The following is a 144179-nucleotide window of genomic DNA, read 5'->3' as shown; positions in this document are numbered from 1 at the left end:
TTTAACATCAGTCAGCATTAGGTAGGGTATCAGATCCCATAAAGATTTGTCTATAGAAGTGTCAATTGTCTGTTTATGTCCTTCCTCAGCGAAATCTCAGCGTGTGCCTCACGGCAGCTGTGCAAGAGAGACATCAGATGCATTGCAGAGTCCTTTTTTTTTAGGTCACACTGCTTAGTAATTCACCATGTAGCAGCTACACAACCAACCTCACCACATCTCGCTGGGTTTCATTAGTTACTGTGACCTTAGAAATCACAAACTGTCATCAGAGCACAAGTAGTCTATGAAAAGCTGGTTCAGATGATAGCAGAAAGCATGTCCTGTCCCACATAGTTTTGAAACTTCCCTGATGAGATAATCTGAGGATTTCTCATAGCAGCTGAGTCTCTGTTTCACTGCACACCATCTCTAGTGTCTCACTTTTACAATCAGTGGAAGGCAAGAGGATCCAATACTGCTGAAAGGAAGAGGCCTTCCCATTCACTGACCTGTGTATTGGTGCTGTGGTGGAACAGAGAGGATAGGGGAACTGCTCCAGCTTCAGCTAAGTTCACCTTATTTCCTGGGAGGAGAGTATGGGACCACATTTTTCAAGCCACGTATTACAGGAGCCACACAACCACCCTCCTGTACCAGTGAGCTGATCAAGATTAGTGAAACCCAGTAGTTTTTTTAGCCCTAAGAACTCCAAATTCAGGGACTTGGGGCTCAAAAAAGCACCTTAAACTGGAACACATGGGTCTGAGAACCCAAGTTTTCCTCTTGCCTTGAGGTATACCCCATGGAGGTTAAGGGTTGAATGGAAAGGCAACTTGTGGTATCTCTGACTGTCCTTTGGCACTTAGAGGTGATTCTCCTTTGGGAATTTACATTTTAAAAAGGAGCCAGTGGGTGTAGACTGTACAGATACCACTGGTATTTGCCTTTGAGCGGGGCATTTTGACCTGACATCTAAACTGAACTCCCTTATCAAATGACCCCTCATCTCACTGCTCCTCACTGGCCCAGAGTTCATCCCTTTGACCAGTGTCAAGGACCAAAGTCTGCAGAACAACCTCCAAAAAATGTCTCCAGCGAGATGGGCACACATCTCACTTTCTACTGGCTTCATTATTTGTACGGCATTGCATTTCTACCTTTAATACTTACATAATGCTACATATCTATTATTTCTTGTACCACTTATCACCACAGTGGATACATCACTACATCGATTCATGTCCTTGCAACATCAGTCTTCAGGATCTTTCAATTCATCTTCTTCAAGCTACTGCTCCAGCTATATTTTTGCACGTTACACTGATTTGAGGAAACTGACTGGTAAGAGGAGTCCAAAACCACACAAAAGAGTATTATTTCTCTCTCTTCAGTTTAATCAGAGCAGGCACAGGTCCAACACAAATCCTCAGCTGAATTTTCTACAAGTGAAACACTGGGACAGGGGACAGGGAAGGCAAAAAAAAAAGCAGGCATTTATGACATCAAGCTCATCAGTGGCCAATATTTTGCATTTGCATCATTATTAACCTGACCTGCCAAATCTGATTCTTGTAAGTGAGTCCTCCTGATATACCATATAAAGAGCACAAATTGTAAATCACAGAGACTAAGTTTCCATCCCTCACCACTGATGGAAAAGGCAGATTCTGCAATGTGCTGCTCTTGTAGGAATATTATGCACAAGACAGGAATTTTGTTTTGACCTGTACCACAGAAGAAGAAAGAATTTCATTCCTTTCAAACACAGTGGGCCAAATTCCCAACCAGCATGAAATACTGCACATCCACTGAAATCAATGGAGCTGTGCCAGTTCAGCTGAGAACTTGGCTTTGCATGTCAGTTCATTCAGCAGTGATTGCACTTGACATGCTGCACAGAACAAGCATTTGTTTTTATAAAGAAAACAGTGTGGTCTTTCAGTGCTAACCCAGCCTATACATAGTCCTGGTTCCAAGAATGGGTTTAGCTGTCCTTAGCCCAGGGTCTTATGTATTTGTGTCAAGGAAGAGTAAGGAGGGAAGAAAAAGCATATTCTTCCCTCTGGCAGACTGAAGGCAGGTCTCATCACTGGAGAGAAGAAATGATGGTCTGTAGAGCAGGGCAACTTTGCTTTTTGTTAGAACCTGTAATTGCCATATGTACATAATGTCCTTACAGACACTGAAGATAACCAAACCAAGCACAATGTAGTCACGTCACATTTACCAATTGCAGTGCCCAGGGCCAGATCACCAATTTCTCACTAAGTTCAAAAGAACTGTGTCAATCTCAGCAAGCAGTTACTATGTCCACTTTCTTACGATTTCTCTGGTGGCATGGCCACCTTGGGCAACCCCAGTCACTGAGGGAACAACTGGCACAGATGGGTTAGAGGAAAACAGACGAGTCAAAACACACTCTGATGATCATGGCCAACAAAGTGATGGCTCTGGAGAACAGCTAAAGATCAGAACAAGTCAACATCATCTGTAAGGCACCCCTTCCCCTTTTGTTTTGAATCATAGAATCAACCAGGTTGGAAGAGAACTCCAAGATCATCCAGTACAACCTAGCACCTAGCCCTGTTCAGTCAATTAGACCATAGCACTGACTTATCCAGTCTTGTCTTGAACACCTGCAGGGATGACAACTCCACCACCTCCCTGGGTAGCCCATTCCAATGGCAAATCACTAAGAACTTCCTCCTGACATCCAGCCTATACCTCCCTCAGCACAACTTGAGACTGTGTCCCTTTTTTCCGTTGCTGGTTGCCTGGGAGACCAACCCCCACCTGGCTACAGCCTCCCTTCAAGTTAGCTGTAGACAGCAATGAGGTCACCCCTGAGCCTCCTCTTCTCCAGGCTGCACACCCCCAGCTCCCTCAGCCTCTCCTCATAGGGTTTATGTTCCAGGCCTCTCACCAGCCTTGTCACCCTTCTCTGGACACATTCCAGTATCTAAACATCTCTCTTGAATTGAGGAGCCCAGAACTGGACACAGTACTCAAGGTGTGGCCTGAGCAGTGTTGAGTACAAGGGAAGAATAACCTCCCAAGGTGAAACCCAGGATGAAACAAGATCACTTAATGTCCTTTTCTGTCTTGCAACACTGTGCAAAATGTTGGAGCTTTATTTTGCATAATTTCTATCTGGTAAATTCAGCTGCCAGCCTATTCCTCCTCCCAGCTTTCTTTCTGGTTCACACCTTTCCCCTGTATAACTTCATGAAACTGATCTCGCTTTGAGGCTCCATTACCAGCAAATGTTCTAAGTACCTGAAATGTAGATTTATCTCACGTAACACAAAGCAGAGACACTAACCAGGGAACAGAAAAAGCAGAATTATATTGTGAATTCCAACAGAAAAATATTTAGAAATACAGATTCCCTTTCAACAAATACATTGCTTAAAAGCAACATACTCATAAAAAGACCTTCTAATTATACCTGTGGACTTGCAATGTATGCATGTACCTCTGTGTAACTACAGTACAACAGGTCACTCCCTGAACAGAGCTTCTGAAGTGCAGAAGTCCAGGCAGGACTTGCTGGAACTTTGATCTAGGGACGCTCCAGGTTGTGCATCTGACACTGGTGTGTGTGGCACACTGGACACCACTGAGCTCTCAACTGGCCTGGCCTGGGAACACTTAGTACAAGCCCTTCCGCTTTACACTCCTTGATATTTGTGTATGTTGTTTCCTATCCATTACAGCAGTAGGCAAGCTACAAGCCAGATTAAGTGTGGAAACATAAAAGGAGCTTATAAAGTTCTGCACTAAAGGAAACACAAACCTAGGTTTCAATCTGGATTTTAGGTCCTGACAGATGGAGGAATGAACTCTTTCTCTTCTCCAACATGGCTTTCAAGCATTCAAAGCACAAACTCCTAATATGCTGCCTGAAAAGCCCAGGCATAAAGTTTACTCTTTAATTTGATGCTTTGTCACTTGACCAGAGGAAGTAATCAGGACAAGTCTCTGGACCGTGCTGCTCAAAACATGACAGACACACCAAAAATCCAAGCTGGCTGCATGAAGCAATTAAAATAGTGTTTACTATTCCATGACAGTTAACATGTTGGACTGACCTTTCATTTACTGTTTAGTACTGAACATTAAGCTGCAAAATTACTCATGCTTTGCATTTAGTGCTGGCATCAAAACTAACAGCATCAGATAGCTATTCCCACAGCAAGCCACATGCTCCCTCCGCCCAGCTGTGCATGTACTTCTATAAGCATTGTACTCGATATTTCACATCACTTCCATGGGTTATATTCATTCATTACCATCAGGAATTATTGGTAACACTGCTCCAATATGTAAAAAGCATATGCAAAATGTCAGGGGTGACGCAGCTGGCAAAATTATGTCCCTTCCTTACATGCTGGGAGACATAAAAATGGAAGGCTGGTGTGTGCCCACAGGTCCCCATGGCAGCTCCCAGCCAGATGGCAGAAGGGAAGTACAGAAGCTATGGAGGAAAAGTTTCTTTGTTTTCTCTCCTAGCTCCTTACAGCAGCCACCTTACAAAGGGTGGCAGAAAATGCTTTTTGAGAACGTGGCAGTTGGAATATTCTGTCATAAATGGGCTGCTTCCCATAAATGGGCTGAGCTTGGACAGGAAGGGCTCAGTGTCCACTCCACAGGGCGACGCTCTCATGCAGAGGCTACAGATGAAAGGGAGAGGTTAAGTTTCCTTTGCCAATGTGCTTCTGACTGATCTTAGTGTTATGACTAGGTAAAATCATGGTTATTTCTATTCTTGGTTGTAACATGCCTGGTCAGACATTGTGGCATGCCCAACAGTCTGCATCTGACAGCAGAATGAGGATTTTTGGGTCACAGGTTGCCAATACAAATACCGGTATTTTCCATTCATCCCCTGTGCTCTTTCCAACATGCTGTCTTTCCCATGGTGCTGTCCTGCTGCGGACACTGCATCTCAAATATTGACAGACCTCTCTGCCTGGAGGCATAGTAATTGCACATTTCTGAATCTCCTATTTGTTATAGCTTTTTTTTTGAGACCAAGTGATGGGCACTAAGAACATCGAGCCTGTGAATACCAGAGTAATATTCAGTTCATATCCTGACCGGAACAGTAATAAATACAAATATATTACAGAATTCCCTGCCATATGTGGTGGGTTTTTTCATATTCATTGTGGCTATTTAAAGCTAAATCTTTATTTTCTGCATTGTGACTGAAGTTATCTGGCTTATTTTCCCCCAGTTTAAATATTCCCATTGCAGATTCAAAAGGGTAAATTTTCCAAGGCTGCTCAGCTTGCTAATTACAATAGAATCACTGTTAATTCGATCTTGCCTGCCTTCTTAGTATTTCTAGACAGGTGTTTTGTGCTACCAATATACCAGTAAAACAGTCAAAATTAGTATAAAATTGCTGATAGAAGGTAATGAAGCCTATTTTAAAAATCAGTATAGTTTCCTAAAGAAAGAAGGAACTTATCAAACAAGGTTGCAAATGTATTTAATGCACATTTTGCTTTTAACAGCAATTTGCCAATTTAAAAAGCAGAGACTTTATAATGCTTAATTAGTGAAGAGGTTATCATGCTTATCAAGTTGTATCTCAAATATACCTTATTCTCTGTGGAACAACATTTTAAAGGCAGTCTAACGTTATAGCTAGACACTACACAGTAGCAGCATGTTCACACTACTACAGTTAAGGCCGTGTCAGCATTCTCATCATGAACCTTTTTCAGGGTTTGAACACCATCAGCCATAAAACTAAAATGCAGCTTGAAAAAAATGCAACATCCAAGATGCAATTCCTGTAGCAACTTTAGTAAAATTAGAATTAAAATGGTAAACCACATAAAGGACTCCATCCAAATTTATTTTGGGCAATTACTGCCATTGCACAACGTGCTCAAAATTTCCAAAAGGAAATTTAAAAGAATTGGTGGACAGCACAGGCTGATGAACCCAAGTGTGAAGTGTCATAAAGTGGGTGCTGGAGATGCACAATAACCACTTCTCACATACTGCACACTGTAACATACACAAGGCTCCTCCTGTGTACGTATTTAAACTAGCAGGTAAAAGCAGTTCTACTGCCAAGCTAATAACAATTACTCATCTCCAGTTGTACACACTTATTGGTCATGATGAAACTAAGTGGTTTGCCAAGTCAGCACACTGGCTACTGAGGTACCATGTTATTCCGTACAATCAGGATAAGAAACATTGGATTTTTTGTGCCATTCATGCCCTGTTAATTCAAGAGGGACTTAATGCACTGCCCACCAAGCTGAAGCCATTTGTTTAAGTAACAGAGGTAGATGAGGCAAAATAGTGTAAGGAAAGGGACTCAAAAGTTTTCAGTGAAATGCCAGTGCCTGCATAAAGAAACTCATCCTTAGTCCATGCCCTAACAGTTTCTTGAGCTAATTAATAAAATGCTTCTTAATGCTGTATGGTTTGATTAAAAGAAAATCTCTAGTCAGTAACCTTCTATAAAACATTAATCTCTGCCTAAAGCAAAGTGCATCTCTAAGTGTTTTCCTGAAACATTAACTAACAAAAATGTGCTTCAGATGTTGAATTATCATGGAACCATGATAAGCTGATGAAACTTTGTAGAGCTACAGAACCAAACTTTATATATCATTCACTTATTTTCTGTTGTTACATTTCCCCATTCAGGAAATTTGGCTTTTGTGACCAGCTCTTTCATTGCAACACATTCAGAAGAGCTCCACTGCATACTTTTCAGACTTAAAAGATAAACATGTAAGACTGAAAAACAGTTGCCCATTTCAAGCTTTGTGTACAATGCATACACACATTTATTAATAAAAATTGGTCTAAACATCTATTTGTTCTTTGGACCAACTCCAGCCTCCCTTGGTGACTGTAACATGTCTTATAAACCTTTCATAGAAGATTTGAAAAGTAGTACTTCAAGACAAAAAAAAGGAAAACAAATACATTAAAACATCAGCAGCACAGAGACAGAAAGGGAACACAAAGCAGAGACATCCCATTCCAAATTCACCACTATCACAGGTTAGCAGTGTCTTCCTGAAGTCTGCTTTCTGCCTTCTTGCACAAATTCTTTCATCTCATCATCTTACAAGGCAGCTACAAAGTCAGTAGGAAATTTCATGTATGCCCCCAAATACAGGCTGCACATTAAAATCCCTCTTAAGAAGGCAATCAATTAGCACACAGCCTCTATGAGCTTTTCATCCTATCAGACTTTCTGTGCACAGGCACCTCTAAATTATGGGTATTTCTCCACCTCAGAAAACTGTTATAAGAACAAACACATTTATGGTTGCCTGGACCACAGTCAGAGCAGTAAGAGCTACATCAGTACCTAAGATACGGCCTTGCCCCCCTCTGCTGATCCCTGCAAACAGAGCAGGCAGTAGACAAGAACTACCAAGAGTAATGTCGGTAATGGAGGATTTTATGACACTATATGGTACTGGCTGATTTACTTCAGTAGAATTAAGTTCTGCAATAAACACTCCCTATTTTTTATTAAGGGATCAGCAGAAGTCAGCTTAAGGGATTGTACAAGAATGACCCAAATTGCATTGTGTTACTCAACACAACAAATAGATTCCAGAATCTGTCCACATAAACTCATACATAAACATATATACTCATTATAGTAGGGGAAAATATAGTAAATTTCCAGCCTTAGTTTCCATTTCTGTATTCTGTGATACTGGGCACATACCACAAACAAATGAAATGGTATGGCAATAACCCAAACAGTTTAACTGAAGTTGCTTCACCTGTGATGCAAGAAGAGTCATACAGGGTGTTAACAGGCAGAAACAGTTACTTATTGCAAAGCTCACCTGCAATACATGACTTTCATAAAGATACTATAGGTTATCATCGTGGAAACCTAAATCTGAATCCTTCTTTCACTGAGCCATTAAGAACAAATTCCTCAAAACTTTCAAGATAAAGTGAAGCAGGAATTTCAGCTACAGAAACATAGTGCAAAGGTTCAGTTTGGCACTGCAACATTATGGACAGCCAAGAATTTATGGTAAAATCACTTTAGATTCAGAAAAAAAAGAATCCTATAATTGAACCTATATTGTCAAATTTATTGCATACTATTGTACCTTCACAGTAATCAAAATCAGACATGAAAGTTTCTAAAGAAGCAGCAATCACAGATTGCAGTAAAGTACACCACTCAAGGGGAAAAAAAATTGCATTTTGGCAATTTTATAGTCAAGTGTTCTTTATGCTCTTCCAACAGTCATCTGTCAGATATTTTCCACTTAAAAGGTGTGTATTGTTTCTCCTCAGTCCTCGTGAGACTTCTCTGCAATGACTTTGCATTCATACTGAAAAACAGAAGTTGACAAAATTAGTAAAATTAATTTATGTAACTAATTAAAAAGACTGCTATTTCCATAAAGTGGGTGATAAAATATTGTATGTCTTAGCTTACACTACATTCAGCTAAGTTTGGTCCCCCTCAGTTCTGTGCACACACTTGGCTTCAACTGCCATCTCCTTGAGCAGCAGAAAGGGCAGGTCAGACTTAGGGGATGGCCTGACTTCTCCCCAGAGTGCTCATGTAGCTCCCCATCTTTAGAGGACTAGAAGGATGCAACTGAGCACACAGAACAGCCATGGGCTGTGCTCTGAATGACAGTATTAATGGCTCACTACCCAGATCAAAGACGCAACAATTACCAATTTCTACCTTAATCCACACTCACAAGCCAAGCAGCTGCCTGCTACAAATGAAGGAAGGAATGACATGTGGATTAAAACTTTTAATAGAAGGTGATCAACCAATCCCATCCAAACTTACCATTGCTAGCTGCCTGCCAATATTGCCCATAGTTATTCCACCAGCAAAAAATATACATGGCAACCAGGAACGAACATAAAGGAAATCTGGAGATGTGTATCTGGAGAAGAGCACACATTTTTGAGCTCAGTGTTGAGTCCTCCAATTACATGAGACAAATGCACAAAATTAAATAATAGAAGATTTCAACTCAAAAACATATGTGTATTATAGAATCTAATTGCTTGCAACAAATTACAAAGGAGGCTTCTTACTGATTATAATCCCATTTGTTCAACTAAAAAAAGCATATTATGCTGTTGATAAGGCTGCAATTTCATTAGGATACACAACTTCAACTAAAAGTTCCACAAATATGTAAAAGTTTTCATGTCCAATTTACATTATATTCAAGTTTGAGGGCTGGCAGCTTTGGAAACCATCTCAAATTACCCTTTCAGTTATTCTCATTTTGTAATATCTTCAGGGGCCACCATTTAACCTTAATGGAGTAAATACTTACTGATACACTCCATTGTAGACCAGAAGCTGTGACACCAATGTAGCGAGGAAAGCAATTCCTACTCCAAGACCAAAGCCACTTCGTGATCTATCAAACGTCCACCACAGCCCAATCGACAGGGCTGCTAATGTGAGAGATAACTGGAAGTTGTTGGCAAAATCCACTTTCTGTGATAATTGTTAAGGATAAGGAATTATCACATACAAATGTAAAGCAGCTTTCTTTGTTCCGTTTAATGCATTTTGGTACAACAGGGAAAAATAACCCACAACATAAAAAACCCAGCAGTAGCTGTTATCAGCTATCACACACATCAGATATGTGTAAGTAAGCCTTCTAAGTGTTGCAAATATATCATGAAACTAAAAATGTATGATTCTTCTTTACATTTTTAGGGTCTCAGCACTGTAATAGCGCAATGAGACTATATGCTTAACAGACAAGAGTTTTATACTGACTTACAATGCACATTACTGTTCAGAGTAAGGACATCTCACATTTATGTGGTCCTTTACCACATTAACCATGGAATCTTCAATCCAGCATTAGATTCCTCCAAATGGCAGAGATTTACTGCAAAAAAGCATTTATCACTTTTGCAGTTTTGTTTCATTTACACACTAGATAACATTAGGCCAAACAACAAAAATGTTTTTCCACAAAATGTAAATATTATTACTGCAAAAGTTATTTGTGTAAATCAACACTGAAAATTGGTTTTGTCAACTCTGTGATTAAAGTGTGAAGTCACTCCAAATATTTTTGTAGTGTTTCACATTCACAATGTTTTGGCAATGCCAACTCATCCTCACCACTCCTATCCAAAAGAGATTACGGAAAAGGAGGCTGCCAAGTTTCATAAGCCTGGATGAAAATTCATGGAGTGACAACATATGCCCTATTTTCTCAAACAGACATAGAGAAGGATCTAGAGGAAATGAGAAAGGAATTCAACTAACTGAAATAAATAATTACAAGATGAGAAAAAAAGGCCGAACAAGACCAAAAGCCACTCCAAATACAGCTACATGCAGAGCTGGAATAAGCTGAACAGATAGGCTGGAGAGCTGCCAAGGAGGAAACATAAACAGTGCACTAATCTGGTTGATTCTATGATTCTAATGATGTCCTGGAATATGTGTTACAACTGTTATAAAACTGCAAGAAAGTTTGGTGTAAATAACGTGAGCCATGCAAAGAGAAGCCCTCCATTCTCCTGTATTTCTTACAAGTGCCGAAGTTTCACGTGCTTACGCAACAGGTATGGTCCAGGGAACCACATGATGAGATTAAGGTATCATTGGCAAGGAGAGCAAGGTTCGCAAGGGACAGTGGGAATGACTCTGAACCTTAGCACCTCCAGCTCAACTGGCTATACCGGATAAGACAGCTGGTGGGAACAAACTCATGTGAGGTTTCAAATCTCTTCAGTGAGCTCCCAGATCCTTCATCTAACTTGCTCTCTTTTGCTGGAAATGAGGAGAGTCAGCAACATGCAATCACAACTTCTTAGCGTGGTTTTCACAAACTGTTGGGAGTTGATGCTGAAGGGGATGAGAATTCCACAGACACCAACTTTCTTCCAATTAGTTTACAGGAATCTAATTTTCACAGACAGATCCTTGTTTTATCTGACAAAGGCAGCACTAGGCACAAGTACAGAAAACCACTAAGACTCACTGCACTGCCAGTAAGGTGTGTCAGTCCACATAAAAAGCAACCTGCCTGTTCCCAGCTGATTCAGAGGGAAGAAGGGCAGTCTGGAGCACACTTGTGCAAGAATGTATCTGAACAGATAAACAATTGGGAGTAAAACCTACTCAAACAAGATGAATTGTAATTGCTGATAGAGAATGAGGGGAGGAATGGTTATTCTCTCTGAATCAAGGCATCGTTTTCAGAACGGGCCAATATTTACTTGTTTTGTGTAGTTCTGAGTATTACCTGCTTCTGATTTTTATGTGTTTCACTGGTAACCTAAAGACTGGGCTTCGACCTCTTGCAACTGTTACATCAAACCTTACTTTTCTGTAATAAATACCACAGAAGGGTTTCTCCTTCAATTATTCAAAGTAAATAAAGAGTCTAAGTACAATAAAACACAATATTGAGGCATTTCTAATGAAAACATTTCTGTGAACAAAAAGACAGAGGAGGGCTGCAAGGACAATGTAAGGGTTGGAGCACCTCTGCTGTAAGAATAGTCTGAGGGAGCTGAGGTTGTTCAGCCTGGAGAAGACTCAATGGGGACCTTATAGCTGCCTTCCAGTACCTGAAGAGAACCTGCAGAAGGCTGGGAAGGCCTTTTCATAAGGGTGTGGGTGTCAAGCAATAGGACAAGAGGGAATGGTTTTAAGTTGAGTAAATTTAGACTAGATCTTAGGAAAAAGTACGAGGGTGGTGAAACTTTGGAGTGGGTTGCCCAGGGAGACTGTGGATGCTCCCTGCCCAGAGGTGTTCAAGGACAGGTTTGGATGCAGCCTTGAGCAATCAACTCAGCTCAGAGGCATCCCTGCCCATGGCAGGGAGGTTGGGGTAGATGATCTTTAAGGTCCCTTCCAACAATTCCATGATTATCACCTCCAATACTGTTAAGACAGTTTGACTCAAAGAGATGATCTTCACCTCCCTTGCAAAAATGCTGTGAACAGTATCTTTAACAACAATTCACCATGACTATGTGAGCTTTTGTCTTAGGGTAAACCCATTTGTTATCACCAATTTCATGAGAACAGAGGATACAGCACTGGCATGATTTATTCCAACAAAGACTGCTACACATCGCATTACACTGGACCATTCTCTCTTGAATTTATGTGGCTCTCCCAGATGTCTGTCCATGCATGGGTACAACAACCCAATCGCAGCTGTGAAGACGGGAAAGAGAAAAGGCCCAGAAGTTAAAGCACTGGCAGTATTAAAGACTACCTAGACTTTGTCAACTACTGTCACTAGTAAACCTCTTAAGGATAAATAATACAAAACATGCAATGTAAAAGAAGAGATATTTCAAACTATTACATTACTTAAGCCCCACAAAACTTTAGCAGCATCTTCAACTACTGCAGCAGCGACCCAGAAGAAGTAGCAAAACAGAGACAATTTGAACTAGGAGTGGAGAACAAAACAGCTCTGCATTCTACCAAAATGTGCAGTCTTATGCTTCAGTTCAAAAAGAGTAATAACAGTTTGGAGGCTAATGCTTTTGAAAATCCACATATCAAACATACATGCTTAAATAACTGCAAACCAAACCAACTACAATAAGGACAGTGTGGGGCTTATAACAACAATATTTTGTGTTTTCTTTTGTTGTTTTTACAAGCAGGTTTTGTTTGGATAATGTTTTCTTCACTGTCACTATAAAGACTCACACAAAGGAGAGAAAGGCAAGAGCCCAGGGTAGCTGCTAAATACAGCAAGCAATAGGACTTTCAGCCTCAGGGAACTGTAATGTTCTTTGAACATTTCTGCATAAACGTGTTGTCTACTACAACTGCAGCTAAAAAGATTGTTACCCACACTGCCGAGGAATTACACTGGCATTTAATGTTAAACTGGAGCTGCAAGAGTGGGACAGAGGCTGAGTCATTGGTATAGACTTCAATGCCCTCATCCCAGCACACTGTTGGAGGTTATGTTATAGCAAATGCTTCTTATTATGCCAGAAATTGGTCTCCAAGATTCAGGAAAATAAATGACCAGTACAACTGGAAAGCTAAAAAAGCTCTCTGAGCCATTTATTTTGCCAAAGGCATTGGGTAAGACTGATGACTAACAATAGTGATGGATGAAATGACTGCTCTGAAAACAGCCTTGATCATCATTGATTATAAATATGCAAAATTATTCTTTTCATAATAGTAAACCATACTGCAGAGAAATGTTCATGTCAGTTCCAGGAAGGCTGTGCACATACAAATGGTGAGAAAAATTGGTATATTATCAGCATTTATGACAGAAGGTGCCTCTACATACATTAGCAGAGAAGGAAAGAAAATGGAGAAGAAAAGCTGATAATGAAGAAGAAAGAACTCCAAACAACTCATCGTGGGTAAATCCTGCTAAGAAAAGCCAATTAAGGTAGCAACATTTTCAAATTATGCAGCTTAAAATCAAGTGGTGCAAATGTCTAGCAGGTGACCGACTACATTTTACAGTCCATATCCAGTCTTTCCATCAAATCCATCAACCTATCAGAAACAGAAAAGTTCTTCTGACACTGGCAAGATCTAGACTTCACAACTTCCCCATACACAGCTGCAGACAGTGCTCTTGGACTGCCCAAGAGCATAAGATACAGCCTGATGTGAACTGTTGGCAGTGCAAACATTATGGTGAACACTTGTAAACTTCATGCATTTGGATTCCGCAGGTTACCAAACCTTCAGCAGACATGACTGTCAAGGCAATCAGTTTAAAGGACAGAAACCAAAAACTAATCAATAATCTTAAGAACACAACAGAAAGACTAAGACTACTAGCAGATAAAGCATGTACGTAACTGCTGCCACAGCATGTCAAATGTGTTTGGCACAGTAACAAAACAGACATATTCAGAGAGGTATCTGCAGGGTCTCCTTTCAAGTTAAGCTCTTGTATGACATCTGGGTTGCACCATTTTAAGGAGTTATCAAAATCAAAGCAATTAGACAATTGGGGGGGAAAAATTAAATATCATTAGCAAAACAGTGATGCCAAATCAAAAGCTACTTTACCGATTTCTGTTAGTGCCCAGAAATATGAGCTTCCTAATGTTATTATAACTGACTTCTAAGAAGATACCACCTTTAAAGGTCTGCTAAAGCAGAAACTTCCAGTACTGACTGCTAAGAATGTTACCTCAGTTAAGCATAAAACTGGTCCACAGGATCACTGACTTTCAGAGACTAGCAGAAAACCAAAGACAAAAGAAGAGGAAAAAGGGCTGTTTCTTGCTGCTTACAGTAGACATCTCACTCAAACTAGCTAAACACACAAAAACCTCAACTACCTTTGTGATCATGGGAAAAATGGCACATGTTCACATCATCCAACTTGCTACACCAACCTGACCAAGGTCCTCTGTTCAGGAACATACCTCTACAACCACAAACTGCATGCCTGACCCCACCTCCCTCAGACACAGTCTTCCAGCTTCACAGAACTAAAGCATTACTCCGTGTGGCTGGCTGTGCTCAACACAAGGTACTGTGTACTGAGCAATCTGACACTTTCAAGGTATTTTTAAGGGTTGCCAGTAGAGAGTGTTTCTGTAGTCCAGCCCCAAGGTTTCAAGTGGCCTTACCATCTAAAGACTATTAAACTTGTACTCTGACCAGGAAAAAAAAAACAGGCAGCTAGGGTTATTTCTGTCAACACTACTACAGTAAAACAAGTTAGCAGAACAAAAACTTCTGAGCATATTTGTGTGCAGACAGGGAGATCAGAAGAACAGCAATAGCTCAATGAGGACAGTGACTCTGAAAGAGAATTTTTTATCATCCAGATCTGTCAAATCTTCATTTGCAACTAAACAATTACTTATTCAACATTCGATCTCCATGCCAGGCATACATACATGACTTGACTTACCTGACGCTGTGCCACAGCAAGGTGGCACCCACCAAGCTGAGGAGAAGATGCTTGTGATGACATCAGGCGGGAAGAGAGTAACATTTCTCTGGATTTGAAGCAAGTTTAACACCAATGCAAGGAACACACCAATAAAAAACAGCACTATGCCACGAATTACCAAATTCATGCCACGACTGGTGACAGATGAAATATATGGGCCACACTTTTTTGGTAAGGTTGGCATTGCATCATTTTCTGCCATGACTTCTTATGTTCCCAGAGACATCCAACAGGCTGACCAAGGAGCATTCACCTGCAATTAGTATTTTGACTGTCTTCAGTTCGGAGATATCAAAATCCTGAAAAATAATAAAAGAAGTGTGAAAAATGCAGATATAAAAACCATTAAATATATTTCTCTTAACTAAATTGAGATTGGGATAGTAAATATGGCTGCTATATTTTTTGTGCATTTTCCAAGAAGGCAATTAGTCATCTGAGAGCAGAACCAACCACAGCTGCAAAAATGCCTTATAAAGAAACCAGGTTTCACAAATAGCTTTGTTTACTAGGAGACAGAGAGGTGGAAACATGGGATGAGACAACTAGCAATGTGAAACCACAGACAAGAGGTTAAGAAACTAAACCAATATCAGATGGAAGACAGGCTGGCTTTGCAGTAACAATAAATTGTTTCTCTAACCTCCTTTAAACAACAACTGGCGATTATGTAATTCAGAAGCAAACAAATACAGCCCTCAGTTGCAAGTCAGCCACGGAGGTTCACAGATCTCTCTTCTTGAAGAGATGCCAGAAAACATTTCTCAATTGGAAAGTGAATTATTCCACATAGAATCCACATAGAATCAACCAGGTTGGAAGAGACCTCCAAGGTCATCTAGTCCAACCTATCAATTCTGAAAACATTTTTCAGAATGGAGTCAGAATTCCAGCAATCCCACAGTACATTAATTTTCCTGACTGCAGATAAGAGTAAACAGCTCAGCAACCCAGAGAAGTAAGCCCATCGCAAAGAAATACGTGTCCAAGTAATGCACTTTTGGTGAAAACTGCCATACATACTAGGCACAGAAGAATTCCAAGTCCAGAGGGAAAAGGAGTTCCCCTTACCTGTACAGTAGGTAGGGTCCTACACGAGTAACTCAGCCAGCACTACAGGAATGGCAGCATTCCCATCCCAATCCCTCTTTTTTAAAACAACACCACAAACTGTCCATCAAGAGTCTTGTTAAACATGGATTCAATGCCACATTCATGTACAACAACAACTCTGATGGACAGCTTAGCCACCTGGAACTTGAGGGGAAAAAGCAGCTCTGATGTTGTTTTTCAATCTGAAACTGCCAACTAGTGTTGGCTTTTGTTAACTCTTTCTTACAGCCACACAGGCACCAGGGGAGCCAAACCACTGTATCCATCCCCTTTCCTCCTTGGCATTAGCATATCCCCAAGAAGTTCTCTGGACATGCAACAGCAGCGCAGATGACACAGAACTCACTTTTTCTAATGTAAAGCCAAAAAGGGAAGTTAAATGCACCTGGGCTAGTTAAGATACTACAGGTAAGTGCACAGAAGATGCAATGTCATGCCACGGCGCACTCCATCACTCAGAAGTTTCAAGAAGCAAAACAAAACAAAACAAAAAGTGATGATCACATATAATTTCCCACTGGCAGTTGAAGGAAGCAGCAGAGTCCTCCTACGAATACAAGATCTCTTCTACATAGCCAATTCCCTGCATTATTTGTAATTGTGAACACATCTTGGGGAGAAAGAGGGCAACCGTGGCATCTGACTTCATTTCCTGACTCACACTGAACAGATGTCTCCATCAAGGCTGGGAATGGCACTGCAACATACTTCCCTCAAGCAAAAGGGAGGTGCTCCAGATTTTTTTTTCCTCCCTCCTCCGGATGTCATAGCAGCAGAGCTTGGATAATACATTTAGCCTCCAGTAAAAAAATCACAGATACATCATTACCTCAGCTGAGAACCTCCCCTGTCCCTACACCCTTTGTCCATCAGATGATGGCAAGAAATTTCCAGAACTACAGCAGTCTTTTCAATGATATCACTGGATAATGTAGGTCCCATATACAAACCATACCTTATAGGGGCTTTTAAACCACTACATCCTTCCTTAGCTTTAGTTTGACTAAGAAAATAAGCTAAACTCTTGATTCTCCACTTAACATCATTCCAACAGCTCTTGGCACTTTCTGAAGTCTGAATACTTATTTCTTTAACACATGACCAGAGCTGATGCATACAATCTTAGGTTCAACTTTCAAAGCCTTGCACAAGAAAATCCACATCTGCATTTTTCTCTTTAAATGAGCTTTTCTGCTACACACTAAGGAGTACGATTTCTCTTTTTTTTTCGCTGTCATAAAGCAGATGCTCACATCCTGTGTTCTGTTACTCTTCTTTCCTGTCACTGAACCCTTCATTCTTTGGTACAATCCCCAAATCTTGCATGCTGAATTTCAACCTACAGCTATTACTTACTTTAAAACTCAGTATCTCTCCTTTTCTTCCTGTAGGATATTTCAGACATCTTCAGCCCAGAAATTTCCCAGCTTTGAGTCTCAGCAATCATTATTAGTAATGCATCCTATTTTGTGCACAAAGATCATCAACTAAAATAGTGAGCTCAAGTTACTCTCTTCGATTAAATCTATTAATAATTTCCCCACAGACATTATTTCCCCACTCTATACTATCTCCCAGTATCTCCTTTTAACCAGACTGCTTCTTGTAATTCTTCAGATACAATAATCTCCAACTTAATTAAGAATCATCAGCTGTCCCACACAGCAATACTGATGTAAACACTGATCAGAACTTAAACATTTTTTTCATCTAGAAATGTTGATGATCAAATGAAAACCCAATTTTATTATGGCTTAAACCAGTTTGAATATACAAACCTGTATTTACTCTATTTCCATTCATTTAATACATCATTTGGCAAATGTATGATATTTAATTATGAAGACTTATCAAAATGTAACAAGACTTTGCTATGCATGGAAATCACTGCTTTTATACAACCACTGCAGCTGCAACTCATTCAAAGCATTCAGCAACAGACTGTAACTAGGAGGTAAACAGCCTGATCACATCTGGGTAGGTACATGCCAGGGAATGTTTGTAATGCAAGGTCTGGATTTAACATGATGCAGGAGTTTCCCTTCTGGTTTCTCACCCTACACATATTGCTCCTATTTGTTTCAATCCCAGTTTCTACACTTCACTCACTGGCTCCAAGACCTTCTGGTATGTTACAAACAGAGCAATGGGGAGATGAAGCAAAGCAACCAATGCCCAAAGACTCTTCAGTGCCCTGGGCAACCTAGGTTCACAATGAGCAAGCACACAAAAAGTATTTACTACTGTCACCTTACATGAAAATGGAAATCCAGTTCCTAAAGAAATCACCTCCTTCTTCTGGATTGGAGGTTAGCATGCCTGCAGACAGAGGATAGAGAATGCCTCTCTTAAGCCTCGTATTTTACCAAGGGTTTCCACTCAGATGGGAATATACTTCACATATTGAACCAACAGCACTTCTCAAGCTTCAACTCCTGTAAACGCACACTCAAAACTGTAACACCGCACTGAAAGCTACAGGCTTGGCCCTGCCATGAAGTCTGAGCTGCACTTCCCCTTCTTGGTGGCATATGGCTTCAACCCAAGTTTTTTTTAACACACCATGCAAGAACATTACACAGGATTCGCAAGGCAGGCGCACAATGTCTGGCGCTGCGCAAAAAAAGCTAACAACTAAATTATCACCCCAGACACTTTCAAGACACTTAGTCAACTTGACTGTCTTCTAATTAGAAGATCCATTCTGCCAGTGCTCTCCGGTTCTCTTTGTGCTCATGAAGAGCCTTCTGCTCTGTGCGTGCGTCACAACTTCTGACACATATAAACGCAGTAGACAGAGAGTAGTGTAGTGGGGGCCAAGAGATTTATTTAATGCAACACAAGAGATGGCAGAAACGGTCAAGTGATAAGAAACCACCTGCCTTCTGAGGGGCAACACCGAGAGCAAACCAGCACCGCCAGTTGACGTGGCAGGCTGCCAGTCATCTCCAGACCCCCAGCTCTCAGGATCCCTATCCACCCGGGAGCATTCAAGTCAGCATTAGCACCTCCAGCCCAGGCTGGGCCCACTAAGCAAGGCCAGCGGAGGGGCTGCAGCCCAGGCCGCACACGGCCCGGCCCCGCCTGGCCGAAGAAGCCTCGCCCGGCGGAAGATGTAACCACTGTCTGTGGGACTCTCACCCTCCTCTCCGTCGGCCTTGGTACAGCGGACACCTGTCTCATAGCCCCAGGCACAGCCCTAGGAACAGCAGCAACGAGTCGCCCGTCGTTTGCGCTGTGCCCCTGGCAGCCCGGCTTGTGCCGGGGCCCCGAGCCACCCCGCCCCGAGGCAGAGCTCCGGCAGTGACAGTTGCCAGGGGCTCGCCCACCCGGGGGGAGGACGGGGACGATCGCTGCCCGCCCGGCCCAGCTCATACACCGCACCTCGCACAACCGCAGCCTGTCCCGCGCCCCACTGCACCGACCCACCCGTTCCCTCCGCACGGCAACTGCTATCGAAGACCCGGCACTCACTCGGCCTCCGCCATCTTCTCCCTCCCCGCGCCAGTCCCCGCCCCGCGCAGGCTCCGCAGCGCCCCGCCGGGCCCCGCCGAACAGCTGACGGCGGCGGGCGGCGACAGGGGCCTGGCTGGGGCCCGTGGTCTGACGTGGGGCGCCGGATAAGGCTGCCGCACCGCCCGTGCGGGATGCATGGAGTACCTCAGAGTAACTTGCGCAGGAGCCTGTTTAATTAGCGTAACTGTTGGTCCTTTGGAAAGGGGTTCAATACTTACAAAGAAAAAAAGGAAAAAGAAAAAAGGAAGCCTGCAGTTAGGCTTTTTGTAGCATGCTTCTGGTTCCAGCTGAGTTGGGTTTAGCCAGGTACGGTTGTGTAATGTTACACGGTTCAGTCACAGAGAAGAGAAAGCTGTTTCCAAAGTCGGTCTGCAAGCCTGGCTCTGACTCTGGCTGTGCACGGTGCCTGCGTCTGCAAGGACTTTCACATGTGCTTACCTTAGTGATCACGACAAAAACGGCACAGCTCCTTGCTCCAGAAATCACGTTTTCGCCCCCAGTCTAGAGCCTGTCCGGGACAATATACAGTGAGGAGCAGAAAAAAATCTGCTTTGACCCGTAGTAGAGAGTAGCAAAAACCCTGCATATGTGGGGAGAGATACAGGAGATTAATCCTGTTATATTCATTTATATATAGCACATATTAATTATTCATTATTATTCTCTTAACCTTTTCTAATTGCACTGATAATGTATACAAATTAAGTATTTACACATTGCATTCCCTCATGTTTAGTATTTGTGGAAAAGACGTTGGTAGAGCTTTCCAGAGCTTTTTGCAGTGGTTCAGTGCAGATCTTATTACAGTTCCCTGGTTAATATTTGGAGAGGGTGGGACTTTTAACTGTATTTACTTCAGTGGTTATCACTGAAGACACCACTCTTTTCATAGAATCAACAGGTTGGAAGAGAACTCCAAGATCATCCAGTCCAACCTATCACCCAGCCCTAGCCAGTCAACTAGACCATGGCACTAAGTGCCTCAGCCAGGCTTGTATTGAACACCTCCAGGGATGGTGACTCCACCACCTCCCTGGGCAGCCCATTCCAATGCCAATCACTCTCTCTATGAAGAACTTCCTTCTAACACCCAGCCTATACTTTCCCCAGCACAACTTGAGACTGTGTCCCCTTGTTCTGTTGCTGGTTGCCTGGGAGAAGAGACCAATCCCCACCTGTCTACAGCCTCCCTTCAGGTAGTTGTAGACAGCAATGAGGTCACCCCTGAGCCTCCTCTTCTCTAGGCTAAACACCCCCAGCTCCCTCAGCCTCTCCTCACAGCGCTGTGCTCCAGGCCCCTCACCAGCTTTGTTGCCCTTCTCTGGACACATTCCAGCACCTCGACATCTCTCTTGAACTGAGGAGCCCAGAACTGGACACAGACCTCAAGGTGTGGCCTGACCAGTGCTGAGTACAGGGGAAGAATAACCTCCCTTGTCCTGCTGGCCACACTGTTCCTGATGTAGTCCAGGAAGCCATTGGCTCTCCTGGCCACCTGGGCACACTGCTGGCTCATATTCAGCTACTATCTACCAGTACCCCCAGGTCCCTTTCTTCCTGGCTGCTCTCCAGCCACTCTGTGCCCATCCTGAAGCACTGCTTGGGGTTGTTGTGGCCAAAGTGTAGAACCCTGCACTTGGCCTTGTTAAATGTCATCCCATTGGCCTCTGCCCACCCATCCAGCCGGTCAAAGTTCACCCAAAAGAAAAAGAGGAGGGCAGTTGTTACTGGTGAAAGGAACAGAGGGCTTCATATGCCAGCCAGACCCCTCCCACAGGGAAGTCTGCTGCCTCCCTGGGGCCCAGGTCAGGGACTTTACCAGAAGGCTGCCTACTGTGGTGCAGCCCTCTGATTACAATCCCCTGTTGGTTATACAGGTGGGGAAATGATGAGGTCGATACCAGAGGTCTAAAGGCAATCAAAAGGGACTTCAAGGCACTGGGAAAAGTAGTTAAGGGATCGGGGGAACAGGTAAACTTTTCATCAATACCGTTAGTTGCAGGTTGGAATGCTGAGAGGAACAGGAAATCATGCCTGATTAAAAAGTGGCTCAGAGGCTGGTGCCACCAACAAATGGTTGGGGCTGAGGGAGCTGGGATTGGTTAGCCTGGAGAAGACGAGGCTCAGGGGTGACCTTATTGCTGTCTACAACTACCTGAGGGGTGGTTGTGGCCAGGAGGAGGTTGCTCTCTTCTCTCAGGTGGCCAGCGCCAGAACAAGAGGACACAGCCTCAGGCTGCGCCAGGGGAAATTTAGGCTTGAGGTGAGGAGAAAGTTCTTCACTGAGAGGGTCATTGGACACTGGAATAGGCTGCCCGGGGAGGTGGTGGAGTCGCCGTCCCTGGAGCTGTTCAAGGCAGGACTGGACGTGGCACTTGGTGCCATGGTCTAGCCTTGAGCTCTGTGGTAAAGGGTTGGACTTGATGATCTGTGAGGTCTCTTCCAACCTTGATGATACTGTGATACTGTGATACTGTGATCTTGAGGAACTATATATGGCCTTGAGTCTGCTAGCAACAGATGGGGTACAACTGTCACAAAGGGGGAGAAAGATCCTGGAACATGAGCTGTTGGGGCCTGTTGAAAGGGCTTTAAACTAGGCTGGAAGGAGGAGGGGGTTAAACACAGCAGCACTAGAGACACACCGAAGGAGGCTCAGGATGGTAGGCCAGAGACAGAGGTAAAACCAGCAGCCCAGGTGAAGTGTATGTACACTAATGCCCCCAGTATGCGTAATAAACAAGAGGAGCTGGAAGCCTTGGTACAAAAGGAAAACTGCAATGTTGTCTCCATCACAGAAACATGGTGGGATGACTCACACAGTTGGAGCGCTGTAATCAGTGGCTACAGACTCTTCAGGAGAGACAGGTGAGGGAGAAGGCGTGGAGGAGTGGCCCTATATATTAGGGATGCTCTGGATGTTATGGAAGTAGAGATTAAGGATGATCAGGTTGAGTCTCCATGGGTAAGAATTAGGGAGAAGGCCAGCAAGGCTGGTGAGAGGCCTGGAACACAGCCCTGTGAGGAGAGGCTGAGGGAGCTGGGGGTGTTTAGCCTGGAGAAGAGGAGGCTCAGAGGTGACCTCAACTACCTGAAGGGAGGCTGTAGCCAGGTGGGGGGTTGGTCTGTCCTCCCAGACAACCAGCAATAGAACAAGGGGACAGAGTCTCAAGTTGTGCCAGGGGAGGTCTAGGCTGGATGTTAGGAGAGAGTTCTTTCCAGAGAGAGTGATTTGCCATTGGAATGGGCTGCCCAGGGAGGTGGTGGAGTTGCCATCCCTGGAGGTGTTCAAGACAGGACTGGATGAGGCACTTAGTGCCATGGTCTAGTTGACTGGACAGGGCTGGGTGCTAGGTTGGACTGGACGATCTTGGAGGTCTCTTCCAACCTGGCTGATTCTATGAACTGTGGGTTCTTTGTGCTGCTCAGTTGTGAACAACAGTGTTGCCAAACATGTATAAACTCAGTATAAGGGTCTGTAACAGGCACATTAAGAATGGAAAAGGGAGAGATTTACAGCAGCTGAAACCCATTGTGGCTTAGATGAGTAATACATGGATTTTCAAATCATTCAACTTTGGTTTTCATACCACAGACACAAAGTTGTTTTTTTCTCTCTACTAAGCTGTTTGCCTCATCTATGTGTTAGTTACTTTGCTGTACCTGAATTTTTGATTGAGAAAGACAAAAGTTTTTTTGTTGTTGGTTTTGGTTATTTTTAATCCAATAAAGCAGCAGATAAACACCTTTGGCCAGCCACATGCTTTAGACAGTGGAAAATACTCTATTGCTTTGTGCCTTTAGGACTAGGACTGTCAGAAAGCCTGAAAGCAGAAACTGTGACTGTGAAGTGTGTGCATTAGAGAGAAGAGTGTGGCATAAGTAGGTGGAGACTGGAGATTATTGCTGGATCTTTCCTCCTCTGGACACATTTATCAGGTAATGTTTTGTCTATAAAGGCATTTGAGTTAGTTATAGCCAACTCTGCTGCTGTATTTGGCACTATACAACTACAAGATCTTAATTTCTACAAAATAAACCCTGATTGTGAGAAATATTAGCTATATTATTAGAGAAGTATTAAGGCTAATATGTGAGAAATTATGTGAGCATTGGTGTAGATCACTTCAACTGCAAGAACTTTATTGGCATTGCTGGTTTACGTCACTTGAAGATCTGTTATCCTGGAGGGTACAATGACCTGTGGCACAAAAATGAGAGGAGCATGAGGGAAAAGTGTGTGAAAAAGTACCTGAAATGGAAGTTGCCAAAATAAATATGACAGCAAATAGTATTGCAGACAAAGGAGACAGAAATACGACCTGCAGAGAAATGTCACTTTGACTAAAACCACTGTGAGACATTGTGGTAGAAACATCATTTTTGGAAGGCAATGCATAGCTGTTTCATTGCACTGGCTGCAGCACAGGGCAATACGGAATAGTTTGGAACTATCTTTGGGACATAAACATTACTCTGGATACAGTAAATTAGCAATGTAAAAGTCAGCAAAGTTGATACAAACCAGAGGAGCCAAGAGCAGCCATATACTTACAGAAAAAGTGGAATTGCTGTCATGTCCGTAACAGTGGCATTTTAAAAGCTGTATTTTGTAAAGGCCTTCCTAGCTGCCTGGTACTAGGCTCACTGGTTGAGTGAGCCAAGTCCTGGCAGCTTAGCTGAAGATGTGTCCATAGCAATACAATAAAGGAAGGGCGAGAAGGCAATGGTGGATGGATGGATGGATGAATGGATGGATGAGAGAGAGACAGACAGCAAAAGATTAGGTGGAAAAAAAAACTTATCTGAGTCTTTTTGTGGTGATCTGTGATAAAATGACCAGGTGTTTCTGGAACTGTATGCATGTGTAACTTGGGAAAAGCCTATACATATGACAAGATAAAAGCCACCTGTAGAAGTCTGCAGCTGATTTGTGGTAGGGCTTCTGTATGAATAATGTAAGTAGAACTCTTCAGGCACAGTGTGCAGCTTCTGAATATCTATGATATCCCTGTAGCAAGAGTTTGGAAGAAGCCTGTTTGTGCACTGTGCTGAGAGAGATAGCTGACCAACAGCACTTTCACAACAAGGAATGCCTATCCCTTCCTTATTTCACATTCCAGACAACTACATCAAATACTGCAGTTATTTTACACCTTTAGCTAGTATTGGGAAAAAATATTGTAAATTATATAATTTTCTTTATAAAAATATTTTTCAGATATGTAAATCTGCTTCAAAGGCTTCTTGGAAGTTTTCTATGCATACAGAAGGCTTCTGAAAGCTAAGAATTATACAGCTGGGCATATTTTCTGCAAGTGCTTTTCATTTCACCATCTGAGGCTGCTGTCTTGTCTCTATTACCTGCAAAAAACCCAGGTGTAGCAGCCATCCTAATTAAGACACCTAGGTCACAGGTAAAGACCAGGGTGGCTGACAAGTTCTGCCACATATGTGGAACTTGTTAGGCACAAAGAGGCAGTGTGCTGTGTGAATGAGTCTGGAGTCTTAGCAAAAGCATAGTGTGCAGTGGGTAAGTTCTATGTCACCGATTTTCCAATAGGGTTGGCATTTTAGAGAGGAAAGGAAAGAGAGGCACTAGCAATGTGGAACCATCAGATGTTGTACATTCTTACATATGAACACATGCTTATCTCAGATTAAGAACTGGATAGATAATGCTAGAGCTGATATGAAAAGCATTTTTGTTTAGTCACTTGCAAAAGATGTTGGGTTGTCAACTCCAGAGGCTAAAGTCCTGTGTTTATTTACTGAAAGGTGCTGCATGGACAAATGCAGCATGAGCTTCATGATATCTTTCTGCCAGCCTAGCTCAGCCCTCATCTAGTTTCCATAATCATTCAGTATTTTCTAAAATAGTTACCCAGGGAGTAAACACTGCCAACTGTGGCCATGGTTTCTGAGATATGGAGCCCAGCCCAGTCAGACGTTTACTGAGATAACCTCATTGCATCACATGCCAAAAAGCCACAAACAGTTGTAGTACTGAAGGACTGTGACATTTAAAGAAGATATTGAAAATGCAAATTAATCATCTTCATGTTAGAATACGTCCAGATACAGGATTTAGAAATTAAAAACGTCATACTGTATTTTTATAGTGCCATACAGCATCTAGATTCAATGGACAGACTAAATAGCTGGGACACTGACCTTCACTGGGACTTACATTTCCAGAGGTAAATTCTGGTAGGTGTTGTGGTAGGCCTGAATAGGCCAAAATAGGCTCATACATGTCCTGGCTTGCTCAGACATGTTTTTCTGCTCTCCCTCCTTTTCTTGTGGGGAGAAGCAACTGCAGGAAAGAGGGCAAAGAACCAGGAGCTACTGAGTCTAAGGACTGTGGCCTGCCCAGACTTGTTTTGCTCCTATTTACATCCTGTGGTAAACAAGGTACATGCACTTGTCTTGTGCCTGCCTCATGCAAGGCCTGTGTTTTTCCCAAATTTGGGTAAAGTAAGTCTATGGCTTCACCTAATACAGTTAGGCTTTGCTAACTGCCATTCTGATTGGCTATTCTGTGTCCAAAGGCCCATTAGTCTCAGGTTTTATTGATAAAAAGAGATGAGCAGGTAACACAACGTGCTCTGCTGTTGTATTCATGCCTGCTGCTGCCTGTTGCTATTACTCTCTGCTTCTGGCAGTGTTCTGCCTTATTGCATCCCAAACTGCCTGGAAGCTGCCTGCCTTGAGCTTACCAGGAACAAGCTCTAAATACCTCCACACAATAGGCCTGCGTAGCCAGCGTGACGTTGTGCTGAGACTGTACATAGCAGGACATCCTACCTACATATGAGAGTCTCCTGCCAAGATGGGGAGTCCTGGAGGTACAGATCATCCAGAGAAACCAAGACCAAGTCAGATAGCCTGCATCCTTTCCCCAGCAGTCTGTGAAGCCTGGGAAGAATCAGAAGCCTCAGCAGCTGGCAAGACACTGACAGAATTCACTGAAAGCATTTGGGATACTGTCTGAAGCTGTAGGTAGCCCTGTGGGTTGGGAGATAACTTTTTTAAGTACTTAAAGCCTTTTGTAATTCATCGGTGCCTTCTGCTATAAGCAGAAAAGAGCTCCTTGAGTCCATGTAGTGTAGAAGCAGTATAAGTAATTGCAAAAGGTGTGTTGAGCACAGCAACCTTCGCTTCCAGTTCAATTAATGTTTATATTTTTGCTAGTTATTTCTAGATCTAGTTATTATTTTGTATAATGTTTTTGTGACTGTTGCAAGAGAACGTAACTATTATTAAAATTAGTGGTTGGGGGTGGTGAGAGTTTTGAATACTAAAATTAATAAATATTAATTTTGCAAAAATACCATCTCACAATCAATTCTCCCTCCATTACAGTAGGACAGTATGGAGCCTGAAGATAGAAGGAGGATGTATATGAATGCATTCCAGTCATAGGTGTGTGCATGTCTCAGAAGTTTGTCACTTGCTAAGAGTCAAAATAAGGTCACTGCAGATTAATAAATATATGCAAAAAGGGCAGGAATGAAATTCATGTCAAACCAGGCTAAAAACAGATGGCTGAAAAGAATGGCATAAGAAAGGAAAACAGAAAAATGGCAGTGTCTGAGAAGGAAAGCAGCCTTGCTCAAGAAGTTGACTGAAAATATTTTCTTGACTGAAAATATTTTAACTATGTGTCGTTGAAGATAGAAGGAAGTGGTTCTTCTATTAATTAATATACTTGAAGTCTGGAGGTTCACCATTATTCTGCAGTCATGAAGTTCAGATTCTCCCCTCTCCCTTCCCCTCTCCCTTCCCCTCTCCCTTCCCCTCTCCCTTCCCCTCTCCCTTCCCCTTCCTCCCTTCCCTTCCCCTTTCCCCTCTCCCTTCCCCCTCCTCCTCCTCCCTTCCCTTCTCCCTTCCCCCTCCTCCTCCTCCCTTTCCCTTCTCCCTTCCCCCTCCTCCTCCCTTCCCTTCTCCCTTCCCCTCTCCCTTCCCCTCTCCCTTCCCCTCTCCCTTCCCCTCTCCCTTCCCCTCTCCCTTCCCCTCTCCCTGCCTTTTATTCCATTTGTGGTATCTCAGTTCCACAGGGAAAGGAAAGATTCTAGCCACTGCATTAGAAAAGCTCCTGCCCAGTATCACAAGACTTGCCATGTAGTCATTAGCAAGCAGTTGCAATGCCACTTGCATTTGGCAATACTCTTGACTGAACTTATTTCAATTTGCATTACATTTGCAGAGATACAGACCTTATATTTATACCTACTGAAAATGTCAACAGCTCATTCTAACTCATCTTGAGACAGGGCAACAGTCCATCCTTACTTTGCTATTCACAATACAGACTGGGAACCAGTTTACTCCCAGAGTTCATAGTTTAGAAAGAGCAGCAGATTCCTCTGCAGGTAACAGAGAGAGATAGTACATCCTTCTGCTCATTTGATGTATCTATTTTAAGTTTAAACAATTGTCTTCTGGAGAGGGCTGTTTCTTTCCTTCACCTGTTGCAGATGGGAAAGCTGCCAAATTTCATAGATGTCAAACTTTTAGGCCTTAGAATAAGGAGATAATGATGTTACTCTGTGTCATTTGTTCAACAGCACAGGTTATCTGGGTCAGCGTTGAGGAGTGTTTGTGTTGCTACGAGTCTCAGGCGCGGCTGTGTTGGACAGCAATCACTGCTGGCGTTGACATTGCTGGGAAGGACATGTTACAGAGCAGTTTGAAAAATGTCTATTTCTCTTAACCAGTGTAAATCTGGAAATTTACACTGACAATTCAAATACCAGAAGTTCTTGTTTCCAACAAATGTTTCCATTTTGCAGTATTCTGCTTCCTCTTAAATTTGACCTTTCCCTGATAAGCACATGGTACAGAAATGCAAAAATAAAGGAGTCAAGAGCTCACTTAGAAACACAATTTTCCATTAAAAGCAGTTTAAACTAAATATATTCCATCAGCCTTAGTTGCTTTTGGCAGTCAGTATGTGATTCAGGTGCCTAAACATAGTTTTTGGGGTCAATCTTGGAAGCACTTTAAGGCATCTAGGACATCTGTGTGGAGCTGGGGATATGACAGCCATGTACAGGACTTTACCTTCCTGAGGCTGCAGCTGGGGAGGAGCACTCTAGGGCATCTAGAATAGCATTACCACTCCTGGTTAGGCAATTAGTTTCCAAAACTCTCCAATTTCAAAAAATAAAATATCCTATCTGATAGTGTTATTAAAGGGCTGTCAGAGCCTGATGGAGGAGGCAGGTCAGTGGCATAGTGCTCTTGAATCTCACTCTGTATTCATAGAACCATAGAATTGTTTAAGTTGGATAAGAACTTTAAGATCATTGGGTCCAATCAATGACCAAACAATATCAAGTCCACCACTAAACCATGTCCCTAAGTACCACATCTACAAATCTTTTAAGTACCTCCAGAGGCAGTGACTCCACTACTTTCCTGAGCTGCCTCTACAGTGCTGGACAACTTTTTTGGTGAAAAAGTTCTCACTAATGTCTAATCTAAACCTCTCTTGAAGCAACTTGAGGCCATTTCCTCTTGTCCTGTTACTTGGGAAAAGAGATCAACACACCCACCTCACTACAACTTCCTTTCAAGTAGTTGTAGAGAGCAATAAGATCTCCCTTCAGACTGCTTTTCTCCAGGCAAAACAATCCTGGTGCCCTCAGATGCTCCTCATAAGACCTGGACTCTGAACTCTACCAGTTTCATTGCCCTTCTCTGGATATGTTCCAGCAACTCAGTCTCCTTGTAGTGAGGGTCCCCAAAATGAACACAGTATTTGAGGTGTGGCCTCGCCAGTGCCAAGGACAGGGGAAAGAACCACTTCTCTGGTCCTGCTGGCCTATGCTAGTTTGAAGCTAGCTGGAATATTTTGGTGAGAAGAATTAGATTATAAGCTGTGAAAAGGAAACAATGCTGATGTCTACTTCACTCATAGGCTTGCTGAGATGCATAAAAACAAGAACATAAATATAGATAACACACTTGTTCTCTGGCTGCCTCCCTTCTCTCCCTAACTTGCTGCCAGTGTAACTAATCCTTCTGCTTTCTAACCCCCCTGGCCAATCTTCTAAGCTTACCTTGCACGTAAGGCAGTCTGGGGATAAGGTAGAGGGGTGGAAAGGAGGTGGAAGGATGGTTGTGAGCCCCTCCTGGGGACTCTGGTTTCTGGGAGGACTATTGTGGTCCTGTATTATCTTTTTAACTTGTATATTTCTGTCTATAGCTGCATATATTGTAAATATATGCTTGTATATTGTGCTAAGCTATAAATATAAAGCTTCATTCTTTAATTTCCAGCTCAGCTGAGTCTAGTCTGGGTGATTTCGTTAGAGTGGGCAGGTAACACCCAAACCATCACATGGCCATACTGTCACTGATACAGGCCAGGATGATGTTGGCCTTCTTGGCCACCTGGCCACACTTCTAGCTCACAGAAGACCAACACCCCCAGGTCTTTTTCCACCCAGCATAACAATACAATAGCCAAGGGCTATTGTGACCAATGTGCCCACCAAACCCTATAGGCTGGCCAGTGCCCAACTCAAGCCAAATTTGGAAGAAACTAACTTCTGTAGTTGGTATGTAAATATGACCATGTCAGTTCTCTTGCTCCATAAATAGTGGACAGCCCCAGGGCTTACTGAGCTCTCCTGTGCAGCAGTGACCTGCATGGCAGGCTCTCCTGAGAAGAGACATCTCTCAAGGTTACTCCACCAGACTGAGAGTTTCCTTGTTGCAACAGATTTTCAGTAAGTTATAACATGCTATTCTTATAAATCTAGGATTGGATCTAGTCACCACACCTAGATTCATGAGAAGGGGGATTAGAAATCAAGGAGATCAACCTTTTGGCATAAACAGGGGAGTCTCTCTGACAGTCTTGTCTATCTCAGTCCTCCATAAAATAATCAAGTGCAGCTTTTGCCATCAAATCTTGTTAAACCACTGTCAGGTTTATTGCAAACTCCGATAAATCACTGGCTTATATCAATAAACATATTGCTACTTCTCCTTTACAAGTGAAGTGTGGCACTCCACTCATGGCACACCCTTTTGGCCTCTCCTGGTTATTTACACTAGAGCAGCCAGAAATTCCTGCACTGGCAGCTCCATGCCATAACCTCCATCAAGTGCTGAGCACCAGGTTAAGTGGCTCACCCACTACCTGGAGTGAGGCACGTTGCAATCCAGGAACCTGCATCAAGAACCTGTCGTCTCCCGGGAACCCTCCTAGCACATGACATGGGGCCTCAGCAAGCTTGGCAAGAGAGAAGTCTAGTGTTGGGCAACCTGGTTGTGCAAGGAATTCAGGGATAAACAGGGTAATAGCTAGCAACCAGCTTCATGTAACACTCCCTGAAGCTATAAAAAGATGAGAAGGATTCATAAGTGTTTCAGTTACCATTAACACATTTTTTGAGTTGCAGAATCACAGAGGCAACACTGGAGAAACAGATGCTGGAGAAGGACAGAAGGCAGAAGAACATAACATGAAGTAATATAAATACAATTTGTAGAGTTTTCAGGCCTAAAATATTGAAATACTTTTCCTTCTTCTTTAATATTTTACTGCTTTGGCTATAATTCTTTCTTCACTGAGAGAGTCATTGGACACTGGAATGGGCTGCCCAGGGAGGTGGTGGAGTCGCCGTCCCTGGGGCACTTCAAGGCAAGGTTGGACGTGGCACTTGGTGCCATGGTCTAGCCTTGAGCTGTGTGGTAAAGGGTTGGACTTGATGATCTGTGAGGTCTCTTCCAACCCTGATGATACTATGATACTATACTATGATAATCTACATAAAAATATGAAGAATTGCCTGTTTTTTTTCAATAGTGACCCACCAGTTAGTGTCAGAAAAGAGTTCTTTAGGGTGCTTCAGATTTCTGGGTTACTGCTTCAACTTGTGCTTTTCTGATAAAATGCAGGAGTTCAGATGTGTTGTGTAACATTTGATGTCACAACCTGGACACAGGGCATGGACCATCTAAGCTTAAGTTTTAATGTGACAGCAAATGGATCTCTGAATTTGTGGTCTTCTCTTCTGCGTATTTTTTTTAAGGTTTAAAGAGGAGAGGGAGGTTTGAGAAGGTTTAATGATGAAATTCTTAGTGGAATTATTGCAAACAGGTTGAACTGAAGTACGTTCAGACTAAACCAGATCCTGGATTTTGTCTTACAGCTTTGCTCCTAGGCTACACATATTGGACCCAAATTTCTGCTGGCACTGGAAATTTATCCCAGTGAAGAATTTAGCTTTCACATTGCAGAGAGACAAAATTTCAGTATTGTGTTTAAATTGTTCCTAGTGTGTTTTTGTAGTTTTTTGTGGCTTCTTTTTTCATCTTTTTGCTTCAGTGATTCATTTATGAAAAAGGATGATAAGATTCAGGCTTCTGATGGTATTTCCATTACCCAGAAGCTGAAGTACTCTGAGCAGGCCAGGACTTGCATAAAGATAAGCACATGTAGCCTAAGTGAACAAAAATACTTTAAGCACAGAAAAATATTGCAACTTGTGCCCTGTGCTACTTACCCAGCAGACCTTCTGCTGTGGATTTATGGCTCTTGTCACAACACTTTCTTCTCTAGCTTTTCTCAGAAGAAAGGTTTTTCAAGAACTAAATTAATTTAATTCATAGAGAGTGTAAAAGTAAAACCATTGTCTGTACAGATATGCACATATATACATGCATATGCAATCAGCTTTTATAGAGATTTGACCTACTGCAGCAGATTAGATTATGTGATAATTAGTTTATTCTGAGTTTAGATCTCCAGGGTAGATGCTGGACTCCAAATAGTATAATTGGCTTGCAAAAGGGCACCAACTTCTCAGCAGTTCACTGGCATTTTCTCAAATGTGCTTCCTGAGAGTCACAAGAAAATCTTCCCTTCTGAAGGAATTCAAAGACCTGTGCCAGTTGCCAAATATATGATTAAAAAATATGGGAATTTCATGCACCAGTCTTTTTGAGAGAAATCTGCTTATACAGATTCCTGACTCTGAGCTCAATATTTTCCATCATTTGTGGTGCAGTAGAATAAAGTTCATATTTTATTCTAGTTGTGAAATTTTAGCTATGTATTATTAGGGATTTTAAAGGTAGTTTGATGTGCTTGTAACCAGAACATAGGCCAAAATGAGTAATGTTTTGTCATTGGTGAATTTCTGCTGCTTCAGAAACAGTGATCTTACCTTCATAACCAGCAATGATCTAACATCTTATATCTTCAGATGAAACTTAGTCTTTTGTGGCCATGCTAGGAAAGGGATACATTTTCTATTTGCTCTGTAAGTAGAATTTTAGTTTCCCTGGCTTTCTCTTTTGCTGCATAATAAATAAGGGCTGTCATTCAAGTTTCATTTTTCCTATTCATAAATAAGGAATCTTATTTTCATTTGGAGCAGAGACGCTTCAGAAGTTTTAGTAACATTTTGTTGTCTGCCTCAGTAACAAATGCACTGTCTCTCCAGAAACACTGTGGCTTCCATTAGACCATTCTATTCATTTGATTCAAGTGGACAATAAAACATGCTGAATGACAGGATGTCACAGATGACTATATGTGATGGTTTGGGTGTTCCCTGCCCCCCCACACTTTAGAAATACCCAGACTAGGCTCAGCCAGCTCTGGGAATATAAATGAAGCTATTTATTTACAGCTAGCACAATATACAAGCAGATATTTACAGTATATACAGTTAAAGACAGAAATATGCAAGGTAAAAGGTAATACAGAAACACAACAGCCCTCCCAGAAACCTGAGTCCCCAGGAGGGGCTCTCAACCACCCCTGCACCTTCCCCCTGCCCCTCTCTACCTTACCCCAGTCCCAAGGAAGAATAGAGGTTCAGCCAAGAGGTTAAGAAGCAAAGGTGAGTGGAGGGTGTGTTAGAGAGATGTAGCTCAGTCAGAAGCCCAAGGCAGAGTGTGAGTGAAAATGGTGAGAGTGTTATCTAATGTTTTCATTTCTTCTTCCCAGACTCCTCATCGAGACTTCTGAGGGAAGCAGACATCACCGTTGTTTTCCTTTCATAGCCTGTAATCTAGTTCTCACCAAAACATTCTACTCTGCTTCCAACTAGCACACTATGGAGCTTTAAAGAAGAAACATTCTTCCACCTGCCTTGTCAGTTTTCCTAGATCTGAGCATGCCTTTTTAATTTGGAGGCCAATGAAGGCATTGCCTCACTGATATATTTCTACTAATTTTAAGTGATTAGTCCAATGTAAAGCCTTCTCAGATAAACCTAACTATTTTTTTTCCAAAGAGGAAAAGTGGGTACCAAGACATCAAAGATCCTTTAGTACCCTGCTACTGAGAAATGTTGGTAAAATGCATTTTTTCTCAATTATTCTTCAGTACTTAAAAAACATTGGAAACTCAATCGAGATACTTTAAACAGAAGAGTGTACATATATATATATATATATAAACCAGAAATATATATATGAAATATATATATATGTGTCCATCTGCTCTGGGCATAGATGGAAGAGATGACTAAGAATCAGTGCTAAAAAGGGCTAACCTGTGACTCCCATTAAGGGTGTAAGTTGGTGGGATATCTGGTATGGTACCAAAAGATATTCCTTCCACTCAGATTGGAGTTTAGCATGTTGCAGAAGCCTGGTACAAAGCCAGCACCACTTAGGTTCTGATTTGGCTAGCACAGTGCCTAGGTGTCATGTGCTGCACAGGGATGAGGTGCCATTTACATTCACTTAATTTTTTCAGTTCACCTTGTAAAGCAGAGGTGTGAGTGACCACAATTCTCTCTATTACCTAGATACAGCACTTCAGCAACTTGTGCTTGACACAACATCTGGGTTTCTGGAGTTCCTTGTTCTGAGGGATCAACTGGACCTTTGGATGCCCTTCAGATATTAGATATCAAAATATAGTTTTCAAGGAAACCCAGGAAATATTTCCTTCTGAAATGCAGGTAGGATTGGTTTTTTTCCCCTTGCTTATTACATACTTCTTTTATGGGGAAAGATTATTCCAAAATGTGTTGGAGATACCTCCTCTTTTCTGAATGCTTGTTTTGTTGCTTAGAGAGTGGCTAGAGGCTGAAGCTTGGAGGCATTTACCTTTCAAGAAAGTGATTTTTAAAAAGCTGATCAGAAGCAGTTGGATAGGAGGGTTTTCATGTGTGCATTTTTTAAGATGGAAGACCTAACACAACATTATTACAGGAATACACAGCGCTGTAGTGAACACATCCCTCACACTCTTAAGTGATGGCCTACCTTGCATGCAGACCCAGGCTTTACCTCGTGGAGATAAGATCCATGAGACAGCAATCTCCCTGGGAGAAGCACTGTCTTTTCATTACCTGTGAGCATGAGACATAGCATAATTGTGACATCTAGAAGCCGCTGCACCATTTCTAGGATCAGCTTATGAATATCTGCTGTAATAAGCCTTTGCTCACCCAAAAGACCTCTGTGAAACAGATGCCTGCAGTATAGACCATAATAAGCAATAATGACAAAAATAATATTTACATTGCGTTTCTGTGGCTATGTCTCAGTTCTAGTTTAAATTTCCCAGAGACTCAAATATAGTTAATAGAAACAGTAACAATTTATAGGATGCTTTTCCCTCTTCCCCCTTCTTTACCAAAGAAAAGGAATTAGATGTAGAGAGAGAAAAGGTAAAGCTCACCCAAATAATATCACTTCGACTTGGAAGTTAAAAGAAGAAAGTATTAACAATAAATAAAAGGTATTTGAGGTAGGGGAGTTACAAAAGGTATAGGGAAGGGAAAACAAGATACAAAAATATATAAATACAACCAGATTTGATGGCAATGGCTTTGTCTGCCTCATGGGTTATGGCCACATGGTAAAACAAAGAGTACCAGGAACCAGGATGGTGATGATGACAAGCAGGCAGGGAGAAAGAAAAGAGGCACTTCCTCTGTTTTTTATAGGGATCTTAGAAAGGAAGTGGGAGTGGGCTAACCATCACACTTGATAGTATTCAGACCCACCCCCCAGGGAGGAGTCAGGAGGACCTGGGGTCAGGGTCAAGACCACCCCCCAGGAGGGTTAACCCTTTACAGGCTACCTCCCCTTTCTAGAACACGAGAGACATTCAAGGCTCCATCCCTGGAGATATTCAAAGCGAGGCTTGACAGGGTCTGGCTGATGATGCCTCTCCTTGCTGCAGAGGGGGTTGCTCAGAATGTTCCATGATTTAGTTGATTGGATAATGTTGGGTGATATGTTGGACTTGACGATCTCAAAAGTCTTTTTCCAAGCTGATTGATTCTGTGATCCTGTGATCTTTCCACCTCTTAAAATTCCTTGTGCTATTTACAACAGCTCTTGGTTGAGTAGGGATTTATTTATGTTGCTCCATGCCCAACTAAATGGTAAATACAATGTCATGCAGTACTGCTCCATTTCTGGGTAAAGGTACAAGTGGAAAGACATACAGAACTTTTCTTACGACACTCTCATCTACAGATAGGTATGAATTGATAGGAATAACCTTTTGTAATACCCACAATTTTCTATAGTTCTAATTTTTATTGTGTTGGCTGCCTGAAAGAGGGTAAGACTTATTCATAAATTCACACTCCAGTGGTTTGATAAATATATACCAGTCTGAAAAGGAGTGTCTTGGTGCGGTGCATGTTATTCATCAGGTCTCAGTTTTCCTTGGTTTTGGTCCTAAGGTTTCCTCTTTTTTTATTTTTATTATTTTTATTGTTATTATTTGACATTTTTGGCTGACTTCACTGATCCTCTTCCTAGCAATAGCCACAAGAAAAAATAGCACTTGGGATAACTAAAACTAAGTGTGGTGTAATGAAAAATCTGTTTATATACCTTTATTATAGTATCTCTTATTCTCTCTCTGACAAATGTGGAGGCAAGAATATTGTAAAGTGATATTCTATAGCAGGCACAACGCTTATCAGTTATTTTCCGTTGACCTTCTGCCTTAGAAAATTAATTCACTTGAGCTGTTCACACACTAGAACATTAGGGAAAAAAATAATGTTAGCACTAGTGAACATAATCTCTGCAGGAAAGCTGGGCAATTATTCAATGGTCTAATCTTATCTCTTGTTTCATTTTTATATGGCAAGTCTACATTTAAAGTATTAGATATACTGTGCTTCTGCTCAGTACCATCAAACCACAGTAAATAAACGCCACTAAGTGCCACCATGAGTGAAGGAGCTTATAATGAGAAGTGTGAGTAGACATGTGCACCATTCATCATTCTGCTCAGTCCGATATTGGGGCTCTTTTTATCAGCAGTATTCGTAGCAGTGTCATCACCTCTGGTATAAATCTTCTGTCAGTGTCTGTCGTCCCCGTGCCCTATTAAACTCATGCTCTCACATAATCACTGAGTGACCTTTGGATGTCTTTCATTAACCTGTGACCTGAACCCTGCTAGCTTCTTGTTGGTAGGTAAATCTATAACATGACATTTGCTTATGACTCAACCTTTATCCTTGGTTAATAGTCATGCCTTCCAATTTTGTTTTATTTTTTATCTGGAACAAAAAGATAGTTACAATCTTAAAGCACGGCTGGGATTTCAAAGGTTGGAACTTAATATTCACCTAAATGTCTCCTAATAGATTTTCTCATATTTTTCTGCTGCTGCTTAATCTTATCAGCTGTAAATTGATGCAGGGTGTTTGCCTCACAAATTGTATTTTTATTTCTAACTTAAGTTTCTTTTCTCTCAGATATGTTCTTCTTGCTGTGTTTCCTTAATCAGGGATTAAGGGTTGATTAATACAAGTTTAGTTGTAAAGCTGTGCCACAGCTTAGCTTAAAATTTCAGGTGCTGGATATGAGCCTAGCTATTACACAGCAATAATAATAATAAAAATAATTCCAAATTGTGTTCTCATGAGGATCAACTGGGTTGGAAATTAGTTACTCTAGTGCTCTACGTTGCCAATGTCTTACTGCAAAGCCTTGGTCAAGCTACTTGCTTTTTCTATGACTCATTTACCTCACTTGTAAAATGGGCCATGGTAAAACTGTACTCTGCGGAATAAAACATGAAAAATGGCTTCTATTTACCTCTTGTGTGCTTGGGAACCAGACTGATGCTCTTATTAACTCTGCTCAGCTAAGTGTGTGTACAGAGTTGAGAGCATGTTGAATTAGATTTCTCTTCTTTCAGCCCTGCCTCCCCCCTTGTGAATGTGTCCCCAATTACTGTTAACTGTAATTAGTACCAATTAACTAAAATTCTTAGCGGTTGTGTTCCTGCAAAACCTTTGATGAAAGAGGCTCTCAGCAGCAAACAGCAAAGTAAGTGGTTAGGATTTAGGGGGGCATTGGAAGTGGAGGGAGTGTGGAAAATTGCAGGCTGGTACTCCCTTGGCTAGGTGTTGTGGGAATGGTCTCAGTCTCTGCAAGGAAATGGGAGAGGGCATGGGTATGGCACCAGAGGAGACCAAGGAATAGAAATGCAGACATTAACTGCAGGGGAGGTTGTGGGGAAAGAGTGGGGCAGACAGGTTAGAGGGGGGGCTGTCTGCAAGATGCTGTGGTCCTCATTCAGTCTGTTGAGTGAGCACAGAGAAGAGCAGGGCAGTTCCTGGGGGGAAAGTAAGGTAAAGATCTGAATGGATGTTTGTGGAGTGAGTTTTGCCTTTTCTGCTAAAGTGCTGTAAATCATCCTGAAGGAATGATAAAATAAGAAACGACTGAATGACAGTATCTTCTCCTCAACTTTATGTATGACTTCAGTAAGTGTATTTTAGTCGACTTGGGTACTTACAGACATTGCAACTGACTTGGCTAATGTTTTCTGAGCCATATAATGCACACACAATCATTAAATCCACATCTTGACGATCTTGCTATACAGAAAGATAAAACAAAGCACCAGCAGTTCATTCCTGAGTTTTTTCTTTCTCCATTTCTTTTCACTGTGTTCAGGGATGGCGAGTAAGTTACACTTCTCTTTCCCATTTCAGTATGAGGCTGTCTACTCACAGCTGGAGGGCCCATCTCTTCTCAGCTTGTGATCAAACACCATCAAAAGGGGGAAAATTTCAGGGAATTGGAAATGGACAGATAAGTGGTTAGTCTCTTTAGCTTACTGTGTTTTGATATAACACTCCTCTCTGCTTTTGTCACTGTTGTCCTTATCTCTCCTCTTTCTCAATTTTCGTCTGTGCTTGGGTATGTCTCTTTTGATACCAGGTGCAAAAGGACCTAGCATTGTTATTTTGCACAAGTTACATGAGAAAACATTGAGCAGTGTGATGGGATTGGTAGGAAGTTAAAGAGAGAGCTGGTTAGATGCCAATTCCAAGAAAAGAGTGTACACAAATGTCCTGCTAAAAGACTGTTGCCAGGGCAGTCTCCTTTCATTGACAAAAGGGAAAATAACAGGCTGAGTACTGTGATAGACTAATGCCTCAACCATTAAGGCCTATTAATGCCCTCAGGGTGATGACACCAAGTCTTGCAGTGGCAAGGAGGGCAGACAGCAGGGAACGCTGGAGAATGTGATGGAAATGTCATTTTCCCTGAATGTCCCTAGTGCCAGTCTTTGCTCGTGCCTCAGCATCCCTGATGGCACCATCAGGGATGTGACTTGGTACATGGATGCATGTTTGTCACGTTGCTGGACAGAGATCCAGTGTCAGGTTCCACTGGAAACAAATCTTACAATAATGGATTGTGATAACAAGGATAGGAGCAGCAACAGTAGAGTACTCTGGAGCTCCATCTATGGATCAAAACAATATTGTGCTCTTTGCAATCATAGTGGGAGAGTGAGACAGTCACAAAAGCCACAAAAGCATGGGGATAGGATGAGAAAGTAAAGGTTTGTCACTATAGTTTTTGTTTGGATTTACAAATACGTTTGGAAAAGGTTGTCAAGGTAGAATTTGGCACAGTGCAGTTGAAAACCTCTAGAAAAAAAAAAGATAATTTTGAGAAGAAATATATAGGACAAGGAGCCTGTGCCTTAGACATCTCAGTACCACAGACCTGAGCAGGATTTTGATCTGGCCACGATGAAACAGAAGATTTTCAACTGATGATGACAGTTGAGAGGACTTGAGATGACAGCTTCAAAGAAACACAAATGAGTGGTTAATTGTGTGACCCATGGAGAGCACTGGAAGGCATTAATGGGTATTAAGAGGCCATATTTCCATAAATGACCATTAGTCTTCTGCAAATGTTCCTTGAAATGTAAAGGAATGGTTTTCTCTCTCCAATTCATCATCCTAGAAATCCTCCTCCGTGTAATCTTGAAAACACAGGAGAAGACTTCCTATCAGCAAATGTTGCCAGATGTACAAAACCACAGAGTAATGTGTTGTATAAAATGATTTTGGGTGGCAGAAACCTGGATAGGAAGCCCAAGAATATCGCACCAACATTTGAGCTTTTCTGTGAGGCGTTGCTGGCCCCAGGAGGGAGCACTGGATAATTTATAGGTTAACATTTTCTTTTTATGTGAATAGCATTTTTTCTCATTTATAGTTAATTAGGTTAAGCATGCATGGGGAGCGAGGGAGGAAATACTTTCAGAGAGAATCTAAACGATTAGTAATTTGAATGAAGTAAAAGAATAAAAGAATCTGCTAAAAGAAGTAGCCCTGGAATTAAATATGTTGCTATAACAAGTGTAAGTATCAGATAGGAACTTTAAAGGTTCTTGGATTAATTATAGCAGTGGCACAAAAAGAGGTAGAGTGCATTTATAGATTTGGCATATGAATTCTTTTCATGAGTAGCTGCTGTTTCAGTCTGCTAGAGGAGGGGAAACTGTCCCACCATTTCACAGGTTTATATCTTCTGCACACATTTCTTGTCTTGGGGGCGGGGGTTGTCTCGCATACAAAACCAGTTAAGATGAATTATAGAGTAAAATGAACATTGACTTAACCACTGAGTTTCTTCAAATCTTTTTCCTTGTGTAAAATCCTCTTGACACTTCCTGGCTGGCTGAACACTTTTTTGGCAGGTTCTGTGTGTCCATCTATATGCAGGAAGCAGAACAGTTTCATTAGGGCCCGTCTAAAAATGCTGCACCGCATCTAAACAAGGACAAACTTCTGTGTAGACACTCAGAATAATTCAGGGTGCTAAAATCACCTGGGCTGCAGTTAGCTTACTGGTATAGAGACCTACAAAATTCAGTAAGTTCATGGTGAGAATCACACAGTGTACTATCACCTCCTACCGACCATGAGGACGGTACATCTGTCCTCTGCAGCACTGTGCCATGGGCTCTCTCCAGTCTTGATGCCCCATATGCTTGACACCATTTGCTGGTTTCCCCCACAGAACAAGTTCTTGGCTTCCTGCCTCCATTGCGTGATCCCGTGCATGGCTATCATGTTCCAGGATGTCTCTGATGAGCAACACAGCATTTTACAAGGAAGGCATATATTAAATAAGTAGTTTAAATGAATTTCCTGCTGGAATGTCTTCCACTGTGTCATTTTTTTAAATGCTTAGAGCAATTTAAAAATCATTTCCAGTTTCTCTTGCAGATTACACTTAAGTGGATGGACTTTTTATATACAAGAATGTAGATCCAAATTTAAGGACTTTTAGCCAAGAGAGATGCTGTTCAAAATCTCCCAGTGGAAGAGCATGCCATACTTCTGAAAATCAGGCAAGACTTTGACTTAGGTACTAAATATAGATTTAACAGTTTATCCAAACATCCAAATAATTCAAGAAGTTAATGATTTATGTTTTCAATAAATGGTTATTTATACTGGAAAACATTGCTGGTTTTATTGCACATGAGCAGTTCCACATGGAGAGTTATTCAAAGTAGTTTAGTATTTGTGCTGCACCCATAAAAGCCAGTTTCTTTTCCTAGACAGGGAGCTTTAAAATAGCCTAAAGGAATTGAATGCTGAGTCCCAATGACACTCAGGGAAAGATAAGGCCCTAATAGAAAATCCCAGCTGGAAAACAGAGGCACCTTGGAGCCCAGCCACTTTCTGAACTCAGCTCTTTTGTCAGCAGCAAAGGGAATGCTCTCACATATGCAAGAAGAAATGTCAGACAAAACCCAATAGTTCATCCTAGGGAGCTTGGATAAGTAAGTTTTGGTCAAGCAACAAGAACTGAGGATCAGAGCACAGAAGTTTGAATTCAGTTTCTGGCTAACTGCATTTGTGCCTCTGGAGACTCTTGAAAGTCCTTCACTTCCCCACCAGCCTGCAAAGCCACAGAAGAAATCACTTACAGAGTGATAGTGAGGATTAACTAATTAACACTAAACCAAAGCTCTGCCAGAGAGCTGCTCTGCCCTCAGTGGAAGATAGATGATAGATGCTCTGTCTGGGGGTTATGGACTTCTTTTGCAGGATTTGAATTAGTTTCATAAGGGATTATCTGTTGCTGTGGTGATCACTGGGAGGTATTTTGACCTACCCTCTAGCCCATGTACTTGTCCCAGCAACTCCATTGAACACAGATATACTGAAGCTGTGACTGGTGCAGGAGGAGGCAAGTTTAGGCATTTGGGGCATCCAGCTCCTACAGAGATGCTCAAAGAAGGAGCTATGTAAAGCTGTGCTAAAACAGCAAAGGACCATACCTGCCTGCAGATCAACACCAGATCTGAAAGAGCAGCATGAGCTCTGCCATACCTGATTGCTACATCTCTAAAGCATCTCTATAGCTCTTCATGAAGCAATTCCAGCATAGCTAGTAAACTAGCAGGATTTGTCCCTCTGACCACATTGGTTCTCACACATGACAGGAAGAGCTGCAGCAGAAAGATCAAACTGAGGAGCCACAAGACTACTCATTTCCTAACATCCCTTCTGTTTAGAGAGCCAGACCAGTTCACAGTGGGACAGCTGTTAGGTTAGGTAGGTGGATGGTGTGCAGATGCTGCTTTGTTTGACCTAGCAACATCAAATGTCTTTTGACTTGGTCTGAGAGAGGAGGAAAGGCAGGCACAGTATTTTGTCACTCATAAAACATCCAATACTCAAGATGAGGGATCAAGAAGGGATAACCATATGCTGTGGCATATCTTCCATTCAAGAGTTGGTCCTCACCATTGTCAGGTGAAACACTTTTCCTTGGACCATCTGGGAAGATCTCCTTGCCCTGCACCTAGGCTGTATCGCTTCTCCACTTTTACACTTGACCTGACAGGCCTTCTGCTGGGGTGCAGTAACATAGTGCCTGGAGAACTGCATAGCTCTGCACAGCTTCTGCTGTTTCCTGGTGGTATTAATCCTGGGGATGTACCAAGCCTTGGCTCATAATAATGTTCCCTTGAGAAATAATGATTTCACTAGAAAAAAAATTGCCAGTAAGTTAAAAATGTAGGAAGGACAATATTTTTCATGCAAACACTTGCTGTCTGTAAAGATAATGAGCTATCTGCTGCTGGCTTCCTTCTTTTTAGGGTGGGAGGCAAAGATGGGAAACTGGACTTCATGCTGGACAGTCTGATTCAGTCATTTGAAAGCAGCTTGCAGACACTGGGAGTAAAGGTTCGTTACATGGCTAATTTTTTCCCCGTGCTCTGGGCAGGTGGCCTAACAGCCCAACAGCTGATCCTACTTTTTAAATTTAATTTTAATTGATGCACTGCTAGGGATGCCTTAAATTGACTCTTTTTTTTTTTGAATTTCCTAAGGGAGTTTGTCCCAAGACCTCCATTCTAGTGATAACTTACTCTGGCCAATGGAGCCAGTGTGTATTTATTTGTATATTTCTCTGTCCCTTCTCTGGCTTCTGCTACCATGAACACTGCAATTGCTGATGACTAGAAAATTACTCAAGTGTGAACTGTTTCACTGTCTGTCACTTTCCTCATTAGGCTAGTGAGGAAATGTATCTACGACTCTGTCACACACAGCCCTCATTAGGTGAGCAGCACATGGAGATTATTGCCTTTTTTAAAGATGGCTGCAGGAAAATGGCTGGGTACTTTGATGCTCCTCAGTAATAAGTGGAAGTAGCAAAACTAGAGCTCACTGCACTCTCCTCTGAATAATTGCATTGTTTGCAGAGCCTGATCAATGGAATGAAGTCCTACTGCTGGGGAAGTCAGATGGCAGCACATATTCCCACTTACTCTGAGTGGAAAGGGCAGAAGATGCTCAAGGAAAGATTAATTTATTGTGCAAGAACAAAAGCACTACCCATTTTTGGCATTTGCATCTCCTTGTGCCTGTTAAACTGGAGAAACTCTATTATAAAGTTGGTGTATTTTCTCTTGTGTGTCAGTATGAGCAAATTTAGAGCTGCAGCTCAAACTGGTAGCAATAAATGCTGCCAGTGTGTTCACAGTTGCTACCTCGAGCAGTTAGCCAAAGTAGCACTAATCAATATAGCCATTCCCAGAAGTCTGGTTTTGGTCTCTGCCAAATGTCCATGCAGAGTTTCTGCTAGAAGAGATGTTCTGAATGACTACATGCTTTCTCTCTAATACTACTTTCTTTTTAGTTCACTTTTCCTAAGCAATGAGTGCCTTCCATGTTGGCATTTCTCGTCAAAACAGTCCATTAACTCCTGTATGCTCAAGAGAGACAGGAAGCTACTTTCTTGCCTGCATTTTGTTCAATTTGAAGAATTTCTGGAGAAGAGGAGGCTCAGGAGTGACCTCATTGCTATCTACATCTACCTGAAGCGAGGCTTTTTTTTTTTTAAGGACCAATATTAGCTCCTGTTGTGATGCAACATACTTCAACCATCAGAGCAGCTATGTACTCCTACCTGTAGTAGGACTACAGTGTTGAATGGGACCGTTGTACTGGCAGGAACTGCTACTTCCTTTGCCAGAAAGAGTGCTTATAAAATCTGAAGTATAGCCTACTCTGCTGTAGCTATTAGGTCCCTGCTTTGGTGCAGTCCTCCAGTGCACCAGTTTGGTGCAGACATAGCCTAGCTCCTGGAGGTATTCAAGAAAAGCCTGGATGAGGCATTTAGTGCCATGGTCTAGTTGACTGGATAGGGCTGGGTGCTAGGTTGGCCTGGATGATCTTGGAGGTCTCTTCCAACCTGGTTGACTCTATGATTCTATGTTGTTAGCTTTGGTAGCTAAAGCTTTGCATGTCACACTACACGTAAAATTGCTCAGAAAAGTCATATGACACTGGGAGCTTCTTTTATGCTTTCATTATAATGTATTTCTATAGATGCTTGCTTTTGTATCATGATCCCAAAGTCCCGAAAGACAGTTATACATAAAATTTTGCACCCACCAAGTCTTGATAGAAATATACAGGTCCAATCACCACATCAGACCATCTCTGTTCTGCCACATAAATGTTCATTCATTAGCACTAACATAGAGGATCAGTGCTGTACTGTAGTTGATTAGGTTATAGCAGATATGTACCCCCTAAGGATAAGACGATGAAAATGCTCATGGCTTCTTTGCTTATTTAAAGTTGATACCCAACTCCAAGTTAAATTGGATATCAAGTAATTGACTTCCTGTGCATATATTTTCTTCAATTCCATATACATAGGTTTCTTCTCATTATCTGCATTTACAAATTCAAAGGCAATTAGCCCTGAAATAGCAAGAAGTGTAGAGAAAGAAATGTTTGAATTTTTATTTCTCATAAAGTTCATCCTTTCTCTTTCATGTAAGTGGGACTCTAATTTCTTTTGAAGAACAGAAGACAAATGTTAAAAACAATAAAAAAGAAGGAAGTCCCTTATGGGACTGGAAGCAGAAAAAGGATATTATCATGAAATAGAATATTTACTTCCTAAGCTGGTGATTAAAATACTTTTTTTTTTGGGTGAGGCTGAGTCCATACTGGCAAGTAGAAGGCAGTCCCTAATCTGTTGTTCGTGTGTTGAGACTGCCAGCACTGGGGTGGCTGGGCTCTGGTATTCTGTTTCTTCTTTTTTCTTGGCAGCTGAAACTAGGCTGTGTGTGCAGTGCTGAGTATTTCTAGAGGGTAGTCTGGTTTGTCTGCTCAGTACCAGCTTGCAATGGTATTCAGGTTTGTCACAAGACAATGACAAACCTGCAGTACGCCATCTGTTTTGTCCAGCTTGTCTCTGTGGTGGGCTGGCATTCAAATCATTCCATAGTTAGGAGCTCAAATTTTCACCTGAGCCACGCTCTGGAGCTACCTATACAGGAATCAGGTGCTGAGTGGATGTTAAAGAACACCTGAGCTCAAGAAAGAGCTCAAATTCACCTGTAAAATATAATTCTGGTGTCGTTTGTGTGAACAAGCTGTTCCAGTTTCAGAGGAATAGATGTTCTCATGCAAAGAATCAGCAGGCTGAGAAGGGTTGGCTCTTTAAAAATCCAGCCACTTAGCAGCCATAGGATAGGAGGCAATTTCTTGGATTTTGTTCCTTTACATCAGAATCACACCTCTTTGGTCAACAGGAAAGCTGGAGATGTGGCTGCAGTGCCTGGTTAGGCAGGTAGCTCTGGGAATCTTTCTCCAGCCCTCTTTGCCAGTACTGTGTTCCCTGAAGATCAGGCTGTACACCCTGTGCCCATCACCGAGCAGTATTCCACGTGGTTTGTTCCAGCTTACCAGTGTGAGTAACAGGTTCACGCTCTACGTTAACTTCCTAATTGCCTTCACTTTTATGTTGGCAATTAGATTTCCTTTCCACACATAACTTGCCTTCAGACACACCAACTTTTCAGGAAAATAATTCATTTACAGCAATATTACTTGCTTCATCCAGTTTGTTGCTAGTACCTTATTAATGCCTAGGTACAAGACTGGGGTTTTATTCCATTCTGACAGGGATTCTTGGAGGCTCGCTGAGCAATTAGTTTAAAAAAGCTGTCCCAGGGAGACAGAATGAATACTTGAAAAAAAAAACCCCAAGCCCAAATCTGTAAATCTTCAACATGTCTGGAATTTTGCATGGTTTTTTTTATTCATTAAGGGATATATTACTAACTAACAATCTCCTCCAAAGTTAAAAAAAAACCCAAAAGACCAATAGCTTTTTTGGTGAATGTATTACAAGTTCATTCCAGTAATTTTCATATAAAGTAAAAACATAACATCATATTCCAAGAGATCAAAGAGCATCCTGTTAAGCATATGATGCTTCAAGAGTTGTTGGGTTTTCTTTGTGTTGTTTGAGGTTTCTTTGGGTTTTTGTTGTTTGGGGTTTTATTTATTATGACATTTTCATAATGACATTTCTAAAAGCATAATTACCATCAGAGATTCCATTTGGACTTTCAAAGAACTGTTGGTGGCATCAGTTTCTTCTTCTTTTGTTAGGGCTGGGGGAAGTCAAGACTAGATTATTGGGTTTTTTTTAAACATCTGTAAACACAATATCACAGTATCACAGTATCCCCAAGGTTGGAAGAGACCTCGTAGATCACCAAGTCCAACCCTTTACCACAGAGCTCAAGGCTAGACCATGGCAACTTCCTCTATCAGTTAGGCGAAGTTAAGAAAAATATCACTACAGAATTCTAATAACCTTTTCATACTTATGCATCTTTAATCTTCAGTTGATTTTATCTTGAATTGTGGCCTAAATAATTAAAAAATACATAGATGCAGGTAATAAAATTAGCAAACACTCATTGAGTTAATTCCTTCTGCAGCAGGAAAAATAAAGTAACAGCAATACATGAAGACATTCTATGTAACGAGGCCCAAACTAGTATCTTACTCATGTGTGCCTAACCTGCTTTGCAGAACCAAATCTTAGCCAGGCTAAGGGCTTAATTATTATTTATTAGTTCTGCCCACTGTGCCAATATCAGTCGTTATAGAAATAATCTCCATATCCCTCATTAAACAATGCACCTGTTTCCATGGGAATGCATTTCAAAATAAGAAGTGCTATTTGAATATTATTAGTTTCACTGGTTGTACTGGCACTTGGTGCTGTGGTTGCCCAATCTGTCATAGTTAATCAACTCTCATCTCTTAACACTGGCTGCAGTTATCAATGAGTTGAGGATTAATATTCTGGGCGAAGCAGATGATAAATCATTTGTATATAATTAGTGTACAGCAAGGTTACAGCTGACATGAATTTTTATCTTAATTATGGGAGAAATTTGTTCCATTAATTTAATTTAGATTGCATGAGTGGCTAGACACCTAACAAAGTTAATCTTACACCTGTCATTACAACATTAAGGAGAGGCTCATTTTCAAGCTGTAGACACAGATACTCCAGCATATAAGGATAATGTTGCTCATTCTGATGTGAAAATAGATGATCGTAGACAGAAGATGTAGAGCCTACTCTTTTTAAAGTCTTCCCAAAGGATTTATGTGGGAACATTACAGAGATTCAAATCCAGTTGCCACTGTACTGAATAGACTAATTTTCCTTCAGTCTTTCTTCTGTATTTCCTCACGAAAGAAGCATGCAGCACTTACAAAGTCTTTTCCCTTCCAACCTAAATCATTCTATGATTCTATGATTTCTACAGATATGTGTTTTAATTACTCTAATGATATACAGAGAGCTAGCATGTGACAGTGCCATAGTACTTGTATGACATGATATCTGCATTAATGGCGATGGGTGAGGAAGAATGTGCTGCCTACAACCCAGCCTTCATGCTCATGTGAAAAGGAATTATTCATAACTTCATCTACTACACAAATGGCAATTATGCAGGCATTTCTGAGGTTTCAGCACACTGAGTAAACCTAAATTCTGTGTTAATTATCCAAGCAATTATCAAGTCTGATAAATCATACATGATTGATAGATAAGGTGGGGCTGTTTGGGTAACAGGATATGGTGTTAGTTATTTTGCTGATAATTAACCAAGTGCCTAAATGAAAGAAGACTATTTGTGGCATCCCTTATAAAAATGTTTATCTTTATAGATTTGTTGATTATAGTTATTTTATTCTGGTAGGATGACTTCGGGGGGAAAAAAAAGCCAATACCTGAGTCTTTTTACAGCTAATGAGATGAGACTGAATACAGTGGAGATAGAAATACAACTGAAAATTACATTCTGCACTAGCTCAAGTCCAAATACATATTTGTAATACAAGACACAATCTCCTTCACATATGCAGCACAAAAACAACCCTTGAACAGAAACATTAATTGAACAGTAACTCAGATTAATGTTTTGTAATATTAGTTCACAATTATTACTCTCAGCTAGGGTCAAGAAGTATAAAGTTGGATATTCACAAAGAAATGACTGATTTAAAAACAAAGAGCTCTAATGGAATTCAATAGTGCTTTTCAGTCATTCCAGTTGGCATCTCTATTACCTGAAATGATTCACAGTCCATTATGGGAGCTTCCATGCTAATAGAATGTCTATCTTCTGTAATACAGACACATCAGGGCACTAACTGAGAATCTGTCACAATGAATTTCATCTAGATTTCACTTCATCTCTTCATGGACTGTAAAATTTGCTCTCGTACAATGCCTAAATTTACTGTGGGTAATTGAGAGAGATCTATAGATGCAGCACATGGTTAAAAAATGGTTTTCCAAAGATCTATTGTAAATTGTGCAGATTTGGCTCAGTTGGGAAAATATTATGAAGTGCTGGACACCAGTTTCTGCTAATTAAATGGTTTTGGTGAGCTCTGAAAATATTATGAATGGATCACAGTGAATAGAAAAGTAAAAACACCGGCCTGGTTGAAACGTCCCTCTTGCAGCTAGGAAGGCAATAAAATAAGCTTTTGAAATTTAGGAAACCTCAAAAAGAAGCAGGAAAGACTTAGGGATCATATCAAGTAGACCTCTGATATTTTTTATCGGCCTTGTGTTTACATAAGGCAAAGTGGAATATTACCCATTTAATCTGACTTCCTCCAGTTCTTTAGAAAAACCTCCTTAAACAGAGCAGACAACTCCAGTTTGGTTTTGCTGTTGAGATTATTCATTCTAACTGAAAATGTTGCTGTGAAATTCTATGCATGGACTGTTGATAAAAAATTAAAAGAACGTTTAATGTGTAGCTCATTTTTCCCCCAGCTGAATACTTCCTGTTCTGTTCGTGAAATAGATATGCTGAGCATTTTCAGCCTTTTCTGTCTTTTTAATGATTTTTAGATGTATTTTATTTTACTTGTTTCCATTTAAAGCCAAATTAAATTATTGGTATCCTCACTGATCACACACTTTAATATTTGTTAGCCAATTATGATGATTGTGTTATATTCTATAGCTTTTTTTTTCCTAAGCAACAAACAGAATAATAGCATCACGCTCCACTGCAAGTGAAGTGATCTCAGCCTTTACATTAGGAGGAAATCAGAATGGTATGACTGCAGTTCATTACTGAAATAGGTAACTGATGAACTGAAAAGACAAAGGGCATTGTTAAATGAAATGTCATTATTAGAGCTGCTCATGTTTAACAAATGTACTGTAAGTTAATTCAGTGGTGTTTTCTCCAAAGTTCTCTGTAGAACGTTCACCATTCGTGCTTATGTTCTTTACATGGTCAAGGTATTTTTATCTTCTTTGTGGAAATGATGATGCTCACTCCAGCTTAAATTAGCACCAGCTAAACTGCTGCAAAACATCAGCTTTAATCCAAGGTTTACCTCCAGGACTATTGCTCACCTATTGATCTCTAAGCCTTTTTGAATCTTTTGAAATGATTGTTTGTATTGTTTGAAAAAAATTCCTTGTTTTCTCTGAAGGAAAATGAAAGGTAAATTCTGAGTTTCATGGGGATGAAATTTAGGCTCCAATTCAGCATCCTGTGACTATGCAACAAAGCACTTTGGCACGTGTTTAATGTCAGGACCCGAAGCATCTGTTTTAATCTGTTGCTGAATTGGGGCCTTAAAAGCACAAGCTGAATCTGGGACCTCATATTTTAAGAGCTGTGTAAAAGTGGTGTTCTGATATTAAATAAAAAACATATCATGCTTTCAGCATCTGTGGGAAACTGTTTGCATTGCCCCCAAGGTGATAAAAATAATTTATGGACTTGAGTATTTTTCACAACAAGGAAATGACCTCAGCTTTGGCAATCTGAGGTAGTTAGTGAAGCTTTTCTGCTACATTTATGGAGTTACTTGAGCTACATATTCTTTGACCTGTATTTTAGATTTATTGGCAGATATATAAGTCATAGTAAATAGTCTAAAAAGCAATTGATGCTTTGTGCATTTTGTGCATGGACTGATTGACAGATTAAGAAGGGCTCCTTCTTCACAAGTGACTGAGGCTTATGTCCTTGCTGGTTATAAATATACCTGCTGGGATGTCCTGCACATTTTTTTAACCAACAATTCTAATATAATGGGAATATTAAGAACATATTCAGACTATAATACCTGTACATATGAGCTTGAAAAGAAAATAAGAAGTTGTGCATGCTATGATAAGGGCAGTCAGACTCCTGAGAATAGCCCTGAAGTCCTCACTTCTCTCACTGGCTTGCTACCTGTCTTAGGAACAGAACTACAGATTCCAAGTCCATCTTGCAGAGCATTAATGGTCCAAAAGAGGGAGACAAGAAAGGTTTATTTCCTTCTGCTATCACAGTATTGACATTAAACTAACAGTATTAATAGAACAGTATTAATAGCTGATTACTTCAGACAGAGCTTGTTAGTGTCTTGAATGGGTCTTGAAATGAAGATCTGGGCCTTGAGTGCCGCTTGCAAGGCACTCTTTGAATGCTTTGCATAATCATACAGGATTGAGTAATTATCTTGGTATATGTTGGAGAGAGTCATGCTGGGTTTCCTCAGGTGGATCAAGCACTGAGCAGTAAATAAAGGGAAACAGATACTCTGATGGTCTAATGTGATTAGCAATGGCAAACCCTGCAAGCATGTTGTTTGCATGACACTACTATGGATATAATGACATTAAGTAGATATTCCTAATATCTTTTTTATCTCTTTTTTACTTCAGGCAAGGAAATCCAAAGTTGCAATTAAATACCTGTACTGACATCTCCATCATTTGCCTTCTGGAAATTGGAAAACAAATATCTCCCTCTCCTACCCATTCTACTAGAAGTGAGATTAGAGTGTAAATCAGACTGAAAAAGTTTATGCTCAATTTCTTTGTTTTTGTGGCTTCAAACTGATCTTGTTAACCCTTACACACATTTTTTTTCAGTAAAAAAAAATCAGCATTATAAAAGTTTCAATCACAGTATCACAGTATCAACAAGGTTGGAAGAGACCTCACAGATCATCAAGTCCAACCCTTTACCACAATTCTCAAGGCTAGAGCATGGCACCAAGTGCCATGTCCAATCCTGCCTTGAACAGCCCCAGGGACAGCAACTCCACCACCTCCCTAGGCAGCCCATTCAAGTGTCCAATGACTCTCTCAGTGAAGAACTTTCTCCTCACCTCGAACCTAAACTTCCCCTGACGTAGCCTGAGGCTGTGTCCTCTAGATCTGGTGCTGGCCACCTGAGAGAAGAGAGCAACCTCCTCCTGGCCACAACCACCCCTCAGGTAGTTGTAGACAGCAATAAGGTCACTCCTGAGCCTCCTCCTCTCCAGGCTAACCAATCCCAGCTCCTTCAGCCTCTCCTCGTAGGGCTTCTGCTCAAGGCCTCTCACCAGCCTCGTCGCCCTTCTCTGGACACGCTCAAGCATCTCAATGTCCCTCCTAAACTGGGGGTCCCAGAACTGAACACAGTACTCAAGGTGTGGTCTAACCAGTGCAGAGTACAGGGGCAGAATGACCTCCCTGCTCCTGCTGACCACACCATTCCTGATGCAGGCCAGGATGCCATTGGCTCTCTTGGCCACCTGGGCACACTGCTGGCTCATGTTCAGGTGGGTATCAATCAGCACCCCCAGATCCCTCTCTGTCTGGCTGCTCTCCAGCCACTCCGACCCCAGCCTGCATCCCCCATGGTGATATAATCTTAATTCTCTCAGAGGTAGCACAAGATATGTAATAAAGAATAAATGTTTACTCACTTGAAGCTGAGCTTCATCCTCATCTGTTCAGCTATGCATAGGTTTCAAGTATGGATGTAAGAAAGAAATTATAACAGATTCTATCTGTTCTACTGTTTTTATGACCAAAACAAAACATGACTTGGACTACAAACAGCTATGGCCGAATTAATGTTTCCTGCTACCTGAATGTGCCACGGATGGTCTGTGCACTGGAAATGAACCGTGTACTCTCTGAATATGCACGGAGCTCTATGAGCTCTCTGCAGCAACACCGTCCAGCAGGCAAAACACGTTTTCACGGGTTTATTTCCACTTATTTGTTTAACTTCACTGCCATCTGCTGTTAACGAGGGGAACCTGTGCCCCGGGCCCGGAAAATGCCTGTGATGTGCCTCGGTATTAATTGCCAATAGAAAAGACAGAAAGGAACTATTTACCGATACGGCTTGTGTCCCACAGGACACCAAGCTACCGCTCCCACTGCCAGGAATTCTTCCAATAGACTGGAAGATGATGTGTTTCCTACTAAATTAAGTGTTAAAATGGCCACGGACTAATTCTGAAGCAAGCCTGGATGCTAGGACAGATTGCTCCTTGATGCTATCATGTATTCTTACACACCCACACCCCCCACCCCCAGTAAATGTTTCATCACTGTCACATCTTGTGAAGACTTCAAAAACACCAGCCCAAGTAATGCCATCATTCTTTGTGTATGTTTCCCGTTCTTCATCTTCCTTCTTGCTTTGCTCCAGAGAGAAAACCTTCCTCACATTCCTTTTCACAGCACTATTGCCCTATGTTCCTTTAAACAAATTCTGGAAAATCCCATCTTTTCCACCTATCTTAAAGGATCTAAGAAGAACAACCTGAAAAGTAATCAGGAATTATTACATCTTTCATTGTGTGCAAGGCAAGCACCAGCAGTTTATTAGGCAGAGAGGAAGGAACCAGATGGATCAGCAGCTCTTGCCATTCACTACATCAGGTTGTTCCTTCCTGCCTAATTACTTGATGCTGGCATTTTCACTGCATCTAACAAACAGAAGTACAAAGAGTATGGGTAATGGGTTGCACCCAGCACAAAATCAAACAAAAAAAACTCCATGCACAGGCCAATATATAAAGACTGAATTTCAAAACCAGAGTTTGCTTATGGGAAAGATGTAAAGGGTGGAAAACATTCTACCACTGTTGGGCACAATAAGAGACAGAAAGGCTGTAAAAGCATGACATTTTCTGTTTCTTTCTATGTAATCTTAATCCAGCTGACTCAGTGAATTACTTCTTAGGTCTGATTTGATATAACACAACAGAAACTCTACTTTGACCTCAGCAGGCTTTGGCTGAGGCTGTCAATAAAATTTTGTTTTGAACTAAGTGATATTTGATGATCAACCTAAATAGTGTGTTTACATAGTTAATGTGATGGCTCTGATAGGTCAATGATTGCATTACAGGGTTATATACATTTATTACATAGAGTTAGTTTTCCTCTGCAGTGTCAGGGATAGCTTCTTGTCAGAAGCAGGTTGATACTTTACTATTAACTCTTTCTCCATGGCAACACCTACTGCTTTTCTGATTTTTTAAATTATTAAAAGACTTGGTAATCAATAGAGCTGTAGAAAAAGCAAGATACAGTCTATATTTCCTTATGCTTGGCAATAAAATTATAGTTCAGACCTCATCTCAGAATATCTGTTGCTATCAAAGTTAAGAACTGTGTGGCAGGAAAATACAGCTCAGTTTCTAGATACTCTAAGTGCAGACCTGACAGTTACAAAAAATCTTATTTTGCCTTATGAATTAAGTGATTTTGATAGTCAGTGAAAAAGCAGCATAGTGGACACCAGTGTGCCAGTTCCCAAGTAGAACAATATCCCTTAGAGCAAGCAGAATTGTATTTAAAAAAGTATTGTCCAGCATTGGGTTTCCTGTTGGCACCAGAGTGTGTTCTGGGGGATACAATATACTAACAGTCATGCTCATGTCCAGATTGCCTGAAGAAAACCACTGTATGAGGCATAGAACAAGATACTCTTGAAAGAATTAACTAAAACATTTTGGAAAGATGCTGGTCTAGAGCTGAACAAGATCAAAGGACAGAGATTTGGGGGTTTTCCCTTATGTTTTATTTCTCCATAAAGTGTTCAAAATAATCGTGCTGATTCTAACTCTTTCACCATGCATTTCTTCTTTTCTCTCCCATGAAACAAGTGGATGTTCTCCTACAAACATCTGCTCTTTTGTATAACCACCTAGCATATTTACAGATGGATTTTCATAAACTAGAATCTCTTCAGAGCTGGCTCAATATTTGGAATTCTGCCTCTTCTGGCAAGTTCATGGGAATTCACGTGTCCAGAGAAGGGCGACAAGGCTGGTGAGAGGCCTTGAGCAGAAGCCCTACGAGGAGAGGCTGAGGGAGCTGGGATTGTTTAACCTGGAGAAGAGGAGGCTCAGGGGAGAACTTATTGCTGTCTACAACTACCTGAGGGGTGGTTGTGGCCAGGAGGAGATTGCTCTCTTCTCTCAGGTGGCCAGCACCAGAACGAGAGGACACAGCCTCAAGCTACGCCAGGGGAAGTTTAGGCTTGAGGTGAGGAGAAAGTTCTTCCCTGAGAGAGTCATTGGACACTGGAATGGGCTGCCCGGGGAGGTGGTGGAGTCGCCGTCCCTGGGGCTGTTCAAGGCAGGATTGGACGTGGCACTTGGTGCCATGCTCTAGCCTTGAGAATTGTGGTAAAGGGTTGGACTTGATGATCTGTGAGGTCTCTTCCAACCCTGATGATACTGTGATACTGTGACTTCTGACCTACAGCACGGTTTGAGCCCCCAGTTCACTTTGCAGGCTTGTTTTTTTCCTCTTACACAGAACAGCACAGACCTGTTGTCTCTGAGTGCCTGTGAAACACGCTTCTTTACTTCATATACACTTTCAGAAATAAAGGCAAGCAAATCCTGATGTGATGTTCTGGTACAGCGTATGCAGCTCATGTAATCCTACTTCTGAAACAAAAAAATTGCAATGTATTCTTTTGCTATATAGAGGGACAGGCATGGTGGAAGGACTGACTATAAGACAGTCAGCTAGGTGAAGAGAGACTGACAAAAAAAGAAAATGCATTGCCAGGTTTTTCTTTCACTCTGAAGTAGAAAGAGAGTTGGGAGTGAGGCTAGCCAAAAGAGATGAAGGTATTGAGTTGGCTTTAAGCTCAGTAGAATAGTCAAAGCAAAAAATTAATTATTTTATCTGTGGAAGTTCTAGTCTTTGAGTTAAAGGCAGCAACTGCATCTTCCCTCCAGAAGCAGTTACTGGGTTTGGTAATTTCTGCTCCACACAGTATGTGCAGAAACTGCTCAGTGATAGCATTGCTCAGTGCAGTCACAGATGTCACGGCCAAGGGTATGGCTCTAGAGGAGTACCAATAAGTTCTAAGGGCAGGGTCTAAGAGCAGAACCAGGAGACAGGAAGCTGAAAGAGATTATATTCTGTACACAAAGGCTGATTTAAGAAAGATGCTAAGCAAAAGTATCATGGATCCCAAGAAAGAGGGTAGCAGCAGCAATGGGAATCAGAGCTTGCTGGAGCTTTTAGTGATTCCTTTGTGAATGAGATGCCATTTGAACAGCCATTCCAAATGAACTCAACTGGACAGCATACAGCATAGCCCAGATGTTTCTGTACCTGTAGGAACTCTGTTCCTAATTTCAAAAGTCATGGAAGTTACAAGGCATCCTTTTCCATCTTCAGTTTCTAGAATGCATAATCACTGATAAGTGGGCATACTTTGGGGATATGCAGCGTAACTCCAAACAAATTATTTCCATCCTTTCAAACTCACAAGAATATGAACTGCTGGAGACAGTGGAGATATTGCTAGGAGAATTCTACAACAAAAAGACCTCATTAGCCTTGAACTATAAAAAATTCCAACATGGTCACTGGAGTCACACAAACTGCTCCTTTTGAGTTGATTGATAAGAAAAATGCTAACAATCTTAGAGGTAAATCTTTGTCCTAAGTGGCCCTGCACAAAGGATGCAAAGCAGTGTAATAAGGCAGTGCCAGTTCTCCCTATTTTATTATGAGCCTCACAATAGTCTATGTTTGTTTAAAACCCAGCTCCCAGAATCTAGAGATTAGGGGAGGAATCTGTTTTAATTAAGGAACAAACAAGAAAGGTTTTCTGCATTTTGTGCTTGCTGTTAAAAAAAAACAGCTCCAAAGGTGCAAAAGCCAAAACAAACAAACAAACAAAGGACAGATAGAGAACCCTTCATATCAATATATGATTTAGATATATGAAATGAGATATATTAAATTACCAGATTTAAGATGATTCCAGTATTTACAGAGACTGAATTTTTATTGTTCATTGTTCAGCAACACTGATGTTGTTAAACCCCAGAGGAGGTTTCTTTTCTAAACGACCTATCCTTTAATTAGTAACAAAACAGCTTCAAAAAGATCCAAGTTCAAGTCACAGATTAATAGAATCATAGAATTTTAGGGGTTGGAGGGGATTCTCCTGCCAAAGCAGGATAACCTAGGGCAGGCTGCACAAGAACACATACAGGTGGGTTTGAAAGTCTCCAGAGGAGAAGACTCCACAACATCTCTGGGCAGCCTATTTCCAGTGCTCTATCACCCTCACCATAAAGTGTCTCCTTGTGTTGAAGTGGAACTTCCTGTGTTCTACCTTGTACCCATTTTTCCTAGTAGGTAGCTTTTTAACAACTGAATTAGAACCTGAGTCTTCTGGACTTGGTGTCTCTTGCCTGCTGTTTTTGACTTGTTGCTCTCTAAGAAGGCTTAGAAGTCTTGTACAAATTGGAAACTGAAGCTTTGGGAGATATATCTTTTGACTTCCTCATTCTTTTGAGTAATAATTGACTTTGTAAGTTATTGTTTAATATAAGTCATTCTTTGACTCAACAACTACTGCAACCTTTCTCTATGTTCCTCACTGCACAAAACAGTAGACACTGGCTGGATGTTTCCGCTGCAGTCTGTTCACCATTGAAATGAACTTAACAATTTTAGATGGCATCGCAGGCTGAAGATTTATCATTCCACTGCTGTGAGATGGTGTGAGGAAGCAGGGCAGATCACTTCTCTTAAGGATCACCACCATACACTATCAGCAGACTTAATCAGACATGCTGTGCAGTTTTATGCCACAGGTGACATTCTGGTGATTGTCTTTACACTTTGGAGAGGTGATGCTTTATTATCTTATTCTATACAAGATCCAATCAAAATTATGTGGACCAGAATCATACAAGGAAATGAAAAATAACTTGGTGACATGTTTTTGATTAATTATATACTTGAGTTCCATGTAACAGTTAGGAACTTCCATGGCTCTTAACCTTGTTGTAATTATGGGCAAGGTTCCCTGACATCTAGGGGTTTTGCACAGCTTTTGAACCATGACAGAGTTAGTCTGCACAAACCACAGCCTTAAAAAACTACTTCTTTGGAGACTAAAAATCCAGAAAGTGTTTTCTAAGCCTATTATAATAACTAACTGCTTTTATTAATTCCCAACTAGGCTCACATTAACTTTAATGAAATGGTTGCCATCAGCACTGTGAATAAAAAGAACCTAGAGAGAAAACCCATGTATTTTATTTGTTAGCATATTCAGGTTCTATTTGTGCTGAAATTAGCTATGACTTGCAAATAATAGTCAGGTTAAGATCTATTCTTTTCCTTACCTCTGAACATCTAGAATGGTAAAAGCTAATTCATTTTTCTTAGCAATTGCTTCTGTGGAAAAATCTTTGAAAAGACAGCTAAGCCAATACTGTTAAGAAAATACTTGGATCACACACAGGAAAACCTTGAAATGTCCAGTGCAGTAAAACTTGGGACTACATTTCATGGTCCCCATAAAATCTACTCTAGAGCCTTCTAAAACATTGGCTCAGAACAATTCAGAAAATACTTGATTCAAACCATAAGAACTTCCTGGTGATTTAAAGGGCAATAGAGAACAGTCAGCTCAGATTGTTTTTTTTTTCTAGAAGTTCACTCCTGTACTCCTTATGCATAATTGAATAATGAATTAAAACATGTTAAAACACGTGGAGACAGGCTTTCAAAATACAAGCTGAACACCATAAACGTATTTTGCAATGGTAGCAGAATATAGTGATGTGCCTGGTGTCACCAGATGGTGCTCTTCCACCATCTGTCAAAGTGTTTGCTGCAGTATAAGCAAGATTTGATTCTTTAAAAAGGACGCATTGTTCTAATGGCAGGTTTGGATTATACCAGAATCCGCTGTGAGCAGCAGTCTGAAGATGGAGGAAGCAAAGTGCCTGGTAGCAAACTTTGCTTTTTATTTAATCATAGAATCATAGTATTTGCAGGGATGGGAGGGATTCCAAAGATCATCTAGCTCCAGCCCCCTGCCACAGGCAGGGGCACCTCACACTGGATCAAGTTGCTCAGAGCCCCATCCAGCCTAGCCTTAAAAACTTCCAGGGATGGTGCTTCTAACACTGCCCTGGGTAACCTGTTCCAGTGTCTCACCATTCTTATGGTGAATAACTTCTTCCTAACATCCAATCTGAATCTACCCACTTCTTGTTTTGCTCTATTTCCCCTAACCCTATCAATACGCAACATCCTAAAAAGTCCCTCACCAGCTTTCCTGTGGGCCTCCTTCAGATACTCAAAGGCCACAGTAAAGTCTCCTTGGAACTTCCAGACTAAACAGCCCCAACTCTTTCAGTCTGTCTCCATAGGAGAGGTGCTCCAGCCCGCTGATCATTCTTGCGGTCCTTCTCTGGACACACTTCAGCACATCCATATCCTTCTTGTAATGGGAACTCTAGAAGTGGACACAGTACTCAAGGTGGGTTCTCACCAGAGTGGAGTAGAGCTGCAGTTAGGACAAAATTCCTAAAAAGCAATGCTGTATGGGGCTGTTTCATTTCTGAACATGTACATCTATAAATTATTTAAATTAAACTTGATGTCTACCAAGAGAGTTGTGATGGTTTGGGTATTCCCTGCCCCCCCCCCACACTTTAGAAATCACCCAGACTAGACTCAGTTGGCTCTGGAAATATGAATGAAGCTTTTATATTTACAGCTGGCACAATATACAAGCAGATATTTACAGTATATACAGTTATGTACAGAAATATACAAGGTAAAAGGTAATACACAAACACAACTCCCCTCCCAGAGACCTGAGTCCCCAGGAGGGGCTCTCAACCACCCCTGCACCTTCCCCCTGCCCCTCTCAACCTTACCCCAGTCCCAAGGAAGAGTAGAGGTTTGGCCAAGAGGTTAAGAAGCAAAGGTGGGTTAGCCCAAATGGAAGGTGAGGTTAGAGAGTAAGATGTTGCTCAGCCAGCAGTCTAAGCAAGAGTGAGAGAAAAATGGAGAGTGTTATCTAATGTTTTCATTTCTCCTTCCCATACTCCTCAGTGAGACTCTGAGTGAAGTAGACATCAGCCTTGTTTTCCTTTCACAGCCTGTAATCTAGTTCTTCTCACCAAAACATCCTAGCTAGCTTCAAACTAGCACAAGAGTATGCAGCTATTTTTTTTTTCTGCAGGCAAGCTGCATTGTAAAGCTACTTGTAAGTGATCCTGGATATGTTGAAGGTCTGTTATTAGTGTCATAATGAGTCATTAGTACAAGGAGATGGAGGATTCATTAAAGTTAACATTTTTTCACACAAAAGTTTTCATTATAAAAAAAACCCACTCTAGATTATTTGAAAGTTAATGAAGTAAAATATTTGTTGACATGGTGCTTGTAATTCACAGAAAAGGTAAAGTCCTATTTACCTGAATAAAACTGGAGTCAGATGAGTGGGAATGTGTTTGTTCAGTACTTCAGATTTCTTTTCACTCAGTCTCCAGCAAATTTTCCATTTGGTTCAAGCCTTAAGGTTTTGGTTTCCTTTTGGTTTAAGGTTACTCTGCAAGTGCTTGCCTTGTTATCTCTGCTTTCTGCCTCTACATCACTGATATTTTCTCTTGCTCCTCTTATTAATTCTCTGTCTTGTCAATTCTCTTTCACAAAAATTGAGATGGAAGAAGAAAAGCCAAAGAAGCTCCTCCACCTTAGCTCATCTTTCTATTGTAAGCAAGGTGTATCTGTGAGAATTCTGCTACAGTTTCAGATTATTTGGCTCTGCTGAAGAAATTAACTGTTCATTCTTACATCTGTTTTAACTGAATCACAAAATATATATCTGGTTGGAAGAGACCTCTAAGTCCAACCTTTGGCCCAGCAAGAGTCATCCTTGTCAGCATAATAGTAGGACACACAGAAAGTAAAGTCTAAACCCATATATTTGTCAAAAACAGCTCATGGTGAAAATATACAATTCTCTGCCTCTTTATAAGGTTTTGTTCCAGTAATCCAACATCCTATATAATATTGTTTTTTGAACATCAAATAAATCTTTCTGTTCAGAAAAAAAAAATTACTTTTTAAAAGTATATTATATGCTCCTGGGCTTTTTCTTTTCCATCATTTCCAAATCAGATTTGTTCAGTTTAAATATAAAACTTAAACAGAACACTTCTTCCTGGTGCTAGCATCACAGACGCAGCTGCATTCTGAAATTTAATATCCTGGGCCAAATTGAGGACTGTGTAATGCATTTACAAGGCAATTGTTCTCATTTTCTTTGTGCCTTCTCAGGTAAAGGCTTAATGACTCAGATTTAATTAGTCTTTTCATGGTGCATGAGTCAGAAAAACCCACTTCATTCTTCATAGATTAATTTCTCTTGACTGCAACAAGTACAGATGCCCTGAGACTTTCAGAAGAGGAGGTATGTAATGCCACTGTCCCAGACAAACTCCACTACAGGTAATTAATTTGTGTCAGGGTGTTTGTACCGTGCCTGTCCTTGCCTGGACTTTACAGCAAGTATTTAAATAGAGACCAAGAAACTACTCAGTAGTCTAATTTTCAAAGAGGGCACAGTAGGCGCTCTCTAAAAATCAAGCCTCTCATAAAGTTTCTCAAAAATCCAAGTACACAAAATAAGTAGTTACTTGAATATTCTGATCATGATCTTCAAATTATGTGACCAAAATCATGATGCCACAAAAAAAAAAGAAGTCTAGGAAAACATTCAGTATTAGTCAGAAACTTAGTTATAATATTATCTTATTCTCCAGACAGACTCCTATGAGAGAGCTTGCACAAATTCAATCATAGAGAGCACCAGCTGCCAATTTTCTTGACTTCTGTCATGTAGATCATGAGAGAGCTGTGTTTTTTTTTCTTACCACAATATCAGCATTTTCAATATTGCACTGTCTTGTCCTCTACAAATTTCACAAGCTATGAAGTCTTTCCTCTTCCTCCTGTTTGAAAAATGAACTATTGTGTGGCCTTTTGCTAACTACATCACCAAAAAGGTGACTGTGACCATGTTTTCTCATCCATTACTTGCACTTGTTTTACTTGTGTTTATTCTTGGGTTTGGTTGGGAAGAACTAAGAGCTTGGCAAATGAGCTAAAAATGTTCATGTCAATAATGCCAGTCTTAATAAAACAGTATTTAAAATGATACAAACATAATTGCATAAAAAATATATATACTTTTTTAAAAGTCTTCCTCCTCTCTGTATGTTTTCAGCTATTAAATGCTGAGAATAGGAACTGTTCAGAGGAGAGACTGAACAGGATTTTAGCTAGACTCTACCTTCTACATGTCAGAAATGGATGTGATAGTGGGAATGTCTAAAATGTCTAAAACATTATTAGGCTTGAGGTGAGGAGAAAATTCTTCACTGAGAGAGTCACTGGCTACTGGAACGGGCTGCCCGGGGAGGTGGTGGAGTCGCTGTCCCTGGAGCTGTTCAAGGCAAGACTGGACGTGGCACTTGGTGCCATGGTCTAGCTTTGAGCTCTGTGGTAACAGGTTGGACTTGATGATCTATGAGGTCTCTTCCAACCTTGGTGATACTGTGATACTGTGATTTAGTGTTACACGTGACTGCTGAAAGAGCACTATAACTTGCAAAACACATCACCCTGTTTGATGGGATGCAATGCTCTGCTGCAGCCTCTAACACAATGGCTACTGGAACAGGTCTGTGACTTTTTTCATTTCACAGTGTGCAGAGTCTCACTTCCACTGATGATAATTGGGAATTTTCAATTGCATACTGAAGGCAATAGATGAAGGGGAGCTGAATAACTGCAAGGAGGTGGGATACTTCCAAGACAACAAATAAAAAGGAAGAGTAAATGTGTACAGAGGAAGATACTGCTGCTCACCTGGCAGTATTGCTAATTCCAGAAATCTGTATGAAAACCTTCATGACAGGAATAATTTCAGTAGGGACCAGGACTGAAATTATATCTGTGCTGGAGCTGCCAGGCAGCAAAAATGGGTTGAAAACAGAGCTCATCCAAGATACAGACTAAAGAAAACAGTGCAAGAATTGATACGGACTTTGAAAGGCTTGGGTTTAGTCCCCTAGATACAGCTTCAGAAGAACAGGCATGGAGGTCCATAGTTCAATTAAATCCCCAGGATCCTCTCCATTTAGTCTGAAATCTGTCCATTACACTTAGTTTTATGGTAGACATAAAAGAACTTTGCACTCTAAAAACCAGACAGAACACTGTGCAGAGAGTTATACCTAATCTTCATATTTATGTAATTTATGGAAATAAATCTGTTTTTTTAGGCTTTATCAGCACAGAGAACATTGGAAAATTACTTAGGTCTATCTATTTATGTAACTCTGCCTGTGCAACAAAGAGTAAAGCTCCTCACTGTTGCTGTTACAATCCCATCTCATATGTTAATTCTTGTTACAAGAAAAAGCAAATATGTGCTAAAAGATAAAGTGAAACTTACTGCCATATTTTCAATGGTAACCAAGTCTGATGTTGTCTGAAGTCCAGGCTGAACAGCAAAATAAATAGGAAAGAATCTCTTTATCTCTTCATGGATGGGATCAAGAGTAATGAAATTGAAAATTCAGGATAAGATTGTTCAAAGCAGCTGCACCAAGAGCCAAACCTTCCTTACCTTCACAGATCAAAATAGAGCAGGGGTAACAAAGACTAAAGCTAAACCTGCAGAAAATTTACAAGCAGAAAACCTAAAGATCTCAAGGAAGGGATTTTTTTCTTTTTTAGACGGTACCCCTCTTGGGACTTCTTAAAAATCTAACTGTTATTTAGAAGATTGATTATCCAAATGTCATAGGGGACAACGGCTCTGTCTGGATAACTGGGTGAATTTGCATCACAATTAGCCATTGCGAAGCAATGCCTTTGCAGAGCACTTTACTGAGGTTCAAGTCATCATAGATGAGTTGTAATTGCAACAGGGATACATTTTTTTTCTCCATGCATTTAATTTTCATTTTATTACCATATACATGGGGAAATTCCAGCATTTACTGTAAAGGAGAGAAATGTTTCCAATCCTTGTGGTCACACTGACATAAAGCAAATTAAAGGAACTTACTGTATTCCTGTAAGTGTATCATTTCAAGCCAGCTTTGCGATTTTGGGTGTCAGTTGCATGTCAGTTTTCAAGTCCTTAGAAGTCCTTAGCCCTGTTCCACTCCTTTCCTTTACCATGCCTCTGAAAGCCAGAGAAATGGTAAAATTTTCCAGGCTAGGTTTGATCCTTCCCTGGTCTGATACTCAGTTACTGTTTAAGACCCTAGTTTATGCTACCCTTGCCTTTTCATTTCTCCTTTAACATGTTTCTTACAAAGTTCCATGACCATATCATGGCTCAGGAAGCCTTTCTCCAAGATGGCATTTCTTCTCAGTAATCTTACAACCTCAGCTGGTGGCTGCATCTGAAGGTCACTACCTCTCTTCCTAACGCTCTTCTGTTTCAACCCTTCTTCTTGTCTCTGGGGTTTGTTTGAGTTTTCCTCTCCATGACAATCAAAACCAGAGCCGTAAAGCCCTCAGTGAGAAGGCAGACAAAAAAAGTAGAAAGCCTGTATTGCTCTAGTGAGCATTTTAGCCTCTGGGGCTACATAACAGTTTCCTGCAACTCTAATTAAGACATGGCCTGTGGTTACACCAGTACGTGGCCTGAGCCAGCCTGGCACACTTTTTGCTGTGTTATTACTGTTTTGATCAGTCCGTAAGGACAGCAGTGGGAATGGACTGGCACGCCTGTCGTCTGCTGCCCTCCGATGGATGGAAACAGTGCTCCAGCATGGCTTTTCGTGTTCCTTCACCTTCGGACACAACCTCTGGTCTCAGCCTAACACACAGATTATTTATCATGCTCTGTGCATGGTGGAGAGCCTAGAAATTGAACACCTGTGGCAGACTTGAAGAGACTGCTCAAGTATTTCCCAAGCCATCATCAATAGGAAAGGCTACCCCACTTCCAAACTGTGGATTATTACCAAGTTGTTATTGTGAGAAATATATAGAATCATATGTTTGATCTGATCAATTCGTGGGAAGAGGTCACAGACAAGGAGGAAGGGGGGGGGGGGTTTGAATGTAACTGCATTCCTGCTTGCACCACCATCTCAATAAGCTTAAAGATAAGAGTAATTAGATTGGCGAAGGAGGGAGGCACGTGGAAGAGATAGTCTTTTATATATTTAAATGGAAATGCATTCCTCCTGGTGCCACCTTTCCTGTATGAGCAAAGAGAAGAACCAGGACTTTGAAGCTCATGAGGAAGACGCTTAAGCAAGACCCCTTACTTCATCAAAGATTACCAGAGGGACCACCAGATAAAAGGAGGCCTGTGTGGAAGAGACATCTCACATTCCTAAAAACTGATAAAGAAAACCCAACCTTTTCTTAGAACTTAGTAAATATGTAATAGAATAGGGTATAAAAAGAGAAAACTGAAGGCAAAGGGTGTGTGTTGGGGTAGATCAGAGTCTCTCCTCGCACCCAGGCCTGTACATTGCTTGATCCCTGCAACTTTATTAAAGCCTTAACTTGCATGAACGCCAGTTTGTGCCTGTTATTTATGACATTATCACCCAGTAAATCCTTCTGTCTTGGTGTAATTTAATTCCCTCGTCCAAAGTGTGGTAGAGGTGGAGCAGGGTGTGGGCAATTTGTGTCTGGGTGCAGCCTTGCAGCCCCTGCTCCATGACAACATGCTGCCAAGATTCCGCAGGGCCTGGGTGGTGCTGCAAGTGTTCAATGGAGACCAGGCTCAAGCACACGGCATAGACACGAGTCCCACAACACGCCTGCTGCTCCGAGGCTGAGAGAGCACCAGATCAAAAGGGTGCAAAGGGCAGCACCAGATCAAGGAGGTGCAAAGTTTCCCAAGCATGGGACCTGCATGCAGGACACAAAATAATGTTAATCTCCCCTCAGCTGCTAACGACGGGTTACGGTGCCCTGTGTGGCATGAAAGGGTGTGAGGCATCCCTCAGGTCACAGAGCACTCAGCAACTTGTCCTCCATGCTGAGGAGAGGCCCCAAGTCCCATTGCAAAAGCGAAAAAATAAAAAGAAGGAGGATCAGCAGCATAGGACAGGGGAAGTGCTCGGGAGCGATGGGTACAGGCGGGGAGGAGACAGACCGAGAGGGGACGCCTACGCAGCCCAGGCGAGGCCGTAAGCACGGGGAGACCCTGAGGGACACCCGCAGGCGGCCCCAGCGGCGCCGCCCGCGAGCGCGGAGGAGCGGAGAAGGGGCGGGCCCGCGCTCCGGCGGTTGCGCTTCATGCAGTCAGTCACATGAGCCGCCAGGGAGCCGTGCCGCCCCCGCCCTCCTCCCCCCGCACCCCTTTGGCCGTGAATGGCACGGCCCGCATGCGCTTGTACGCAAGAAGAGTGCGAGCGAACCATTGAGCGAGGACGGGGGAACCCGGCAGCCACTGGCTTGAGAACATCCCTTCGTCCGGGAGCTGCGGCGGGGGGAGCGGACGTGACAGGCTGAGTGGCTGGGCGCAGGCTGCCGGAGACGGAGGGCGATGGTCGTCCCCAAGGGACAGGAGTACCAGGCCCCCCAGGAGGTACCGTAGCGGCGACTCCTTCAGCCTTCTCCGCCTCGGGCGGAGCGGTGTAGGCGAGGCGCGGGTCGCCCGCTCTTCCTCCGGCCCCACTGCACTGTCTTCTCCGGGTTTCCCTTTTGCTCCTTCCTCTCCTTGTTGCCCCGCGAACTGGGCGCTGACCGGCCCTGGGCGCCGCGCCGAGGCTGAGCCGGGAGCCCGAGGGTCAGCACTCTACAGCGGGCCCGGCCCTGCGCCCTTCCCCGTGGGCAGCCCACGGTCCGGCGAGGTGGGATCCCTCGGGTATGAGGAGCCATGTGGGGTTGCAGGCAGCGTCTGTGTAGGTCACCTTCTGTGCACGTCACCCTGTGTGCACCACTGCTTTTCCGCGTCCCTTCGCCTTGCGAGGCTTTTCAGGTTTCCGTGCGAGGGAGAGGAGGAGGCTGGTGAAAATCTGCAGAACAGAGAAGAGCGGGGCGGGGGAGACTGGGAGTGTGTCCCTGCGGCCTCTGAGGAGGAGACCCAGAGCCCCGTGAGCTGTCTCTCAGAGCTAGGTCTGAGGCTTTTGGGTGCTCTGTGCCTCTAGTAAATCATGTCTGTTCTTGGAGCTGTGAGGTTTCGTCCTGGAACGTGGGGCCAAAGGCACTAGTGACAAGGTTGCTGTGCCGATAAAGCTTTGGAGCATTGAAGCTGCCTAGGCTGCCCATCAGAGTTTGCTTTTTGTTCCTGTCAGACTTTGAGTTTGCTTAAAATTGCTTTACTCAAAAGAGGAGTTCCACGTGAATTTGTCCTCTTGTTGTAAAGAGATAGAAACGTTAAATTGAGACCTATGATTTTGTGAATCCTGAAATGGGAAGAAAGGTGCAAAATGGAGAATAAATTAACTGTCATATGGCAGTAGGAGCAATCTGTGTAGCCATAGGCAAAGAGTGGACTGGGAGCTTGAATAGCAAAAGCAGATTAAAGTATTTAACTGGGTGAAAGAGGAACAACGTTAAATCCATGTAGAAATGCATTGCCTATTTATTTAATGTCTTTCAAATTAACAGCCAAGTTGCTAATGGAAATCAAGGATTTCCCTGGTGTGTGATGTATGTTAGGATTAAGTTTGGGAAATATTCTTTTGAAGAATGAAGCAGAAATACTCAATTAGTATTGCATTGTTTGTCAGGTTGAAACAAGAGAAGATGAGGAGCAAAACATCAAGTTGACTGAAATTTTGGAGCTCTTGGTGGCTGCTGGGTATTTTCGAGCAAGAATCAAGGGGTTGTCACCCTTTGACAAGGTGAGGCCATGTAATATTTTTAAAACTTTGGTAGATTTACATATTTTTTGTTAATTAGATTAACAGTGATGATTTTTAAAAAGACACATACAATGCATGAGGCTTTCGTACACAAATAATTCTTCAGGTGACCCACTTTCATACAGATTGGACCTCCTCAGTCTTGAAAAATGATTTTGTGCAACAAGGCCAGTTTTAAAGGTGATAATTGGATGCAAGCCAATTGCTGATGGACTTTCTAATGGGTGTTATGGCCTAAATGATACTAGTACATGGGGAATTTTGCCCCTCTCTCAACTACATTTAAAATACCTAGGAAAGACTTGTTGCTTGGAGATAGTGTGATAGTATTCATTGATTAGAAATGAAGAAATATTGTCTTGAGATGCTCTATGTAAGAGTGGATCAGTTAGTCTAGTGTGATTATTTTGGGGCTGTTTTTATGTACCTTCAGAATGTTATGTGTGTTAACCTTTCATTGTTCTGAACAGGAAGTATGTGATGCTGACAGTGAGCAAAGTTCAGTTTGAAAAGAGGCTTCTGAATAGTTTAGTGCTGACTCTGTGAGAAATTCCTGAAGCAAGGTTTGAAAACACAGAGCTATAGCAGTCTTGACATGAGCTCTTCTGTTTTCTGCTCTTTCTTTGATCACAGCACAGCCTTACCTTGCAATGAAGTTTTAGTTTCTTCGAACTCATTGACATTAGTGGTCTGAGCTGCTTGAGAGGCTGTGCACAGAGACACTAAGTAGTTTCAGGGAGGCTGCCTGGGGATATAATGTTGTGTTGCATTTATGTGTAGAAATGGATACATCAGGTTTATACTTGCCCAGATACAATTGCAAAGTTACCGTTTCTTGACAATGCTCAGCCTTGGCTAAAATGAGCATTGCTATTGAAAAGGATCTAGTTGCTAGTATAGAAGTGATACTGGTTAACCATTTCAGAGGGGAATGAGAGAGAGGTAATGCATTGGGAAACCTTGTACAGAACATCCTAATTTGCTGTGTGATGTTGCTAAGTTATTCCACATTTCGCTTCGTTTTTCTCTTCTCTACCTTTGTACAGATTTAAGTTATCTTGCATATATTTAAGCAAGATTGTCTTAAAATATTTATGTAATTTATATGAAGTTGATGAAATGGCCCAAGTTGCCTAAGTATCTGTAGGAATAGGGCCTGAAGTAGAGACTTCTACAGAGCTGGGGATTTCCACTGTAGTACTGATACTTTGCCTAGCACTTGGTGTTGCATGTGTCAGCAAGTGAAGTGCAGTAGTAGCAAAGGAATATATAAAAGAGAATATTATGTATACAAAAATTAGGATCCTCAATAAAATTTTGATACAGTCAGTTTTTATAGATCATGACATTTAACATACCATTGTGTTTCTTCTAATATTTGTGAGTTTCTCTTTTTAATCTGGGAGATGTGTTTTAGCTTCATGTACCAGTTTTGAAACAAGTTTAGAATGTCACTAACTGTTGGGCTTTGTGTCTTCTAGTGTATGTGTATCGTGCATAGAAGTTGGCTCATGTATGCTGTCCATGTGTGTGTTTTCACTGTATGTAATACTAAGGATGGAGAAAATACTAAGCTGTAGTTTCTACAATAAAGCCATTAGGATGTATTTGTTTTTGTCTCTCCAATTTAAAATGAAACTGACCATACTGTTGCTCCTTTACTAGGTGGTAGGCGGCATGACGTGGTGTATCACTACTTGCAACTTCGATATTGATGTTGATTTATTGTTTCAGGAAAACTCTACTATTGGTCAAAAAATGTAAGTTGATTAAATTACAAGTGTGGCTTGTTTTGTTTTTTTTTTTCTCCTTAGAAAAGCTGAGGTGAATAGGTGGGATTTGCTGATAATTTGCTTCTTTATAAGAGAGAATTTTAGTCCACCCTTCCTGCTTCTCAAGGCTACCCATTTGCAAAACATTGTACTGCTTTCAAACTTTCTCAATCTCTAGAACCAGAAAGACACTTATTCCAAAAAATAAAACAAACCCAATAAATAAATTTAGAAAGGACAGTGCTAGTCCCCCCTGTGCTGCCATGTTCTTATATCCATACTAAGCAGTTAAAGCATTTACGTGGCCCCACATTGAACTAGATTGGGAACTGATCCATATTAAAACCTACTGGAAAGAGAAGAAAAATAGGGAAAATAGTTTTAATGTGAATCAATTCCTGGATCCAGTTCTCTATGCAGCTGTACAGATGCTTGTGCTGGCATAAGGGGATGATACAGAAGCCAATACAATGGGAGACCACACTGCTGGAAACTAGAGTGCAACATTAGAAGACCTTCCTTGAGTTCTCTGTCTGCAGTTCTGCTTTGTAAATAATCTCCAGTTCCCTTTTATGTGTTCTGGGTTGGAAGCATAGACATCAGCAAACAGAATTTAAAGCATGGCACCGTTGCTGAAACCATTACCTGCCCCATACTGAGGAGGAGTTCCTTCCTGATGGTGACCTGGTGACACCATTTTGGTTTGATTAATTTTTTAATGCATAGATTTTTCTCCTTGGACAGTCAATTCCTGTGTTGGAGGTTGTGAATTTTTTTTTTGTACTGAGAGGGAATACATTCTAAAGTACAGTATTTCTTTATGCATTTCTGTGATCAGTTAAACAATGAAAATTTGGAGGAGGAATAACTTTTTTTCTTAGTGTAGTTCAAAATGACATCTTTCTGTGCTCTTTTCTTGATGTGTATTGGATCAGCAAAACTACTGCATTTAAATATGTGTAGCTATTGCCATTAAACTTGGAGACACTCAAATTACCATAGATACATAACTACATAAACCATTGTGAAGTGCACAGAATCAAGTAGGGAGCAGAAATGAAGATAATGGTGGTAGTTTTTGCAATTGCTAAGTGTTTATATTTGCTTTCTTTGTTACCCTTAACAATAACAGGATAAGGAGTTGTTCTGAAAGTGTTCTGTTATCTTTCCAGCCAACTGGATGCAAAACTGGCAAAATAAAAAGCAGGCTTCCCTCCTAAAACAGCAACAATGATTTAATTGTAGATCTGAAGCCTTCCGAGTCACACAGGCATGGGCTGGTTTTGATGTCCATGTAATGTTTATGTTGGTGGTGGCTCAGTGCTTATGTGGTGTTCTCAAGAGAAGGAAAAGCAAAGCTGTGTTTTCTCAGTATTATTCTGAAGATATTTTGATGCCATCATGTTATTTCTGGGTTGAAATTAACATCAAAGCATACATTAAGAGAAGATCTTGCATCTGTTGGATAAATAACATGTTAGTTATTTTTTTTTTTTTGTATTTCATTTATTCTGGCTGTGCAGAGTGATGCTGCTATTTCCATGTTGTAGAATATTATTGTAGTGGAAATTGCCTTATAAGAATTATATCAAAGTTTTCTCTTCTTAAGTGTAACTTTTCAGGCTCTCTTTCCAGACTGTGGTCTCTGTCTCCTTTCTCCTCCCCTTTTGTTGTCCATTAGACAGCACTGAATGCCTCTGATGTCAGGACTGGACCAGTTAATTTTTCTTCTTTCATGGAAAAATAATTTGATTTTTTGCCAGTGCAGTGTTCATCCTCACTGCTGACACCTGCTTTAAAAGTGTGCTTTGAAAGCATTGGCAGGAAAAAAAACACCTTACCCTAAAATGAGGAAGGAGGTTGATGTTCCTGTAGATGAACTCCTTGTATTAGGGTATTTCTTTCCCTTTACTAGTTCTTGCCTGAAAAACCTTCAAAACCATGTGAGGTATAAAATTTGTTTAGCCTATATTTTGGGAGCTCTCCTAAACATTTTTTTAAGGTCTTGTATTGGATTCTGGACTTTGAATGCATATCTTTTACTTATTATAACTATTCTTAAATCTAGTGTTTCTTCATGTGTGCATGGAGGTTTTTATAGATACCTCTTACATGGGCATTTCATCTGACCAGACATGCAGAGCTTAAAATTTTGCATGTAAGACTATAAATGAAATCTTAAACTAGGAGGCTGCAAGAGAATAGTCACCTCTCCATAGACTAGTTTGAGATATATATATGTGTGTGTGTGTGTGTGTGTGTATGTATATGTATATAAAAAAACAATAATATGTAACAATGTAAAAGTTAGTTTGTGAAAATTGGATTGCTTTTCATGGCTGTATGCAGTGGAAGCCACTAGAGGGAACCTTGTAACAACTAACTGTTTTTGCAAAAATCATTTGTAATTTACAGAATAAAATTGTGCTCTATATATATATATACACATATATGGGTTTTTTTGTTTTATAATAGTGCCTTAACTGAAAAAATCGTGTCAGTATTACCAAAAATGAAGTGCCCTCATCGTTTGGAACCACATCAGATCCAGGGACTGGATTTCATTCACATATTTCCTGTTGTACAGGTAACAATTTTGTGATGTATTGATTCTTTGCTGAATAAGGCTATAAAACTTGCATTAAACTTTTAACTGATATCTGCATAATTGCTTGCCTATTTACCTGTGGAGTGAATGATCATGGGGGAATTGTTTAAATGAATGCTTTTAAAGAGTTGAATGATGTTATAGATGATAGCATTTTTAGAACTGCTCTTTAAATTCTTCTGAATGAAGTCCGATTCTGCCTTTGTGGAATGACTACTTAAAAGAAACTAAAGTTTAAGCTTGTTTTAGTATCTGCTAATACACTTAGTTCCAGACTAGGAAATAGAGAAATAGAATAAACAGTTGATGTTTAAGCTTGTCTAGTAAGTTCTGCTGATAGTAATTCCATCAAAAAAGATAGGAATTGCCACAGGCCGAGTACCACGGGTATCAGAAGAGATGGAGAGAAGGCTTAACATACGCAAGTTCCGATTCAGATCTGTTTATTGCACCGCAAACCTGGGCTTACATACTTTTTATCAGAAGGCTACATAACAGGGTTACAAATCATGTTAGACTCTAATTGGTTACATACACTTGTGTTAGGACTACGCTGGGATTACACACTAATTCTTCATATTCTCTCAACAACACGCATATTGTATCTAAGCAGAGGTAGGAGAAAACCAGACTTCATCCTTCTTCTCACTGTGACACACATCAGAGGCCTCAGAACTCGTGCACTCTCACCTGTCCATGGCTTATGTTCCACTATATAATATTCCAATAGCTGTACCAGAGTCAGACAACTCTATAAAATCACTGTGTTTAATATTACTATATCCAACAACGAATAAGGTGAAAGCCAGTCGAGGTGGTTTTTTAAAGCATAGTTCATTCATTTGTATCACTTCCTAACTGTGTGGATGGAAACTAAGTCGCACTGACATGTGATCCTATTGCTGTGTATTTCTTGAGCAGCGCTGACGATGTGCATACTCGTAGGTCTCCATTTGATTAAGTTTTAAGCTAGCACGTGATGTGTTCTGCTTATGTGTGGTATCTTAAGAATCCTTGGTATGTTGTTATCAGGTTTTGTTATTTTTCTTTCAACTACACTCTGAATTGTACCTTTGATAAATAGGGAACATTAAGACTGTTAAGCAAACTGCCTTTTCATGGAATGCCTCCTTGCCTTCTGCTTATGAAAGAATTCAGCAAGTAAGACTTGATTCTAAGTAGCAGTTTATAAGAAAGGGGGAAAATTCCTTCTCATTATCCTCTAGTATAGAATCAACCAGGTTGGAAGAGACCTCCAAGATCATCCAGTCCAACCTATCACCCAGCTCTAACCAATCAACTAGACCATGGCACTAAGTGCCTCATCCTGTCTTTTTTTTGTAGAGGGCTCCTGAACAAGCTACGCTTAGCTGCACTTCCCATAAAGTTGTGGTGTGTGCTACTGTTATACAGCTGTCAAGTTGTGCTCATGCTGGCTGATATGGAAAGGATGTATCATGTTAATGTGAGGGTTTTACTTCTAAACTTGGATTTTCCTACCAGGAAAAAAAAACCTCCCCACCCAGGTTTATTTTCTGCCCTGTTTACTTGGTGGTAATGATGGTGACAATGAATGATTGCATTTGTCAAATAGAGGGCTTCTCTTACAGTGAAAATAATTCCTCTTTTACAGTAATAATATGAACTAATATTCCTACTGTAAAAACTATAGAACTATATAATTTTTAAACCTGATCTACTTATCTGTTTTATCCAAAATCCTTATGAAAATCCTCTGAAAAGAAGCAACATTAATTCTAAGCAGGGGGGGAAATGTGCTTCTAGTTTTCTCTGAGAGCAGTGATTCTCAATATTAGTAGCTGACCAGTAGGTGGTATATTTAATCCATATTTGATGAATAAATATTTCCTGGTGAGCTTAGCTTTTTGTATTTTTGTATTGTTTTTAGAAATTGTGGCTCTGTTAGGTCCCTGTGAAGTTCTGCCTTCTCTAAATACTGATTCATCATTTTATCCCAAAGTAGGCTTTCAAAAAACCTGTTGTTGGTGTCCACATTTTACTGTGTTCTAAAAAATACCATGCAAGAGCTGTAACAGGCTGATAATGATGTTTTCCTCAATACTTTGCTAAATTTGAGATTTCACTCAAATCAATCCCCAAGAGATTCAGAAGCTCTTTTCCTCCACTTGGCATTGCGTCCAGTAGCTCTTGCACTATACAGGCTTGATGTGAGCTTGCTGTGAAGAATTTATATGAATCCTTACCTATAGAAAGAAATGAGATTGATCTGCTACAGTCTACAGCAGAGAACCAAAACTGTAAAAAACAAACAAACATTCAAAAAAGACCCAAAAACCACCCAAAAATCTCTAAAAAATATTCCAGTGGGCAGAAACGGTGCTCTTTTTCCTAGGAAGTCATGCTTGTGCTCCCAGAGTGTGCACATACTCTTGTATTGAGATGTGCTTTGTAATTAGTAGTCTGTGTTTTCATTTCTCTCCTTGTCATCATCTTCCCCTCACTTTCCAGGGGTTCATGGTTATAGCACAGAAAACAGTTGCTGGCTCAAACTTGGATCCTGAGATTCATCTGATCTCTTATGTGACCTCCTGCACAGGCTGTCAACAGCCCAGAAGATTTATCTTCTCCAGCATTACTTAAAATGTACTTCAATCTTTTGTGGCTTTTTGTGTGGCCTTGTAAATGTCAGAAGAAGCCTTTTCTTCTTATATGAGCATGTGATTCTTCTAGAACACTTCATAGGCTTGAAGATCTGTCTTTTTGCAGTGGAGCTATAGATCTTTTATTGCTTTCAAAAACTATAGTAGGAAAATCTGATGTAAATGCATATAACCTGTGTATAGTTGTTATATTGCCAGTTCTAATGGATTATACTTGGGCTACACCTTTATTTTAATGAGAAAAGGACATGTTTCAAGTGGTGTCTTCTGTGACAGTATAGTTCAGAGGTTCATTGTTGGGTCCTGGCACTGCTTGCACAGCACAGTCTTTGTTGAGCTTTGAATTCAGAATCCAGCAAACCTCCAGCCCGTTTCTTCCCACTCAGACCGACAGAGATAGGTGCTGTGAACAGTTCAGGCTTGCTTTGTAGAAGGATGACCATGCTATAACCCACAGACTGTGTAAAAATCACCTGGACAATCCATTTGTTTTAAAGTGTGTTCCCAAGTGCTTTTTCAGAGTAGAAAAAGATGGGCCTGTGTGCATGTAGAGTACGATTGCAGATTTGTGTATGTGATGTACATCCAATGCTTGCTACAGCTGAGGGATTTGATGTACAGGTATGACAATACTGACAACTTATAGTGTACAGTCGAGTTCTGAGGTTTTTGGATGTGGGCTAGGATGTATATTTTGCAGGCTCATAAAGTTCAGCTCTTGGTCTCATGGGTTGTGAGGTGTGCTAGCAGTTCTGTTGTACAGCTGAAAACAAAAAAGCCAGGAAATTAATGTTCCTGTGTTTTGTGACCTACTGCTTTGTATTTTTCTATATTATATATTGATTTGCATTTTGATACATTGTTATTAATGTTTAGCAAATAACAACAATGCTATAAATTTATTTTGTTAAAACTTTGTTTTTTCAGTCTAAGTAGTAGAATTCTTCTAGAATGTAGGGTTTTGGGAGGACACTTTAGGGTTGTATTTTCTTCAGAGTGGTGGGGGAGTACTTTTTAAATAATTTTTATTTCTCCTTAAAGATGCAGATTAAAAGAATTATGTTTCAGGTGGCACACATCCATTTCTATGCCACAGATGCTCTTAATACTGTTCTCTGGAATGATTTTATTGAAGATATTTGAAGTACAGAAATTTATTTGGCAGAATTCCAATAAACTTTGCCTGTTCTTGTGAAGATTTTGTATGTTTTTTTAATAAATGAATTTTTCAACTGTGAATTCCTAAGAGATGAAATTTACAATCCAATTTTCTTTCCATGGTTACTATAAATAATTAATTAGAATGTGAAAAGAAGTTGGTATATGAGATGTTCTAGCACAAGGTAAATAAAGGGGAAGTCATATAACAAAATAATTCTGCGATATATTACTTACACATAACACTGAGAGGTGGAGTTTTTTTTAGATATCAGGCTCTACTCAAAGGATCTTAAGGGAGCACTGGTTGATCTCCTTTGGACTATCAAATCTCACTGTAGTGTGAGCACTATGACTCATTGAGGTTTATCTCATTCAATATAGGTCAACAGTATGAAGAATAGTTGGGGTTTTCTTGATAAAACTTTGATTATAGGAAAAGCCACATGGCTTCTTAGATTATCCAGTCACTCTACTGAGCTTTAGTACAAAGAAGTTGTGAGAATAGCTAATGATGAATCATTTCTTAGAAGTACATCCCTGAGTTACCATGTTTACAAATAAATGTTCTTGTTTCTGTGATTAAAATGTGCATTTAGCCTTTATTGTATATTAAAACCAGTTACACAATAGTTAGATGTTTTCTTCTGTTACTGTTTCCCTTTCCAGTGATAAAACTTTACAAACTTTTTTTTCCCAGTGGCTGGTGAAACGTGCAATAGAAACAAGGGAAGAAATGGGAGACTATATTCGTTCTTACTCTATATCACAGTTTCAAAAAACTCATAGACTACCGGAGGTAAGATCAAGCCACTTGTTGTTTCTGTTGTAATGTGTCAAATGCTGAAGTGCAGTACCAACTTCACAGCTCCGAAATCTGCACAGTATACCAGAGTTGTCTTTGCTATCATTTTGTTAAATCAGTCCTAAAGGAATCCATGAGCAAATTCAGCTGGGGAAAGAAAATTAAAACATTATTATGTCAGAGTTCATAGGTATTGGTTAAATTTAGCTTAAGAGCTGCTTTGGTTTTTTTCTGCAATATTTGGTACATCTCTGTTGGTCTGGCTTGGCAAGTAGCTCACTTTGGAGTTGTGATGGTTTGGGTGTTCCCCGCGCCCCCACGCTTTAGAAATTACCCAGACTAGACTCAGCCGGATCCAGGAATATGAATGAAGCTATTTTATTTACAGCTAGCACAATATACAAGCAGATATTTACAGTATATACAGTTATATACAGAAATATACAAGGTAAAAGGTAATACAGAAACACAACAGCCCTCCCAGAAACCTGAGTCCCCAGGAGGGGCTCTCAACCACCCCTTCGCCTTCCTCCTGCCCCTCTCAACCTTACCCCAGTCCCAGGGAAGAATGGAGGTTCGGCCAAGAGGTTAAGAAGCAAAGGTGGGTTAGACCAAATGGAAGGTGAGGTTAGGGAGATGCAGCTCTGTCAGCAGCCCAAGGCAGAGAGTGAGACAAAATGGCGAGAGTGTTATCTAATGTTTTCATTTCTCCTTCCCAAACTCCTTAGCAAGACTTCTGAGGGAAGTAGACATCACCATTGTTTTCCTTTCACAGCCTATGATCTAGTTCTTCTCACCAAAACATTCTACCCTGCTTCAAACTAGTACAGGAGTGTGTATAAAGTTTTGTGTAGTGAATCCAAGGTAACCATGTGACTGGAGATGGTTTGTCTGAAACCTGTTCAAAGCCACACAGAGTGATGTGGAGAGGCTGGTTAGCTAAATGAGACTTGATATACTGGTAATGCTGTGTAACTAGGCATACTGTTGAAGCAGACAGCAGAAAAACTTCTTATCCTGGGTACAGTCATAAAGACCTCTCTACCTATCTGATGAGAGAAGTAAATATATATGTTACAGGAGATCACCATGTCACCAAATAATTGAGCACCTCAGAAACTCTTTGACAACTTTGTTTGCTATACTTACTATAATGGTTGAGATTTAATCTCCAATCCTGGTATTTTTAATCACCTCTGTTAACGTCTTGCAGGATGAAGAATTTATGCAAAGAAGAGAGAGGGCCATCAAAACTGTTACTGACATCTTTGTAAGTGTGTTAGATATTTGTGGTCAAGAAGCGAATGGTCTTCAGTAATGAAAAGACATTACTGATGGTGCTTAATTCTGTGTAATGCAACCAGTCCTGGGTTTTCTCAGAAGAGGGTCCCATCAATTTACACATGAAGCTTCATTTTTAGATCAGGTGTCAAATGTCAACATATCAAATGGAAAATCTTTTAGGTGTGCACTGTATGAATGGGTAAATCGTATCATATCAACTGCCTGCACAGAAAGTGTGCAGTTCTCCTCTATCAAACAAAAGCCAAAAGGTAGCTTACAGGCTATCTCAGCAGACTGTTGGAAGCTACCAGCAGTTTGACTGCTTATCTTGAAATTAATCGAAATGGTGATGATCTCCTCTATTTAAATGTCTTCAGAACTTTTTTACTTCTTAAAAATAACAATGAAAATGCACACCCTGCTTCAGAAATGTTTTATTCGAGTAGCTATTGTTAGTTGGGAAAGTTGGTGTCATTTATCTTCTCTTCAGCTGCAGATCTTTTCACTCTTGGATAAACTGCTTATATTCTTTTTCAAAGCTTGTTCATAAATGCTGCCAAGACTGATGCTTAAAATGCATGGCCTGTATCACCGTCTCATAACTGAATTCAGATGCTCTGAGTTTCTGTCCTTGCTTTTTCTCTAATTTCCCTCTTTGCTTGCAATTATCACTTCACTGTTTCTGACCCTGGCAGTTTACTGCTGCTTGGTTTTTTGTTGTTGTTGGTTTTTTTTTTCAGTTTTAACCATCTTGATAAATTTGCAGATCAGTATTTGAAATCTAGGTATGCTTTGAATGGGACATTTCCAAGGCTCTTGGATAGGTGGTGAAATACCACTCTTCTGAGAAAATCACTGCTATTTCAAGTAGTTCTGGCCAGATAGTCAAAATTCATCATCCGTGGATGACCTGCCAGTGTAACAAGTTGTATAGCTGTTACATAATGGACTAGATAAGTCATCTTACCCTTTTCATGCTTCATAGGTAGTTGTTTTTACATGTTAATGCTCTGAGTGCTACTGAGCCTAATTTGTGGTTGAATTACAGTATATTTTTGTAGAAAACATCTGTTGTGCCAGGTGCCTTGGAGCATGCTGGCTGCTCTACCCAGTTTAGATCTATATGCAGGGTTGTTAAGGGTGTATAGTGTCTTCTCTGAGTCACAGATCTCTAGTTTTTTAGTGCATCTTCACAGCAGATCACAGCTCAGCCTATCATTAGACAAACTTTTCAACTATATGAGCTTTATCAGAATTCTATCTTCTATATGCTGGTGCCTGATCTTAACAAAAGATTAGTTCATGAGATCTCTTATAGCATCAAGGCTTGAGTGTGGTCTAGAAGAACACAGTGATTTTTTTTTTCAGGGCAGAAAGTGCTCAAGCTTTCCTATCTGTTTATAGGAACTAGAAGAATGACTATTAGATGAAAGCTCTTTTGCAGGCCACCTTTAAATGATGATGCACTGAAGCTGGAGGAGAAATCTACTTTCCTAAAAGAGGACCAGCAAGTGTGAAAGATTAGTCTGTTGTCTGAATTCATTATTATAACTGTGGTTAAGGACCTACCCTTCTCTTCTCAGGGTGACAATAGAGTGGAATTTATGGCTATGATTAGACCTAAAGGTTAGAAAAGGGAATATTAAATATCAGTAATGGCTACTGGTATAAGAACTACTGCTGCTGAAAGATGTCTGTTGAGTGAATTGAGATTATCTTGCAGTGGTTTTGTTCAACTACTCATCTGATGCCAAGACTAATGTTTATGGTTATGCCTCCAATTTATGTAGCACAGGAATGCCATCATAAAAGCTGTATTTTTTGCACTTGGGTTGCTTTTTTGTAGGTGTGAAAGTACATTTTGTGGGAAATTCTTAAGCATATAAAGCTTTTTGCTGTGACAGTCAAAAATGCAGCAAGATTTAATAGCTGGAAACAAAGATGACAGAAACTGAGATTAGGAATGAAGTAAAAATTGCAGAGGGGAACAGACAAGTTCAGGAGAAACTTGCCAAGGAATGCTGTCTATTTGCACTTGTTCAAAATCTCTGCTATGGGATTACTCGTCTTTGAAAAAGATTGAAAGCTATTTCAGCACTGTTATGGTGCAGGAGTTGCTTGTTGAAAATAATAGTTTGTGTTGTACAAAAAGTCAGATCAAGCAAAAAATAATTTCCCTTTTTCATTTTCTTTTAGAATCTTTGCAGCTTCTTTTATTGAATCTTTCATCCCATGTGAATAGGATTTTCTGAAGTGTATATGTGGAAAGCCCAGGCTTTGATTTCATTTCCTTTTGTTTGTTTTTTTTTGGAGGGGGGGTTGGGTTGTGATGGGGTTTTTTTGTGTAGTTGGTTGGTTTTATTTTTATTTTTTGTTTGTTTAAAAAAAAAACTATGCTCTAAGCATGGAACAGGCTCCTAAGAGAGGTTGTGGAGTCTCCTCTGGAGATACTCAAAACCCAGTGATTCTGCTTTGGCATGGAAGTTGGACTTGATCTCTGGAGGTCCCTTCCAACCACTAAAATTCTATAATTGCCAGCTAACTTAAAGGATTTTTTCCCTTAATTTTATTCTGAATAAGTGTTGATTGTGTTATTTTTTAATATTATTTCAAATGTAATAGAGGAAGTGGTTGAAGAAATTGTTAAATATCTATTTATCACTTTTTTTTTGTTAAACCTGGAAAGATAGGTCCTATAGCAGATTATTGAGAACTAAATTCAGTAAGATTTTTATCACAAAATTCTAAGAAGAGAAAGCAAAAGAGGTTTGTTTTGGTAAGCATGTAGAGTTGGAAAGCAAACAGGTGGTGTATAGATAGATAATTAATCATTTATTGTCAAAAACTCTTTTACAAGCTCTGAATTCATTCACTGCCTTACAGGAGGTTTACAAACCCCAGAGAAAGTACAAACGTCAGGAGGGAGCTGAAGAACTGCTAGATGAGGAATCAAAAGTTCATTCTACTCTTCTGGAATATGGCAGGTGAAAGACTTGATTTATAAGCCTGTGGGTTTTGTATTGTGTGTATTTAGAAGCATTCTGTATAAAAATGTAATTGTGAGAGATTTTTTAATACTGCTTGAGGATCAAACTTTCCAGATTTACTCCTGTTTGGTGTCAAATTGTGTTTGCTTATCCTGTAAATTCTTAGGACACTGGACAGTCCTTGTGTGTGAGCAGTGTTTTATCCAGTGGGAGGCAAAGTTCTGACCTTACGCTGTTAGTAGGGTATGGTTGTTTAACACACTTGTTCTTTGCTTCATGAAAGTGGCTGAAATTCATGATGCTTCTAGATAGTGTCTGTCAATCAGTATGGCCTCTTTGCAGGTATTCCCAGAGAGTAAGTGTGTGTGTGTGAGAAAAGGAGCTGAAGGTGTTACTTCTTCTTGTTGGTCTAATGACTCATGGTTTAGTGCTTCATCTCTTACTTACTAAAACTTCTCTATACAAAGCTACCAAAGTTTGCACTTATCCATGACCTTTGGAAGTCTGTGTTTAACTGAGAGCTCTCCAAGTTAATGTTACAGAGTTCTGTGAGCAGCTTGCCTGCTGTTTGAGCTCTTTGCACTTAGTGCAAATGATGCAAAAACCAGATAAATCTTTAATATAATAATGAAAATGGATGACAGAGAAAGGTAGTGCTCTGCCACATTCTTTGTACTGCTTAGCTTTAAAATGCAGAACAAACTTAATGATGGGGAACTTTTGAGAGGTTGGAGTTAGTCTGTAATAAAATATAACTGCATTTACTCACTAAGTGAGAGTGTTGAATAAAGAGTGAACTGGTGTTAGTTGATACTACTGCTGAGAATCACTTGACTTATAGTCATAAAATGCTCATAAATAGAATTAAACAGTTGTAGCTGTTAGCCAATAAGGAACATCACAACTTTTCATATCTGTGTACATGTTGAGTTCAGTGCTTACTGAAAGTAATTGCTTGCATGTATTTAAATGTCTTTCTACCAGTTTGTCCTGTAAGATAGTCTTTCCAAAATAATGTCAGTTTTCTGTCTCCCTCAAAAGAAACGCAAACAAAACAACCAACCAAAAACCCAAACCCAAGCCAGATGTAAGATAAGTTGATTTGAGTATACATTTAAAATTCTGAACACAATGCTTCAGATGGACATTGCACACAAAATGAGTGTTCTCATGGGAGTAGATGGCACTGACAATTACTTGAGGCCTCTCCAGAGCTCAGTAGTGTATGGTTGATATCTCAGGGTTCATTTCCAAATGGAAAAAGAGCGTCACTTTCTGGTTTTGTAAGCTTTATGCAACAATATTTTATGAACAGTCTAAATTTGCAGATGGTGATGGAAAGAGTAGATGGAACTGAAATTATCCTGTAAATGTGCTGCAGTATCTGCCTATTTAGTTTATTTGAAGCATTCCAAAACTAAGCTGAACCTGGCTGTTGGTTTTGTTGAATGGGTCACTCTTTAGCGCATTCCTTATGTTGAAAAGTGACAGTAACTTCATGAGTTTGTGAAAGTTGTAAACCACAACGTATTTCTGTCATGTTACACTTTGTTCTTTTAGGAGATATGGATTTAGCAGACAAGCAGGAAGAGCAGAACAGGTAAAAAGTACATATATACATTGTGGGTAGAACTGGATTGTTCTTATTGAAGTGTTGGTTTCTATAAGCTCTTAAAGGAGTGCAACAGAATAAATAGCTGTAACTTCTGTTGTAACAGTCTCTTGGAAATGGATAACTGGAACTAAAAATCAGCATGCCATAAAAGATGCAAACCTCTCTTTTAAAAGGTTTCCTTTTAAAGACCCCATTTTGCAATCATTTTTTGCTTAGAAGAAAGGGGGCTGCCATGTTTTGTGTTTTTTTAATGTGAGTTAGCTACATATCCTGCCTAATTCATGAGTATCTTTTAGCTAAGTTTCACTTGATGTGATCAATAAAGGCTTTTTTCTTTTCTTTTCAAAGGACCTTCCAGTTTGTTAAGAAATTTTGTAGGTATTTATGACATAACAGAGTATTCAATTTAATAGAAAAACATGATGCCATAGAATAAATAAATCTTAGTGCCTCTTGCTGTGCTTTTGAAGATTGTGGACTCAAAATGTCCTTGACAGAGTACTTGCAGTTTTATTATTTCAGTGAAGATATTACTTTGGCTACAAGTTTTTATTACAGATAACAATAATGAAGAAATGCATTAAGCACATCAAGGACCCAGCAATGCGCTGAGTGTATTAAGGTTGCCCTTCTTTCATTATCTCAATGTTTCACATACAAATTTAGCATTTAAATTTTATAAATGGAGGTGTTTCCCAATCCTACCTCTTTTTTTCACTAAATGCTAAACTGCACTCAACATTTATAGAGTTCATCCTGTTTCTTCAAAAATATGACTGACTTTTGGAACATTGTATATTCGATGTTCATCATGTTTGTGTGTGAATAGAGTCTCCAGTAACACAGAAGAGGAAGATTAAATGCTTAGATTAGTGGTACAGTGGAATGACCTAGAAATTCAATCCACTGTCACCAGTTGTCTTTAGTTTAATGGTACTAATTCTGGGACTGCACTAAGCAATTTTATACTTTGGTATATATTTGTTATGCTGATGTTAAATGATAAAAAAACTGTGCATGTAAAAATATGTAGCTCCTATATAGCAAACATCATATTCTGGGGTACCTAATTGTCTTGTGACATTGATAGTTCTCAGAAGGCTGTGGAATTGAGGTATGCTTGCCCCAAAACAAGCCAGAGATGCTGTGTTGAAACAGCTGGAATACTTGTGCAATGAGTGAGGGTTACACTTCAGTTGGCATAAGCTGAAGTGTGAGGAGCTGAGATGTATTCATAACAACAGAACAGCTGTATTCTAATTTTCTCCTTGCTGTTTTTCTTGTGCTTTAGAATACTGGAACTAGATCTAATACTTTCTTACTTTTAATTAAAAGGCTGAAGACAAAAAAATTATGCTACCTCCAGGACTTGCAGGAGCAGGAAAAGCTGAGCCTTGTGATGAAGATGACCTTCAGGCTGCTGAAGAGGTGTGCCACGTACATAGCAGGCATACATGTCGCTAACTTGTGGGTAGGGCAGCAGTTATCACTGTCCAGTCCTTCTCTGTAGGAAGGAAAATTTCCATGCTTAGCTGGAGAGTTGCTTCCCACAGGAGAAAATGGAATTGAAATTGATGCACAAATGTAAATGTTTCTGATGATACCAAAAAATTCAACTCGTTTTGGAATCTGAGCATTTTTAAAAGGTCAGTTTTCATTTGTTGCAACTAATATTCCTTAAATTTGGCTAAATTCAACCACCTCTTCTTTACTTTTCTTAGACTTACTGTCCAATTACATACATACAAGAGATGTATTTTAGTGATAGTGTCCAGTTCTGGGCCCCTCGGTTCAAGAATTGCTTGAGAGAGTCCAGTGGGGAGCCACAAAGATGATGAAGAGAATGGAACATCTCTCTTACAAGGAGAGACTGAGGGAGCTGGGGCTCTTTAGCTCGGAGGAGACTGAGGGGTGACCTAATCAATGTTTATAAATATGTAAAGGGTGAGTGCCAGGAGGATGGAGCCAGGCTCTGCTTGGTGATGCCCAATGATGAGACAAGGGACAATGGGTGGAAGCTGAGGGATAGGAAATTTCATGTAAATGTGAGGAGGAACTTCGTCCTTGTGAGGGTGACAGAATACTGGAACAGGCTGCCCAGGGAGGTTGTGGAATCTCCCTCTCTGGAGATATTCAAAACCTGCCTGGATGCATTCCAGTGTGACCTGGTATAGGTGATCCTGCTCTGCAGGGTGCTTGGGCTGGAGGATATTTCAAGGTCCCTTCCCGCCCCTGACATTCTGTGATACTAGTTTTATACATGAGTTCCTGTCACTAGGCAGAAGTAAGTTAAATAATGAAAGATAAATTGTTATGTGTAATTCCTCATGTTTTGCCCTAGCTTCGCATTAAAACTCTGATGACTGGCATGGCTGCAATGGCAACAGAAGAGGTAAGCATCATTTAAACCTGATAGTCTTTGTTTAAATTATGATTGATTATAGAATTTATTCCTAAAATCAAGTTAGTAGTGAGTCTGAAGTCTTAGAATGACTGCATTTAAATTTTCTTCAAGGGAAAGGTGAAGAAAAATGATTAAAGACGACAGTAATTTTTGTGAGGCTGATGTCTTAATCGTTTGCCTTGAAGTTGTAAAAGCAATGTAAATAGGTGCCTCTTTCAAATGGTTGTTCTGGAGAGAGTGGAGGAAAATTTTATGTGCTTCAGGTGTTTTTCAAAGCACTGATAAATGCTTACAAACAACACCAAGGCTTAAGATGCTGACGTAGATCTGTGTCTTATTTTCTTCCATAGGTGTAGCTAACAATGTAGGGAACTTTTAGGCTGTTGTAATTTTGAAAGTTCTTAGTTTTGATATCTGGGTAAGAGGACTGAGAAAATTCAGCTGTTAAACCTTGTTTCTGTTTATTCTGAAGTCACAGAAGCCAAGGTAGTAATGAGCCTATTCTTGGAGTTGGTTGACATTCTTTGTACTGAAATCCACTTCAGAATTCAGTTCTATCCAAAGACTGGTTTTGTACATTGTTCCAGTTTGAAACATCTGCATGGTTACAGTTTGGCTCAAAATGTGCTCAAGTAGTGAGTTTTATTTCTGCACATTCAAAACTCAGAACACAAGATACAATCAGAAGCATTTAAAAATCTGAATTAAACTGTGTTAAACTGTTTTTTAACTGAGAAATTTCCATTAGCAAACTTTTGGGGGATTGGAATGCATCCTGCTCCTTTTTTATGATTAAAGGTTTTTTACCTAGTGTAAAGGTTTTGTACATGTTTATTAAAAGTAGAGCTTGGGGAAACTGCCATGTAAAAACTGCAGGCAGTTCCAACAGTCCAAATGTTTTCTTGACACAATTGCAGGGCAAGTTGACAGCGAGCACAGTTGGCCAGATCGTTGGACTCCAGTCAGATGAGATCAAACAAATAGTGTCAGAATATGCTGAAAAGGTAAGTGTGCTACCTGACTGGGTTTTACCAAGTTGTGTTTGATAGCTTAATTTAGGCCTTTGACCATCCAACTTAATAACTATGATTCTCTTGAAGCAACACTGTGTCATATGTGCTCTCGGTAGCAGCACAGTTAAGGGTCAGAGAAGTATTTTAATGTGATTTAAACATGCACAAGCTTTTGATGTGATAGTAAATACTCTTAAATTATATTCACAAGTAGTTTGGATTAAGCACCTGCTTAAATGTTTTCATGAATAATGGCCTGAGTTGATATCTCTTCAAACTAGAGGGCTAACATGTTACTGTCTTTTAAAATGTTTAGTGCAAAGCACAGAAATATAGTTCTCTGGGCCTGCTCAGAGAAAAATCTAGGCCTCCTCTGCTCAGTTTTTCAGACACTGGGATCTTACTTACACGGGAGTCCAATTCTCAGTCATGCTCTGGATCTCTGTTTCTGAATCTAGTGTCATCAAAACCAAGTCTTTGTTATTTTTAGAAGTCAAGGCAATTAAGTGTGCATATTAGCTCCATTTATTGTATTCAGCTGCAATTATTTTTACAGTAATGTGAAAAGAAAATCTGCTCTTCAAGCAATTAATACATACCATACATCACTGCCAGATATGAGTTATAGGTCCCTCTTATTTGTCCAATAGTCTTCTTGTATTTCTTCCTTTTTGTTGACACATAAGAGGTATGGAGCTTTCCCTTTCGGGAGATAAATCCTATAACTCAATAGCCTATAGAAAATTCTTGGCCTTTCTTTATTGTAAAAGATTGCAAGAACAGAAGCCTAAGGGTCATATTTCAATGTTACATTTCTTCTGTTCTGAGAGAAGTCAGCAGGACCTTGACTATTATAGTAGAACAGTGATTAATACTCTGGAAGGCAAGAACTGATTCAAGTCAGACCAAAAGCTTATCGCTTTTCAAATCTATTGGATGTGACCAAAAATTCTATGTGTGCATGCATGCACCAGAAAAAAAGAATTAAGGATGTTACACCAGAAAAAAAAGAATTAAGGATGTTACACCAGAAAAAAAAAAATTAAGGATGTTACACCAGAAAAAAAAAAATTAAGGATGTTACACCAGAAAAAAAAAAATTAAGGATGTTACACCAGAAAAAAAAGAATTAAGGATGTTACCAAACAATTTATTGAAGCATCAGTAGTGTTTGGATATAATGCTGATAGTTTTTACCTGTTGTATATGCACTGTTTGAAGAACACAGCAGTGCTTTAGTTGCATACCAGCCTTGATAGAATCCACAGGCCCAGGGAAGATAGATTGCAAAAAAAAAAAAAAATCAGATCTGGTGGTGGTATGTGCCAGAACATTTCCAGGTGGCATTTTTTGAGAAAGTGAATGCACACAGTTGTCTACATTTGGCCCTTCTTTCTGCTGCAGTCTTAACTTGATGGGTAACCTGCAGGGAAGATTTTAATTTCATTCCTTACTTACTAAAAAAACTGGCAGTAATTTATTAACATGGCTTTTATCAGTCTATTCCTCACCAGCTTTCTAAGGAAAATTATTCAAAGTAGCTTTGATTCTTGCTGTCTTGGAAAGATTCTTCATTTGAGAATTTACAAGGATTGTCATATATAACAAGCAGGTTTTCTAGGAGCAGAATTGAGCGATTGGAAGGAATAGGGAAGAATGCAGAAGTCTACACCTGTCAGTGGTGCCAATAATGTGTATTAACAGAAAAGCTGAAGGATGTGCCCACGTATGTGGACATGTGTAATTGAAGTTCTAGTTTTGATAGTTTGATAACTTTGAATGGGCAGAGACCATAGTGCTGAGGTGCACTTTTCTTAAATTATGTTCAAAAGGCAACTGTTGTTTCAGACTAGTAAGAAACCAAGTAGCAACAACAGTGTCAAAAGCAAAGTAGCTCCTGTAATTGATGAGTTCTTCCTTCTATGCTGAAAGAATCTACAAACTGGAACCTGATTCCTCAGAGGCTTTAAAGATGTGGCTTTGTTGTGGAGCAGATCCTTAGCCTGCTTTGACTGCATGCGGCTTAACACTAGCTTTTTCATTAGCAGACCAGAAAGGTTTTTCTGCTGAAACCTCTGTGTTACAGGGATGGTTGATTCCTATTTCCAAATGGCAAGCTTTATCAGTCAGCTTCTTGAGACATGACCTTTCCTTTATGCCAAAGCTGTGCTTTAGGGTTTCTTACTTTTTTTGCAAGATCAGTCTCAGGCTGGTTTGGCTCCTATTTCATTGTCTTGCATTTCCAGTTTTCTTGATTTGTGTGCTATGCATATTAGATAGGCTAATCATAAGGTGAGAAGGATGAGATCCTGGAATGTATGACATGATGAGGAAATGTGACTTTGCTAAATAATGAGAGGAATGAGTAAATCTCAGTGTGTATTTGTTGAACAGTACTGTGTTAGAGGTGCTGCTTTGAAACATTTTTCCTTTCCTAACAAATGGAAAGAAAGGATGTAAAATGCTAGGTTAAGATGTCAGAATTGGTCATTACAATTTCTTTCCAATTGACAGCTGTAGCTGTAAATGTATAGCAAATCATTCAGCTGCTGTTCAGTATGAATAACATGGAAAATGTAGAAGAGGAAGACAGGTTTTGTCTCTTCAAGTAAAATTAAGCTGTTAATGAAGATTTGCTTACCCATTTGCCTAGAGTGTTTACCAGGCACAAATAGGAGTGAGGAGTATTTCTGTAACATTTTTACAGATTGTAGTAGTTGTCAACATTTAATAATTATTCAAGAAGCACTTAGTATGGAAGTCTTTGATAGACTCTGCAAATTTAACACTTGAAGTACTTGAAATTTAACTGGTTTTCTAATATTGAAAAATTAATTAACTGGAAAAGGAAGTCTGAGTGGATAAAGTAAATAAGCAAAATAAGTGGAGGTAAGTATTAAAGTGAGGACTTGCAATAGATACAGATGTTTAGGTAAATAATCATTTAGATTATTTACCTAAACAAGTTATTAAAGTATTTTTTTTCTTGTGCCTGCAGCAAGTATACAATTTCTATTCTAAATATTGCTCCTGGTTGTCTCTGGCAGCTTTCCTTTCACAATCCAGAGAGAACAGGAGACTGGATCCAGATTGCTGTCTTCATTATGTATTTATGAGACAGTTTCTTGGCAGTGCAGCCTGGATTGTGTAGGTTTCAAAGTCTGGTGTCCATAGTGTACGCACACACACAAAAATGTTTAGAGTGCTACCTAGCACTCTGAGTGCGTCATTGTCATTCAGCATAAAGAAGCATCCACCCTAGTATTTCAGAATCTAAAGATACGTTTTTCCAAGATTTTTGAAAGTTCTAGATTCACTTAGTGGAGTATGGAGCATCTCAGATTCATTTAGTTCAGTAAACGCCACTGCTTAAGGTGGTTTTTTGCATGTTTGTATTCTGTCCATTTAAAAACTTTGCCAGGTTTCTCTGTTATACTAATGCAAAAAAATATTTCTTTCTTGTAGTATACTGTAGTATGTTCTGGCTGTCTCAGTGCACCTGACTTAGTTTACTTTACCTGTTACCTTTGAGACTATAACTCCATTGTTGAGCTGCTTCCTTATCTTGATGTAAGGTAAATCACCAAGTTACTCTCTCTGGACAGTGGTGCTGAGTTCTCGATAAGGAATATCATAGGTATGTCCCACTTTAACAATTCTTGAGCTGCTGGAGAGGCAAAAAGTTATGATGTGAGGTCCAACAGGCTTTGTTACTGTTTATTTTAGCAGTCTGAGCTTTCTGCAGAGGAGCGACCAGAAAGGCTTGGAGCTGCCCAACAGCATAGAAGGAAGGTAGCATCTCTGAATAAGCAGATCTTGCAAAAAACCAAACTCTTGGAAGAGGTAAGCATCATGTGTGCAACAAAAAGAAGCATTGATAAATGTGGTTGATCACAAGGTTTTTTGCTATCCAGAAAAGATTTTTCAGGCTATCTTCTGCACTAGCAATTTGTCATGCTGGACGTTCATTTCAGCATCTCTGAACATCTTGCTTACACATTTATTACTAAGAAAATGTGGCTGGGCTTATATTAAAAAAATTGCTTTACCTCTGTGAGGAGGGGGCTAGCTAATCAAAACTTGATTTTCTTCTCTATTTTTGTATGCCTCTCAGAGTATCTCCATTTGACATGCTAGCTATAGTGCTGAATTAACTCTTTTCACAATTTCAAGAAATAAAATATGAATTTACTCTAAAATATGCTGAAATTACTTTTTAGCACTTCCTGTCTTTTATATGAGCCTCTCTTGTCTCACTTTCTAATGTGAAGCTTTTGCTCCTTTGTTTCCTTGGGAGCGTTTTAGCACAGGTACTGCTTGGTTAATGTCTTCCAATTCTTTTGGGGAGGGGGAAAGACTTTTAAAGTTGTTCTTATGTTCTGATCATGTCTATAAGTAAGAGAAAGAACCTGTATTTCAACCTAATTATGCTATTGCCATTTAAACCTAGAAAAGTCTAAGTGGAAAAGCTGTGCCAGTAATGAAATGCCATTGTTAATTATGCAGACTGCTGTAATCAGCACCATGCCGTTTTTAGTTTGCTGAATCTGATGAGTGCTTATTGCATCAGAATCAGTAATTGGAAGATCTTGCCAAAAGTCCCACAGTACTTAAAGAAAAACTGTGTCTGAAGACTTCTGTGATGAGTAGTCTCTTCAAGTACAGCACTAGTCCAGCAGTCTTCATCTCTTTCACTTGATTTTGCTCTGCTGCTGTCAGTAATGTCTTAACACCTCCCATCATAGCTGATTTTTACCTGATGAATTTTGAGGGTACAAGGGCTCTATGTAATAGGTGTCTCTATGGCACATTTCATGAGACAGTGATCTGTTCAGTCTTATAAACATCAGAGGTAAAAAATGGTGGCTTTCAAAACCTTACCTACTGTGATACAGCTGTGGGAGCGCTCAGTTTTAAACCTTTGTGCCCAGCCACTTACAAAATCTGACTTGTTTTTAACTTACTTATTTTGAAAATGAGAATAAAATAGTCTGTTACAGTGCAGTAAACTATTTAAAGGATATTCATGTCTTCAGAACTTATCTCCCTTTTGTAACTGTAGGCCATTTCTTGAAAGTCTTTGGCTAACATTGAAGTAATATGAAATTTAAATGAAGGTATAGAAATAAAACTAATAAAGCACAAAAATTTGGGAAGACTTGTCAGCCTTGTTCTTTGTTTCTCTCTTTTTGTTTTTTTCCTACTTAAATGAAAAACTTTGTAAGAACTAGTGCAGATGGTTCTTAATTTTTTAATACTTTTTTATTTTTCCTTGGGAAAAAAACCTTTCAAAGCCTGAAGTACGACAGTGCTTTAACTGGTAAATATTAGCTTGACATGTTTCAAAAGAAATGCATTCTAACTTTGTTCTTAAACTGATGTGTTTCTCTTCGTGTTGCACTCCCCATCTGTTAAAAATAGTCATTTTTATAGTCAGTAACACTACTGTTATGACTCTATGCACTGACTGTTGCACTGTATGTTGAATGGAAGCCATGTCTGTCATAATCTCTTTCCATTTTAGAGTGAAATATTAGAATTATACTGAATATTATTATGATACACTGAAATTGAATAGACTTTGTTTTTAAACTGAGTTTGTATACAAATTTTCCATCACACCACAACTTTGGTGTTCTGTCAAGCTAATGACTGTTGGCAAAAAAAATATTGACAATACCTAGCATTTTAAATGCAGGCTGGAGTGTCAGGTTTTCAGAATCATAGTATGGGCTTACAGACAGTGATTTCCCTTGTTTGAGCTTTTTTCCTAAAATAGAAACACAAATTACAGAATGAGAACCTTTGGAATTCCAGAAGTGATGGGAAAAGGAAGAGGCTGTTCAGTGTATCCTATGTCACCGCAATACATTTCTGTCACACTTTAAATGTTCTATAAGACCACAAAGGCTCTAAGATTGATACAGGAGATACAGATGTGCTAGATGCAGGCTCCCTTAGCATCTGCTCTGAGCTAGCAAGTTAGGAACGTATTCCAGACAAGAAGCTTTGTTGTTGTAATTGGCAACAATCCAGCATTGCCCTATTATAAAAGAGGGCATGTTCTATGATTCTCTGATTCCGTGTTTGCTCAGGTTTAAGCATGTACAGTTCTGTGGATTATGAATGGGTTTTGGTTGTACCACCAGCTCACATCCATCCACAAGCTGTGTGCTGGAGGCATGCTCAGTTTGAGTGTATGTATTGGAACACTGCTTCACAGCCCTTGCATTGTGAGAACAGTTTTGTTCTTGGAGGCAATTAGCTCAAGCTTAATTTAGAGGAACACAACCTAGGTACAATTGTGTAGTAAGAGAGGCATTAGGAAACTGAAACAGCTAGCTCAGATTTCAAAAAATATCTGCCCATGCTGTTTCTTTAATCCTTCTTGCTGAGCTGAGCTGCAAGAGAGGTTGGTAAATGAGCCTGACAGTTGTGGGTGGCTTCTGCAGCTATTCTGTGTTATGCTGTTGGGATCTGGAAAGCAGAATGGATCTAACAATATGTGTATACAGTCTCAATGACTCAAATGTTCAGAATTACTTTTTTCTGTATCAGATGTCTCATATTCTGGAGAATTGTAGTGTAATGTGGCTACTGAATGAGTAATACAGAATATGCCTGCAACTAAATACTTGTTGAGTGGATTACATTTTCATGCCTGGTGCAAGTGATTTCATTTTCCATTTTCCCTGGCATGTGTATGAGTCTATTTGCTTGGGGTTTTTGTTGTTGTTGTTTTTCACCTACTACTGAGAAGAAGGATGTGGTTTGGAATGGGGAGGAAACGTGGTTGTAAACCATACAAAATTGGTTGAGTTCTTACTTCGTTACAGATCTGCTTTTAACTGCCAAGCAAACTTCAAAATCTACAGGAAAGCTTAAATATTTTCTAAATCTGTTACCATGCTATTTGCCATTTAACAGTTGAGGGCCCTTTGATTCTGCATTGCTCATTTCTAGTACATAACAGTCCCAGTGCTATGTTTTCATATGGGGGGAAAAGTACTGGCAGCTCTAAGCCAAATATAATCCTTTTATCACTTCAGTAAAGTTAAAATTTCCTGGCTGAATTGTATTTCCCTGCTGACAAAGATGACTTTCAAAGTCAGTGACAGTCAAGACTCTCCCTTTCAAAACGTGTTTGTGAAGTTCTGGGTTCAATGCTGCAGTGAATTTCATCCTAACAAGTAGTTCTGTAACCTGTATGTCAATTTTCATGAGGTGTTGACTGCAGGGTTAAATTTTGTTTACTTACTTTTTAAAACTAGTTATAATTCACTGTTAGTGAATTACTGGTGAAAAATGTGATGAACCATGAAAAAGCTTTCTTTTTATGAATTCAGCTGTGAAAAGAGATCAGGGCAGAATTGAGTCACAGCCCTGTGTTGTGAGAAGCAAACTGAACTAGCATGGTAGAAGTGGAACAGAAAGCCACGTGTGCATTTCCTTCTGCACTTTGTTTGTGACCCACACCCCATTTTTCTTATTGCTATTTGCAAGGTTGTCTCTGATCATAAGGACTTTAAGGATGTTCTACTGAAAATAGCCTCTGTAAATTGTGTGACAAGTGAAATAATCCAGTGACATTTTGATAACTGCCTTCTTATTAGACTTTGAATAGTTACTGAGAAGAAGACCATAGACCAGCTTGCTGATTTGGTGTGAGCACATCTATGGTATGGTGCCATGGTGCTTTATGCAAGGATTGAATCACTCAAACTTACCCAGAGAAATTCAAAATGGGCCTCTCTATTTAAGCTGATGTGGAACTTGGACACTGTGATCAGGCCAAATCACTTTGAGCAATCTAGTAGAGATTCTGTTCAGTAAGTTCCTATTCTGTGGGCATCCATTTTGTAAAAGCTGCTGTTTATTTTGGGACCTTATACTTGTAGAAGGTCAGGTGGAAAATGTTTGCTCTTGCGAATCAAGTATGCAATCAGAATTCTTGCATTTGAGTGCTCTCAAGAGTAGATTACACAGAAAAGGGTATTTGTGATGGTTGACATATTGCTGCATAGAAAACCATTATTAACAGCTCAAATACTGCTATTCTCCACTATGGATATGGAATCAAACTCTTTTCTTTCTCTTTTGTAATAGTTGCAAGCTAAATGTACAGATCTGCAGGCAAAATGTACCGAAGCTAAAAAGACATTGACCGAGGTAACCTTTGATTTTCTCTCTGTACTGATTCTAGCTGAATCATATTTTAGAAGCTCTGTGTTTTGAGGGATATGTTAAATGGTGGAGATATTTGACAACTCACTGATCCCCTGTTGTGGGAAAGCTAAGTTGAATGAATTATTTTATGTGTGGAAGTGTATTTCAGTTTATTATTGTTTGCTTCCCTTAGGTTAAGTGTTACAGTGAAAAGCTGGACAAGGAATTGGCAGCCTTAGAAACAATAGAATCCCAAGCAGATTCTAGGTAAGTTTCTTCCTTTGTGACTTTTGAGGTTCTGAAAAATTGTGATATTTTAAGATGTTTCTTATCTGTCAACCCAAACAAATACCTAAAAATTAAACAATTTTCTAGCTTGCTTTGCAAAGCAAAACACCATAATAGTCAGTCAGAATGAAAAGTGTCAATCTCTAATTGAAAGTGATCAGAATTCAAAACACAAGAATCCTAAACACATTTGACAGGTAGATAGGCCCTTGATGCTTTATTTTCTTCATGTTTGAAGCCTTCATCTCACATAATTAAATAAAAGTTTATCTCAAAACCTTTACAGCAATGCAGTCAGAACATAGCAGATCCATCAAAAATAGTCAGTTTAATACTTGTTTTGACCTTGATATATCAGTGGGGATATTTGGCTTGTAAGTTTACACAGATTTTATTGGAAATAAGCTTAGTTCTACATATGTTCTAATATCTTTTAGTTCTATACCTGCTTAAATTAGAAACTAGAAGTCTAACCTGGTATTCTGAACCTTCAAATTTAGCGTATTACAGAGTCTGCGAGCATTGGTGGCCATGAATGAAAACCTAAAAAGCCAGGAGCAAGAGTTCAAAGCACATTGTAGGGTGAGTTTTAGTTTCTTATATAAGAATTGATTAAATTGTGGTAAATAAGCATTATACTTCTTCCTGATTTCTTGTTGTGTTGTGTGTCCATGCCTGTATCTTTTCCCCTCCCACTGGTGTTTCCAGGCTTATATTGACTATCACCACCAGCTTGATTTGCTGCAGAATTATGACATATTGCCCAGTGCTGCAGTGTATCACATCTGCAACAAGGCTGGTGACCAAGAAGTTTGCAACTGGAATAACCAGAAGGACTTGCCCCTTGCCTCGAGGCTGAGATGTGTGAGGAAGGCTGCCAAGGCATCTGAGTTAGTGTGGCCTTCAGTGTTCTTTTGTGCCTGGGTCCTTAATATAGGGGAATTCCCAGATGTACACTTAACTGGCCTTCTACTAACCACAGCTATGGCTCTCCTCATTCCCATTGCCATTCTGCTGAGAGTGACTTGGGGTGGGTTAATAGGGAGCACTAAAAAAGAAGTTTGAGATTGGGCTGCTTTAGAAGCACAGAATGTCAGGGGTTGGAAGGGACCTCAAAAGATCATCTCGGTCGACCTCCCTGCCAGAGCAGGATCACCTATACCAGATCACACAGGAATGCATCCAGGTGGGTCTTCAGTATCTGCAGAGAGGGAGACTCCACAACTCCCCTGGGCAGCCTGTGTCTGTGTTTTGTCACCTTCACAGTGAAAATATTTTTCGTCATATCTCCATGAAACTTCCTATGCCTTTAGAGATCTACCTGTGCTATTCAGAACCTGAAATGGGTTGTGTCTTCTTGGATAGTGCAGCCAACAGTGACCTGAAGAGATGGATTGTGCCAAAGAGGGCTTCATGAAGGCCCCTAGTTTCAGAGCACCCTACCAAGAGAGATGAGACTGTTAAGCAGTTTTCAGAGCATGTTTTCAGTTTTTCTCCGTAATTGTTGTGTTTTGCTGTCCTGTTTACTGCTGTGTTTATGGACTACTAGAAATATAATTGAAGAGAATTGTTTTAATTTTCTTCTATTTAAAAAATAGCAGATGGCAGTTAATTAGAATGAAAAGTAGTAAAGTGAAATAATGCCCTGAGGCACAGGCTGAGCATAGAAACCTCTTTTTCCCATACGTACTCCCTTGGATAGCTCTAAAGAATTGCAGTGGAAACTACCTCAAAAGTAACTTTAGGTTCATTCAATTTTACAAATGCCATATGCTGCAGTCCCATGTCATGCTGTTGCCATGGTAACATTCCTTTGCTTCCTCAGTTTCATTTCCCAACTAATTAGTTGTCTTAGCTGGGTCTAGTATATTTGAGAGTAGGAAATAAATCTGTTCCTGTGTTCAATAAAAGCAGACAGTTTTATGTAATGAGTAATAATGGGCTGTACCCTTAAGCAAGGTTTAGACTTGCAAATTGAAATACAAAGCTTGTGGTCAGCTTCCCGGTTTTGTTAGAGGTGTATATTGACAAATTGCCTACTAAGAGGATGAGTATCAGTTAAAATTAACATAATTTGTTTGTTTGTTTTGTTGTAAAGGAAGAAATGGAGAGACTTCAGCAAAATATTGAAAACTTGAAAGCTGAGGCAGTGGAAAATGGAGAGGAACAGGTAATAGCAAATGTCTAAGCTCTTATTTTCAATTTGTGTTTTAAAAAGTTGGTTTGGCTTCTTTGAACTTTTAGGACATTCTTGAAATACTAAAATACATGTTTCAATCTCTGAAATATCCTGGTTTGCCCCACAGTTCAGGATAGTAATTGCAGAAATACAGTAGTTGGGAGTTTTCTTCATTTATCTCGTATAATCATGAGGCTAACATATGGATGCTTTTGTGCCTTTTACTTCTTTCTTTGTATTACCAGAGAAGAATCTCTGGATGTGTTAAGAGCAGTGCATACCTCTGGCAAAGACACATCTTCCCTAGAAAGTGTGTTTGTTTTGGTTGGGTTTTTTTTTTTCTTAAAAGTGGATTTATTTGAAGGATGAAAGCACAAGTCCTCAGTGGCTCAGTACATTGCATGCCGTGAGCAGCTGTCAGAAGTTAGGCTTTAACAGAAGTGCATCCAGACTGATGGCAATGAATAATGAATGAACAGAAAGGAAAAGCTTGAACAACTTGTGTTTTCAGTGGGTAAACATTGGATACATTTATGCCTCTGAAATGAGGTAGATTACAGGTCTGTGATGATGCTGTCCTTCTGAACACAGCATGAAAAAAATACAAATAGAAGCTTAAATATTAGATTTTTAAACCAGAAAAAATTATCATAAAATCCATGACACAGATCCTAGAATACATGTCAGAAGGTCTGTGCTGTGTCTGGGACCCAGCCACTGAATCCAGGTATCAACATTCAGACAAGAAGTATGGACAATCTTCTGATGCGTATTCATTTAAAGTGTGACTTGTAAAGCAGTGAGAAAGCTATTGACAAATCTTAAAAACTAAATTATCAAAGCTTTAAAACTAGAAATTTGCAATTGTTTCTAGTAAAAGATGTCAAGTTATTAATGCAGATTTTGAATCGTTGGTTTTTATCATAAAAATCAACCACGTTGGAAGAGACCTCCAAGATCAGTCCAACCTGTCACCCAGCCCTAGCCAGTCAACTAGACCATGGCACTAAGTGCCTCAGCCAGGCTTTGCTTGAACACCTCCAGGAACAGTGACTCCATCACCTCCCTGGGCAGCCCATTCCAATGCCAATCACTCTCTCTGGCAACAACTTCCTCCTAACATCCAGCCTATACTTCCCCCTGGCACAACTTGAGACTGTGTCCCCTTGTTCTGTTGCTGGTTGCCTGGCAGAAGAGACCAACCCCCACCTGGCTACAACCTCCCTTTAGGTAGTTGTAGACAGCAATGAGGTCACTCCTGAGCCTCCTCCAGGCTAAACAACCCCAGCTCCCTCAGCCTCTTCTCATAGGGTTTGTGTTCCAGGCCCTTCAACAGCCTTGTAAAAACAAAACAAGCAGTAAATGGTGGTGCTTTTTTTTTGGAGGTGGGCAGGGGACACATTAAACGGAAGATAGAGCAGCATGAGAGCTGCAGTGCAGAAATGTGCAGATTAGGTTTATTCTCTGTATTTCTGTCTAATAGACAATTGCTTTGGGCCCTCAAATTCTAGGAACCAAATAAGGTTATAGAAGAGCAGTACAAAGCTGAGAAAGAAAAACTTCAAAAGATCCGACTGCTGTTGGTGAGTAACTCTTTGTAAATCTTCTTGTGCAAAGTTAGTGATGTTTTTCCAGTGACTTTTTGGCACTTCTTTTTGTTCTTCTAATTTTAAACACTGTCACAAATCTGATATATACAGAAAAAAGCCTCAGTCAATGCTTTTGCTTTGTTGGGTTTTGTTAAAAAAATAATGAATTTCTTAATAACAAAATATTGCTGGGGTGGGGCTTCATCCGTTTTAAGAAGAGAACAAGAAGAGGCTTTGTTTTCTCCCCTCCTAACTTTCTATTCAGGCACGAAGAAACAGAGAAATAGCCATTTTACAACGCAAGATTGATGAAGTACCCAGCCGAGCTGAGCTAACACAGTATCAGAAGAGATTTATTGAACTTTACAGTCAGGGTATGTATATCATCCTGCTGAAGGCTAAAGCCCTGAAAGGAGGGCACTTAGAGTTTAAGCATATGGCATGTAACAGCAGCACTTGCTGATTTTGTGGTGTTTTACAAGAGTCTGTTGGTGTTTTTATTATACACCCTATTTTCAAGGTTTTATAAGCTGGCTGTAAGATTTTTTTCTTTGGGTGAAACTTAATGCACAAGATATCTGGAGTAAAGTTTGTCTGCAACAGGTTTAGTCATATAGGTAATGACCAGTCAATTTAAGAAGTCCTTAATTCACCTTTTACAAATGAGGTTACTGTAAATTTGAGTAACATTTTGATAGATTGCTTTCAGTGTTTTCACTGATATGAGATGTCCAGTTCTGGAACAAACTGTGTCAAGAAATGCCAGGTTCCTTGAAGGGATTGTTTTCCTGTGGTTTTGATTTATAACAATTCTGTGTATCAGTATATGTTGGGGAATGACCTGCTGGAGAGCAGTGACAAGAGAAACAATCTGGGGTTCCCAGTGGATGGAAGCTTGACTATGAGCCAGCAATGTGCTCATGTGGCCAAGGTGGCCAGTGGGATGTATTAGAAGAGGTGTGGTTAGTAGGTCGAGAGATATTCTCCTCCCCCTGTACTCTGCCCTGGTCAGGCTGCATCTGGAATATTGTGTCCAGTTCTGGGCCCTTCAGTTCAAGGACAAAGAACTGCTTGGAAGAGTCCAGTGCTGAGCCACAAAAATGATTAAGGGAGAGGAACATCTTCCTTATGATGAGAGACTGAGTAGTGACCTCATTATTGTTTAGAAGTATGTGAAGGGTGTGAAGAGGATGAAGCCAGGCTTTCTCAGTGATGCCCAATGACAGGACAAGGGGCGATGGGTAGAAGTTGAGTTCAATGGAAACATGTGGAAAAGGTTCTTCACTGTGAGGCAGGCAGAACACAGGAACAGACTGCTCAGGGGGATTGTGGCGTCTCCCTCTCTGGACGTGTCTCACCCACCTGGACGTGTTACTATGTGATCTGGTATAGGAGATCCTGCTCTGGCGGGGGGTTGGACTGAATGATCCTTTTAGGTCACTTCCAGCCCCTACCAGTCTGATTTTGTGATTCTGTGCAATATCTTGGTAGGATCAGTCTCTCTCTCTTTTTTTTTTTTTTTAATTATGATAAGAAGTTATAAAACAGGGAACTGTGCTTTGCAACCTTTCTGGGTAGGTGTTTGCTGGGCATGGATGGTATGGAACATGCAATGTGAATAAAATTGAAGCTTTCTGTTCTGTTAAACTGGTAACAGACCAGTATGCATATTTAATGTAGCTTGTTTATCAGCATGAGCTAAAATGAGTTTCTGCCAAGAAAAGCTAGCTAAAGCTTTAGAGATATTCTGCATTTATTAAGTATGTGTGAGAGTCAAGCTCTTGAAGGTTGAACAGTTCTGAAATTAGCTAGCTTTGAGGCAAGTTGCTTGCTCTGGTTGAGGCATCTCTGGTAACATGGTCATTTGAATCTTCCATGTATGTTGACTAACTCCATGCATGGGATAAGTGTTCTTTAGTGAGTACAAACCCAGTACTTCCTTCCTCCACTTTGCTTCATCAAGTCCACCTATAAAGACGACTTTGTCTTGGATTAAACTTTCTACAGATTGTTTTCTCTGTTGCATCTAAGGGAATTCAGACAAATAACCAACACTGAGAGCATCTACCTGCTCAGTAGATGGAGGCTTCATTTACATATGAAGTACAGAAAGATTCAGGTCAAAGAGACTTTTGCAGCTTTGGTTGTTAGTTCCAGATGCTTTGTGTTTTACGGGACTTGTTTCCTGTAGTACAAAATACGTGTACTAACTTTGGCTAACACCTAGTGGCCAGGAGCCCACAGTGTGCAGGCTAAGCTTTTTGAAAACTGAGCTGAAATTCTCTAGCAAGTCTTTCTGTAAATTGTGGCACTTTCTAGAGGCATTTCATTTAGGCAGATTTGGATGATCTTTGAAGTGACCAAAACTTGCTTGTTTTTTGGTTTTGGAACTTTGATCCAAAGGATGTTCAACACAACTATCTCCAGCAATGCCTTCTAACCTTGGTGATTCTTTGATTCTCTGTGAGAATGTTTTTAAGTGGCAATACACCATGCTTTATTTTTTACCTCACTGAACCTCTTTCCTTGAAAACATTAAGCTATGGTTTCAAGAGAATGAATGAGCCTATTAGTTCTCTCTTCCTTGTCTGTCTTTGTCTGTCTGATGTGTGCCCATAAGGCTCTGTGAGCTGGTGCAACTTTCCAACTCAGTGGGAATTCTGAAAAGTTGTTTTTTCTGTCTTGGTACATGGAATCCACCCATAAAAGATCTGTGACTACCACAGCTGCTGCAAGAAAGGAAGAGCTGCATGGAGGAAATGGTTTGGGAAAGGCCTCTTCCATTTGGCAGCAGTCCTGCAAAAGCCAAACTAATTAGGAGCACACACCTTAAGTAAGCCATTGGCAATCCTTGTGCTCATGGAGTCTTTCAAGAGGCAGCCTGATTTCAGCATTTGAAAGATGCTGAAATCTGTGGAACATGCTGAACAGCCCTTACTAATTTTTGAAATTATCCTAGGCTTTCCTGAACTCCTTAGTGCTCTCAGGCTCCCAAAGTGCAGCGTTTCTGAAGGCACAATCGTACTGTAACAATGAGAAAGCTCTTTAGTCCTGAACATCTGAAGGCAGAAGTAGCCACTGATGAATTTCTGTCAGCAAAACATTCAACTTAGAACTGTGCATTGCTATTGGGCTTCATCTGGAGAACAAAACTGCACAAATCATAATCTGGAATTTCATTAAGAATTTGTATGTTGTGGTGTGGGAGGGAGGTTGTGCTGTCTGTGAATGGTTTCACTCAAGGGCTTAGTCCAGTGTGTCAGTTCAGTAAATGCTTTATATAAAGATGGCAGCTTTTAGCCTTTAGAGTTTAGTGCAATGTGCATGATTTCACTCAGGTTTATCTCTTTTAACCCGTATATTTTCCTTTCCAGGTTCAGGATTCTAGACAGTGGTTTATATATATACAACAATAATAATTTTTGCCAATAGTTCTTTGCTGTTGAACCTTTTCTTTGGGAATCACAGATATCTTAGGTTGAAATAATAAACAAAGAAGGGAAAAAAGCTTTGAGACAGTAAAAGCATCTTGCACATGCATAATTTGAAATACATATTATAGTGCACTGTTGTTTTTTCTCAGACACTGCTATCAAATTGTTGCCAGCTTGGGCAACCTATGTTGGGGCAGCTGTTAGCAGCACAGCAGCTGTAAGGTGGTGAAGAGTAAAGCTTATAAAGGAAGGATAAACAGAGTGTGGTAAGGAAGCAGAGCTGATAGTGCCAGCATAGGTTTGCATAAAGGCCTGTCAGCAGTTGAAGCTTACTTTAAAAACTAAGCTATGTTGTTCTCATAAAATCTGATAGCTGCAAACCCTGCCTGAGATTTACATGCGGAGAGGGAATAGTCTTCCAGAATGTATTAAAAAGTGTGTTCCATTATTGATAGTGGAAAGTCTATTACATAAAGCCTGTGAAGTATTTTTACAGATTCCATTTTACCTCATGCACTTCTATTATTCTACCTTTTTTTTTGTTTGCAGTCTCAGCAACTCACAAAGAAACGAAGCAGTTCTTTACACTTTATAATACACTGGATGATAAGAAAGTATATTTAGAAAAGGAGGTAAGAAAATGTTATTACTGATTCCTAAATATTCAGTCTGTGGGGAAGAAGATAAAAGAGTTTTTCTTGGCTTCCACCACATTCACTCATGTCAGAGTGGAGTTAACAGTTAAGTCTTTGTAAGTGAAAATGAAACAACTAATTCATAAGGCTATTTCTGATGTCGAGGGGGAAATTGTTTGTGTTGTAAAATAAAGCACTATTAGTACAACAGGCTGAAACTACTCACTGTTCTTGTAAAACATAGAATAGAATCATAGACTACCTCAAGCTGTCCCTAAGAATCATAGAGTCCAATTCCTGCTCCTCAAAGGACTACCTAAACCATATGACTAAGAGTGTTGTCCAGATGCTCCTTAAACTCTTGACAGGCTGGATAGGTGGGCAGAGGCCAACAGGATGACATTTAACAAGGCCAAGTGCAGGGTTCTGCACTTTGGCCACAACAACCCCAAGCAGCACTACAGGCTGGGGACAGAGTGGCTGGAGAGCAGCCAGGAGGAAAGGGACCTGGGGGTACTGGTAGACAGTAGGCTGAAGATGAGCCAGCAGTGTGCCCAGGTGGCCAAGAGAGCCAATGGCATCCTGGCCTGCATCAGGAACAGTGTGGCCAGCAGGACAAGGGAGGTTATTCTTCCCCTGTACTCAGCACTGGTCAGGCCACACCTTGAGTACTGTGTCCAGTTCTGGGCCCCTCAATTCAAGAGAGATGTTGAGGTGCTGGAACATGTCCAGAGAAGGCAAAGCTGGTGAGGGGCCTGGAACACAAACCCTGTGAGGGGAGGCTGAGGGAGCTGGGGTTGTTTAGCCTGGAGAAGAGGCTCAGGGGTGACCTCATTGCTGTCTACAACTACCTGAAGGGACATTGTAGCCAGGTGGGGGGTGGCCTTTTCTCCCAGGCAACCAGCAATAGGACAAGGGGACACAGTCTCAAGTTGTGCCAGGGGAAGTATAGGCTGGATGTTAGGAGGAAGTTCTTCCCAGAGAGAGTGATTGGCATTGGAATGGGCTGCCCAGGAAGGTGGTGGAGGCACCATCCCTGGAGGTGTTCAGAAAAAGCCTGGCTGAGGCACTTAGTGCCATGGTCTAGTTGACTGGCTAGGGCTGGGTGCTAGGTTGGACTGGATGATCTTGGAGGTCTCTTCCAATGTGGTTGATTCTATGACAGCCTTGGTGCTGTGGCTGCTTCCCTGGGGAGCTAGTTTCAGTGACCGACCACCTTCTCAGTGGAGAACCTTTTCCTAATGTCCAATCTGAACTTCCCCAGACATACTGCAACAAAATGCAATTTAGAGGTTTGTCATCTCATCCTTTTTGTTCGTAACATGGTTTCCAGTTTTGTAATCGAGAAGGTACTCATTGCTCAACGCGAGTGACATTTGGTTAGCATCTGTTTTGGTGTCACAGGACCAAAGTGTACTCTTTTTGTTCAGTAACCATTGCTGCAGACAGTAAGTTTGGGGAGCAACTCTGTTGACAGAGTTAGTTTTCAGGGTCTGAGCCTGCCTATACTGAAATTTTTGGTGATTTTACTGGACCAGGATCAGAAGAGTGGTTTTCGTGAAAGCTGTTTGTTTTTTTTCCCCCTTCATCTCTCCCTCTGTGGTACAGAATTTGTGTCTTTCTTGGGAATAATTTAACTGATACCAATGTTCTATTTTTACAATGGCAAGCATATGACTTCAGTAAAGGTGGAGCGGAGAAGACTTGACAAAAATTATGGCATAGCTTTAAATAATGTTTTGATTCTTCAGGCTTCTCTCTAGAACTAGATTAGTTAGCTTTGCGTTATGTAGGTGTATTTATTTAGTGAGACAAGTTGTCAAATTCCTGACTATGTAGAGACTATCCAGTTTTTAAAGATAAGCAACCACTTCCTTTAAGCAGGTGACTCTAATACATATGCTATATATTTTTCAGTTTTTCAATTTGGAAAAGTCATCAGTTTATGTAGCTTCTATAGAGGGGTGTGTGATCCAGAACAAGAGGACACAGCCTCAAGCTACACCAGGGGAGATTTAGGCTCGAAGTGAGGAGAAAGTTCTTCACTGAGAGAGTCATTGGACACTGGAATGGGCTGCCCAGGGAGGTGGTGGAGTCGCCGTCCCTGGAGCTGTTCCAGGCAGGATTGGACGTGGCACTTGGTGCCATGGTCTAGCCTTGAGCTCTGTGGTAAAGGGTTGGACTTGATGATCTGTGAGGTCTCTTCCAATCCTAATAATACTGTGATACAGATATATTGTTTAACAGTTAACCAGTGCTGCATGTACTGTATCTGTGAGTAGTAATAATTGAAGGAGCCAAGGGCACTGTGGGCAAACAGCAGTACTTTGGGATAGAATAATATTAGACATGCACAAAAGCAGTTTAGCTGTGGACGGAAAAAACTGACTTCATTCCTTCCTGATTCTCCTACTTAGTTTACAATAGATGAGTACCATTTACTTGACTTTTTTTTTATTTGATAACCTTAAAAAGTACTCAATGTGAGTCTGCTGGAAAGCTCTTCAGTGTTCTTCACAGGAGGTTCTTCAGTGGCAAATCACTCTCTCTGTGGAATGGGTTGCCCAAGGAGGTATTGGAGTCACCGTCCCTGGAGATGTTAAAAAAAAGACTGTCTGAGGCACTTAGTGCCATGGTCTGGTTGATTGGATAGGGCTGGGTGATAGGTTGGACTGGATGATCTTGGGAGGTCTCTATTCCAACCTGGTTGATTCTATAATTCTATGGTTCTACTGTCCAAAACTTCTCCAAGATGTAATATCTTTTTCCTTTCCATCTTCCTATGTGAAGATTATCATGTGCTTTGTTTTTCTCTGGTCATTCATTGTTTCCATTTTTTTATTCAAAATCGTGAAATGTAATCATACCCCATAATACAACAGACTGCAGTTAACAATATTCCTGATTCAAAACACTGCATAAAGTAGCAGCTGTAGGTTGAAGGTTGGACTCAATGATCTTAAAGATCTCTAGAAATCTATGTTCTATGAATCTGTGATTTTTCAAGTCATTTTAGGAACAACTGCAGTTCCTGCTACACATGGTTATTGATGTCTCAGTTCCAAAAATGGAAGATTTTTGGGTTGGGAGAGAGCAGTGTAGCTTTCCAAAGCAGTGGGGCTAGTGCAGTGCTTGAGTTCATTTAGTACAGAGTGCTTTCAAATATTCATCAAAAGAGAAAATGCTTGGAAGGTTTTACCACAAGAGATTTGCAGGAACCATTCAAAGCCAGGAGAGAGAATCACATTAATTGCTACGTGGTGGATTTTAGTGCTCTAAGCAATATGTAGAAAGCAAGAAAAAAATCAAAGGTGGTTACATAGAAAATATTCACTGTAATTAGTTGGAGGAGAGCAACAAAAAAACTTCTGTGATGCTGTTACAAATTTCTATTTCTGTCTTGATTGAGCACAAAGTTAGTACTTCAGAAGAAAAGCCAAACATGTGAAAGTCATTCAGTACTTTTAAGAAGGTTACCTTTTATCAACCTGTAAAATACATATAAGCAAAACAAGTAATGCTGCATGGCTTTTTAGAAACCTGTAATATTCCTTTGCACAATGAGATCAGTGCAGAAATTCACTGCTTGGTAAGTCTTTACCATGCTGCCTGCAGATAATGGTCTCAGAGGCAAACTGGAGGGTTTTCTGTTTGTTTGGGATTAGTTTGCTTTTTCCTGATGGAGTACTTTGCCCAGGCTGATGATCTAAGTTGCAGTTTCTTGACAGAGCTATGAGGCTGATAGCTTCAAAGCTGGCCCCCCAAGTACTGTTAATAAACCTGAGTTTCTTTTGTTTAGGTGTGGGAAGTTTTTGCTTGGATTTTTGCTTGATGAGGTGTTTTCTAAAGATATTTCTTCATTTGCTCTTCTGTCTGACTTGTAAGCAGCAAGGATATGCCTGCTTTATCACTACAGGACTAATTATGTGAACCTTGCAGAGCCACAGTATATTCTTCTGCACTGTCATTGTTAACACTGGATTGAGTACCTGTAAATTAGTTGTAGGTCAAATTTCAAGGCATATTGAACATGTGTATGAGACATTGTACCTCATTGCTTTAGCTTGGGAAGTCATCATACTAGAATCATAGAAGCAACCAGATTGGAAGAGACCTCCAAGATCATGCAGTCCAACCTAGCACCTAGGCCTATCCAGTCAGCTAGACCATGGCACTAAGTGCCTCATCCAGGCTTTTCTTGAACACCTCTAAGGACGGTGCCTCCACCACCTCCCTGGGCAGCCCATTCCAATGCCAATCACTCTCTCTGGCAAGAACTTCCTCCTAATATCCAGCCTATACTTTTCCCAGCACAACTTGAGACTGTGTCCCCTTGTTCTGTTGCTGGTTGCCTGGGAGAAGAGGCCAATAAAATTAATAATCTCAGTTGTGGTCCAAGACTTCCTTCTGCTTCCTGTGTGTGCTTCACTGGCATAGGTTGTACTCACACAGAAAGAAAGCTTATGGTGGTTTACAATATAGCTGACTGCTCTTCAGGGCAATATCAATGTAGTGATTTTTTTAAACTAAACTTGACTTTGTTGTCTGTGAAAATTCATCCCAGAAAGGGCAATTTATATTTTCTTCTTTTTCCTATTCACAGGTTAACTTACTGAATTCTATTCATGACAACTTTCATCAGTAAGTAATGGTCCTTTCTCTCATGATAGCTGCAATGAGTAGTATGATTGGTTGGAAAAATGGAAATGAGCATGAGTTACAGAGACTAAAATCTGTTTGCTAAAATAACTTATTAATTCTGTTTAAGCCAATGCTGAGAGAATCACAAACTTGGAATTACTTAACTTTTATAGCCAACTTATGTTTTTAATACCTGCCTCTTCAGTTGCAATGGTGGAAAGAAATCAAATCAACTCAGCCATCATTTTCCTGGCTTTACTTGAAGGATTTTCTCCATTTTGTGAGGTCTTGGTTATTATGTACAAAGCATTGCTCTCAGGCATGTTTCAGATACATTTATTATAAACTAGCTCTGTATTAAAGTATTTAGATAGAATCACAGTTGCTTTTGGAAGTTTGAGGTCAAATATCAGTCTGTGATGCAGCCAGCATTTGTTTCTGTGGGTTTTTTAATTCAGGGAAGAAATGTTAGTATGAATTTTTGCAACAGCATTGCAGTTCAGGAGAGTCACTGGAGGGAGATGGCCACTTTATAGTTTGAAACAATTTTTGTTAATATATCTTTTTATAGTTCTGTTGTAAAATTCTACATTGTGGGAGGTTGAGACTTTTCATTGTTCTGGGTTTTTTGTCTCACTTCAGACTAATTATCTTTTTATTTTTTGCTTCTATACACTTGTGTCCTCCTGTGTTTTGATCAGAAATTTTGCCTTTTTAAAATTTTTTTTTCCCTTTTTTGATATCAAAAACTTTCAACTATAATAAAAAACATGAATTAAGTATTTCAGATAGTTTCCTTCACAGCAGGGACTGTTGATCTGCTTTACTTAGTGATGAGATCCTTTTGATTCTGTCCAGTCATTAGGAACCAGTTTTGGATTGGAGTTTTTGTTGGGTGGCTGTGCAGAGTGGGTTGTATTTTGGTTGGTTTGTTTTTCTTAATCTATTTAAGATATGTTACAATTATAAAATCGCTTCTATTCACAACAGCTGCTTTTCCCAAAAGTTTGTGCTTTTGGTTAGTTCATAGCAATTTATTTCTGCACCACAAAGGAGAGAAAAGAACAGACTTGAACTGAAAGGGAGAACAGTTGTGATGAGCATTCTAGTCTCTGTGCCATCTCTTTGATAGTTTTTACCCCATGAAGAGCTGCACTGCTGCCTGTGATCAGTGACTAAACCTGTGAATTTTTACTTGGAACACTAAGCAATGTGAACTCTAGAATAAATGTTCAGGGAAACTAGAAGAGAGATAGTGTCCACAACCCTGTCATTGTTACTTTTTTTTTCTTTCCAGAGCAATGGCATCTTCTGGTTCTCGTGACCAGTTCTTGCGGCAGATGGAGCAGATTGTAGAAGGCATCAAACAGAATCGCATGAAGGTCTGAGGCTCTTCCCACTTTTTTTTTGCTAGAACCTGGGAATTATGTCAGAAAAGCCTCTGATAATAACTGTCCATGGAGGAACCTGTTATGTGAGGTGCAAATTAAGCAAGCCACTAACAAGCACTACTTCTTTTCACTTTAATAAGAAACTTATCACCACTAAAACAATAATGAATAGAGTAGAACAGCCATTCTAACACCTGTCTCTTGATAGGAAGCTTATATCCCTTACATTTATTATTAGCAGTGTAGTGACTTAGCTGCTTGAAACAACTCTGTGAAGTCAGGTGAGAACTCTTCATTTGGTTTGTGTGGGCCATCATATCTATGTTTTGAAGCTGCTTTCAGCAGCCAGAGAGGGTCAGCAGCACCTCATATTTCCAGCCCTCAGCTTCCCTTGTCGCAGCTGTAGCACTTATCTGACTCCTTGTGGAATCCAGTCAGGTGTTTCTCTGTTTTTATTGTTTTAACCTGAGATAGAAAAGGCTGATGAGTGTGTTGTGTCTGTGTAACAATTGAAGGGGGCTTATGGGTGAGCAGAGCCCCAGTACTACTTTTCAGAGAAGACAAAAGTGCATTTGGTAACTTTTGGGGACTATTTTGTAAAGCACAGTCTCTTTGGATTTAAGTGATCTTGGAGTAGTGCAAGCATGAGGTCCAGCAGCAGCCCCAAATAAAGCTGTCCATGGACTTACTTGCACACAATAGATAGGCTTAAGTACTTCTTGATAATTGTTAGTAACTAACTTGTAGCTATTGTGTTATTTCACTCCTGTATTTTTCATATGTGAACATATTCCTATTTTTCCTAAGTCCCACGAAGGGACTCTTGAGTTTCCTTTCTCTATAGAGCCAGAGAATTCTTCATAGTGCATTATAGCTGTACTTTATTTGAGCTTAAATGGAAGTGCAATAGACTGTGAACATATTATGCACACAGAAATGTTAACAGCACAGCAAATGCAAGGAGTGAGAGTAGACAGAGCTCTGCTGTAACTTACTTCAGGTTCTTGCAATTGAAGTCTTAAATCTGACATCCACAAAATCATTCTGGTCTCCTTTACTGTATTCTCAAGTGGAATAAAAAAGTTTTGGCTGCTTCATGTGCAGATAAGGGAGAGAGAAATGAATGGGAGCTAGCAAGGCAGGTGGCTCATTATTTTAGAGGGAAAAATACAACTTAAGCACCTCTGATGGCTGCTGAAAGCTATGGCAGCTCATGTCACTTGTGCTGCATTAATGCACCGGCAGTTTGGCCACTGGCATATGTGAGAGAGTTTGTAAGTGACATTTCATTCCTAGATGTAGATGTCTGGATCAGCAAAAGGTGGCAGTTAGATCTAATGGAGAAAAACAAAAGTTTCTGAATGAAAAGGCCAAGCTTGACTGAGTTAAAAAAGCAATTGATTGTTTGTGATGGAGTCGATAATCATTCGGTGACTTCTAACAGTTGATTCCTCAATGACAGTGAAGATACTGACAATGGATGCTAAGAAAGATTGAACAACTCATATCATTCCTTGAGGAACAGCTTTGCAGCAAAGAAGCAGCTATTTTTATTCTGTTAGGAAATGTCTGTTGGATGACTTTTTTCAACAGACAGGCACTAGTTGTACCCTGGAAGGGTTATTCATTCCTGTGATGGTTTAGTCTTATCTGTTGGAGTACTATTTGCAGCGTGTTAGAAGTGCTCACAGTCAGTTTCATGATTCACTCTTAAAGTACATCCATTATAACTGTTCTGTACAGCCCTGGAGACCTAATACCTGAAGAGAAACTTCGGTTTTGAAAGCCCATCATATTGTAACTGCATCATGAAAGAGGCCTGAGGAGACAGACTTGTTAGCAAGAATGAGTAACTTGCCAACAAGCACTTCAGCGCAATAACAGAGATTAGCAAGACTTTACAAGGACAGCAGGCCAGTTTCTGCTGAGAGAAGTATGTAGAGAGATTTGTCATGTTCATCCTTAACTGAAGCAGTTTATCATAGTGAGTAACAAGGCCTTATCTCTTCACAAGGATCTAGTTCTTAGATGCTTTAGTAATGCTGTTTTCAGCCTCATCCTAAAGGAATGGGACATGTGCTACTGCCTTTTTCTGCTTCAGTACATTTGATGCTTTTTCTTCTTCAAGCACAGCTTAAAAAACCTACTGGCCTTGTAAGTTCTGTTAGGAGAGATGCCTTGGTATTTTGGACAGCAGCTGGCTTTGTAAAGGAGCTACCATGTTAGCACAGTTCATGCTCATGGAAAGTTTGAGATCTGGTCATTTCTGTTAGGCATAAGATTAAATAAAGTCAGTGTTGACACCCAAATCTAGAAATGCAGCAAGTTGTGCTGCTGTGGATTACCTGCTTGTTTGGGGCTTTAGGAGATTCTTGCAGCTTTTTGAATTGCATTTTACCTTGTCAAAAAATAGGAAGCAAAAGTCAGCCAGAGAGAACGCACAAATAATGTTTAGGGAGAGGAATACAACAGAGCTACTTCTGTGTGCTTGTTGGCCTAGCACCAGAGAGAAAGAAAATTCACTCTAAGCTAGCAGCAAACTTGTCTGTAGTGCTGTGGTGGAGGAATTTCATTAAAAGTCCCCCTGAGAGGAAGGCAGTCTGTTCTACAGTAAGAACCAGTCCTCTTCACATTTACAGACTTGAGTTGTTTATCAGAGCTTTGGCAAAAGGACAAAGGGAGAACACATTTCTTATGTGAGGGTCTTGAGTGTTGCATAGGAAGGCAAAGATACTTCCTGTCCTTTCCATTGGATACAACTACCAAAACAAGTAGCATCAAAACCCTTTTTCCCTTTTTTTTTTTCCAGTTTGTTTTCTTTGTTACTAAATTTCACTGTGTCCTCACTGGCTAGGATTGTTCCATGAGCAAGATTCCTGGCTGACAGAGATGTGGGCCTTCACCTAATTGCCAATGTGCTCTGTAGTGCCTCTTGTATTGAGACGTTAGCACTAAGTCTTTTTTGGTTTGTTTTGAGCTGGCCTAAATGTTCATTGCATTTAAAGCAGGTACCAGGGATATGGATTATGAAGCATCTGTCTCCTAATGTCTTTTCTAGACAGTTGTTCCTTACACAGTGTATATATATATATATATTTGTGTGTGTGTGTTTCTTATACTTCCACAGTGTATGATCTCTTACCACATCTTTATGTCAACAGATGGAAAAGAAGAAGCAAGAAAACAAAATGCGACGAGACCAGCTGAACGATGAATATCTGGAGCTTCTAGAGAAACAGAGGCTTTACTTCAAAACAGTGAAAGAATTCAAAGAGGTAAGAACAGTTTTGCTAATGTAAACCATCCAGTGTTCAGTGGCTTGACTTATGCATTAATACATATACAACATTTCCTGACAGGATTATCATGTCATGTTTACAATGTCTCTTTGGGGTTATCTCCACATAGAATCATAGAATCAACCAGGTTGGAAGAGACCTCCAAGATCAGCCAGTCCAACTTAGCACCCAGCCCTATCCAGTCAACTAGACCATGGCACTAAGTGCCTCATCCAGGCTTTTCTTGAACACCTCTAAGGACGGTGCCTCCACCACCTCCCTGGGCAGCCCATTCCAATGCCAATCACTCTCTCTGGCAAGAACTTCCTCCTAACATCCAGCCTATACTTTCCCCAGCACAACTTGAGACTGTGTCCCCTTGTTCTGTTGCTGGTTACCTGGGAGAAGAGGCCACCCCCCACCTGGCTACAATGTCCCTTCAGGTAGTTGTAGACAGTAATAAGATCACCCCTGAGCCTCCTCTTCTCTAGGCTAAACAACCCCAGCTCCCTCAGCCTTCCCTCACAGGGTTTGTGTTCCAGGCCCCTCACCAGCTTTGTTGCCCTTCTCTGGACATGCTCCAGCACCTCAACATCTCTCTTGAATTGAGGGGCCCAGAAGTGGACACAGTACTCAAGGTGTGGCCTGACCAGTTCTGAGTACAGGGGAAGAATAACCTCCCTTGTCCTACTGGCCACACTGTTCCTGATGCAGGCCAGGATGCCATTGGCTCTCTTGGCCACCTGGGCACACTGCTGGCTCATCTTCAGCCTACTATCTACCAGTACCCCCAGGTCCCTTTCCTCCTGGCTGCTCTCCAGCCACTCAGTCCCCAGCCTATAGCGCTCCTTGGGGTTGTTGTGGCCAAAGTGCAGAATCCTGCACTTGGCCTTGTTAAATCTCATCCCACTGGCCTCTGCCCACCCATCCAGCCTGTCCAGGTCCCTCTGCAGGGCTCTCCTACCTTCCAAGAGATCAACACCTGCTTCTAGCTTGATGTCATCTGCAAACTTACTGATGCTGGACTCAATCCCCTTGTCCAGGTCACCAATAAAGATATTGAACAGGATTGGCCCCAGCACTGATCCTTGGGGATTCCTGGGCTCTGAATTCAAACACTGGAAATGCTTTTTTGACTGATAGACTAGCAGCACCTCTTGCCCCTGTCACCATGCTAGCAGGGGAGGACAATTTGTCACTGAACAAGCTGTATGTTTATGTTTCCAAATGAAGATCTGAAGATCTGTGAGCAGTTAGAGATTGGAGCAAAGAGGATTGTGGAAATGTGTGTGAACAGCAAAGGGAATCCAGAGTCTCAGTAGCTGTAAATGCCTTTGAGGACCGATATTGTTTCCTAATAACTCTGAAAGCTCTGTTTAACACTTTATTGATTTAGCCTTTCCCAAGCTTTTCATTGTAATGTGTTTCTGTTAATTATTGTCTCTGCTAATGGATGACAAAGTAGTGCTGCCAGCCAAAATTGTCATTTGGCTTCAGGTGTTTGAGGAAAAGCATCTTTCTGTAGATTTGTCCTGCTTTGAGACAGTTCCTTCTTGTTTTGGACAGTTCCTTCTTGTTTTGGACAGTATACTTGAAGAGAATGAAAGGGGCGATTCAGTTAGCTCTCTGACACATAATTGTACATCCTAATTGCACAAGTTAGGTTGGAATTATCTTTTAATCTCTTTTTTTTCATAGACTTGTTTAACATAAATGAAGTTGTGATTTTAGTTGTGATGGTTTGGGTGTTACCTGCCTCCCCCCAACACTTGAGAAAATCACCCAGACCAGACTCAGCTGAGCTGGAAATTAAAAAATGAAGCTATATTTACTGCTTAGCACAATGTACAAGCAGACATTTACAACATATACAGCTATAGACAGAAACATACAAGTTAAAAAGTAATACAGAAACACAACAGCCCTCCCAGAAACCAGAGTCCCCAGGAGAGGCTCCCAACCACCCTTCCACCTTCTTCCCACCCCTCTACCTTATCCCAGACTTTGTCTTACATTCAAGGTGAGTTTCGAGGATTGGCCAGGGGGGTTAGGAAGCAGATGGATTAGTTAGGCAGCAAGTTGGAGAGAGAGAAGTGCAGCCCAGAGCCCAGGAGCAACTCCATTATCTATATTTATGTTCTTGTTTTTACACATCTCAGCAAGCCTATGAGTGAAGTAGACATCCCCATTGTTTCCCTTTCACAGCCTATAATCTAATTCCTCTCACTAAAACATCCCAGCTAGGCTCAAACTAGCATAGTAGTATTGGAAACAGGTGGTATCTACTTATGTGAATACATTTCTTGACCTACAATTTTTCTCTGAACACTTGACCTTTTCAACAAACTGTCTTGTGAAATTCCAGATCACCTGAGAGTAATCTCAATTTCAGGTTTAGCAATAAAAGTAGATTTGCTTTAGCTACTTGTAGCAACTTTTAATGAATGATCAAGCAGCATTCCTTTTGGCTTGAATGTCATAAAGTTCAGTGAATACTGCAGTAAGACTGTGGATTTATCACAGTGATCTTCAGCTCATCACTCACTCCAGACTGCTTTGGATTCTGGAGATCTTTGGAAATAAAAGGGTTTAATTTTGCTGATGTGAAGATATAACTACTGGAGTTAAAAGCAAGTGTTTGCTTTCTGTTGACAGGAGTGCCGTAAGAATGAAATCCTGCAGGCCAAGCTGAACGCTAGTTCTTCCTGAAGAGTTCCATCTGGAGAGGTTTATGGATTGTTCAGTCCTCTTTTGGGAGGTGACAGTTATAACTGCAATGTAGATATATATATAGATAGATATATAAAATATATATATATACACACACAGAGCTGTAAAAGACTGGGTTTTTTTCCAGTATGTATTAAGTTTGACATTCCTTCATCACATGGCTGTATTATCCTATGTTGCCTCCACTACACAGTAAAGAGTTAACACAGTACAGCAAAATAGAAGTATTGTCTAATTTTATTTATTTGGGTTGGGGTTTGTGTTTTTTTTCCCCCCACAGTTAAGGATAAAGGGGTGCTTTTTGTTTGAGTTTTAATGTTTAATTAGATCAGGATTCTGGAAGAAGTGGATTGTACTGTGTAATGTGCCCAGTACCACAAGATGAGCACTGCAGAGCATGGTGGTTTTGTTAATTTTGGCCAAAAAAGCCCCACAGAGCAAGATCCTTCAAGTTCTCTTCACCAGCTAATGATTTTGCATCATTGAAATTTACACTCTAGCCATAGACAATATTCCAGAGGATAAAAATGAATTTGTAATGGTTAAGACATCAGAAAATGAAAACTCAACCTTGGATAATTCCCAGTGTAAAATTACAGATCTATATTTTTATAAAGACTAGCTGCTGTATAAATTTCTTTTGAAGTTTCATTTTTATATATAGAGAGTGTGCTTGTTAAATTAATACCTCCAGGAAAAACAAAACAAAACAAAAACAAACCAACAAAAACCACCTTAATCAGTAGGACCATCATGTTTTCACTGGCTGGGATGGAAATCAAAGTCTGTGTCACGTGTAATATAGGAAGACCAAGGTTCAGACATTCTGCTTGGTGAACTGATGCTCACCTTTGAAGACCACAACCTATTTACCCTGCTGAAGATTTGCCCTTGAAAGTTTAGATACTTTGTGGAACACTTTCTGAAGCATTTTTATATCTGTATATACAGTATTTTATAATTCAGACAGTTGCTTTTTTTTTGTACTTAACATCAGGATTTTTGGACTGACTTCTTAATGTGCATCATGTCTTTGGGAGAAGAAAACTCTCGTTCTCTTTTCCCACTAACACTGATGACAGTGCTGTTTGACTACTTTCTATGGCAGCAAATATGAAATAAAGACTGTTTGGAATCTGGTGACCTTCTGCTATTGTGTTTTTAAGGTGGAACTTGCCTTAGAGAATCCTTAATGTTTTTGAACTGCGAGAGTATTAAAAGATGAATTGTGTCAGTATTCACTCAGCAGGATGCTTTCCTGTGCCAATTGTAACAGAGCTGATATGCCATTAAACAGCAGAGTAGAATCATAGAATCAACCAGGTTGGAAGAGACCTCCAAGATCATCGTCTAGTCAACCTATCACCCATGCCTTAAGCCATTTCCCCAAGGTGACCAACAACACCATCGGGAATACAGGTACATAAAATGCAGAAGAGCTTGTGGAGTGTAACCAGCAAGGCAATGCAACCAGAAGAATGAATGCCTTAGCATGAAGGGAAACATGCTAAAGCAAACAGGGTGGACAAGTTTACGCTAGCAGAACTGAATTCTCTTGTTATCTTGACTTGACCACTGAGCTCCTCAGGCTCATACCTCACTTTGAGGTGCCAAATATGGACTGTCCTGCTATTAACTCAGCTGGCAGCTGAGTCCCTACAGTCTAGTTATAAGAGGGGCTTTCTTCTTTGCCCCCTTCCTACCCCCCCCACTTTCCTCTGGGTGGGCAAGGAGGAAGGGAGCTGGAAAAGCCAAAACATTATTTGAGATAAAGACAGTTTACTGTTCTGTTGCAGGAATGTCAGATTACACAAAGGAAAAACAAAGAAAACGAGAAAAGGTCCCAGTGTATACTGCCATTGAAACTGGAAAACCTCTGCCACCACTCAAAACCAAAACTGGAACAAAAGGGTGAACCCCAGCCCAGAAACTTGGGAAGAAGCACAAAAAGCCTGGAATGGGAACCTTTTGCAAGCTGTAGGATATATTACAAGTCCCATAAACCACAGGTAACCCCTTTCCTGTGCCATAAGCATGACATTAGCATGGTATAGAATAGACGATCCAGCTTGCTTTGTGCTGCTGGCTGGGAGTAGCCCAGTCCCCCCATCCCTTGTCCTTCCTCGTGGGGCCAGTCAGCTTAAATCAGTACAGTTACTTACCTCCCATACACTATGTAGTGACTTACCAGAGAGGTTGTGGAGTCTCCTTCCCTGGAGACTTTCTAGGCCTGTCTGGATGTGTTCCTCTGTAATCTGTGTTAGATAGGATTGCCCTGTTCTGGCAGGGGGGTTGGACTCGTTCTCCTTGGGTCCCTTCCAACCCCTAATATCCTATGATCCTGTGACTGAATATATATGGGCTGCTCCTCTTGTGTCTATTCAAAGGGTCAGCTCTTCCTAGAGCTACTGAAATAATGCAGGCAAAATTACATTCGGATTCCTTTCAAAGAAGGGAAAAAATCACATTCAGGATTCCTTCTTAGAAGGAAATTTTCAATGAATGCTACTTGCAGACTTGCTGTAGTCAGCTTTGATATTAGGTGGTGTTATTTACATCTACAAACTTTGGCCTCTATAAAAGCAATCTATGTTTTACTTTCTAATTTGTACACTGAATAATTTAACTTTGGCACCCAGATAACTTGTTTGTGAATTCAGGCTGTGATGTATTTGCATACCATGCACTTCTGAAAACAATAACAACTGGAATGGACATTTCAGTTTGAGTATATTATTTTCATCAGTATTGCTTTAACATCAAGCAGAATTTCCTAGGTAGGGTAAGTAATGAGCTTACAGGTAGAATAGATTTTTGTGATTATTTTCTCAGTAGAACATTGAACTTCATGCTTACCTGCTACAAACACAGTAAGCTGGAGATTTGACATTGAATATGAAAATATTAGCTTGGACTAGGAGCTAGTGATTTTGACTAAGATGTAAATCTGGGGGTTGTGAAGAGACTCAGTTATTGCTCACAGAAAATAAATCAGGGTCCAGATTATAACTTACTGTAACAACCGGTTTCTCTCTACAGCAGACTGAAATCCAGGGCAGACGGACACTATCTTTGCTTTCAGATCCTGGTGTGAAAATGAGAAGGGGGCTAGAGAGGTATGGAATATGTCAGCTGCTCCTTCCTTTCTGTCACAGGCTGTATATGATGGTATCATTTCTTCTGATATCTGGAAAGGAATCAAAATGGGCAAAACACTTCTAATGGCCAATTTTGTTCCACCTCTTCCTTAACTTGACTGTCAGGCTTAAGTGTTACATCAGGCTGTACACAGTCACTTTGTGTGGAGGCACAAGTACACATCATGCTGTGGCTACTGGTGGGAAGGTGATTTTTGGGGGCTGTATCCAAGATGCTTTGACATTATAAACATGACAGTCCTGCTAAACAGAAGCAGCTGAGTTCATTTTGGCTTTCAGTAAAATGATGACATTCGTCAAAGTGAAGAGCAGCATCAGTAAGTAACTTTTAAGTGGAGTTTTCACAGAAAGGAAGGCAATGCTTTAAAGTCACTATACTTGGATGTGTACCATGTCTTTGCTGGATAATTAAGGTTTCTTTGTATCATTATTCCTTTGATTTTTGTTTCTCCAAAACTGAAAATAATTTTAATGTCTACAGTTTGGAGCTGTGCAGCTGAGCCACTGAATTCTGAGTATAAATGTGTGCATATGAAGGAGCACACAAACTTATAGCAAGCAGAGTCTGTCTTCATTCTTCTTTTGAGCTGGTTGCAAGGGAGGAGCTAAGAGTCTCTTCAGAAGTATATTTCAGTGTTGCTGGTCTTCTCTGACTGTAAAGAGAAAGGCCTCACCTTGAATTCATTTGCTGTTACCAGGCTTGCAAAACAGCATTTACAGAACTTGCAGCAAAGCTCCATTTTCTTTTGATAGAGCCTGCTCAGAAATTTAGTTTGAATTTCAGTACATTCAGTTGTGATTTATATGCTGATAAATAAACTACTGTAAAGCCTGTTCTTTGTTTCAGAAACTGAGGCAGTTTCAGAACTTAAGGCATTCATTTGCCTTTCAAACTGTGGCAGTTTTCTTTAAGTGTAGTTCCATCAGTGCACTTATAAAATGTCTTTTGAGAGTGAAATCAGTGCCTTAGACCTAATCTAAGCATGATAAAATCCAGATGATCTTTTTGTTACAGGATAACAAAATGGAGTACTGCACTCAGTCACTATTGATTTGAAGGAAAGCAAGTTAAAATGTGACACCTTTTTTTTTTCTTTTCTTAAAAGATTTTTTCCTCTTTATTTCATTCTCTTCTCATTGAATCACATAAACATTCAGGTTGGAAAAGACCCTCAGGATCATCACTTCCAACCAATAACCCTACTCTACAAAGTTCACCTCTACACCATATCCCCAAGCATCACATCTAACCTATCTTTAAACACATCCAGTATTGGTGACTCAACCACCTCTCTGGGCAGCCCATTCCAATGCTTGACCACTCTTACTGTGAACATTTTTACCCAATGTCCTGTCTAAGTCTACCCTGTTGCAGTTTGAAGCCTTTCCCTTTTGTTACCTGTGAGAAGAGATGGGCACCAACCTCTCCACAATGTCTTTCAGGTGGTTGTGGAGAGTGATGAGGTCTCTCCTCATCCTCCTCCTTTTCAAACTAAACAGTCTCAGCTCTCTCAGTTACTCTTAAAAAGATTTATTCTCCAATAAGATTTATTCTCCAGAAGTGTGACCTTAGCATGTACATTTCTGAAGGAAATAGTATTTGAGGGGTAGAAATGTATGACATATGAACGCGTTTTACTGTGTGGCAAAGAGGCAGGTCGTACTCTTTTATTGTCCAAAGATACTATGGTGCAGCTGTACTCTGTTATACATGAGATAGCAAAACTTGGCTGTAATTTCTGTAGAAAAGTAAAGTTTACTTGCATGAGAGAAAGGGCTTCACTTCCTTTAGGTCCCATTCTGTATAGCTGCTGGTACTCATGTGAAAGAGAAGCTGCAGAATTGTGCCTTGCTGGTTCACCCACCTCCTCAGAGCCAGCTTTGCTAAATCCGGCATGTAAGTAGGGCACGAGTACAAGGCAATATGCACGTCTTACTTGTTTGGGTGGTGGATGACATTCTCTTAGGGTGAACAGAAGCCTGTTTATTTATGCAATATCTCCACAGCCATGGCTGCAGCCTCTCTGAACCCAGCCAGCTGGCATCTGAGGCTTCTGAGGCTCTGGACCCTGGACCTGTAGGCAAGTGTTTTCTCTCTGGCAGTTTTTTCAGGCAGGACTAGTGGCCACGTTGCACCCAACAGCTACTGGTGGCTGCTCATACTTTGTGTCCCTGCTACACAAAGATGCAGACAGGCTAGAAAATGTCCAGAGAAGGGCCATGAATGACTGGAGCACTGGAAGAGCTGCCATATGAGGAAAGGCTGAAAGAACTGAGTTTGTTCAGCCTCGAGGAGGGACCTTATTACCACGTGCCACTACATGGTGGCTAAACTCCCTTTTTACAAGGACTCATACAGAAAAGGCAAGGGGTAATGGGTGCAAGCTACTCCAGGGGAGATTCCAAGTGGACTCTAGAAGAAAATTTTTCACCATGGGAACAGTTAGATATTGGAATAATTTCTCAAGGCTTTCCCAAGTGGATTCCCCTGCATTGGTCAGTTTCATGACTCAGCTTGACAGGGTGCTGGACCATATTATTTAAACTATACTATTACCTAGAAAGGTAATGATGATCCTTAGGGTCCCTTCCAACCTGGCATTTTGTGATACTGTGATACCTGGTGTCTTTATGACTGGTATAGACCAGGCTTGTGAGGTATTGCTTGCAGGGGTTTGTCAACCTGTATTCTGAGAATAAACCCCTGCATCTCTTTTTGTATCAATCGTCATGTAGGAAGGGATTGGGAGTTCTCATGTCAAGCAGCTATCTGGAAGGAGAGACAAGTTGAAAGATCAGGAGTTCCTGATCGGTATTGAATCCCTGCAGAGCTTTTACTTGTGGAAGCTGTAGCATAGATGTGGGTTTCATGGAGCAAGAAAGAGCTTAGGAAGTTACTAGTGGCTTCTGTTCACATTCATCTTCCAAAGCTCTTTGATCTCTGCACAATCTGTGGATCTCAACAGCACATCAAACTGAGGTTTTAATCTTGGTACAGCTGCAGGTTTCTCATAGCCATGCCTTCTGATGAGCAATTGTCTCCAATGTGTTCTTCTAGGAACAGATTCAGTGGTAGGAAAGAAAACTAGTCGTCCACTATATACAAGCAGAGGTAGGTGAGTGGTGTATCCCAGCTTAACAACTTCTGTTTGGGGAAATAAATGATCATACATCTAAGCACTGCCAAATGTTTCTTTAGAACAGCTGATTTGTTACTTTTTTTTTTGTATTTGGGTTTCTGACATACTGGATCGTTTCTCCTAGCTCACATGGGAGTTGTATTTGCCATATTTAATTTGATCCATCTTAAAGCCAAAGATAACAACACAGCAACAATGTAAGATCAAGACTCTAGTGCTTGAAGTGCCAGAAAGAACAGTGATTGCATGCCTGATTTTCCTCTTTTTTTTTTCCAGTTAAAATGAAGTTGCATATTTTAATAATGAGAGCAATTAATCACAAAGTAACAAGGGAGGTAGGAAATGAGCCAGAATTCCAACTTTTGTTAATCAAGGCTGATGCCTATCCAGCAGTTATGCTCCCATTGCACCAGGTTAGTGGGTTTGGTGCACAAACCCATGGGTAAGACACTCTGTGCTGTGTAGAAGCCTAAGGGATGCTAATGCCTTCTCTGGCTTTAAGTGGGAAGCAACATCCAGAAACAGCATCCAGCAGGTTAGGGTATAACTCTGATTAACATATTTATTTCCCCCCACACTAAGCTCAGATTCAGTGTGATTAAAATCCAGGATTTTTTAAATCTTCCAGATACAGGCATGCACAGAGACAGTGTGGGAAGCCAATTTTGTTAAGAGCTTTCTTAAAGCACTGTTGTGAAATGAAAGCTGTGCTTGTTTCTTGTCGCCTCTGGGCGAATCTAAAGCAGGCTGCTTTTGGTGGAAGCCTGTCATTCTGTAACACTCACTGCTGTCACAGATGCTTGGGTGGGCACAGCCCTAAACTAGTTATCTTGAGAACTTCTCACAGTAAAATTACAGAGGCTGAGATTCATCTCCTAAGGAAGTTAAATTAGTCTTTGAGGAGGTGGAGAGCTACATTGTGTGCTGCGTCAGTAGCCCTGCTACAGTTCTTGAGGTAGCTGAAAACAGCCCTGCTGCATCTTCAGCATCTGCTGGAATACCAATGTAGAGCACAGCTACAGTGTGCCATACAGCATTCTTCTGGCTTGATGGTGTTCTCTCAAGTTCCAGATGCCTAACTGTGGTAAAACCTACACACTAAAATCTGTGTTGCCTCTTGGAAGGGTTCCTGCAGCGGAACTGGAGTGTGGTGTTCCTCCAGTCAGCTGGCATTTGGGATTGGAAGTAATGGCTGCTGCAGCTACAGACTGTGATGGGCTGAACTTCAGTGCAGGAGGGTTGTTATTAGATCTGCATGCTAGTAAGGGCTCATCTTGCCTGGCAGATGGGGTACAGGCACTAAAACTTGACCAAAGTGTGGTTATAGGGAACTTCAAGAGTGGGCACATGCAGGCTTGTATGCTTTTCAACCACCAGCTTAGGGTGACCACATTGTTACCTTTTTCCATGCCATCTGCTTGGATTTTAAGGATTTTAGAGCAATGACAATTCATCAGAGGTTATGTGTATGGCCTGCAGTTTTACTAACTTTTAGGCTCTTCCTTCTGGTTTAATTAGGCCTCCAAACACTAGTTTGAAGTGTTGCTCTTCCATATGCAGGCGAATTGAGATTCACAAGGGAGGCAGTTACTGAAGTTGGCCTTTAGAAGTTTGAACCACTATCCCACAAATCTTTGAAATTCCAGGTTATCAAAAATGTCTTAATTCCCATTGACATTGAGAGGAGAAGCATCCTCTGAAGGTATTTAAGGTATACAGGTGGCTGTGGCTGCAGATGCAGCAGGTCACACTGGAGTGTCAAAGTGCTGCAGTGTGATGTACAGCAGTGCTGATATCACCACATGCTATGGTAGTAAGATGAGGCCAGGCAGTTCCCTTCAGGAGCTGGAGGAATGTGCTTCAATGGCATTTGTTTAAATCACTTGTTTAGAAAGGAGCTGGAACTTGCTTTGGTCTAAGCTGCCCATATACCTGACATTAACATCACCAGGTACATGAATCTTTTTAGGCTACACTGCAGCAAAATCCACTTTATCTTAAGCAAGTAAAGGCTCCATCATTTTTCTGGTTTCAGAGTGCAAGATACAGACATTTGATAATACTTCTGTGACATACCTATTAAGTACATGAGTCCCTAGCAGAGGGACTCTGCTAGCTGCCACTGCCTGCAAGAGCCTGTCAAGGTACTAAGATACTGGCAGGAGCTTTGTGGTCACCACTTGTGTCCATGTGATGCCCATTAACCTGGTAGTTATCAGAGATGAGGTTATGTGATGCACTGCAGTGAGATTGGGATGCCAGTGCTGTATATTGCTGCTGAAATCTGTGACTTAGTCATCCTGTGCAGATTTGTATTGTTTGCCTGAGGGTACACATTGAATCAAAGGGTTAGGTAAGCAACAGAAAACACAAAACGAGCAGAGAAAGGTTGTGTAGAAGGTAAAATCTTGGCTTCAGAAGGAGCTGTGATGTTCAGCCCCATCGCAGCTACATCATCTTGTCTTTACAGTATCTAAAGAAGTTTTAGGAGGAGATGGGAGAGGGTGCAGGGACTTTGTTGTAAGTAAAAGGCTGCCAAGCATCCCTGTTCAGGCAGCACAGGGAAGGGAAGGAAGTAAAAAACCATTAGAAGAACAAATGTAGAAAGAGAGAGATTTAGCAGTATGCATGGGAGTACTTGTCTTCTATTTGTATTGCTGGGACAGGGAGATGCAGTTTTAGGTCTTGGAAAAAACAATTTAGGACTTGGTGTTGAGTCAGTTGTGAGCTTCTGGAGTGACTTAGACCTGATGGCATCAGTACCTTTCCTACAATAGGAGGATGCTGATGCAAGCTGACAAATTGTAGACTTCACTCAGGTGAGATGGTGAACACAAACTGTGGTGCAAGGACCCCTGACACTGCAGTGCAGGTACTCACCTGCTGCAGCCAAGCAGACAGGTGCAGCTGCCAGCAAACCTGTGACTGAAAACACTATGTTTGGTGTTTGCAAACAAATGCATGTGTATGGCAGCATGAAAAAATAATGCAGACAGTCCCCCTTCACTTGGAGGTGTCAGGTGTCTGGCTTGAGCTCACCTGGGTTTCAGAAAACAAGAAGAGCTTGAACCCTGCAGAGCAAGAGTACAATGCAAATGAGAACAGTGCACTGTATCCTCCTCCCGTGCAAGTGATGTGAGCACATTCCCAGTAGCTCTGAATAATTTTACACCTGGCTCTAAAATTTCACTTAACCCCAGGGGACATACCAGACCTGTATTTCACCAAGACTTCCCACCAAGGACTGCTGCTTGCTAGCAAACATGCAGCCCTTCAATCATACTAGAGCGTGGTTTTGAGCTGCTTAGTCATCCATATTAATTTCACCTCAGTTCAAACACTGATTGAATACAGCATGTTTATTCCCTTCCAGATAAATCTCCAAAAGGAAGCCAGCATCCTGCCCACCTCACAAACATTTCAGTATAGCTCAATTAGCAGTTCCCACCGGTGCCTTTGCTAATGATGACAGCGCTGCAGAATGGCACTCGTAGCTGTTAGATGAGATCAGCCCAGTTAAGATTTGACAGTCGTGGTATCGGACACGTGCAGTGCTTCACTTGCAGACTGTAACACATATTGATTCAAAGAGCAGACAGGAGGTCTTCATTCTTCTTTGCCAAACCCTGGAGCAGCATATAAGTCTTTCCAAGGGGTAATTGTAAACTGTCCATAGGTTTGTATCCAAACATCATCCATCTTCTTTTTCACTGTTCCTAAATCCCCTCAAGTAGGTCTTGCACATGTAAACTCTGCATATCAGAGGCATGTTTCCCTCAATAACTCTCTGCATTATGCAATAAAGGAATTGCTTTCCCCACTCTGTCCCCTTTTATCTCTGCTTTACAAAAAGGCTCTTGAAGGCGTTGTTATAATTTTTGTTAAATGCTGTATAAATGAGAGGATTAAAGAAAGAATTGGAGTAGCCAAGCCAAAGAAAGATGCTTTTCCAGATGGGTGGGACGTTGCAGGAACAGAGAGGACTTATTAGTTCTGTGATGAAAAAAGGGATCCAGCACAGTACAAAAACTCCAATTAAGATGCCAACCATCAGAGCTGCCTTTTTCTCTTTTTGTTCTCTCCATGTTTCTCCATCTGTCTGGAAAGTGATAGCTGCATGACGAGCTGTAAACACCATCTGTGGTTCATGCAAAGCTTCCTTCACCTTAAAACAAAAGCAAACATGGAATCTTACCAAGACAATTTGTTTGAGTGAAGCATTACTTTTAAATGACAGCACGACATCTGTGCACCTACCACAAAAGCCCCCAACTCTGTTCCTTCTGTGCTAGAAGAAAGAAAATGCCCCAGAGTGCCAACATTACCAGACTACTCATTATGTTGGAAAAGCTGCTGAATGTGACTGACAAAGCTAAATAAAGAGTAACTGATGCCACGTGTGTTGTGGGCATTCTCTTTCAGTTTATTTTACTGGATGCCTTGATACCTAGTGGGAAATCAGATTGTTACAGAAGGCTAACAAAGGCAGGAGCCTTCTGTCTATCCCTAAAGCAGACTTTCAAGGCTGCTACATGATCTTCAGGCTTGAATTCATAAATGAATTTCATTCTCTTGCAGGCCCTTTGGGTCATTTCCCTCAGGTATTAGGGAGGCACCTGCTACACATGCCTGCTTGTCAACTACAGGATAAAGCTAATTTCTTCAGCCTAACTTTCTTCAAAATCCCATCCATGGTGGGTGTGGGAGCTTGTCAGTACCACTTGTTCTGCAGAAGGGAGAAAGCACACTCTAAAAAACTCAGCTAAATCTTTTTTTAATGAAAGACTGGGATTCTGATTTAAGGAAGTGTTGAGACATGTGTCTGATCTTTGGAAAATGCTGATAGTTCATTAACCCTCCCAAAATTATGAAAGCCTGAAATAAAAGTGAGTGCTTTGGAAATATTTCTGTAGAAAGTAAACCTGTCAATGAAAGAGAGAACTCAGGTGCATTCTGATCCTCCTTGAGAGAGGCTATGTCACAGGCACATTTTCCTCCTGGAGAGGGATGGAACATCCTATTGTACCAGCTGCAGCCTGGTCTCAGTGCCAGCACAGTACCTGACAGCAGGAGCAGCGGGAAGCACCTGAAGATGATGTATCCTCAGGCGATGTGCCACCATTTTGCTGCAGAAGCAGAATTGTCTGTTCCTCACTTTCTCTCTTCTGTCACCTGTCATTTATTTCACTCAGATCTACTTAGTATTCTCACAAAAAAACACTGCAGTGCCAGAAAACCACCATTTCAGTCAGTCCTCAGTTCAAACTGGCTTCAGCAGAAGTTACACAAGATATGAAAAAAAGGGCATGAGCTTAGGCCACCAAGAATGCTTTGTGTCTCCTCCCTTGCTAAGGCAAGACATTGGTCTGTGCTGCACATACAGTACAATGCTCTCAACAGCAGCAAGACTGGCAAAGAGGTTCTAGGCACAAGCTATTCTATGTGCTTAGAGCCTATCCAGAAATCCATGGTGATTTTACTCTGGAGGTTACAGTATCTGCAAGTTTAAAGTTCTTCTAGGCATTGCAGTTATGAAGACAGCACAGTGAAATAAACATTTTAAGCTTGCAACCTGAGGCTTGAAAATTTGCTGAAGTGGTAACCACCCCAAAGATGGCACATTTTCAGGTTAGCTACGTGCTCCACAGGCTCATGCCACCTTTCTACAAGCTTTATAATAGATGGAGGGCCTCCGTTTAATATCAGCACAGCAGCTCAGAGAGGGAAGCACTGGCAATGGCTGGACAATCACTCTTCAAGATGGATATCCCTGTCTTCACCCTCAGGCATGAGACATGGCAGCAGAATTTAAGAACAGCAGATTAGGGGAGCAGGCAAATAATGGAGGAAAATGAAAATCACATCTGTCCTGACAATTAAAATGGGACACCTCTCGTGTAGCAAGGATCACACCATTTGTCTGCAGAAGGACTTGCTCTGCACATCCCTAATCACACTGCGCGAAAAAGGATGGCTGCATGACATCAGGACAAATCTGTGACAAGCAGTCCTGAAAGATTACGTCTTAGCCCTGAGGAATTGCCACATAAGTATGCCTCTTGGGAAGAGCCATACAAAGAACTTTGTCACTAGCATTGGGCACAGTTTGGCACTACATTTAACCTTCAGCTCTTACTCAAAAGACAGAGCTTGCAGTGTGTCATCATCAAATCAGAGCCTTCTCTTTTCAGTACTTCAGGATTTGGAAGGCTTGTAACTGAACTGCTAAATTTGCTGGAAGTCACTCTTTTATTGTTTAGTTTCACACTGTGAGGAAAAATGATCTAATTTGTTTTGATAGAAGATGGCCACAGTCCTTCAGGTATTTTTTTTAATGAAGCATGCATTTACAGCTCAGTTAAGCTCCTACTGAAATCAGAGGAGTCCACTAGTCTCTAAATACTAAAGGGTAACTGAAAATAGATCATGGTACATTTTGTAAATTCCAGAGCAGCAGTTGTCTTCCTGTCTACTTTCCTTCTTCTGCTTTCTCTGTTATCATAGCTTTTCTCTCTCTTTTTTTTTTTCTTCAGGTATTTTTTTAATATTTCTGCCTGGGACTTCTGAATAATGTTGTAATAATGGGAATCATAATCCTGGTGCTTTAGGAAAAAAAATATGAGGTCTCTCCTGCAACCCTTCCTTAAGTAAGCTATGTAAATATGCCTGGAAGACTGGAGATACTTGGCTTCAGTTTTCCACAGAAATCCTTTGGAAAGGATACACAAAATGTTCTTGAAAAGGTTACTAGTATCCCTGTTCAGCAAGGTCCTTCATTCTGGGCTTGGAAGATATAGGAAAGCTCAGATTTCCATGGTCATCAGTGTCTAATGCTCATCCAGTATGTCGTTTCCAGTTGACCAGCCACACACACTATGAACAACCCTCTCTCAGCTGGCTCTCTATCAGGCTCACCTGCAGCAACACCTACCTCTTGGGCATTCCTGGCATGGGGTACTGTTCCAAGTGCCAGCCCCTGGCATGAGTGCTGCCACTTGGCAAGCCTGCAATCCACTGGCTTGTACAGCTTCTCCTGGCTTGTACAATTGCACGAGTGACCAGACTCTAAAGAGGGTTTCCAGTGAGGCCCCTGTAGATGCTCCAGCTCTGCACTATAGCACTTCCTCCCTGCCTAGGTACCATGTACGCCTACTACAGCACTGCCAGCATCTCATCCCTGCCATACAGACTGAGTCATCAGGGAACAATTCCACCAGATTTTAAAAAATGAAATATGGATTTAACCTGTTCCTGTAAAAAAATAAGTATCAGTACAGACTGCAAAGCTGGAAAAGTCCAACCTTTCATTATCATTACAATTTTTAGATGCTTTATTACTCTCTATATGATTCGCTACAGATGTGACTCATCTCCCTGGCCAGGTTGGTATAAGATTATCCTTGCTACAACTACCAGCCCCCAAAACTATGTTGTCAAGGCTGTCTGTTATAAGCCAACCCACAGAAAGAACATGGAAAGAAGTTAGTCTACTGCAGGCAAATGCTGTTGCAGCACATAGTGCTGGCAGAGGAACCAAACTGAAGGAATCTCCTTCTTATGTAGGCACAGGGGAATGCACTGTAATTTGGCATTGTCTGAACAAGAGCACAGGCCAAATGATTATATAGCTGCTTTCCAGCCTTGCAAGTTGTGATTTTCTTCAACTAAAACCAGCTTTGGCTATACCAGTTCTGCAGTTTCTAGTGTCAATTCTTGAGGCTTTACTCCAGTTTCTGTTTTAAGTCACAATACTCTAACCACTATCCCTGTGTCACATGGAAGAAAGGACAAGCCTGGTATAAAAGCTTCCCCAGCACAAAACCTTCCCCCTCATTTTGGGCCTACTGATAAATGCTGGGGAGCTGACAGTGACAGAGGGGAAAAGTGGTCACAGACTGTAAATTAAAGCAACCCATGAAGATGCTTTAGTTTATGCTGGAGACATCTCCTGTATGTGAACATCTCTGCATGGTGTTGCACACTGTTCACTTTACTGTGCTAGTAGCACACTATTGCTTGGGCATAGATGCCCTTTCTTCTGCCCAGAAGGTGCAGTTCAGTGGATAAAAGACCTGGTATGGAAGGACTGCTACTCTGAGGCCAGAATCATGTTCTAAATTGGTGAAACTGCTATTTCCAGGACAACAGGCTCTGTAAATTGCAGAGATGACCACAGTCAAGTGAGAATACGATAAAGAAAGTTAAATGACAAAAGAGTTATCTAGCACAATTTCTTCCTCAGACACAAAGGAGTTTGGTTTTAGTTTCAGAACTCATTCTTTTGTACGTTGATCAGTAGTTACAGTGCAATGACACTGCTGTTGTTTTGTTCCTAGAGCAGTATGAGCCTGATTCCTGTGTTCCTAGCACCACTATAAAACATATGACACCAAGGAGCTTCTGTTGAAATCCTTTGACTTTAAATATTCAGTATAGCTTTGAGGATCATTATTAATGGTCCTTCATGACAGAGTGTGCAGTAACAAAACAACACTAAAAATGGTGAGCATCAAGCAACCCTGGCTTACTAGCACAAGTTCAGTTTCATCTATTACACTGATTCAGCAAAGATAATTACTGCCACAGAGCAGCTTTGTCATACTTCTTACTCTTTGAACAAGAACATGAAAAGATTAAATCCACAAGGAATGTTGTGGATTTAATTAAATCGCCTGGACAGATGGGCAGAGTCCAATGGGATGGGGTTCAATAGCTCCAAGTGCAGGGTGCTGCACTTTGGCCACAACAACCCCATGCAGAGATACAGGCTGGGGTCGGAGTGGCTGGAGAGCAGCCAGACAGAGAGGGATCTGGGGGTGCTGATTGATACCCGCCTGAACATGAGCCAGCAGTGTGCCCAGGTGGCCAAGAGAGCCAGTGGCATCCTGGCCTGCATCAGGAATGGTGTGGTCAGCAGGAGCAGGGAGGTCATTCTGCCCCTGTACTCTGCACTGGTTAGACCACACCTTGAGTACTGTGTTCAGTTCTGGGCCCCCCAGTTTAAAAGGGACGTTGAGATGCTTGAGCGTGTCCAGAGAAGGGCGACGAGGCTGGGGAGAGGCCTTGAGCACAGCCCTACGAGGAGAGGCTGAGGGAGCTGGGATTGTTTAGCCTGGAGAAGAGGAGGCTCAGGGGTGACCTTATTGCTGTCTACAACTACCTGAGGGGTGGTTGTGGCCAGGAGGAGGTTGCTCTCTTCTCTCAGGTGGCCAGCACCAGAACGAGAGGACACAGCCTCAGGCTGCGCCAGGGGAGATTTAGGCTGGAGGTGAGGAGAAAGTTCTTCACTGAGAGAGTCATTGGATACTGGAATGGGCTGCCCGGGGAGGTGGTGGAGTCGCCGTCCCTGGGGCTGTTCAAGGCAAGGTTGGACATGGCACTTGGTGCCATGGTCTAGCCTTGAGCTCTGTGGTAAAGGGTTGGACTTGATGATCTGTGAGGTCTCTTCCAACCCTGATGATACTGTGATACTGTGAATGATCACAAGAAATGGCCACACTTTCTTGATGCTCCATATGACAAATAGTACATTTGATAGGGAAAAGCTCAGCTCCTTTCTCCCAAAAGGACTTTTTCTGCTGTAAGAAGAAATAGCTCTACTTTCCTCCCAGGAACGCACTGGCCACTCTACTTTGCTTCCTGCCTCCTTTCCTACTTGATACCTGCTTCTACTCTTCTGGACAGTTGCACTTTGTTTCCTGACCCATTTTTTTCTACTTGTACAGTCAGGAGCAGAGATAAGAAATAAAGGGCCTGAGACTCCTTCAGAGAAGGAGAATCTATTTTCTCATTCATATTGTCCTGACTGGCAACATGAGTTGGAGAAGCTAAATGGGCCAACATGCAGAACAACACTGCACCATTGGAGCTCTGAGGCTTGATATTAAAGTGAGAAGGACTCTCACAAAACTGGTAAGGCTTGGAATAGGTCTACTTACTATATGCAAGGTACTTTGAGAGGGGAGAAAGAAACAAAATCAGAATCATCCAAAACCCAGCCTTCAACAGAACTTAATTTTCAACTCATCACATGAGTTAATCCAGACTCTGCAATTAGTCTAAGTAAACCTCACATTCAGCTTCTGTCATCCTTGATTTTGCTGGGCTACAAGTGACTAATTTAAATGGACACTATCCAGCAGTGTCTGCTGGTGTTCATGCAGTCTCACTTATTTCAGTTGGACTATTTACTTACTGTCAACAAGGTGTGTCAAGAGTATAGCTCCTGTCAGTGATGGCATGTCTCTGATTTTTTAGGAGAGTCACCTACATCAGTATTGGCAGCAAACAAATAACGATACAAACAGGAATGTAGATTTAGGGTCCCAGTTCTGCAATTTCTTTCAAGAGAAAGTAAGAAACAAACTCTTGGTAAAACCAGAAGCACCTCAGGTGTTTCATGTCCATCTCCCTCACCTGATATTTTTTTTAATGCCTTAGAAAGTGTTTTTTTCACTTCCACAAGTTTACACTAAAACTACTCAGAATAGTTATATTGTAACTATTCTATTTAGAACCTCTAAAAGAGTGTAGGAAAAAAGTATGTATGCCAGCTTTGAGCTTGGAGGCAGCTGTCCTTTCTTTGTACATATATACACACATAGAAATGTACACACATACATAAACATGCACTCTGGCAACCTACAGAACACTTTAGTACCTGATTCTGTCAGCTGAAAAGCAATGTGCAAAATCATCAAGGTACCATCACAACTCTTCTGCTTGGTGCATTAATTTTATTTAAGGCATTTCTAGTGGCATAGAACCATGACCTCAAACCTTTTCCTCCTTAAATTAACTGGCTAGTGTTAGCCAGCTACACTGCTGGCTATACCTCAGGCCATAAGCTGCAGCCTGGCATACAGTTCTACTACTGCATTACTGACAGCTAATTCCTGAGTGCAACCCAGCTGAGATCGCTGTTACTACTACTCACCTCCAGCCTAAGAAGCTGGCATCAGCTGCTGAAAGACCCTCTAATTTTACATGGATGAGCTAGTGCAGAGCATCCAGGGTAAGAACTGAGAGAGATCCACAGAGTACTTTACACTCACAGTAACAGCGACAAAAGAACAATGTTGCATCTGGAGATTCTTCTCCAGAGTTCACTGAGGCACTGCTACTGTTCCTATGGACATGATATATCCTGCTCCTGTAAGTTTAAATAGGGTCAGGATAAAACTTTGCAAGTCTTAGTCTCTTAATTTAGAAAACTCAGAAGAAGCTCATCCTGAATGCCAGCTCCCCTAATCCATGGGTTTATTTAACACTCATGTGTGAAGACAGGCATCAGCTCCTCCATGAGATGATGCATGAAGGTTTGCATAAGCATCACAAAAGTCTCTAAGTCAGCAAATGAAGTTCCTGGGACAGTCGGGAAATTTGTCATTTTGTTCCAACTGCAGATGCTCGAATCAGAGTTAGGAAAGAAGAGGCGAATATGCCAATCACTGCTAATATAAGGAACATGAAGAACTGCTGGCTTGAGCATTTGCCGGTATTGTGATAACAGCTGTACTGGCACCCCCTCCAAAATGGGTATTCGGCTCACACTGACAGGAGCTATTTTGTCAGTAGAACTTCCAGACATTGCATCAGCAAAAACCACTCACCTGCCAGCCTAGCTGTGCCCACACAAGGGCTGTTGCAGAAAGAACTGTGACAGGAGCCATACTTTTTCATATGAAAACTGACAAAGCAACAATGTCTTTCTGTATGGCCTAAAAATTAAGCAGCAACATCTCAGCTCATTTAGCTTCCCAGAATTTTAGATTCCTCTGTGTGTGTACGTGAAAAGTAAGGGCATGCAAAAAAGCACTGTAAATACTAAGTTATCTTTTGTGCTTGGAAGGATTATGCATTAACTCCAAGCATTACATTCATCAAATTTAAAACAACTTGGAAAGAAATTCAGTGCAAACAAGCAATGAAGGCTGTTAAGTAAAAAACCAACCAAACAAAAAACATGAAAGCTATTCTCATATCTTTTAACACAGTCTCTGCTTTTGCAGGAAAGACAGCTTCATAAATCAGCTGATACCTGCAAGGCATCAGGACTCAAATCTGCAAGTCTGATCGCACATAATTACTGATGCTGCCATCTCTGGCTAGAACTGGGGAACACAGACTTTTATTTGTGAACAAAATAACATTTTCTACCATGACTCCAAACCAAACTGAGAGAGATTTAGCACAAGAGTGAGGTGCTGCAGGATTAGCCCCAACTGAACAGAAAGAGTGCACGTCTCTTTAGACATCTCTAACATCCACACAACTCATCTTTTGTTGTTGGGAAGGGACTGGATGTAGAAAGCAAAACAGAAGTCACAAAAACATACTGTAAAAAAATCATTTCCACAGGTGGAAGTGAGAGTCAGAGCAGATGACAGAAAGTGGAAGAAGTTTACAGAAAGCCACTACCAAGCACCTTGGCATCATGACGTGGGTGATGGTGCCATCAGGAAGAGCCTGGCACATGGGGACACAAGGAGCCAATCTCAACCCTTTCACAGGGATGGAGCTTTCCTGATAGCAAGGTGCATCTCCAAAATGAGTGAGAACTCCTATGCAAGTAGGCAACTCCCATTGCTCTGTGGCAATACAGGGAAAGTTTGGGATAAAGAGAAGGAAATGATTTTTAAGACAGCTAATAATTTGAAACGAGGAACAAACCACTGCTCTTTGCTTCAATAGTATACAGTGAGCAATGTGTACCCAGAATTTAAGGAAAATAGCTCAAACACATAACTTATTAATTAAAATCTATTCAGATAGTAATAGATCCTATACAAAGTCTATGCTGGTAGGTAAATGTGCATGTGTTTACTCACTACTTGACCTACGGAGCTGTTCATGTCTTTGTTTACCCCATCAATACTGCAGAGGAATGACAAATCCAGACCAGAGACAATGTTTAAACGACTCCCCAGAGTGGCAGTGAATGCACCTGCCACTTTTATAGCACACTAAAGGAAAAAAATGAGACAGAAACTCTTCTCTGAGAACGGCACTTTTTGACTGGCTAATTACTGCTCACGTCCAGTCCGTAAGAGAGCTACATTCACACCAGAGCCCCAGGGCACATCGCAGTTGCCTGGCTGTGCAGAGTGATGGCTAAGAGCAGAGGCAGGGGCGCTGGTGCCTGGAGGAATTAGCAGGGGCTCACCTCCCCATTCCCTACCCTTACCTGGGCAGTCTTGGGCAAGGGCACCACGGCGTTGCTCCTGCGGCCTGCCATGCGGAACCTGGCTGCCTTGTAGATTCTCCAGTAAACGAAGAGCACCACGCACAGGGGCAGGTAGAATGCGCCACCAGTGGAGACGATGGTGTACGATGGCTCCTGGCTGACCTGACACAGCTCCTGCTCAGGGCTGTAGGTCTCCCCCCAGCCAAAGAGGGGAGCAAGGGAGATGGCAGCAGAGAGTACCCAGGTGAGAGCAATCATGACGTTGGAGATGCGGCGGCGGGTGAGCAGCGTGTACTCCAGGTGGCGAGTGATGGACCAGTAGCGGTCCAGGGCGATGGCAGTGACGTTCCAGATGCTGGCTGTGCAGCACATGACATCAAAGCAGACCCACACGAGGCACAGCTCCCGGCCCAGCCGCCACCGCCGCCCAGCCGACAGCTCCTTCACCAAGCTCAGCGGCATCACCAGTGCCGCCACCAGCACGTCTGACACCGCCGTGGAGGCCACGAGGTTGTGGGGCACCCGATGGAAAGCCTTCACTCGCAGGATAGTCACTAGCACCAGCAGGTTCCAGAGGAAGGTGGCCACGGTCAGGAGCACCAGCAGCGTCACGATGAGAATGGTGAAGATGGAGTAGGGCTCCCGGGCCCTCCACGTGCTGCTGCCCACCAGCGCGGAGGCAGCCGAGACGTTGGCGCCCACGTTAGCTGATGACGTGTTGGGGCCAATGCTGGGCTGACACTGGCCTCGTGGGGTGCAGGGGCTCAGGGGCTCCGCCATGCCCGACACCGAGGCTCGGCCCCTCACTACTTCTGCACGCCAGCACTCTCTCCTTTCCCAGGTCGCCTGCCGCCCTGTTACCGTCCCTAGCCCCGCTGCAGAGGAGCGGGAGCCCGCAGTGGGTCTCCCCTCAGCAGGCGCCCGCCATGTGCTACCGCCTCAAGGCAGACCGCACCCTCTCGCCCCGCGGCGCCACTGGGCACCCGCAGTCGCCCACCGCTCCTCACGCCCATACTAGGAGGCTGCGGCGCCGCCGAGGAAGCTTCTGCGGGACCGCGGCGAGAAGCAGGCACGGGGAGGGCGGCACCGCCGCTCCTGCCCCGCCCCAACGGCCGCCTCGGAGGCGGTAGCAGAGCCCCTCCGCGGCGGACGGTCCGCTCCGCTGCGGCAGGAGGTGCCGCCTCCGCCGGCATCTCGGCTTAGCTCCCCTGAGGCGGCCGGACGCTGCCTTCTCCCCACCGCCCCCCGTGAGGTGACGGGACACTTCTTTCTCCTCACAGCCGCCGTGAGATGACGGAGTGTCTCCCCGTTCTCCCCGCAGCTCCCGAGAGGCTGTCGAACACTCCTCTTCTCCTCACGGGCCCTGCCCACCATGGTCCACCAGAGCGTCGCCTCGAGTCAGCGGCCTCTTGCCGCCGCCGGGCGCAGCCCGCAAGGTTGGTGGCGGCTTTGGTAGCGAACGCGAGTTACTTCAAGGCTGCAGCACTTAAATGGGAAGTTTTCTACGTTAAAAGCAAACCAACCAACCAAAGAACAAACAAACTATTTAATAATAATAATAATAATAATAATAATAATAATAATAATAATAATAATAATAATAATAAAAAATAGTCTATAATTTGGAGGTGTCAGGGAACATCTCGATCTTTACGTCTGTTTCAGGGCAGATTTACAGTATGATTTCTTTACTAAAGGCAAGTGCCCAGCCTCTGAAAACCAAGATGTTTCAAAAATAACTTTAGACCTGTTACTCGGCCTCTTTTAAAGTCTCTGACAGAGGTTAACAGGGTGGTACAAAGCAAAGAGTTTTGTCGCTTCCTGGCAAGCAGTGTGACAGGATCCTGTAGTAACCTGAGCACTGCGTTTTAGGTACATGGCTAATGTCTTTTAGCCTGCTGTCGTTCCTGGGATCCTTTACAACCCATACCCAGAATTTCCCCTCCTTTTGTTTCACCGTAGCCTGTTAACAGGACAGTTTTAGTGGGACAAAACTGGACAAAACCAGAAGTTCATCTCCCTTATCAGGTTGGAAGGTGCTGCTGAGAGACCTCCAAAGGGATTTCAGGTTATGAAAGGTTGGAAAATAAGACCAAAGAAAGTCTGTGACATGCTTCCCTGCAAAAGGCAGCACACTGTCATAAATAACAGGCACAAACTGGTGTTCATGCAAGTTAAGGCTTTAATAGAGTTGCAGGAATCAAGCAATGTACAGGCCTGGGTGCGAGGAGAGACTCTGATCTACCCCAACGCACACCCTTTGCCTTCAGCTTTGTCTTTTTATACCCTATTCTATTACATATTTACTAAGTTCTAAGAAAAGGTTGGGTTTTCCTTATCAGTTCTTAGGAATGTGAGATGTCTCTTCCACACAGGTCTCCTTTTATCCGGTGGTCCCTCTGGTAATCTTTGATGAAGTAAGGGGTCTTGCTTAAGTGTCTTCCTCATGAACTTCAAAGTCCTGGTTCTTCTATTTGCTCATACAGGAAAGGTGGCACCAGGAGGAATGCATTTCCATTTAAATATGCAAAAGACTATCTCTTCCACATGCCTCCCTCCTTCGCCAATCTTATTACTCTTATCTTTAAGCTTATTGAGATGGTGGTGCAAGCAGGAATGCAGTTTCATTCAACCCCCCCCCTTCCTCCTTGTCTGTGACCTCTTGCCACAAATTGATTGGATCAAACATATGATTCTATATATTTCTCACAACACCTACAATCACAAATGATAATGGAGCAGAGTTTGGAGACAGTTCAGTTGCTTATTTTTGAGGTAGAGAAGAAGTATTCTCTGGGTGAAAATAGTCCCATCTAAATGAATGCTGCTCAAATCAATGTTCTTCTCTTGGTTTCATGTCACTAAAGAAACAGAATCATCTCAAAAAGCAGCAACCCCATACAGTACTACTATGTAACCCACAGCAAGCAGAGTCTAACTTGGCTTATTCAGGGATCCTAACTTCAAAAGCCCAAACAATGATAAAATATTACAGAAATGAAAGACGATGACTATAGTTAGAATAACCAGCCTGCTTTGTTAGTTCACTTTTGGATGCCACTTCAGATGAACAATAAAGCAAATTAATTATTTTCCAGGTTCCTAATGCAGGTATGATTTTGGGTGTTCTTTCCTATAGTAATTCTAATAGTTGCTCTAGTGTAAGGGAGCAGCAAAGAGAAAACTATCTGCATTACTTACCAACTTTTACTATTAGAAGAACAGAACTTCTGAGTGCTGAAGTCTCACATTCTGAGCTACCAATAGGCAGAGTCTGATAGAGCTGGTCAAGAAAAGCATTTTCACAATACTGTTGCAAGTTGAGCCTAAAGCTGCCTCAGAAACAATGAGACACTGATAAATATTTGCCAGGATTGGCAGACATCCTGTGACTGCTTCACAAGGAACTTTACATGTTTTGTCTTTACATCCCTCCTCTCTAATTTGTGTCTCACTTTGTCAGTTAATGCCACTTTTAAAATGCCAGCTAAAGAGTAACTAAACTAGAATTTATTTCTTTAAAAGTCACCCACACCTAGAAGCAGTAAAGGGAACAAGTGGATAAAAGTGCTCTTTAACTTCTAAATGTTTCAACAATTTTCAGTCCAATTCCATGAACCTAGTAAAGGACTCAGATAATCCTGACATAATTTGAATAGTTCAAGTGTTTAAGACAGACTGCAAACAAAAATCATAGAATCATAGAATTCTATGAGACCAAATAAAGAGACCAATAAAGAGACCAAACTCAGACTAACTGCAAAAGCTTCATGTTTAGGGGCCAGAATGGTCCAGAATATGATCTGTTGTTCCTGCTCCTGCATGAAATGAGTTGGGCTTCTTCTTGTGCAAGGATATTTCATTTATGAATTGTGGATTATATGTAGGCCATCATTAAAGTAGCCAAGATCTCAAAGTCTTCCTTTCGTAGAACTTGCATTCCATCTCTTTACTCCTGTTTCTTATGTGTATATTATGTGCCACTTCCTGCTAGCTACATTCTAGTTCACACATCAAATTAATTGAAATCTCCTACTTTTTCCTCCCACTTGACTGAAATAACTTCGTGCTATAATACAGAGGCTTAAATAAAGTCTCACAGGGATTTATTTCTTCTTAAATAATTATCCCAGTGCTGTCTTGTCTTGTGAATGCAAAGGCTTAGTGCTCTTCAAAGATTGCTATGGCAACAATAGCATTACAATGGCTCAGAAACCAGGATATACTTTGAAAAACAGAAGAGGGAATTTTAAAAAAAATGAGGATACTTGCATGTATTTTGGATAACAGAAAAGCAAATACATATTACATGAAATGATAAAAATAAAACACCAAGAAAGAGACCAAAAACCCCCACTCCTTTCTTTTGTTGAAACTGAGGAAGGGCCTAGTTTAATGTACAGTTACAGTATTATAGTTACTGTCATGTCAGAGCACAATGAAAACAATGAAAATACTTTGTTTTATTCACTGATACTTTCAAGTGGCTTCAAAAAATTCAGTTTGCATCTTCATAGCTTCTCTTTTAACAAAGTACACCAGTGGTATCTTCAAAAGATAACTGGTATTTCTGACTGTTTCATTCTCCTTAAAATAAGCAAATAAATGTGAGTAGGGACCTGGAGCTAACTCATAGAATTTAAAGTAAACACAAAATAGTGTCATCTTTCCATCTAGATGTTTGGAGGTTTGTGGGCTGAAAAGTCTCAGGGATGCAAAACATTAAAGGGTGGGAAGCAGTAATCTGCTTATAAAATGTAAGAGTAGAAACAGTTCCTTTGCATTCATTCTCATTTTTCTCTGGTGACCTGAAAATTGCTGAGAAAAAGACCTGTGATAGAGGTGAGGAATAGCAAAATATATTTCCTAGTCACAGTCCTTACCACCTTATCGAACACTGCCTGAAAAAAATCACTCTTCTGGCTGCCAATGTTGAAATGAATCTTCTCAGACTCAGGGTTGTCATAATTCTGTTTTTTTTTTTCCTGTCAGTCTCGAAGTTCTTAACACAGCTTAACTCTCCCCACATACCTCTAAGTCCTGTCCAAGCTCCCCTTTGTAGAGCTGTGCTCCAGAAGTATCTGTCTGCACCAGACAGCAGGCCAGCTTCATTATCCTTGTTTCCAAGCACCTTCAAGGATAGCATGCTGCTTAGGAACAGCTTTAGTGGATAGTGATTCATCCAGATAACAGAATTTCAAATCATCATGTGAAGTGATGCTCTATTTTTATAGGAAATACATAATATTTAAATACAGTTTACCTTTTTTAGAAGCTTGCTTTTATCTGTTGGACATAGAAGCGGATTATTTTTAGACCCCTAAAAATAGACTACACTGAACTTGAGTGTTTTGACTAATTTTCTGGGGGGTTATTTATTTGTTTACTTTAGATACAAAAGTCCTATGAGAGTTTCTGGTAGCTTCAGTTTTATTTCATCCTCTGCTCTCTGCTACCTCTTTGTGCTAGTTTTAACCTAAAAAGAGGTTGTAGCGAGGTGGGTGTTGGTCTGTTCTCTCAAGTGACAGGATGAGGAAATGAGTTTGCACCAGTGAAGGTTTAGGTTAGAGACTGGGAAAAAATCTTTACTGAAAGGGTTGCACTGGAAGAGGCTACCTAGGTGAAGTGGTTGAGCTGTCATCCCTGGAAGCATATAAAAGATGTGTAGGACATGTAGGTTAATGGTTGGATGTGATGATCCTAAAGGCCTTTTTCAGCCTAAATGATTTTATGCTAAAAAAAATTTGAGAGTAGTTGAGTAGCACATGCAGAGCACCAGAAAAAGATTCATAGATTTTTGCAATGAAGTGGAAAACACAGTGTTTAAATAATCACTTAGCACTTCACATAGTTCTGTAACAGGGCATGCTGCATTTGCGACTTAGTACAGGTCAAGGATTCTTTTTCTAGTATTAAAGAATTACCTCTTCTAGCACTACAAGAATTTAGCTGAATTTTCTTCTGCTACAATTGAGAGGAATGTAAACATATTGAGTGTGATGGTTTGGGTGTTACCTGCCCTCCCCACACTTTGGAAAATCACCCAGACTAGACTCAGCTGGCTCTGGAAATTGAATGAAGCTTATTATTTACAGCTTAGCACAATATACAAGCAGATATTTGCAGTATATACAGCTATAGACAGAAATATCAAAGTTAAAAGGTAATACAGAAACACAACAGCCCTCCCAGAAACCTGAGTCCCCAGGAGGGGCTCCCAGCCACCCTTCCACCTTTCTCCCACCCGCCTCCCTTGCTCCAGATCTTGTCTTGTGCCCAAGGAAGATTGGAAGGTTGGCCAGGGGGGTTAGGAAGCAGGTGGATTAATCACAGAGAGGGCAGGTTAGGTTAGAGAGAGGAAGTTCTTCCCAGAGAGAGTGATTTCTCATTGGAATGAGCTGCCCGGGGAGGTGGTGGAGTCACCATCCCTGGAGGTGTTCAAGAGAAGACTGGATGAGGCACTTAGTGCCATGGTCTAGTTGACTGGATAGGGCTGGGGGTTAGATTGGCCTGGATGATCTTGGAGGTCTCTTCCAACCTGGCTGATTCTATGATTCTGTGATGCAGCCCCAAAGCCCAGACAGAGAACATCTGTATTATCTATATTTACATTCTTCTTATATATCTCAGCAAGCCTATGAGTGAAGTAGACCTCACCATTGTTTCCCTTTCATAGCCTGTGACCTAACTCTTCTCACCAAAACATTCTAGCTAGCTTCAAACTAGCACGTTGATTGATATGACTAATTAGCAAAATGCAGTTGTTCATGGTGTGTTGTTTTGTTGGCTTTTTTTTTTTTTTAAGCAAAGATAGAGAAGAGCATTTGAAACAAAGTTTTGAAACTGTTATACATGATTTTGCAGAGCCTATGATTTTCTTGTTTTTAATTCTGACCAAGTAGGAATTAAATAGTCAATGGTTGCATTTTTCAGTGTTGTGGCTAACACAAGCATTTGGGAAAATGGACTGCAATTGTAGAGAATGCTCAGATAATTTTTTTGAAAGATGAATGCAGTTCTTAAGCTGGATGATGCCAATATAACAAAGACAGCACTCTAATTTTCTTTTTATCTTCCATTCTTAATGGCATCCTTCCTCTACCTCTCCTTACAACTCTGTATCAAAAGTTTATTGTGGTTGCTAAGATGCAGGAAAAAAAAAAAGGCAATCTCTTCCTCACGTGGCTGTGCAATAAAGAGATCTGACACAAGCAACATTATAGTATTTATGGCTTTGATGCAAGCCAGCAAATTTTTTAGAAGTGAAGAGCATTTCAGTTGAAGAGACTGGATTCTTATTTTCACAGCTCAACATCTTCTATAAATCTAGAGCAAATAAAAGCGTTGGTAACAGTTACACGAATTGTCCTGTCAAGCCACACAGCTAAAATCCCAAGGAAATCAAGCTACTATAGCCAAAGTCAAGAACAGAAAGGTTTTATTCTGCATGCCTAGCCAGCTGATTATAGGCTTCTTTCAGTTTGAAAAAGCACTCAATCAACCCACCACTTAAAGGTTAATGACTGCATCCTTTCCAGTTATTTTCTTCTCCAGAAATAACTGGAGGGTTGTCTCCTAAACAGGCCTGTGGTAAGACTGAAAACAAGTGATAGACCTGTACTGTACCCTGCCAGTACCCTGCCTTCCTTCACAGTGTGAAATTAAGAGACCTCCACTTAAAATCAGTGGTTTGGTTTTGTAATGCCATAGCCCTTTTTCACCCTTCCTGTGAGAGTTTGCTTCCCCAGAGCCTTTGATTACTGGCTTGAAAGCAAATAATTAGTGTATCTAAAGCTTTGGTAGCTTACTTAAACTGAGTCATCAACTCACATGTGAAACAAAAAGGCAAATTACTGCCAAAATTAAAACAAACTTATTTACAGCAAACCTAAGCAGATAGTATCTTATTCCATTCCTAAGTACTGCTCTATACTGTCAATAAATCTTTACCTGTGACACTCACCCTGAAAAATTTGATGGCAACACTTTCTGACTAGTCCTGTGCTTGCCTGTAACTCAGCAGGGTTATGGCACAGCAAACTATCAGGATGAGATTTTTCATGATTATGAGCAGTATCTCAGCAATGGAATTCTCCTTTATGGGCCTGTTCCAAAAACTGTCAAAAAAATCTTCTAGTTCAAGCAGGACCGTTTTGATCACCCTTTAAGTGGTTTAAAGAGTCCAATTTCTTTGTCAAGGTTCTCAGAGGAAGAAGGCAATTTCTCAAGGCACACAATATTAGTCCCCAAGCTATCAGTCACTGTTATGAGACAAGCCTTGAGAGTGTGATGGCTGAGGTCTATTAACTGCTCACAAGATTGATAACAGGGTAAACTGCAAAGGAAATGTTAGATTTCCAACCAGTTTGACAATCTTTTAAACTTCTTGCAGTACCATAGTGGAATAGATTCTGCCTGATACACAGAGATATGTCATCAGAAACTGTTTTTCATTCACAATTCCATAAAGAAAGGTAACTGCATCTGCACAAGCCTGGAAGCTGAAGCCTTTCTCTTTTGATTCCCACTTAAGTGTCAGAATTTCTCATCTGCTTAATCAGGAAGTTACAGTGTGAAATAGCAGACTGTGTAGTTACTGTGCAGTAATTCACCTATAATGCTTAAGTAACAGTAGTATCATTTGTTTCTTTTTAAGGGTAAGCTAGTACTGCTCTAGAGCAATACCACCCAGACTTTTCTTCTCCTAGATGAGATTATTTCAAGGATTTCTTTGTATTTGGGTAAGAAAATGTAAATCAAATATACCTGGGTGGAGCTGTGCAGACTCCTGCCAAACCTGTTTTTCCATTGCTCTCATATCAGACTTCAGAAATCCAATGCATGCAGTCTCCCAAAGAAAAAAGGATGAGTGGAGATGGAAGTTGTCTAGCTGCCAGGAAAGCAGTCAGCCTTCTGTACTCAGGAGTGACAGAAAAAAAGGAGTTCCCTGTGGAACAGATTTTTTTCTGACATAGAGAAGTGGCAGGAATTCTGATGTGCTTTTAGACCTGACCAGTTCTGGCTGTGCAGAACATGGACAAGTGGTCACTGACTGTACCCATCACCTCACATTTTATCCTGTTTCAAACCAGTACTCCACATTACACAAAACCACAGAAAACATCTGGTTGGAAGAGACCTCAGAGATCATCCAGTCAAACCCTCCACCCAGCACTAAACCATGTCCCTAGGCACCAAGTCCACTTGTGGCTACATAATAACATTGATCTTTACAGTGGTTTACTGTGGCTTTGCTTATATATTTTTTCCCCAAGTAATTAATATTGCACATCTAATGAGTCCCTCAGAGGTAATTTCACTACAGTGTAAGTTCTCAATGTAACTGCACAGCTTGCAGTTTTAGACAGAATCCTTTAACTGCATGATCTTGCAGATATCAGAGATAACACAAAATGCATTATTAATAGACAGGAGAACTATTTTGACACCTATTATTTATAAATATATAAGCAAACACAGAATAAAATATTAGAACTCAATAAGCCAGGCTTCATGTACTTAATGTTGCTTACCCTTCAGAGCAAAGCTGCCTTTTCCTGCAACCCTGGAAGCAAATTCTATTACTAGAATGGCTTTTTTTCTGCTTAAATATATTGACATATCAGAAGTTCTTAATATTTGACCAATGTTAATCTCAAAAAGTCTGTTAGGCTTTAATGGCAGTTTCATAAAAGGGCAAAAAAAGGCAACTCCCAGTTCTAAATGGTAGCAGTAGCAACAAAAGGGTCATACTATTTTCCCCTCTAAAATGATCTGATTTCTCTATGGGTGGAAAGAAGCTTGTCTAGGTTTTCTGCAATACTTGAATGCACAGATCACAGATTTAAATTTGACATGCTGAATTACAGAATTAACCAGGTTGGGAAAGACCTCTAGGATCATCAAGTCTAACCTATTCACCTGGCATCTTCTAATTAACTAAACCATAGCACTGCCTCAGCCAGCCTCCTTTTAAAAACCTCCAGAGATGGTGACTTCACCATCTCTTCAGGCAGTCCATTCCAATGGGCAATCACTTTTTCCATGCAGAACTTCTTCTTAACACCCAGCCTAAACTTGCCCTGGCACAGTTTGAGACTGTGTCCTCTTGTTCTGCTGTTAGGTGCCTGGGAGAAGAGAGACCAAACCCCACCTGGCTCTAACCTTTTTTCAGGTAGTTGCTATATCAAGGAACAGCAGTCTATTTTACATTGGAGTAACTACATATGCTTTTTGGATTCATAACTGGTCCCAAGTTACATTTCAGATGTTAAGGGAGGGGGAAGAGGGGGGGAAAAAAAGACGTTCTACTAAGATCACACATTTCAGTCTTTCCCTGCATGAAAGGATGCACATTTTTGAAGTGCTATTGCCCATCACCATTGTAGCCTCCTAAAGTTACCTACTTCTACAAAGGTT

At 40.9% G+C, this 144179-nt stretch overlaps 3 protein-coding genes and 1 long non-coding RNA gene across 7 annotated transcripts; 2 read left to right on the top strand and 2 right to left on the bottom strand.

The window, feature by feature from the left end:
• Positions 1 to 6779: 6779 nt before the first annotated feature.
• Positions 6780 to 19620, bottom strand: INSIG2 (insulin induced gene 2). 4 transcript variants are annotated; one of them, XM_064156357.1, is made up of 6 exons: positions 19515 to 19620; positions 14886 to 15226; positions 12054 to 12178; positions 9312 to 9478; positions 8810 to 8909; positions 6780 to 8333 (listed from the first exon to the last, which is right to left on the bottom strand). In XM_064156357.1, the coding sequence occupies exons 2-6, from the start codon at positions 15127 to 15129 to the stop codon at positions 8292 to 8294; spliced, it is 678 nt and encodes a 225-aa protein (XP_064012427.1). In that variant the 5' UTR covers positions 15130 to 15226; positions 19515 to 19620; the 3' UTR covers positions 6780 to 8291. The 4 variants fall into 4 exon arrangements, with proteins under 4 accessions (XP_064012427.1, XP_064012435.1, XP_064012445.1 ...); XM_064156365.1 differs by having other exon boundaries at positions 19470 to 19548; XM_064156375.1 differs by lacking the exon at positions 19515 to 19620 and adding an exon at positions 19182 to 19427.
• Positions 19621 to 25607: 5987 nt separating this feature from the next.
• On the top strand, positions 25608 to 51508 carry LOC135187596 (uncharacterized). Its single transcript, XR_010307382.1, has 4 exons — positions 25608 to 25756; positions 34340 to 34495; positions 42952 to 43039; positions 51384 to 51508. It is a non-coding gene; the product is annotated as an uncharacterized LOC135187596 (long non-coding RNA).
• Positions 51509 to 66105: 14597 nt separating this feature from the next.
• On the top strand, positions 66106 to 115416 carry CCDC93 (coiled-coil domain containing 93). Its single transcript, XM_064156336.1, has 23 exons — positions 66106 to 66375; positions 67523 to 67636; positions 69323 to 69417; positions 71905 to 72016; positions 76538 to 76636; positions 77856 to 77912; positions 80810 to 80910; positions 82474 to 82513; positions 83864 to 83956; positions 84870 to 84920; positions 85850 to 85936; positions 89672 to 89788; positions 94052 to 94114; positions 94305 to 94378; positions 94900 to 94981; positions 96498 to 96569; positions 98090 to 98161; positions 98433 to 98541; positions 102151 to 102233; positions 106840 to 106877; positions 108175 to 108259; positions 111430 to 111543; positions 114202 to 115416. Exons 1-23 carry the CDS (start codon positions 66334 to 66336, stop codon positions 114253 to 114255), a joined length of 1854 nt encoding a protein of 617 aa, XP_064012406.1. The 5' UTR covers positions 66106 to 66333; the 3' UTR covers positions 114256 to 115416.
• Positions 115417 to 123918: 8502 nt separating this feature from the next.
• LOC135182343 (5-hydroxytryptamine receptor 5B-like) lies at positions 123919 to 134862 on the bottom strand. Its single transcript, XM_064156347.1, has 2 exons — positions 133761 to 134862; positions 123919 to 124739 (listed from the first exon to the last, which is right to left on the bottom strand). The coding sequence occupies exons 1-2, from the start codon at positions 134538 to 134540 to the stop codon at positions 124407 to 124409; spliced, it is 1113 nt and encodes a 370-aa protein (XP_064012417.1). The 5' UTR covers positions 134541 to 134862; the 3' UTR covers positions 123919 to 124406.
• Between the last annotated feature and the right edge of the window lie 9317 nt (positions 134863 to 144179).

Source organism: Pogoniulus pusillus, chromosome 2 (genome assembly GCF_015220805.1).
Source record: "Pogoniulus pusillus isolate bPogPus1 chromosome 2, bPogPus1.pri, whole genome shotgun sequence".
In the NCBI taxonomy this organism is placed as follows: domain Eukaryota; kingdom Metazoa; phylum Chordata; class Aves; order Piciformes; family Lybiidae; genus Pogoniulus; species Pogoniulus pusillus.
The sequence above is the reverse complement of the archived record's forward strand: the minus strand, read 5'-3'. Positions and strand labels throughout refer to the sequence as shown.

Excerpts from the sequence above, each read along its gene's own strand:
- INSIG2 (XM_064156357.1), bottom strand. The coding sequence starts at position 15,129 with ATGGCAGAAAATGATGCAATGCCAACCTTACCAAAAAAGTGTGGCCCA. Across the intron at positions 12,179-14,885 it reads TTGCTGTGGCACAGCGTCAG|CTGCGATTGGGTTGTTGTAC; the intron begins GTAAGTCAAGTC and ends CCGTCTTCACAG. Across the intron at positions 8,334-8,809 it reads TTGGCAGGCAGCTAGCAATG|TATGAATGCAAAGTCATTGC; the intron begins GTAAGTTTGGAT and ends TCTGTTTTTCAG.
- CCDC93 (XM_064156336.1), top strand. The coding sequence starts at position 66,334 with ATGGTCGTCCCCAAGGGACAGGAGTACCAGGCCCCCCAGGAG. Across the intron at positions 67,637-69,322 it reads GGTTGTCACCCTTTGACAAG|GTGGTAGGCGGCATGACGTG; the intron begins GTGAGGCCATGT and ends CTCCTTTACTAG. Across the intron at positions 85,937-89,671 it reads TGTCAGAATATGCTGAAAAG|CAGTCTGAGCTTTCTGCAGA; the intron begins GTAAGTGTGCTA and ends TGTTTATTTTAG.
- LOC135182343 (XM_064156347.1), bottom strand. The coding sequence starts at position 134,540 with ATGGCGGAGCCCCTGAGCCCCTGCACCCCACGAGGCCAGTGTCAGCCC. Across the intron at positions 124,740-133,760 it reads CCTTGCCCAAGACTGCCCAG|GTGAAGGAAGCTTTGCATGA; the intron begins GTAAGGGTAGGG and ends TTTTGTTTTAAG.